This window comes from Ranitomeya variabilis, chromosome 5 (assembly GCF_051348905.1).
Source record: "Ranitomeya variabilis isolate aRanVar5 chromosome 5, aRanVar5.hap1, whole genome shotgun sequence".
NCBI lineage: Eukaryota > Metazoa > Chordata > Amphibia > Anura > Dendrobatidae > Ranitomeya > Ranitomeya variabilis.
Genome location: NC_135236.1, coordinates 53,761,695 through 53,883,590, shown reverse-complemented (window position 1 = coordinate 53,883,590; position 121,896 = coordinate 53,761,695). Strand labels below are relative to the sequence as shown.

General features: G+C 45.0%; 1 protein-coding gene across 1 annotated transcript; it reads right to left on the bottom strand.

Moving 5' to 3' along the window:
• Positions 1-16,436: 16,436 nt before the first annotated feature.
• LOC143773289 (beta-1,3-galactosyltransferase 2-like) lies at positions 16,437-107,260 on the bottom strand. The gene is made up of 2 exons (XM_077260773.1): positions 107,170-107,260; positions 16,437-17,600 (listed from the first exon to the last, which is right to left on the bottom strand). The coding sequence occupies exon 2, from the start codon at positions 17,572-17,574 to the stop codon at positions 16,555-16,557; it is 1,020 nt and encodes a 339-aa protein (XP_077116888.1). The 5' UTR covers positions 17,575-17,600; positions 107,170-107,260; the 3' UTR covers positions 16,437-16,554.
• Between the last annotated feature and the right edge of the window lie 14,636 nt (positions 107,261-121,896).

Below are 121,896 nucleotides of genomic sequence, written 5' to 3'. Positions count from 1 at the left end.
ATCACCAGGTGCTTTTTTAGGAGGTAACTGGGTGGCGGACTATTCAATTCGGGTAACGTTTCGACCCCAGCGGGTCTTTATCAAAACCTCACTTATGCCGAAGAGGTAGAGGAAAGGAGAAAGAGCCGAGTTCCCATAGGGCAGCTCTGGTGGAGTTGTGTGGAAGCGCATCCGCCATCCTGCAGCGCCTGATGACAGCGTGGGGGAACAGACTCCAACCGGCAGCCCAGGTCGATCTGAGGAGCGTTGAGGAGGTTCCACCGTCGCACTGGGGTGTAGTGATATCCTTTAACTCCTGGAAAGGAAGGGGAGTTATCCAGGAGATCGGGGAGCCACTGCAGGTCCGTGTGGATCGGGAAGAAGTGGAGCCCTGCGGGGGAAGGTACGATTCCGATCTGGAGCCTGGTGACGCAGTGACCTATACCCGGTGGAGGAGGGAAGCTGGTGAAATGGGCTGGGTAGCTCGGGGCGTCCAGCGGTGTGTCGCACTCCAGGCCGATACCGGGACATCTGAGGACAAGCCCCCTGCAGAGAAGGCGATGGAGCCTGCCTCCGTGGAACCTCCGGAGGTCCGGGCTCACCGTGTGCCCCTGGGTCGTGCTTGCCCACGAGTAAGGAGGGCATCCCGCAGAGGGATCCTGTCGCTGCTGGAGCCAGGACCGGCCCTTGCTGCACCAACGTGACCCGTTGGCCGGGTGAGGCCTGGAAGGAGACCACCTCCTGCACAGCTACAAGAAGACTAAGTAAGCAAAAATGCTTTAATGATTGTAAATAAGTTCATCGTTTTCACTGTTTTGCTGCTAAAACCCGTCCAGGGTTAACTCTTAAAGGGATCCCTTTGTTGACCCGGGATCCCTATTGTTTTTTGTTTGTTTTCTATTTTTGCACAGTTATCAAAGGACTGCCGAATCATGGACGGTGAATGATTCAAAAACTGATGTTGTAAATAGTTTGCACCTTCTTAATGTGCTCTCTACTGGTTTTACATGAAGAAAGGACACTTTGCGAAGATACTGTTTTTGAAGACATTACCGGAGTCCTTATTGCGAACAGACTTGCAGCTTGAGAAGTTGCACTATCTCATAGAGACTTGGTCCCCTCTTAAAGGGGATGTTCATTGATAGTACTTAGAGAATGATGATGCTCTAAAAGGAAAAGTAATAATGCTGATATGTGAAAGTTAAATGTAGCTAACTAGTTGATTGTAAGAAATGTTTAATGATGTTGATAGAAGAACGAGGACAGGAAGTGAACCCGCATGGGGTTAGTTAGTGAGTCCTCCTAGGAGCCATACAGAGATGGCTCAGTGATCTTGAACTGAAAGAAAAATGATATGTTCTGTACTGTGTATAGTAGTGGAAGGACAGTAGGCCCGGGCGGAAAGGGGCAGTCCTGTGCAGAAAGGAGAGGCAGTAGGTCTGGAGCAGTTAGGACAGGCGGTCCTGCAGACGTAAAGTAGGAGAATGCATAAACGTTGAATAGCCTTATAATGTGTTATAAGAAGGTCTTTAGTGGATTTAGCGAGTACGTCCTTAAAGGCAATGTTGAATTATTGTTCAAAGATTTTGCACTTAGTAGAATACCCGGTTGGGTAAGAGAAGTTATTTATAGTCTGTTATTTAAAGTATTTAACCATGTTTGTAACGTTCAAGTGTCCTCACCTCCCATAAAGGGAAGCTCTGTTAAAAAGTTTACTTGTACTTGCATTTTCAAAATTGTATGTCTTTTTGCTGACATATATTGTTGTTTTCTTCCCAGTCCAGGAGTACTGGATTTAACCGGGGGGGACTGCAGCGCCCCAGAGTCCTGGTCATTGCAGTACTGTGGCTCCGCCGCTAAGGGGGGCTATGGTACGTCTGATGGCACTGAAGGAGTTCATCTGACCAGGTATCACAGACACCAATACATTTCACAGTCTGGCCTCCAGGGGGAGCTAAGGGTTCTATTCATTAGGCCACTCCTCACAATCTGGTAAAACTATGGGTTAGGCAGGAAGTTAGAGAGAAATCTGACTGGGTTGGAACCAGGCAACACCTTGTGGCAGAGGGTGTTGTAGGGGAAGATTCGGAGGGGTCCCTGTCAGGGGTGGGATCCTGACAGAGGCCTAGCAACCAGAGAGAACGTTACGGGACCGTGCCTGCACGATATAGCGGCGGTACCCCAAGAAAGGATAAGAAGCGAAGTTTATTGTGCTGAGTGAGAAACGAGATCAACGCAACAAGGAGAATACCAGTAGGAGTCGTGCTGTAAGACGAGGCAACATCCTACTGAGGCGCATAACCGGTGGCCGGAACGCCAAGGAAGTATAGAGCTGAAAAAAAAAAAATGTGACAAAACCAGCTCACCTACTAGGCATTTGTTGTGGGGAAGCCCGGATGACGTGCAGTCTTCACGTGAGGCAATAGAACAAATAGAGGAGAAAATCCAGCTTCCAAAAATATCAAAATTTATTGAAGATAAAATCCAAAGTCCAAAAACATGGTTCACAGGAGAAGAAATAGCAGCAAGCTACATGTTTCGAACAATAAGTTCTTTTTCAAAGCTCTTTGAAAAAGAACTTATTGTTCGAAACATGTAGCTTGCTGCTATTTCTTCTCCTGTGAACCATGTTTTTGGACTTTGGATTTTATCTTCAATAAATTTTGATATTTTTGGAAGCTGGATTTTCTCCTCTATTTGAAGTATAGAGCTCCAAGCCAAACTTCAAACCTACGGCAGGACAGTCAGTTACAGGCGGGCTGTCTCACCCAGACCCAGGAAGACACAAGGGGGGTAACAACAGGAGTGGGGCGACGCTAGAGTCCCGGAAGAGCTCCGAGCCTCCCCGTCATACGAGTGCGTCCTAACCGTAAGATCAGGGGGACGTAGAGGGAGAACATCAGAATCGAGTTGTGAGGGAACACGAGAAACAGACACAACATTTGTGGGTACTATCCTGTAAGCACAGCAGGGGAGGACCACAACACACAAGCGCAGGAAGGTAGGCACAGATTTCCACCTGCAAAGGGAACTCTGGAGGTGCCATCGGACCGACCGGACTTGCGCAGCCCGGTTAACCATATTCCGGATTGAGGACTCAGAAGCCTTCAGTAAAGAGGTAAAGAGACTGCAACCTGGTGTCCTCGTTATTGACCGCGACCAGCACTACACCGCACCGTAACATCTGCACCATACCACTACCTTTCATTGTGCGCCCCTCAGCAGGGTCACGGACCGGGTCTAGCCACCGTGACAACCCCAGAGCAGAGACTCAGAGGCCCGGTACCGGGTACTCCTCGGCCCTGTGGCAGTGGGGGCGCTACACTTATCACTAGCTGTTCCATAATGGGACACCAAGTGTGCAACACTGGCAGCTGTGGATGGAGAGGTTGTGCAACTGCGCTCTGTGGATGAGCTTTCACTTCTGCTGGAGGAGGAGGAGGAGGGGTGGCGAACGCCTACAGCCAACTGTTTCGTAGACCGTGGGCTAGGCAGAACTGTCCCACTATGGCTGTCCCCTGTGGACCCTGCATCCACCACATTAACCCAGTGTGACGTGATGGACACGTAACATCCCTGGCCATGCCTACTGGTCCATGCATCTGTTGTGAGGTGCACCTTTCTACTGACTGATTGCCTAAGTGCATGGACAATGTGGTCTTTGACATGCTGGTGGAGGGCTGGGATGGCTTTTCTCGCAAAGAAGTGTCGACTTGGTAGGTCATAGCACGGTACTGCGTAGGCCATCAGGGCTTTGAAAGCTTCGCTGTCAACCAACCGGTAGGGCATAATCTCTAAAGAGATTAGGCTAGCTATGTGGGCGTTCAAACCCTGTGTACGCGGATGTGAGGATGAGTACTTCCTTTTCCTAATGAGAGTTGTAGGGTGAGCTGGACTGGAGAGCTGCATATGGTGGAACTAGCGGGGGTGGTGGTGGACATGGCAGATTGAGAGAGGGTTGGTGATGGTATTCTTGATGTTGGCCTACATACAGTGTTTCCTACCAAGAGCCTGGTGATTCCCTGACTGCTTTGGCCTTGCGATGATACCTCCGCATTTACTGCAGGTGGTGTCCTAAACGGTGGGCTTACAGTGAGGGAAGCAATGTAGCGTTGCTGACTACCTTCATTCTGAGCAGGTGCACCAACATTATGGGACGTTTGGTAGTTAGTCCAGGCTTGCAACTGCATGCTGGTTAAATGTCTACGCATGCACGTTGTATTTAAATTTTTGACACTCTGCCCTCTGCTAAAGGTCTTTGAGCATTTCTTACAGATAACTTTGCACTGATCATTCGGATCTTGGTTAAAAAATTGCCACACTGCACTCTTCCTACTATCGAATACCTTTTCAGGCATTGCACGCTGTGCTACTTTTACCGGATGGCCACGCTGTCCTAAAACTGTTTTTGTTTTTGACACACGTTTTTGGCCTGATACGGGCCTGCCAGGTGAAAGCTGTTGCGATGTTGATGCCTGCTGCGGCTCATCCTCCTCCGCTTCTGAGCTACTGCCAGTGGCATCCTGTACTGTTGTGAACTCTGTTTTTGGGCTCCCTCTTGTGGTCACAAGTGGTACTGTGTGAGTGCTGTCTTTGGGCTCCCTCTGGTGGCTCTTTGTGTCTTTCTGCAGGTCTGAGGCGGATCAGCTGTCTCGTTATCTGTTAGCTGGTTTCCTATTTAGCTCACCTGGACTTTCAGTGTTTGCCTGCTGTCGATGTATTCAGTGCTATCTTGATCTCTCCTGAATTCCTTCGCTATCAGTCTCTTCAAGAGAAGCTAAGTTTTCTGTTTGGTTATTTTTTGCTCATTAGTGTTCAATATGTTTCTTGGTTATTTACTTGTCCTTGTCCAGCTTGCTAATATGTGATTTCCTTGCTTGCTGGTAGCTCTAGGGGGCTGAGTTTCTCCCCTCACACCGTTAGTTGGTGTGGGGGTTCTTGTATTCTCAGCGTGGATATTTTGTATAGGGTTTTTTACTGACCGCACAGTTCCCTGCCTGTCTTCTGCTATCTAGTATTAGTGGGCCTCATTTGCTGAATCTGTTTTCATTTCTACGTTTTGTATTTTCCCCTTACCTCACCGTTAATATTTGTTGGGGGCTTACTATATCTTTGGGGTCATTTCTCTGAGGCAAGTGAGGTCTTACTTTCTCTATAGGGGTAGCAAGTTTCTCAGGCTGCGTTGAGACATCCAGGAATTTAGGCACGTTCACCGGCTACCTTCAGTGTGATTGGTTAGGATCAGGTTTTGCGGTCAGTCCAGTTACCACCTCCCTAGAGCTTGTTCTATGTTCAGTAACTTAGCTAGTTCATTCTGTGATCCTCAGCCACTAAGGATCAAAACACTGTACCCCCAATGGCTGCCAATCTGGGTCAACAACTGGGTCATCTATCACCTCCTCTTCTATGTCCTGTGCACCTTCCTCTGTGTCACCGTGTAAGGTGCTAGAACGTTCGGGAAGGGGCACCATAGTATCATCAGGGTCAGGTTCTGGCTCAGTACACTGCGAGGGCAATGTTGTGATCTGAGTCAATGGAACAGCATAATAATCTAGCTGTGGCTGTGCATCTGTGCACTCCATGTCCGATTCATCTTGTAAAGGGCTGTGAACTATTTCCCTTTCTAACCCTGGCACGGTATGTGTAAAGAGCTCCATGGAGTGAACTGTAGTGTCGCCTGCCGCATCCTTCACATTTGCTTTGGGTGAAGGACACAAGGAAGCGACTTGTTCCTGACCGTGAGCATCCACTGACGACTCGCTGCTTTTAAATTTGGAACTTTCGGAAGAGGAGGCGAAAGAGCTAGAGGCTGAGTCAGCAAGGAAAGCCCAAACTTTTTCCTGCTGCTCCGGCTTTAAAAGCGGTTTTCCTACTCCCAGAAAAGGGAGCCTTCGAGGCCTTGTGCAGCCAGACAATGACGCTGGCTCAACAACTTGAGCCTTAGGTGCTATTTTGCTTTTCCCACTACCACCAGATGCTCCACCACCACCACCATCATTAACAGCTGGCAATGACCGCCCACGGCCTCTTCCACCAGACTTCCTCATTCTTGGGAAAATGTAACCAAACTAACAACCATTATATGGTACTGCAAAACAAGGTAGAAGATGTATGTAAACTTGTTGAGAATTTAAATCTCCCTTTTTATGTGTGGGAGACTACTGCAAAAATCAGGCCCACTGTATTACACTACACAGTGTATGTGGCAGAATGAGGCTGGCAGATATACGACAAACAGAACTGACGCAGATGTGTTATGACCCCAATGGCAGAGGGTCTCAGAAATAAATACCAAGTCTGCAAACACAAAAAACCAGCTCATAGGGCAGTGGTAACTGGGCTGACCGTATATCTAATCCTAGCACCACAAATAGCAGCAGCCGGGGAACGTGCCTACGTTGGTTCTAGACGTCTCGCGCCAGCCGGAGAACTAACTAACCCTAGAAGGGAAAAGATAGACCTTTCTTGCCTCCAGAGAAAAGACCCCAAAAGTTGGATACAAGCCCCCAACAAATAATAACGGTGAGGTAAGAAGAAAAGACAAACGTAAGAATGAACTAGGTATGTAGCAAAGAGAGGCCCACTGACTAATAGCAGAATATAGTAAGATGACTTATACGGTCAGCAAAAACCCTATCAAAATTTCCACGCTGGATATTCAAGAACCCCCGAACCGTCTAACGGCCTGGGGGGAGAATACCAGCCCCCTAGAGCTTCCAGCAAAATCAGGAATCACATTTAGTACAAGATGGACAAAAAATAAGAGCAATGCAAATAACCAAAAATCAAGGAAGCAAGACTTAGCTTAATTTTGCAAGAACCAGGATCAGCAGACAGGAGCAAACAGGAAGGACTGATTACAACGATGCCAAGCACCAGACTGAGAATTCAGGAAGTTAATATAGCAACACCCCTGGACTAACGACCCAGGTGGGTGCCAAACTGAGGAAAGACAATCCCAGAGTCATATCACTAGTGACCACAAGAGGGAGCCAAAAAAGTCTAATTCACAACAGTACCCCCCCTTTAAGGAGGGGTCACCGAACCCTCACCAAGACCACCAGGGCGATCAGGATGAGCAGCGTGAAAGGCCCGAACTAAATCGGCCGCATGCACATCAGAGGCAACCACCCAGGAATTATCCTCCTGACCATAGCCCTTCCACTTGACCAGATACTGAAGCCTCCGCCTGGAGAGACGAGAATCCAAGATCTTCTCCACCACGTACTCCAACTCGCCCTCAACCAACACCGGAGCAGGAGGCTCAACAGAAGGAACCACAGGTACAACGTACCGCCGCAACAAAGACCTATGGAACACGTTGTGAATGGCAAACGACACCGGAAGATCCAAGCGAAAGGACACAGGATTAAGGATTTCCAATATCTTGTAAGGACCGATGAAGCGAGGCTTAAATTTAGGAGAGGAGACCTTCATAGGAACAAATCGAGAAGACAGCCATACCAAATCCCCAACACGAAGTCGGGGACCCACACCGCGGCGGCGGTTGGCAAAACGCTGAGCCTTCTCCTGTGACAACTTTAAGTTGTCCACCACATGATTCCAAATCTGCTGCAACCTATCCACCACAGAATCTACCCCAGGACAGTCAGAAGGCTCCACATGTCCCGAGGAAAAACGAGGATGGAAACCAGAGTTGCAGAAAAATGGCGAAACCAAAGTAGCGGAACTAGCCCGATTATTAAGGGCAAACTCAGCCAACGGCAAGAAGGTCACCCAATCATCCTGATCTGCAGAAACAAAACACCTCAAATAAGCCTCCAGAGTCTGATTAGTTCGTTCCGTTTGTCCATTAGTCTGAGGATGAAAGGCAGACAAAAACGACAAATCAATGCCCATCTTAGCACAAAAGGATCGCCAGAACCTGGAAACAAACTGGGATCCTCTGTCAGACACGATATTCTCAGGAATGCCGTGTAAACGAACCACATTCTGAAAGAACAAAGGAACCAGATCGGAAGAGGAAGGCAGCTTAGGCAAAGATACCAAATGGACCATCTTGGAAAAGCGATCACATACCACCCAGATGACAGACATGCCCTGAGACACCGGAAGATCTGAAATGAAATCCATGGAAATGTGTGTCCAAGGCCTCTTCGGGACAGGCAAGGGCAAGAGCAACCCGCTGGCACGAGAACAGCAAGGCTTAGCTCGAGCACAAGTCCCACAGGACTGCACAAATGACCGCACATCCCGTGACAAGGAAGGCCACCAAAAGGACCTAGCCACCAAATCTCTGGTGCCAACACCGAGGAATGAACCTCGGAAATGACTCTGCTGGTCCACTTATCAGGAACAAACAGTCTGTCAGGTGGACAAGAGTCAGGTCTACCAGCCTGAAATCTCTGCAACACACGTCGCAAATCCGGAGAAATGGCTGACAAGATTACTCCCTCTTTAAGAATACCAACTGGTTCTGCGACTCCAGGAGAGTCAGGCACAAAGCTCCTTGAAAGAGCATCAGCCTTCACATTCTTTGAACCTGGTAAATACGAGACCACAAAGTCAAAACGGGAGAAAAACAATGACCAACGGGCCTGTCTAGGATTCAGGCGTTTAGCAGACTCGAGATACATCAGATTTTTGTGATCAGTCAAGACCACCACACGATGCTTAGCACCCTCGAGCCAATGACGCCACTCCTCAAATGCCCACTTCATGGCCAGCAACTCCCGATTGCCAACATCATAATTCCGCTCAGCAGGCGAAAACTTCCTAGAGAAAAAAGCACATGGTCTCATAACAGAGCAACCAGGGCCTCTCTGTGACAAAACGGCCCCTGCCCCAATCTCAGAAGCATCCACTTCAACCTGAAAGGGAAGTGAGACATCAGGCTGGCACAAAACAGGCACTGAAGTAAACCGGCGCTTCAACTCTTGGAAAGCTTCCACGGCTGCAGGAGCCCAGTTAGCAACATCAGAACCTTTCTTGGTCATATCCGTCAAAGGTTTAACAACGCTAGAAAAATTAGCGATAAAACGACGGTAGAAGTTAGCAAAACCCAAGAACTTCTGAAGACTCTTAACTGACGTGGGTTGAGTCCAATCATGAATAGCTCGGACCTTGACTGGGTCCATCTCCACCGCAGAAGGGGAAAAAATAAAACCCAAAAAGGGAACCTTCTGTACTCCAAAGAGACACTTTGAGCCCTTAACAAACAAGGCATTCTCACGCAAGACCTGAAACACCATCCTGACCTGCTCTACATGCGAGTCCCAATCATCAGAAAAAAACAGAATATCATTCAGATAAACAATCATAAATTTATCCAGATACTTCCGGAAAATATCATGCATAAAGGACTGAAACACTGAAGGAGCATTAGAGAGCCCAAAAGGCATCACCAAGTACTCAAAATGACCTTCGGGCGTATTAAATGCAGTTTTCCATTCATCTCCCTGCTTAATGCGCACAAGGTTGTACGCACCACGAAGATCTATCTTGGTGAACCACTTGGCACCTTTAATCCGGGCAAACAAGTCCGACAACAGAGGCAAAGGATACTGAAATTTAACAGTGATTTTATTCAGAAGCCGATAGTCAATACAAGGTCTCAAAGATCCGTCCTTCTTGGCCACAAAAAAGAATCCCGCACCAAGAGGGGAAGAGGATGGACGGATATGCCCCTTCTCCAGAGATTCCTTGATATATGAACGCATTGCGGTATGCTCAGGTACCGACAGATTAAATAGTCTTCCCTTAGGAAATTTACTACCTGGAATCAAATCTATAGCGCAGTCACAGTCCCTATGAGGAGGCAGAGCACTGGACCTGGACTCGCTGAATACATCCTGAAAATCAGACAAATACTCAGGAACTTCCGAAGGAGTAGAGGAAGCAATAGACACCGGTGGGGAATCACCATGATTTCCCTGACAGCCCCAACTTGACACAGACATTGCCTTCCAATCCAAGACTGGATTATGAGTCTGTAACCATGGTAGACCCAAAACGACCAAATCATGCATTTTATGCAGAACAAGAAAACGAATCACCTCCCGATGTTCAGGAGTCATACACATGGTTACCTGTGTCCAAAACTGCGGTTTATTTTCCGCCAATGGCGTAGCATCAATACCTCTAAGAGGGATAGGATTTACCAATGGCTCAAGAACAAAACCACAGCGTCTGGCAAATGACAGATCCATAAGACTCAGGGCAGCACCTGAATCCACAAACGCCATAACAGGGTAGGAAGACAATGAGCAAATTAAAGTCACAGACAAAATAAATTTAGGTTGCAAATTACCAATGGCGACAGGGCTAACAACCCTTGTTAGGCGTTTAGAGCATGCTGATATAACATGTGTAGAATCACCACAGTAAAAACACAACCCATTCTGACGTCTATGATTTTTCCGTTCATTTCTAGTCTGAATTCTATCACATTGCATTAAATCAGGTGTCTGTTCAGACAACACCACCAGAGGATTAGCAGTTTTGTGCTCCCGCAAACGCCGATCAATTTGAATAGCCAGCGCCATGGAATCATTCAGACTTGTAGGAATGGAGAAACCCACCATCACATTCTTAATGGCTTCAGAAAGGCCATTTCTGAAATTTGCGGCCAGAGCACACTCATTCCACTGAGTAAGCACGGACCATTTCCGAAATTTTTGGCAATACACTTCAGCTTCATCCTGGCCCTGAGAAATAGCCAGCAAGGCTTTTTCTGCCTGAATTTCAAGATTGGGTTCCTCGTAAAGCAATCCGAGCGCCAGAAAAAACGCATCAATATTCGCCAATGCCGGATCTCCTGGCGCTAGCGAGAAAGCCCAATCCTGAGGGTCGCCCCGCAAGAAAGAGATAACAATTTTAACTTGCTGAGCTGAGTCTCCAGACGAACGGGGTCTCAGAGATAGAAACAATTTACAATTATTCCTGAAATTCCCAAACTTAAATCGGTCTCCAGAGAACAGTTCAGGAATAGGTATTTTAGGTTCAGACATTGGACTACTGGTAACAAAATCTTGTATGCTCTGCACACGAGCAGCAAGCTGATCCACACTTGTAATCAAGGTCTGGACATTCATGTCTGCAGCAAGCATAAGCCACTCAGAGGTAAAGGGGAGGAAGAAAGAAAAAAAAAAAAAAACAAAACTCAGAATTTCCTTTCTTATTATCCCACTTCTGCAATGCATTAAACATTCAATGTGGGCTTGGCATACTGTTATGACCCCAATGGCAGAGGCTCTCAGAAATAAATGCCAAGTCTGCAAACACAAAAAACCAGCTCATAGGGCAGTGGTAACTGGGCTGACCATATATCTAATCCTAGCACCACAAATAGCAGCAGCCGGGGAACGTGCCTACGTTGGTTCTAGACGTCTCGCGCCAGCCGGAGAACTAACTAACCCTAGAAGGGAAAAGATAGACCTTTCTTGCCTCCAGAGAAAAGACCCCAAAAGTTGGATACAAGCCCCCAACAAATAATAACGGTGAGGTAAGAAGAAAAGACAAACGTAAGAATGAACTAGGTATTTAGCAAAGAGAGGCCCACTGACTAATAGCAGAATATAGTAAGATGACTTATACGGTCAGCAAAAACCATATCAAAATTTCCACGCTGGATATTCAAGAACCCCCGAACCGTCTAACGGCCCGGGGGGAGAATACCAGCCCCCTAGAGCTTCCAGCAAAATCAGGAATCACATTTAGTACAAGCTGGACAAAAAATAAGAGCAATGCAAATAACCAAAAATCAAGGAAGCAAGACTTAGCTTAATTTTGCAAGAACCAGGATCAGCAGACAGGAGCAAACAGGAAGGACTGATTACAACGATGCCAAGCACCAGACTGAGAATTTAGGAAGTTAATATAGCAACACCCCTGGACTAACGACCCAGGTGGGTGCCAAACTGAGGAAAGACAATCCCAGAGTCATATCACTAGTGACCACAAGAGGGAGCCAAAAAAGTCTAATTCACAACACAGATGCACTTAGCAGCAATTTAAATCTCCCTTTTTATGTGTGGGAGACTACTGCAAAAATCAGGCCCACTATATTACACTACACAGTGTACGTGGCAGAAAGGGGCTGGCAGATATACGACAAACAGAACTGATGCAGATGCACTTAGCAGCAATTTAAATCTCCCTTTTTATGTGTGGGAGACTACTGCAAAAATCAGGCCCACTGTATTACACTACACATTGTACGTGGCAGAAAGGGGCTGGCAGATATACGACAAACAGAACTAACGCAGATGCACTTAGCAGCAATTTAAATCTCCCTTTTTATGTGTGGGAGACTACTGCAAAAATCAGGCCCACTGTATTACACTACACAGTGTACGTGGCAGAAAGGGGCTGGCAGATATATGACAAACAGAACTGACAAAGATGCACTTAGCAGCAATTTAAATCTCCCTTTTTATGTATGGGAGACTACTGCAAAAAACAGGCCCACTGTATTACACTACACAGTGTACGTGGCAGAAAGGGGCTGGCAGATATACGACAAACAGAACTGACACAGATGCACTTAGCGGCAATTTAAATCTCCCTTTTTATGTGTGGGAGACTACTGCAAAAATCAGGCCCACTGTATTACACTACACAGTGTATGTGGCAGAAAGGGGCTGGCAGATATACGACAAACAGAACTGACGAAGATGCACTTAGCGGCAATTTAAATCTCCCTTTTTGTGAGTGTGAGACTACTGCAAAAATCAGGCCCACTGTATTACACTACACAATGGATGTGGCAGAAAGGGGCTGGAAGATATATGAAAAAAAGGGACTGTACTACAATAACAATCTCCCTACAATGATCTCAGGAAAAGTATGGCAGCCAGCAATAAAAAGGACTGCTGCACACAAAAGTGTGGACAAATAAACAATAGAACTGTGCAGAAAGGAGCATCGGGATTTTTGCTTTTAAAAAAGCAGTTGGTTTGCACAACAGCATACAAACAGCAATGCAGCTATCAGGGAGCCTTATAAGGCAGCCTAATAAGCTACAGAGATGATGCAGAAAAATCTAGCCTCCACTGTCCCTGCAAAGAAAAGATGGTGTTGGACAGTGGTAATTGCTACAGCACAAGCGGTTTGGGGGTTAATCTTCCCTCCCTAAGTATATCCCTGCTTCTGACGAAGCTGCAGCAACCTCTCCCTATGCTCAGATTGGCAGAAGTAAGATGGCGGTCGGCGTGCACGCCCCTTTATAGCCCCTGTGACGCCGCAGAAAGCAAGCCAATCACTGTCATGCCCTTCTCTAAGATGGTGGGGACCGAGACCTATGTCATCACACTGCCCATACTCTGCGTCCTCCTTCATTGGCTGAGAAATGGCGCTGAAAGCGTCATACGAAATGCGACTTTGGCGCAAAGATCGCCAACAGCATTGCCGAAAGTCGGCAATTTTTGAAATTGTCCTATCCGTTTCGCTCAACCCTAGTAATGACACGCAGCACAGCCATCATTCCTACCCCCTTGGTGCCTGTGCGGCCGCCCTGCCCGAGATCACGCCCCACAGTGTCTTATTTATTCTCACTGTGGGGCTGGGATTCATGGGCATGCGCAGTGCATATCTTCGCCTCTCACTCTTCTCCTTCCGCCTTCTTTAGACTGTGCGTCGTCACGGCCGTGGCATATGATTAGGGATCAGCTGACGCCTCACATTCTGAAGAAGGCGTAAGGACATGAGTGAGAGGCGAAGATATTTACTGCGCAAGACCATAAATCCCAGCCCTGCAGTTTGAATAAATCAGAAGACACTGCGGGGCTGGGATTCATGGGCATGCACAGTGCATATCTTCGCCTCTCACTCATCACCTTCCGCCTTTTTCAGACTGTGCGGCGTCACGGCCGTGGCATGTGATTAGGGATCAGCTGACGCCGCACAGTCTGAAGAAGGCGTAAGGACATGAGTGAGAGGCGAAGATATTTACTGCACAAGGCCATGAATCCCAGCCCCACAGTGTGAATAAATCAGAAGACACTGCGGGGCTGGGATTCATGGGCAGCGCGACCGCACAGGCTGACATAAAATGATGTCAGAAGATGGGCAGCGCTAACTGCGCATGGCCAAGGGATAACATAACAGCGCAGACTCCGGTACACAAAAAACAACGCTCAGGAGGCTACACCCGGCGCCAAGGGGGTATGAATGACAGCTGAGCTGCATCTGATTAAGAAGGAAATTCCCGCCTCCGTGACGGTTTCACGGTAAGAGGGGCAAAATTTTAGAAGTGTTTCGTTCAGCGTGTGCAAGGAGCATAATTAAAAGAGCCACCTTTTCCTTGTGCAGCATTACTGCTGCACAAGGTGGCTCTTCTAGTTACTAACGCCTGGGGGGGTTTAAAGGTTCCCTTTCAATTTGCTCCAATTAGGCTTCGGCCTACACTCTGCTCCTCCTGCTGACCCTGGGCTCCAACACCGCTAGTTGCTGCCCGGAAGTGCCATTTGCACAGTCAACAGTTGCTCCTCTGTTATTGGGTTTCAGTAACGTCAGCTGATCCCCAGCTGTGTATCCGGCAATGTGTCTTGCGACCACCACGCTGACACAGCAACAGATATTAAACTGTCGCGAGTGCAGGCTTCGACCTACACTCTGCTCCTCCTGCTGTCCCTGGGCTCCAACACCGCTAGTTGCTGTTCAGAAGTGTCTTTGGCAAGGGTACTCCCTCCTGCCCAGCCTGGTTGCAGGACGCCAGCTGTTTACGTGTAGGGTCAAAGTCACTTGGCCTCCAATACGTTGTCCTGTTGGGTTGAGGTCGGGTTAGCCGACTCTATGGTGCCTGCAGTTTAGGTGCTTCCTATGTGGGCTGCGGGAACTGGCAATCAAGGCTGGTTCCGTCATGCCAATAGGTCAAGCTCCCCCTGTAGGACTGTGGATTTTCAGTAACCACGGCCGGCTCGCGGCCTGGCAACTTTTGTTTTTCCTGTGGACCTTCTGCTGCCTATCTGAGTTCCAGCACCATTAGCTGATTCTTAGGAAGACAATCTTGAATAGGTCCCCTTTGTTCCAGTACCGTCAGCTGGTTCCGGGCAGAGCCTTTGGCTTAGGTGCCTCCTTCTGGGTATCCGAGTTTCACCAACAACAGGTGGTCCTTGGTAGTGCTTTCTGGCACGGGTACCTCCTGCTTAGTAACCGGGTTTCAGTAACGTCAGCTGGTCCTCGGTTGTTCCACTGGCTCTTGTACCTTCTGCTACCCATCCGGGTTCCAGTACCGTCAGCTGGTTCTTGGCACTGTCTTTTGCTCTTGTACCTTCTGCTCCCCATCAGATGAAGAAGAAGATGAATAAGGTGAAGAAGAAGTTGATGTAAAAGATGCTGATTCTGAGTATGATGAAGAAGAAAGTGTAGGAGAAGTAAAAAAGAAGGTGAAGAGCATGGAATTAGTGAAACATCAATATCTGACAAAAAATAAAAAAAATAATTCCTGCTATTCCATTTGTTTAGGCTAAACATCTATGCCTTTAATGTCTCCTCCACCTCCCCCAATACATCCTACATTATTCTTAGTTGTTTTCCTTCATGTAGAATGAACCTACAAGAAAAGAAAAGGTTTATTTTAATTCCGATATTTTGGTCCCATTGACTTGCATTGGTATCGGGTATCGGTATCAGCGATATTTTTCAAATATCGGCCGATCCAATCCGATACCGATACTTTTGAATATCGGAAGGTATCGCTCAACACTAGTGATAACATTATTCAGCACATTATTACACAATTCTAGCAAGTAATTGGCATTAAGTCAGCACCAAATAAGGTTGCAGCCTTCTCCTGGACGTTTGTGGCCGTGTTCTTGTAGTCATCCATTATTTCGTGAGAACCATGGCCCACAAGAGGATCATCCAGTACTCTGGTGGACTGGTCTAACTGTTGCACATGATGTGTTTTTGCTGCATTTTTTCAGTCCAGATTTGCCACAAAGCCTGAAGAGTTTCCAATGCCAAGCAAAGTGAATGAGAATCCTGAAGTCTCATAAACACTTTGCATATTTGTGACTTGCACATTTGGTGCAGAATTAAATCTGCACCATGGCAATTCTTTCAGTGTTTTTTTCTGCACATTTCACCCATACTAATGAATTAGGAAAAATCTGCACTAAAAACACAAGTAAAAAACACAGCAAAAAAAGCATGTTTTTGCTGCTACCTCTTCCTGCCAAGAGATGCAGAAATGGTGCAGAAATTTCTGCACTAAACACTTAAATGTGTGCACACACCCTTAATCTAATTTTCTCTAAAAAAATGTTTTATAGGCTTTGTATGAAAAATTTGGCCCAAATTTCATCAATATTTTTTAATCAAAGTGTCATCAGTGTTTGGTCAGTGTGTTAGTATTTACCATCAGAGTTTAGTCCCGGTTTCACCAGTTTTTCTTGGATGAGAAACAATTAAAAATAGTTCCTCTATCTTTTCCTATCATTGAAAAGCGTATCCGAGTTCTGTCCAATTTTTTTCATGGACCCCTAGACTTACATTGCCAATTTTGATCAACACTTGGACCGTTATCGGACAAGTCCTCGTGATTTTGAGTGGGACATTTGTATCATGAAAAACACAATAGCATTTGTACCTAAAAAATGGTCTGAATGAGCCCTAACAATTCAGAGATTTATTAGCTTGAAAGTCTGCCCATATAGACCGCAGCTCATTTCCCGCATAATGGTGCACTGTGATAACTTCCTTGAATTTACAACGATCATAATTAATCCTGTGACCATTAAATTTATCTTTAGGGGGTTCAGTCGGTGGGATATGGAGCTCATATAAGCAAATTCCCATAAAAACATCCTCCATGGGGATGACCCTTATTTCTTGGGCCACATCGTAGATTTTTTTTGCCATATCAACTGAAAAGACATATCCAGGACCAGCGCAATAGGGTGGGTAAGTGTTATTTGGATAGACTTCTTCAGGTACATACCACTTGTTTTCCTTGCTCCTTAAGGGTCCAGTGTTGGCTAAAATATATCCGGTAAAGTAATTTTGACGAACGGGTAAATCTGGATTAAGAAGCTGATGGACCAAGTTGTCTACGTTAAGAAACATGTCGTTGTCTATCTTAATGACATAGCTGGCAGAAGGACAGAATTTGGTCACCCACTCCATACCCATTAAGGTTTTCAAAGTTAAATTGTAATACGTGTCCATGAAGTCTTGTTGTATGATGTCCCCAAAGATCTCACTTTCCTCCACTAACAAATCCTGGATTCGCGCTAAAAAAAAATGAGATCGACCCACCAGAAAAATCCTGACCACCTCAACATCATAAAGACTTTCATTACCCCATGTTTCTCGGATTGTGTGTCTAGACTCTGAGTCATAGCATAGTCCCAAGATCATTATAACAAGGAAAGGCTTCCGTTTCTTGCACTTGTCCGGCTGGTTAATGAGGAACTTGTATGGAAATGGGTACGGAGGAGCCAGGGGGTGCTGGAATGCTGGGTAAGTCAAATTATTCACGGGTTTCTTTCTGTCCTGTAATTTTACAGATGCTTGAAACCACTTGGTGAAATGTTCTATATTGTTTTCGTCGTACAATACATATCCACTTAAAGATATGAGAACCAGACAAAGTGCAATGCAGAATATCGATAAGTGGTTTCGGAAATTCATCTTGTCAGTAGAACATGGAGAAATTACTGGAAAGGGTATAAAAGAAAAAATGTTTAGTAAAGAAATCATGGAACTATGTTACAAAATGAACCAAATTATACATTGTGGGCTGAAAATTCTACAAATTTACACAATATAGTGAAGTAAGGGAGGATGCACATTTCATTTTTATTATTGTAATCACCTAGTTACCAATATTGATGTTGGCAACGTAGAGGTATGTATGTATCACCCTAGTCTTGCTAATATCTATTGGAGCCTATACACATTATATTAAAATCATCGGAAGTTTGTGATTTTGAATCATAATGAACATTCTTCAGTTAGTTTGGTGGAACAAATCATTAGTTTTGTCTGATGACCGAACGTTTAAGTTTAGTTTTAATTCAAAATGCTGGTGGAATAAGTTGGATTTTTTTCAATTGATGATTGACTAGCACTGGCTGCATCATTGTCTAAAAAACATGCAATTTTTGCCAATGCAGTGTGAGATGTATTTTGAGCTGTTAAAGAGCAATGGTTCATCTGACTGACAAGAGATTGTTCTGGCCCATTTTTATCTAATGCGTATCACTCTTTTGATAGTACCTCCATGGTTTTCCCACTTTTGCTTTCCTACAGCACCATAAATAATCAATTAACATGCACATAATTTCATATGAATACATATCATTTTGTGCCATCCCCGTGGTGTATGGACGTGCTGTGATCTTCAGAGTGAAAGACAATTTATGTAACTGACACTTACTAAATTTCACAAAAAAGATTTCAACAAAATGATTTCCTTCTCTGGTCCCACAAATTGCATTGTAACTAAGGACTTGTGCACAAAGGATAACCCACATGCCACAATAGAGAGCAGAAGGCCACCACTAAAAAGATGTATATCACTTTGTAAAGTTTCTTACCCTGCGATCAAAATAACAACTGAAAATGGATCTGTCATTGTTTTATAAATGTTATGTACTATTGCCTTCCCACTGTTACATATTTAGCTGTTCAGATCTGTCTACGAGTGTTAATGTTGGGTCACCAATGATCTAGCTGTGATGGAGATACTACCTGGTTAACTAAGTTCAGATCTGTCTACGACTGTGTTAATGCTGGGTTACTATTGACCTAGTTGTGGTGGAGATACCACCTGGTTACCTAAGTTCAGACCTGTCTATGACTGTGCAAATGTTGGGTCACCAATGATCTAGTTGTCGAGATACCACCTGGTTACCTAAGTTCAGACCTGCCTATGACTGTGTTAATGTTGGATCACCATTGACCTAGTTGTGGTGGAGATACTACCTGGTTACCTAAGTTCAGACCTGTATACGACTGTTAATGTTGGGTCACCATTGACCTAGTTGTGGTGGAGATACCACCTGGTTACCTAAGTTCAGACCTGTCTACGACTCTTAATGTTGGGTTACCATTGACCTAGTTGTGGTGGAGATACTATCTGGCTACCTAAATTGTCATATTACTTGGCAAATGTCATGTTACTGCTAATATTTGCTGTTGTACATCATATCATTGTGAGGGTTCATGACATGTGTTATCTGTATATGCTGCGAGAAATGTGTGACATATCTAATAAACTGTCAGATGTGCTATGGAAGTGATAAATGATATTTGAGCCAATATGTTGTATGAGAGAATTGACCCTTGCCTAAAATGCCCAATCATGATATCACCGAGTGACATTATTGAGGTCTGAAGTGCCAAGTACACAGCATTGAAAATTAATATGCTGAGCTTAGCATAAGCATGTATGTCCATGCTTTCTGGGTTAATGCAGACTAGCACACTAGCAGCCTGGCAACATGAAGAAGAAGGAAGAGGAGCTGACAAATATGAATATCCTCACCATAGTCATACTTGCTAATTTTTAGCAGGAGAATGTTAAGTCCTTTGCATGCAATTTTCATTGATGACCATACTCATTGAGGCTATTTAAGCCCTACACCAAGTTCCATGCCCCCTCAAATGTGTCTGACATTTGGCACAGGGAGCCTTCAAGAAATGTTTGTTTATAGGGGGTTTATGCGAGACCTGGACAATTTCCAACTCTGTGAGGTCTCCCATTTCTCAGGGAATGTTTCTTGTGATTTGGAAAGTAAAGGTAGAAAATAGAGGTGAATAACTACTGCCACTTGATGAGCCACTCCAGGGAACTTGTCAGGGGTCAAATGGTGCATGTATGGAGCTCCAGCCTATGCTGCAGTTGTTGTATTTTGTACTAAGATTAGAGTACATCAGCCCATCTGCAAGAGTACCCCTATGAAGAAAGTGTGAGGAGTGACACCTTAGAGAGAAAAGAAGTGTATTCTTGTGATTAAAGAGTGCATCCAACAATTGGGCAAAGATCATCTGCCCTAAGAGTGAGGATATAAAACCTCCTATAGGCTTATTCCTGTCTATGATGATTTCCATACCAGAGGACTGCTGATAGTTGAGTGTGATTAATGTTGCTACATCAGAAATGACTGGAAACTTATTTCTGGTGGGTGAGAAACTGTGACTTGGTAACTTTTTGCGTTCCCGTGCGGTCAGCAGGAACATCAAAAATGCCGCATGCGGACGCATCCGCGCACAACCCATGTCCCTGCATACCCATTGTTAAAGATAGGTACTCAGGACGCATGCGGAAGTAGGTGGAGCTTTATGGAGGATGTAGGCAGCAATATGCAGACCACCCAAACGCAAGTGTGAAACCAGCCTTATAGACGATCATCGTGCATGAGGCAGATCTGATTTTGTGAAACAAGATTAGTAAAGTTGCTAAGAAGAATCAGTCTATTTGAACATTTTCCAGTTCAAGATAGAAAATTACAGCAGTTATTTGATCAAGGGACATGTCACGATCCCTTGACCGCTTCCACCAATATGTCAGGGATCCACACCGTGACCGTCACCCCTACGTCACGGATCGGGGTGACTTTAGGCCAACAGACGGCTATCACATGTGCAGGGGGGCTTATCTTCGTTATCCCTCCACTCCACAATGTGATAAAACACACATAAGGCTATTGACCTCTTAGTTTACAGCAGGGGCTTATTCTAGGTAATCCCACTGCTCTTCAATATACCATGAACTGCAGGGACTTATGTATCCCGCTTACAGTTCCACTTAACCCTTGCTGCTCTCTGGCGTCCCCCTTACTGTCAGGTCAGATTAGGTACTGCACCTAGGGTAATTGGTCGCCAGAAAGGCTGCCTGCTATGTACTGGCTATTGGGCACGCTGCAGCGACGCGATAAACTACTCCCGCTCAGGCAGGAACAATAATTATAAACGCCGCAGTCGCTACACATCACCCAAAAGTCTGCACACTATCGCTGCCACCAGCTCCGATTAAACGGGTCCGAAGCTAACCCAACACAGTAGCGTAATTCCCTTCAGGAGACAGGGTGCGTTTAGAGCATGGAGAATGAACTAGTATGAAATATTATACTCATAAAGTTTATGCAGTGTTTATATCAAAATATTTTACAAAGATGTTACAAATGAGACAATTGAAATATGTACAAGGTAATTATAACATAAAGCGGATTAAAGGAGAAAAGATAACACTCACATGTTCTTAGTTCATATCAGTTCAGGCAAAAACCATGCTGGTGGGCGGAGCTCCCAAAAATCCCAATGCATGAGGTACAGCTCTTCAGATCAGACTCACATGTTTGTTCTTCCAGCAACAGACTCCCTGCTTGAGTCTGGCCAAGACAGTTATAGCTCAGCTTGGTGACATCACCAAAAAGGGCTGGCTTTTCCAAACCCTCCTACCTCTTCAGTTTTACTAACTGTGCATTAAATATATCTGATGCCCGTAACTTCGCTACAGAACATGTAATAATCATACCACACCCAGCATTCATCTCGTATTATCGCTGGCATTCTAGTGAGATCAAATATGTCCTATTTGGGATGAATATTTACAGAGAAATCCCTACTTCTTTACCTGATGGAGTTAGACGCTCATGTTTAGAGTGCTGGATAGATGCTCCGATGGAGATTAAAAATATATTTTTTCGTGGTCCTATCTTAAATGGTTGGCCTAATATCTTACAAAACCAGAACAAAGGACTTTCATGATTCTGGAAGTTTCTAATCCAGTTAACGCTGGTCACTTTCCACTACAGGAAATGCCGGTCATAAATACCTTGGCAAGGGGGATGAAGGCTTGTGAGCTGAAAGTCAGGAATGTGCAGCAAGAAGCAATAAACCCTTCTACACTCATTGACAAGACAAGCTAAAACACAGTGAAGGGGGGGTCAGCGCCCACCCTATGTGTGCTGGCAGAGAAACTAAACTTATGTATTTCATACCATATCGTGACACCTCCCCCTTTTGGCGTGCGCTAGGGAGGTAGAACCCCATGGTATGCCACCATGCACACCTCAGTAGGTTCACCCTGACGGGACAGTCCATCTGCATTCCCATGCTCCCTGCACGCTTTATGTTCAATGGTGAAGTCAAATTGCTGAAGGGCAAGGCTCCAGCGTAGCAACCTGCCGTTGGTTCCATGTTATGACCGGGTGAGTACGGAGCGGTACTGAGATGACCTGGTGGGTAAGACCAATCATGGGAAATGACATGGTGGGCAAAACAAAAGTAGTACTAGCTCTGAGGAGGTGGTAACTCTACTGACCGCAATCCCTACTCCTAACACCAACACTAGAAATAGCCGTGGAGCGTACCTAACTCTGCCTAGACGCCTCTGCACAGCCTAAGAACTAACTACCCCTAAAGATGGAAACTGAAAGCTATCTCGCCTCAGAGAAACCCCCAAAGGAAGATAGCCCCCCACAAATATTAACGGTGAGTGGAGAGGAAAATGACAAACTCAGAAATGAAACTAGAAATTTTAGCAAAGGAGGCCAATACTATCTAAATAGACAGAGATAGGAAAGGTTACTGTGCGGTCAGTGTAAAAACTAAAAATCCACGCAGAGTTTGCAAAAATAACCACCACACCGACTCACGGTGTGGAGGGGCAAATCCACGACCCCAGAGCTTCCAACTAGCCGGAATATTTCATAATGACAAGCTGGACAAAAGAGACATAAATTGAACTGAACCAAAGGTCATAAGCAGGGAAACACCCAAAAACTAGCAGACTTATCTTTAAGCTGGAAATGGACTGGCCAACAGAGAACTTCCAAGAAAGGACAGAATCCAAAGGAAATACATTGACAGCTGGCATCACATACAGCCAAAAGCCCAGTTAAATACCAAGCCCAGGAAACCGATTAGTGAACGCAGCTGCTAAGTTCCACTTGAAACCACCAGAGGGAGCCCAAGAGCAGAACTCCCAAAAATACCATTAGCAACCACAGGATGGAGCCCAAGAACGGAATTCACAACAGTACCCCCCCTTGAGGAGGGGTCACCGAACCCTCACCAGAGCCCCCAGGCCGATCAGGATGAGCCAAATGAAAAGCACGTACCAAGTCGGCAGCATGGACATCAGAGGCAAAAACCCAAAAGTTATCCTCCTGGCCATAACCCTTCCACTTGACCAGATACTGAAGTTTCCGCCTCGAAAGACGAGAATCCAAAATCTTCTCCACCACATATTCCAGCTCCCCCTCAACCAACACCGGGGCAGGAGGGTCAACGGAGGGAACCATGGGCACCAAATATCTCCGCAACAAAGATCTATGGAACACATTATGAATGGAAAACGAAGCTGGAAGAGCCAAACGAAAAGACACAGGATTGATAATTTCCGAAATGCTATAAGGACCAATAAAACGAGGCTTGAACTTAAGGGAAGAGACCTTCATAGGAACATGACGAGAAGACAACCAGACCAAATCCCCAACCCGAAGCCGGGGACCAACGCACCGACGGCAGTTAGCAAAACGTTGAGCCTTTTCCTGAGACAATGTTAAATTGTCCACCACATGAGTCCAAATCCGCTGTAACCTGTCCACCACAGAATCCATCCCAGGACAGTCCGAAGGCTCAACCTGTACTGAAGAAAATCGAGGATGAAAACCAAAATTGCAAAAAAAAGGCGAAACCAAAGTAGCAGAACTAGCCTGATTATTAAGGGCAAACTCGGCCAACGGCAAGAAGGTAACCCAATCATCCTGATCAGCAGACACAAAGCATCTCAAGTAGGTTTCTAAGATCTGATTGGTTCGCTCCATCTGTCCATTTGTCTGAGGGTGGAACCCTGAAGAAAAAGACAAATTAATGCCCATTCTACCACAAAAGGACCGCCAAAACCTAGAAACAAACTGGGTACCTCTGTCAGACACAATATTCTCCGGAATACCATGCAAACGAACCACATGCTGGAAAAACAAAGGAACCAAATCAGAGGAGGAAGGCAACTTAGGCAAAGGTACCAAATGGACCATTTTAGAAAACCGGTCACAAACCACCCAGATGACAGACATCTTCTGAGACACAGGAAGATCAGAAATAAAATCCATGGAAATATGCATCCAGGGCCTCTCAGGGATAGGCAAGGGCAAAAGCAACCCACTAGCACGAGAACAGCAAGGCTTAGCCCGGGCACAAATCCCACAGGACTGCACGAAGGAACGCACATCCCGTGACAAAGAAGGCCACCAAAAGGACCTGGCAACCAAATCTCTAGTTCCAAAGATCCCAGGATGACCAGCCAACACCGAACAATGGATCTCAGAGATCACCTTACTAGTCCATCTATAAGGAAGAAACAATTTCCCCACAGGACAGCGGTCGGGTCTATCAGCCTGAAACTCCTGAAGCACCCGCCGCAAATCAGGGGAAATAGCAGAAAGAATCACCCCCTCCTTGAGAATACCAGCCGGCTCACGGACTCCAGGAGAATCAGGCAAAAAACTCCTAGACAAGGCATCAGCCTTCACATTCTTAGATCCAGGAAGATACGAGACCACAAAATCAAAACGGGAGAAAAACAAAGACCACCGAGCCTGTCTAGGATTCAAGCGGTTGGCCGACTCAAGGTAAATAAGATTCTTGTGGTCGGTCAAGACCACAACACGATGCTTGGCTCCCTCAAGCCAATGTCGCCACTCCTCAAATGCCCACTTCATAGCCAACAACTCCCAATTGCCGACATCATAATTATGCTCAGCAGGCGAAAACTTTCTGGAGAAAAAAGCACACGGCTTCAACTCAGAGCCATCAGAACTTCTCTGAGACAGAACAGCTCCTGCCCCAATCTCAGAAGCGTCAACCTCAACCTGAAAAGAGAGAGAAACATCTGGCTGACGCAACACAGGGGCAGAAGTAAAACGACGCTTAAGCTCCTGAAAGGCCTCCACAGCCGCAGAGGACCAATTCACCACATCTGCACCTCTCTTGGTCAAATCGGTCAGAGGTTTAACCACAGTAGAAAAATTAGCAATGAAGCGGCGATAAAAATTAGCAAAGCCCAAAAATTTCTGAAGGCTCTTCACAGATGTGGGCTGAGTCCAATCATAAATAGCCTGGACCTTAACAGGATCCATTTCAATAGCCGAGGGAGAAAAAATGAACCCCAGAAAAGAAACCTTCTGAACTCCAAAAAGGCACTTAGACCCCTTCACAAACAGAGTATTAGCACGAAGAATCTGAAATACCATCCTGACCTGCTTCACATGAGTCTCCCAATCATTGGAAAAAAACAAAATATCATCCAAATATACAATCATAAATTTATCCAAATACTCCCGGAAAATATCATGCATAAAGGACTGAAACACAGATGGAGCATTAGAGAGCCCGAAAGGCATCACAAGATATTCAAAATGGCCTTCGGGCGTATTAAATGCTGTTTTCCATTCATCACCCTGTTTGATGCGGACCAGATTATACGCCCCTCGAAGGTCAATCTTGGTAAACCAGCTAGCCCCTTTAATCCGAGCAAACAAATCAGAGAGCAAAGGCAAAGGGTACTGGAATTTGACCGTGATCTTTTTGAGAAGGCGATAATCTATACAGGCAATAAGAAAAAAACGTGGCGCTGCACAGCCTCTGCAACGATCACTGCTTTTTTGTATGCAGTCAATTGTGGGTGCCTGAAACTCAGTAACTGGAGGTGCTCGCATAAGGAAAAAAAGAGATAAATTCCAATGTATATGCAAAGAGAAAAAAAAAAAAAAATTGCGGCAGCACTCACCAGGTGGCGTGGTTCATTCCTTTATTGAAGATACGAATTCCATTAGAGTAAATGCATGGCTCGGGGGAGTGCGGACATGGTGGAAGTGAGCAGGGAAGGACAACAGCTGTTTCGCGCTATACCAGCGCTTCTACAGGTCTCTGTACAAGCGCTGGTATAGCGCGAAACAGCTGTTGTCCTTCCACGCCACCTGGTGAGTGCTGCCGCAATTTTTTTTTTTTCTCTTTGCATATACATTGATAATCTATACAGGGCCTCAAGGAGCCATCCTTCTTGGCAACAAAAAAGAACCCCGCTCCCAACGGTGACAAAGACGGGCGAATATGCCCCTTCTCCAAGGATTCTTTTACATAAGTCCGCATAGCGGCATGCTCTGGCACAGACAGATTGAAAAGTCGACCCTTAGGGAACTTACAGCCAGGAATCAAATTAATAGCGCAATCACAGTCCCTATGAGGAGGCAGAGGACTGGATTTAGGCTCCTCAAATATATCCTGAAAATCTGACAAAAACTCAGGAACTTCAGAAGAGGGGGACGAAGAAATTGACATCAGAGGAATGTCACTATGTATCCCCTGACAACCCCAACTAGTCACGGACATAGATTTCCAATCCAGCACTGGATTATGTACCTGTAACCATGGAAACCCCAGCACAACCACATCATGCAAATTATGCAACACCAAAAAGCGAATATTTTCCTGATGTGCTGGAACCATGTTCATGGCTAACTGTGTCCAGTACTGAGGTTTATTCTTGGCCAATGGCATAGCATCAATTCCCCTCAAGGGAATAGGATTCTACAAAGACTCCAAGGGAAAACCACAGCGCTTGGCAAATTCTAGGTCCATTAAGTTCAGGACAGCGCCAGAATCCACAAATGCCATTACAGAAAAAGACAACAATGAGCAAATCAGGGTAATAGACAAGAGAAATTTAGGCTGTACAGTACTGATGGCAACCGACTTAGCAACCCTCTTAGTTCGCTTCGGGCAGTCAGAGATAGCATGAGCAGCGTCACCACAGTAAAAACACAGCCCATTCTGACGTCTGAACTCCTGCCGTTCTGCTCTTGTCAAAACTCTATCGCATTGCATAGGCTCTGAACTCTGTCCAGTGGACACCGCCATATTGTGCACCACCTTACGTTCCCGTAAGCGCCGATCAATCTGAATAGCCAGAGACATTGATTCGTTCAAATCAGCAGGTGTGGGAAACCCCACCATAACATCTTTAAGAGCTTCAGAAAGACCCTTTCTGAAAATAGCCGCCAGGGCATCCTCATTCCATTTTGTAAGCACAGACCACTTTCTAAATTTCTGACAATATATCTCTACCGCTTCCTAACCTTGACACAGAGCCAGCAATATTTTTTCTGCCTGATCCACAGAATTGGGTTCGTCATAAAGCAGTCCCAGTGCTTGAAAAAACGAATCTATATTGAGCAATGCAGGATTACCTGGCTCAAGGGAGAATGCCCAGTCCTGCGGGTCGCCACGCAGCAGAGAAATAACAATCTTCACCTGCTGAATGGGGTCACCAGAGGAACGGGGTCTCAGAGCAAAAAATAATCTGCAATTATTTTTAAAATTCAAAAACCTAGATCTATCTCCAGAAAATAAATCAGGAATAGGAATTCTAGGCTCAGAAACAGGAGTTTGAATAACATAGTCTTGGATACTCTGTACCCTTGCAGCAAGATGATCAACACACGCAGACAGACCCTGAATCTCCATATCAGCACCCAGCTCCTGCACCATCCAAAAATCAAGGGGAAGAAAAAAGGAGGAAACAAGCAACACACAAAAAAAAAATGACTCAGAACTTTCTCTTCCCTCTTTTGAGATGCATTTAACACATTGTGGGCCAGCTGTACTGTTATGACCGGGTGAGTACGGAGCGGTACTGAGATGACCTGGTGGGTAAGACCAATCATGGGAAATGACCTGGTGGGCAAAACAAAAGTAGTACTAGCTCTGAGGAGGTGGTAACTCTACTGACCGCAATCCCTACTCCTAACACCAACACTAGAAATAGCCGTGGAGCGTACCTAACTCTGCCTAGACGCCTCTGCACAGCCTAAGAACTAACTACCCCTAAAGATGGAAACGGAAAGCTATCTCGCCTCAGAGAAACCCCCAAAGGAAGATAGCCCCCCACAAATATTAACGGTGAGTGGAGAGGAAAATGACAAACTCAGAAATGAAACTAGAAATTTTAGCAAAGGAGGCCAATACTATCTAAATAGACAGAGATAGGAAAGGTTACTGTGCGGTCAGTATAAAAACTAAAAATCCACGCAGAGTTTGCAAAAATAACCACCACACCGACTCACGGTGTGGAGGGGCAAATCCACGACCCCAGAGCTTCCAACTAGCCGGAATATTTCATAATGACAAGCTGGACAAAAGAGACATAAATTGAACTGAACCAAAGGTCATAAGCAGGGAAACACCCAAAAACTAGCAGACTTATATTTAAGCTGGAAATGGACTGGCCAACAGAGAACTTCCAAGAAAGGACAGAATCCAAAGGAAATACATTGACAGCTGGCATCACATACAGCCAAAAGCCCAGTTAAATACCAAGCCCAGGAAACCGATTAGTGAACGCAGCTGCTAAGTTCCACTTGAAACCACCAGAGGGAGCCCAAGAGCAGAACTCCCAAAAATACCATTAGCAACCACAGGATGGGGCCCAAGAACGGAATTCACAACAGTTCCACACATGGCATTTAGCCAGCGCAGAGGGTCGTGGTCGGTCACCACGGTGAAGGTGCGACCGTACAAGTAGGGCTGCAAGCGCTGCAGGGCCCAGATTATGGCCAGGCACTCCTTCTCGATGGTGGAGTAGGCCACTTCCCTCGGCAAATGTTTCCGGCTCAGGTACAAAACAGGGTGCTCTTGGTCCTCCGAGTCAACCTGGCTGAGCACAGCACCGAGGCCAAACTCGCTGGCGTCAGTCTGTACCAAGAACGGTCGACTGCTGTCGACTGTTTTCAACACAGGGGCGTTGCACAGTGCAGTTTTCAATGCCTGGAAGGCCCCCTCACAGCCATCTGTCCAGTTGACGATGTGGGGTAGCTTCTTCCTGGTGAGGTCCGTCAAAGGTTTTGCCAGGCTACTATAGTGCTGCACAAAGCGCCTATAGTACCCTGCAGTGCCCAGGAAGGACATCACCTGTTTCTTGGTCCCAAGAGTGGGCCAGTTCACGATCGCGCCCACTTTCTCAGGCTCTGGCTTTAGGGTGCCTCCGCCTACCCGGTGCCCCAGGTAGTGGACCTCCCTCATGCCCATCTGGCACTTTCCCGGCTTGATAGTCAGTCCTGCTCGGTGAATTCGCCTGAGCACCTCCTCGAGATGCTGCAGGTGTTCCCCCAGGAGGGACTGAAGATGGCAATGTCATCCAAGTACGCCACTGCGTACTTCTCTAGTCCCTGAAGCAGGAGGTTGACCATCCGCTGGAAAGTGGCAGGGGCATTCTTCATGCCGAAGGGCATGACCGTGGACTCGTACAGTCCAAATGGTGTGATGAAGGCGGACTTCTCCTGTGCCTTGGGGCTCAGGGGAATCTGCCAGTATCCGCGACTCAGATCCATTATTGTCAGGTATTTTGCGCCAGCTAACTTCTCAAGCAGCTCCTTGATGCGCGGCATTGGGTGCGCGTCAGAGGCTGTAATGGCGTTGAGCCCCCTGTAGTCCACGCAGAACCGGGTGGTCCGGTCCTTTTTTGGCACGAGAACTACAGGTGAGGCTCACGCGCTCTTTGACCGTCGAATCACCCCCAGCTGTAACATCTCATCGATCTCCTGGCGCATAATCTGCTGCACCTGGTCAGAGATAGGGTGTTCGCCGTAGTGGGGCGTGATTCCCGGTGTCCACCTCGTGGACTGCTAACTCAGTCCTTCCAGGCCGGTTCGAGAACACGACCGGAAGGGTTCCAGTGTGGTTTGCAACTGCAACCGCTGTGGTTCATCTAGCGAGGCGCTTACCTCCACGTCCTCAATGGACCCATTGGCCTTGGCTTGGGCCAGCATGTCCAGGAGGGTGTCTTCCTCCCCGTCTTCGGGTACTCTGCAGACTGGTAGGACGAAAGGTTCACGTTCGTGATGAGCCTTCATCATGTTGACGTGAAAGGCCTTTCGCCTACCCCGAGCGTGGTCAAGCGTGACAACGTAGGTTACCGGGTTGAGCTGTTGGTGGACGACGTACGGGCCCTCCCAGGCTGCCTGAAGCTTATCCGTTGGTATGGGGACCAGCACCCACACCTTTTGACCCACGTGGTAGGTCCGCTCCCGGGTGTTCTGGTCGTACCAGTGCTTCTGATCAGCCTGAGCCTGCGTCATGTTGTCATGCACCAACTGCATCAAGGTCTGCATCTTGTCACGGAAGCGCATGACATACTCCACTATGGACACTTCAGAAGGGTTTGGCTCCTCTTCCCAGGATTCTCTTACCAATCCAAGGGGTCCTCGGACTCGCCTGCCATACAGGAGCTCGAAGGGGGAGAACCCCGTCGAGGCCTGCGGAACCTATCGGTAAGCGAACAGCAGGTGTGGGAGGTACCGCTCCCAGTTGCGCCCTTGTGTCTCAACCATCATGCGTAGCATCTGTTTGAGGGTACCATTGAAGCGTTCACACAAGCCATTGGTCTGTGGGTGACATGCACTCGATACCAGGTGCTTCACCTGCATTCTCTTACAGAGAGCCTCCATTAGGCGAGACATAAATTGGGTCCCTTGATCAGTAAGCATTTCCCTGGGAAATCCTAAACATGAAAAGATGGCCAACAGGGCATCCACCACCTTATCTGCCCTAGTTGAAGACAGAGCTACTGCATTTGGGTACCGGGTAGCGTAGTCTACCACAGTAAGAATATATCGCTTTTCCAGAGCTGCTGGGGACGGCCAGCGGGCCCACAATGTCCACCGCGATCCTCTGGAAAGGCTCCTCTATCACTGGCAAAGGGATCAGGGGAGCCTTAAGAGCAGGCCCCGCCTTCCCAACTCTTTGACAGGTGACACAGGAGCGGCAGTAGTTCGACACATCTGTCCCCATCTTAGGCCAATAGAAGTGTTGAGACAGCCGGGCCTTAGTTTTGCTGATCCCCAAGTGTCCAGCTAACGGGATCTCATGGGCAATCCGCAACAACTCACCCCGGAATTGCTGCGGGACGACCAGCTGTCTTTCCCTCAACCACTCCTTTTGTGATTCTCCAGGTACTGTCTCCCGGTACAACCTTCCTCGTTCCCAGAACACCCTCTCCTTATCAGTCTCGGAGAAGCGCGTCCCGGCGAGTTGTCTCAAACTCTCTAGGCTCGCATCTGTGTGCAGAGCGGCCTGAAACTCCTGGCTAGGGGAAACCAGAAGTGACGTCAGGGTCCCTTCCCCATGGGAACCCTCTTGGACCTGCTCTGGGTCCACCTCTGGTTCAGTCACAGTGGTAACTGAGGAGGGTCCGGAAGGCAGACAGTTATCTGCGTTCCGGGCACTCTGACTGCGGGTGACAGCAGCTATGTAGGCTGTCTCCCTGGGGATTTCTACAGACCCATCAGCCGACGCTGCTATGGGCTCTACCTGCCCATCCACCCCCATCACCTCAGGAGCATTGCTACTTATGGGCCAGTTACCTTCCTCGGTGGCACTGGTCAATTACATGGCATCACCTTTCTCACGGTTCCCATGCTGCTCCCCATTTCCTGTAGCAGCAACACTTGCCCCTGCCAGGGGTTCCTCAGCCGTCTCACTCCGCAGAGCGACGTGGCTGAGCACTCCAGTACCTATGGACATATCAACTTTCACAGAAACATCATTATCAGGTTCAGTTGGCACAGATACAACATTTTCACCATCAATCCTATGGAAAAAATGGTTATCAGATGCATCATTGCTAGATAAAGCATGGTCAGGTAACACATGCGATCTCCCATCATCATCATCAAAATCGGGGTTAACGTTACCATTATTAGCAGATTGGGGAGGGGTGTCAGTGACGTAGTATGCAACCAACCTCCCCAAATCAGTCCCCAACAAAACATCAGTGGGCAAATTATTAGACAGACCCACTTCCTTCACCCCGATCCCAGCACCCCAATCAATATAAACCCGGGCCATTGGTAAGGGACAACTGATGCCCCCAATCCCAGTGACAGTTAGGGTTTTCCCTGGAATGATTTCTTCAGGGGCCGCCAGTTCGGGTCGGATGAGGGTTCGTTCAGCCCTTGTGTCCTTGAGGCCTGTAGCAACATGACCTCCCACAGTGACGTGCTGTACGTTGTCACACACCCTCCCAACCACACCACCCACCAAAAGAACTGCTGCATTAGGCCCTGGGGCCTTGGCTGGGAGGTTCTTCTGCTTGTTTGGACAGAAGGTACTGATATGACCAGGCTGCCTGCAGTGGTAACACTGGCGAAGTTCGGTGGTAGGTCTGGAGCTGTGGGCCACGGGGACAGGACCTCTGGTGTGTTGGCTGGCAGGGGTACTGGTGTTGGCTGCAGGCTTACCCCCTCTCCAGGTGGTGGTGACTGGCTTCCGCACTTCCGATCTACGGTTGGCCTCATAGGCATCGGCAATCTGCGCTGCTTTCGTCACGTCTTTGGGTTCTCTGTCCATCACGAACTGTCGCACCTCAGCTGGGCAAAGATGGAAGAACTGGTCTTTGATCATCAGGTCTCGCAGCTGTGCAAAGGTGGTCACTGACAGTCCTTGGGTCCACTGGTCAAAGTGGGTCCCCTGTTATGACCTGGTGGTTACGGAGTGGTACTGAAATGACCTGGTGGGTAAAACCAATCATGGACAAGCTCAAAGGAGGTGGCAAACCCACAGACAGTAATCACCAATATGACCTAGTGATTACAGAGCAGCACTGAAATGACCTAGTGGGTAAAACAAATAATATACTAGCTCTGAGGAGGTGGTAGCTTTACTGACCGCAATCCCTACTCCTAACACCAATACTAGAAATAGCCGTGGAGTGTTCCTATCTCTGCCTAGACGCCTCTTCACAGCCTAAGAACTAGCTACCCCTGAAGATGGAAACGGAAAACTATCTCGCCTCAGAGAAACCCCCAAAGGAAGATAGCCCCCACAAATATTAACGGTGAGTGAAGAGGGAAATGACAAACTCAGAAATGAAACTAGATTTTAGCAAAGGAGGCCAATACTATCTAAATAGACAGAGATAGAAAAGGCTACTGTGCAGTCAGTATAAAAAACTAAATATCCACGCAGAGTTTACAAAAAATAACCTCCACACCGACTCACGGTGTGGAGGGGCAAATCTGCGACCCCAGAGCTTCCAACTAGCCGGAATCTTTCATATAGACAAGCTGGACAAAAGAGACATAACTTAAACTGAACAGAAGGTCATAATCAGGGAAACACCCAAAAACTAGCAGAACTTATCTTAAGCTGAAATGGAATGGCCAACAGAGAACTTCCAGGAAAGGACTGAATCCACAGGAAGAAACATTGACAGCTGGCATCCACTACAGCCAAAAGCCCAGTTAAATAACAAGGCCAGGGAACCGATTAGTGAAAGCAGCTGCTAAGTTCCACTTGAAACCACCAGAGGGAGCCCAAGAGCAGAACTCCCAAAAATATCATTAGCAACCACAGGATGGAGCCCAAGAACGGAATTCACAACAGTACCCCCCCTTGAGGAGGGGTCACCGAACCCTCACCAGAGCCCCCAGGCCGATCGGGACGAGCCAAATGAAAAGCACGTACCAAATCAGCAGCATGGACATCGGAGGCAAAAAACCCAAGAGTTATCCTCCTGGCCATAACCCTTCCACTTGACCAGATACTGAAGTTTCCGCCTTGAAAGACGAAAATCCAAAATTTTCTCCACCACATATTCCAGCTCCCCCTCAACCAACACCGGAGCAGGAGGGTCAACGGAGGGAACCATGGGCACCACATATCTCCGCAACAAAGATCTATGGAACACATTATTTATGGAAAACGAAGCTGGAAGGGCCAAACGAAAAGACACCAGATTGATAACTTCCAAAATCTTATAAGGACCAATAAAACGAGGTTTGAACTTAGGGGAAGAGACCTTCATAGGAACATGACGAGAAGACAACCAGACCAAATCCCCAACCAGAAGCCGGGGACCAACGCACCGACGGTGGTTAGCAAAACGTTGAGCCTTTTCCTGAGACAATGTTAAATTGTCCACCACATGAGTCCAAATCCGCTGCAACCTGTCCACCACAGAATCTACCCCAGGACAGTCCGAAGGCTCAACCTGCCCTGAAGAAAAGCGAGGATGAAAGCCGAAATTACAAAAAAAAAGCGAAACCAAAGTAGCCGAACTAGCTCGATTATTAAGGGCAAACTCGGCCAACGGCAAGAAGGTAACCCAATCATCCTGATCAGCCGACACAAAGCATCTCAAATAGGTTTCCAAGGTCTGATTGGTTCGCTCCGTCTGTCCATTTGTCTGAGGGTGAAACGCCGAAGAAAAAGACAAATTAATGCCCATTCTAACACAAAAGGACCGCCAAAACCTAGAAACAAACTGGGTACCTCTGTCAGACACAATATTCTCCGGAATACCATGCAAACGAACCACATGCTGGAAAAACAAAGGAACCAAATCAGAGGAGGAAGGCAACTTAGGCAAAGGTACCAAATGGACCATTTTTGAAAACCGGTCACAAACCACCCAGATGACAGACATCTTCTGAGAAACAGGAAGATCAGAAATAAAATCCATGGAAATATGCGTCCATGGCCTCTCAGGGATAGGCAAAAACAAAAGCAAACCACTAGCACGAGAACAGCAGGGCTTAGCCCGGGCACAGATCCCACAGGACTGCACGAAGGAACGCACATCCCGTGACAAAGAAGGCCACCAAAAGGACCTGGCAACTAGATCTCTGGTACCAAAGATCCCAGGATGACCAGCCAACATCGAACAATGAATCTCAGAAATCACCTTACTAGTCCATCTATCAGGAACAAATAATTTCCCCACAGGACAGCGGTCGGGTCTATCAGCCTGAAACTCCTGAAGCACCCGCCGCAAATCAGGGGAGATAGCAGAAAGAATCACCCCCTCCTTGAGAATACCTGCCGGCTCACGGACTCCAGGAGAATCAGGCAAAAAACTCCTAGACAGGGCATCAGCCTTCACATTCTTAGATCCCGGAAGATACGAGACCACAAAATCAAAACGGGAGAAAAACAAAGACCACCGAGCCTGTCTAGGATTCAAGCGGTTGGCCGACTCAAGGTAAATCAGATTCTTATGATCGGTCAAGACCACAACACGATGCTTGGCTCCCTCAAGCCAATGTCGCCACTCCTCGAATGCCCACTTCATAGCCAACAACTCCCGATTGCCGACATCATAATTACGTTCAGCAGGCGAAAACTTTCTGGAGAAGAAAGCACACGGCTTCAACAAAGAGCCATCAGAACTTCTCTGAGACAGAACAGCTCCTGCCCCAATCTCAGACGCGTCAACCTCAACCTGAAAAGGGAGAGAAACATTTGGCTTACGCAACACAGGGGCAGAAGTAAAACGACACTTAAGCTCCTGAAAGGCCTCCACAGCCGCAGAGGACCAATTCACCACATCAGCACCTTTTTTGGTCAAATCGGTCAGAGGTTTAACCACAGTAGAAAAATTAGCAATGAAGCGGCGATAAAAATTAGCAAAGCCCAAAAATTTCTGAAGGCTCTTCACAGATGTGGGTTGAGTCCAATCATAAATAGCCTGGACCTTAACAGGGTCCATTTCAATAGCCGAGGGAGAAAAAATGAACCCCAGAAAAGAAACCTTCTGAACTCCAAAAAGGCACTTAGACCCCTTCACAAACAGAGTATTAGCACGAAGAATCTGAAATACCATCCTGACCTGCTTCACATGAGACTCCCAATCATCGGAAAAAAACAAAATATCATCCAAATATACAATCATAAATTTATCCAGATACTCCCGGAAAATATCATGCATAAAGGACTGAAACACAGATGGAGCATTAGAGAGCCCGAAAGGCATCACAAGATATTCAAAATGGCCTTCGGGCGTATTAAATGCTGTTTTCCATTCATCACCCTGTTTGATGCGGACCAGGTTATACGCCCCTCGAAGGTCAATCTTGGTAAACCAGCTAGCCCCTTTAATCCGAGCAAACAAATCAGAGAGCAAAGGCAAAGGGTACTGGAATTTGACCGTGATCTTATTGAGAAGGCGATAATCTATACAGGGCCTCAAGGAGCCATCCTTCTTGGCAACAAAAAAGAACCCCGCTCCCAACGGTGACGAAGACGGGCGAATATGCCCCTTCTCCAAGGACTCCTTTACATAAGTCCGCATAGCGGCATGCTCTGGCACAGACAGATTGAAAAGTCGACCCTTAGGGAACTTACAGCCAGGAATCAAATTAATAGCGCAATCACAGTCCCTATGAGGAGGCAGAGGACTGGATTTAGGCTCCTCAAATATATCCTGGAAATCCGACAAAAACTCAGGAACTTCAGAAGAAGGGGACGAGGAAATTGACATCAGAGGAATGTCACTATGTATCCCCTGACAACCCCAACTAGTCACAGACATAGATTTCCAATCCAGCACTGGATTATGTACCTGTAACCATGGAAACCCCTGCACAACCACATCATGCAAATTATGCAACACCAAAAGGCGAATATTTTCCTGATGTGCTGGAGCCATATTCATGGCTAACTGTGTCCAGTACTGAGGTTTATTCTTGGCCAATGGCGTAGCATCAATCCCCATCAAGGGAATAGGATTCTGCAAAGGCTCCAAGGAAAAACCACAGCGCTTGGCAAATTCTAGGTCCATTAAGTTCAGGGCAGCGCCAGAATCCACAAATGCCATTACAGAAAATGACGACAATGAGCAAACCAGGGTAATAGACAAGAGAAATTTAGGCTGTACAGTACTGATGGTAACCGACCAAGCAACCCTCTTAGTTCGCTTCGGGCAGTCAGAGATAGCATGAGTAGCGTCACCACAGTAAAAACACAGCCCATTCTGACGTCTGAACTCCTGCCGTTCTGCTCTCGTCAAAACTCTATCACATTGCATAGGCTCAGAACTCTGCCCAGAGGACACCGCCAAATGGTGCACAACCTTACGATCACGTAGGCGCTGATCGATCTGAATGGCCAGAGACATTGATTCGTTCAAACCAGAAGGCGTGGGAAACCCCACCATAACATCTTTAAGAGCTTCAGAAAGACCCTTTCTGAAAATAGCCGCCAGGGCATCCTCATTCCATTTTGTAAGCACAGACCACTTTCTAAATTTCTGACAATATATCTCTGCCGCTTCCTGACCCTGACACAGAGCCAGCAAAATTTTTTCTGCCTGATCCACAGAATTGGGTTCGTCATAAAGCAATCCAAGAGCATGAAAAAATTAATCTACATTGAGCAATGCAGGATTCCCTGGCTCAAGGGAGAATGCCCAATCCTGCGGGTCGCCACGCAGCAGAGAAATAACAATCTTCACCTGCTGAATGGGGTCACCAGAGGAACGGGGTCTCAGAGCAAAAAACAATCTGCAATTATTTTTAAAGTTGAAAAACCTAGATCTATCCCCAGAAAACAAATCAGGGATAGGAATTCTAGGCTCAGAAACAGGAGTTTGAACAACATAGTCTTGGATACTCTGTACCCTTGAAGCGAGATGATCAACACGCGCAGACAGACCCTGAACCTCCATATCAGCACCAAACTCCTGCACCATCCAAAAATCAAGGGGGAAAAAAAAAGACGAAACAAGTAACAAGAAAAAAAAACAAAAAAACAATGACTCAGAACTTTCTCTTCCCTCTTTTTAGATGCATTTAACACATTGTGGACCAGCTGTACTGTTATGACCTGGTGGTTACGGAGTGGTACTGAAATGACCTGGTGGGTAAAACCAATCATGGACAAGCTCAGAGGAGGTGGCAGCTCCTCAGACAGTAATCACCAATATGACCTAGTGATTACGGAGCAGCACTGAAATGACCTAGTGGGTAAAACAAATAATATACTAGCTCTGAGGAGGTGGTAGCTTTACTGACCGCAATCCCTACTCCTAACACCAACACTAGAAATAGCCGTGGAGCGTTCCTATCTCTGCCTAGACGCCTCTTCACAGCCTAAGAACTAGCTACCCCTGAAGATGGAAACGGAAAACTATCTTGCCTCAGAGAAACCCCCAAAGGAAGATAGCCCCCACAAATATTAACGGTGAGTGAAGAGGGAAATGACAAACTCAGAAATGAAACTAGATTTTAGCAAAGGAGGCCAATACTATCTAAATAGACAGAGAGAGAAAAGGCTACTGTGCGGTCAGTATAAAAAACTAAATATCCACGCAGAGTTTACAAAAAATAACCTCCACACCGACTCACCATGTGGAGGGGCAAATCTGCGACCCCAGAGCTTCCAACTAGCCGGAATGTTTCATATAGACAAGCTGGACAAAAGAGACATAACTTAAACTGAACAGAAGGTCATAAACAGGGAAACACCCAAAAACTAGCAGAACTTATCTTAAGCTGAAATGGACTGGCCAACAGAGAACTTCCAGGAAAGGACTGAATCCACAGGAAGAAACATTGACAGCTGGCATCCACTACAGCTAAAAGCCCAGTTAAATAACAAGGCCAGGGGACCGATTAGTGAAAGCAGCTGCTAAGTTCCACTTGAAACCACCAGAGGGAGCCCAAGAGCAGAACTCCCAAAAATACCATTAGCAACCACAGGATGGAGCCCAAGAACGGAATTCACAACAGTCCCCAGTCCATGCACCACATCACTGTAACTGTCGTGTGGGCCACGTTGGAGGGTCCGGAACTTCTTACGGTACACCTCAGGTGTAAGCTGGTGCTTGGCTATGAGGGCCTGCTTGATGGCCTCATAATCACCATCTTGTTCTTGAGGGAGGGCAGCAAAAGCCTCCAGACCTTTTCCTCTCAGCCCTGGTGTCAGGTATCGTGCCCATTCTTCTGTAGGCAGTCGGTACTGTCTGCAGGCTTTCTCAAAGGCCCGCAGAAAAGTGTCCAAGTCCCCATCCTTTTCCATAACAGGCAAGTGGTCGGGCCGGGGCTTTGGTGTCTGAGCGCTGCTGGGCTCACGGCTCTGGGCGGTGGAAGGCGTCCCCCCCTGCTGGAGCATCTCCAGTTCGTGTTCTCGTTGGGCTTGGCGCTCGGCTCGCTTGGCCTGGGCCTCTCGCTCGGCTCGCTGAGCCTCTCGCTCGGCTCTCTCTGCCTCTCGCTGGGCCTCTCGCTCGGCTCTCTCTGCCTCTCGCTGGGCCTCTCGCTCGGCTCGGGCTTTAGCCTCCTGCCGGTATTGCTGAATCAGCTGCCGACGTCCCTCATGGTCGTCAGCGGGGAATTCTTTCAAGGCCGCCTGCAGGTGGGGGTCCAATTCACCCGGATTGCTAACGGGGCAAGCATTCAGTGGTTGGACCTCTGCGGCAGCACCATGTTCGCTGGTGCTGGCTTCTGTGGCTTCTGGGCTCTGTGAATGGTCTAGAGCGGCTTCCCATTGCATCAGGACTGCGACCAGTTGGCTTTTGTTTTTGCTTGCATAGTCAATGTGCTGTGACTTGCATAAGGCAACAAGGGTGTCTCTAGTCTGCTGTTCATAAAAGGCTTCTCCCAGCCCAACCATGGTTGCCAAATAAAAGATAGGATAGAAAAACGAAGAGAAAGGGAGGGGATAATTACCAGTACACAATTGTCTCACAACTAATAAACACTGAGTTCGTTCTCCAAACTTATTTGCGCAGAGTCCTCGCAAGAACTTTCTGCAAGTTTTTAGTGAGAGGAATGATTGCTCAAACCAAATCACTAATGCTCTAATATCCCACTGCCTTGCCACCAATTGTCACGATCCCTTGACTGCTTCCACCAATATGTCAGGGATCCACACCGTGACCGTCACCCCTACTTCACGGATTGGGGTGACTTTAGGCCAACAGACGGCTATCACATGTGCAGGGGGGCTTATCTTCGTTATCCCTCCATTCCACAATGTGATAAAACACACACACAAGGCTATTGACCTCTCAGTTTACAGCAGGCGCTTATTCTAGGTATCCCACTGCTCTTCAATATACCATGAACTGCAGGGACTTATGTATCCCGCTTACAGTTCCACTTAACCCTTGCAGCTCTCTGGTGCCCCCCTTACTCTCAGGTCAGATTAGGTACTGCACCTAGGGTAATTGGTCGCCAGAAAGGCTGCCTGCTATGAACTGGCTATTGGGCACGCTGCAGCGACGCGATAAACTACTCCCGCTCAGGCAGGAACAATAATTATAAACGCCGCAGTCGCTACACATCACCCAAAACTCTGCACACTATCGCTGCCACCAGCTCTGATTAAACGGGTCAGAAGCTAACCCAACACAGTAGCGTAATTCCCTTCAGGAGACAGGGTACGTTTAGAGCATGGAGAATGAACTAGTATGAAATATTATACTCATAAAGTTTATGCAGTGTTTATATCAAAATATTTTACAAAGATGTTACAAATGAGACAATTGCAAATATGTACAAGGTAATTATAACATAAAGCGGATTAAAGGAGAAAAGATAACACTCGCATGTTCTTAGTTCATTTCAGTTCAGGCAAAAACCATGCTGGTGGGCGGAGCTCCCAAAAATCCCAATGCATGAGGTACAGCTCTTCAGATCAGACTCACATGTTCTTCCAGCAACAGACTCCCTGCTTGAGTCTGGCCAAGACAGTTATAGCTCAGCTTGGTGATATCACCAAAAAGGGCTGGCTTTTCCAAACCCTCCTACCTCTTCAGTTTTACTAACTTTGCATTAAATATATCTGATGCCCGTAACTTCGCTACAGAACATGTAATAATCATACCACACCCAGCATTCATCTCGTATTATCGCTGGCATTCTAATGAGATCAAATATGTCCTATTTGAGATGGATATTTACAGAGAAATCCCTACTTCTTTACCTGATGGAGTTAGACGCTCATGTTTAGAGTGCTGGACAGATGCTCCGATGGAGATTAAAAATATATTATTTCGTGGTCCTATCTTAAATGGTTGGCCTAATATCTTACAAAACCAGAACAAAGGACTTTCATGATTCTGGAAGTTTCTAATCCAGTTAACGCTGGTCACTTTCCACTACAGGAAATGCCGGTCGTAAATACCTTGGCAAGGGGGATGAAGGCTTGTGAGCTGAAAGTCAGGAATGTGCACCAAGAAGCAATAAACCCTTCTACACTCATTGACAAGACAAGCTAAAACACAGTGAAGGGGGGGTCAGCGCCCACCCTATGTGTGCTGGCAGAGAAACTAAACTTATGTATTTCATACCATATCGTGACAGGACACATCGAGATCATTGAAGCCTTGGAGCAAACCTGTAACAGGGCCTTGTGCTATTTCTGACATGGAACTAAAATTGTGCTACAATGACAGTGCCATAAGCAATACTACCATACAGTGCTATACAGCACAATGATTCAGAATAAAGCACACACAGCTGAAATAGCGCACCCAATGCGTGAGCCATGGGCAGCAAAAATAAGCAGACTGGTTCCCTTTAACTATTTACTGTAAATAACAGTATTACTTTAGTTGATGTCTTCATGTGATAGAGATCCTATAGTCTTGCCCTGTATGCACAGTTGAACCAAAATGTAAAAGAAGCTGATAAGAACAACCACGTGTATTGTTCTTTCATTTGACAATCAGTTCCCTAAATTAACAATGGCGTAAGACTAGAGTCACACTAAACGACTTACCAACGATCACGACCAGCGATACGACCTGGCCGTGATCGTTGGTAAGTCGTTGTGTGGTCGCTGGGGAGCTGTCACACAGACAGCTCTCTCCAGCGACCAAAGATCAGGAGAACAACTTCGGCATCGTTGAAACTGTCTTCAACGATGCCGAAGTCCACCTGCAGCACCCGGGTAACCAGGGTAAACATCGGGTTACTAAGTGCAGGGCCACGCTTAGTAACCCGATATTTACCCTGGTTACCATTGTAAAAGTAAAAAAAAAAACACTACATACTCACATTCTGATGTCTGTCACGTCCCCTGCCGGCGTCCACGGTTTAAAACTGCTTTCGGCAAGAGCGCTGCTAATATGCATGCGCTGCTGGAGAGAGCTTCCCTGCACTGAATGTGTCAGCGCCGGCAGTAACAGCGGTGACGTCACCGCTGTGCTCTGCTTTACGGCCGGCGCTGACACAGTCAGTGCAGGGAAGCTCTCGGCAGCAGCGCGTGCATTAGCAGCGCTCTTGCCGAAAGCAGTTTTAACCCTGTGGACGCCGGGGGACATGACAGACATCAGAATGTGAGTATGTACTGTTTTTTTAAAAACTTTTACAATGGTAACCAGGGTAAATATCGGGTTACTAAGCGCGGCCCTGCACTTAGTAACCCGATATTTACCCTGGTTACAAGTGAACACATCGCTGGATCGGCGTCACACACGCCGATCCAGCGATGACAGCGGGTAATCAGCGACCAAAAAATGGTCCTGATCATTCCCCAACGACCAACGATCTCCCAGCAGGGGCCTGATCGTTGGTCGCTGTCACACATAACGAGATCGTTAGCGGGATCGTTGCTACGTCACCAAAAGCGTGATGTTGCAACGATATCGTTAACGATATCGTTATGTGTGACTCAGCCTTAACAGATTCAGTATAGTGATGAGTGAATATATTCGCCACTATTCATTAATTGGCGAGTAATTTGGTATTTGCCTCGGTATATTCAAGTGACCCACCCAGCATGTTTGGCACTTTATTTGCAACCAATGAAGATGCTGAGCTTGCTTGCCAATCACAGCAATACGGGCGCCATCTTTGTTCTGGCATTACTGTCATTGGCTGCTCTTACATTGTCCTAGGGTGATATTTAAGCCCTGCTGGTGCCATCTTGTGCACATTGCATGCGGAAACAGCGTAGTGACAGCATAAGGAGAGTGAAAGCAACATATAGGGAGAGTTTCTGAATCCAAAAAGCTCTTTTAAGAGATACTTGAGTGAAGATTAGTTCTCAGTTAGCTTGAGATAGCGTAGGATGAGATTTAATACCAGAGAAAGGGAAAGCCAGGCAGGGTGTTACCATTGCAAATACATGCTTCTAATCTCTCTTAGGTTGCATTGTATAGTGTAGAAACAGATTGTGGGAGTAGGGAGAGGCAGGGTTTCATATCCAGTACCAGAATTTATGAAACAGCTCTTTTTACAGCTAAATTATATTCCTCAGTACCAGTATATACTAAACTGATTTTTTTAACACCAAAATAATATTCATCAGTACCAGCATATCCTAAACATGTTTTTTTTAGAGCTAAATAAAATTCCTCGCCTATTGCTGAAATAGTGTATATTTATCTAGTAGTTGTGTGACTGACATAAAGCCTGCTGACATATGCAAATGTCACTATTCACTATTTGAAGTCTGTTGTTCGCATGTGTAAAAAAGGTGATATAAAAAAAAATTACACTGCTATTAGTGAAATAGCATACATTTATATAGCAGCTGTGCAACTGGCTTAAAGCCTGCTGAAATACGCAAATGTAGCACCCCAGGTGGCATTGCTTTCCTGATGGGTAGAGTGATGTCATGCTTGGAAGTGAGGAAGGATCCCTTTGACAGGTATTCAGCCCATACTGCACTGTTCTGACTCCAGGCCAGAAGGGGGAGCTCTACACCCGACTTCAGGGGAGCTGCTCTCTCTGGTCAGGAGGAGGAGTCAGTTGCTAGGCACTTGCTAGGCAGTTGGAGTTAGACAGTTGGTGAGAGGACAGTGAAGAGAGAGGAAGGAAAGCTGGGGCCATAGAAACTTGGGGAAGTGAAGTGCAGGAGAGTGAAGAGCTGGAGAGAGAAGCTGTGATTGAGCTTCCTCCACGCTGAGCACAGATACCAGTAGCCAGAAGACCGAGGTTGTGGAGGTAACTCTATGCCCCACGGTTGAAACTAGCAGACACTGATTGCAAGTTACCTGTCCACCATTAACACTCAAGGACACAGTAACAAATAGAGCCTGGGTCATGATAGAGATCCTGTAAAATGGCTCGAGCTACCTCTCTTACGGGTAGTGTCCTACCTAAAGGGGGACAGAGAGAAAACGTGAGGACCTTGTGTGAGGCCTAAGGTAGCAAGGGACTACAACACCACAGCGCTAAAAGGAAAGCTTCCAACCCCACCTGGTTAGAGGGATTCCCAATTTGTTTCCAAGCTAGCCGGACTACACCAGCATCTGTTATCCGGTACCCTGGACTGTGGCTGCCTTGAGCCAAGTAAAGAGGTAAAGAGACTGCAACCCTGTGTCCTCCATTTCTTACTACACCACCTATCACCATCTTCATCTATTACATCGGGAGCCCTGGGGAACCAGCTTCACCTGTGGGAAGCTATACCATCCTTGCTGCCATAACATCACCACCCCAGTGGACCCCTTTAAGCAGCATCGGTCACCCCTGACCGAATACCACAGGTGGCGTCACAAACGTTTATTGTTCAACTAACCCCTTTAAAGACCGTGCCATTAACATGGGCGCCCAGGGACACAGACCAGGTCGCCGCCATGACACATCCCTTTAAGTACCAGACCCAGTACCAAGTACCCCACGGCCCTGGCGGGCATTCCACAAATGTCACTATTTACCACTAATTTACCTGAGTCTGCTGTTGGTGTGTGTAATAAAGGTGATACAAAAAAATTACTCTGCTATTGGTTAAATAGCGTATATTTATCTAGCAGTTGTGCGACTGGCATAAAGCCTCCTGACATACACAAGTGTCACTATTTACCAGTAATTGACCTGAGTCTGCTGTTGGCGTGTGTAATAATGGTGATATAAAAAAAATTACTCTGCTATTGATTAAATAGCGTATACTTATCTAGCAGTTGTGCAACTGGCGTAAAGCCTGCTGAGATATGCAAACGTCACTGTTTACCAGTAATTTACCTGAATCTGCTATTGCCATGTGTAATAAAGGTGATAGCTAAAAAAAATTACCCACACATTGCTAGATAAAGGGAATTTGTACATTACAGTTCTGTGAGGGTACTTGTGACAAAAAAGCCAGACATTTTTTTTTCATAATGCATTTGATATGGAAAAGTGTGACGTGAAGGAATGTGGACATGTGTTGTGGATTCTGTTTGTGGGCTCCCTCTGGTGGTTACTGCTGGTACTGGGTGACTTTGGTGGGTTGCGGCCTTTGGTTTCCACCTGTCCATCAGAGGCTAGGTGTTTCCTATTTTACCTGGCCTTTCTGTCATTCCCTTGCCGGCTATCAATGTATTCAGATGTGCTCTGTTTGGTTCCTGCCTACCTGCTCCCAGATCTTTCAGGATAAGCTAAGTGCTGATTTTCAGTTGTTTGGTTTTTTTGTCCAGCTTGCTTATTATGTCTCTATGCTAGCTGGTAGCTCTAGTGGTCTGAGGTTCTCCCCATGTGCCATGAGTTGGCACATGGGTTCTTGTAATCTCAGGATGGTTTTTTTGATTAGGGTTTTTTGCTGACCGCTCAGACCCCTTTTGTATCGTTCTGCTTTCTAGTTTACAGCGGGCCTCAATTTGCTAAACCTATATATATCATCTCTATGTGTGTGCCTTCCTCTCATTTCACCGTCAATACATGTGGGGGGCAACTATACCTTTTGGGGTTCATCCCTCTGGAGGCAAGTGAGGTCTTTATTTTCTCTGCAGTACTAGTTAGCTCTTAGGCTGGTGCGTGGCGTCTAGAACCAACGTAGGCACGCTCCCTGGCTATCTCTAGTTGCGTTTGTCAGGCGTAGGGCAGCGGTCAGCCCAGGTTCCATCACCCTAGAGCTCGTCTGTTATATATTTGTACCTTGCTTGTCCTGTGCTATCCCTAGCCATTGGGGATTCATGACAGACATGGATGACGTGGTTCCTGCCAAGGCCATGAGACAGATCAGAAGGTGACTTTATCTCGTTCTAGCTTCCATTCAAAATTCGGCCTGCACGCTACACCACTCTCTAACCCAGAGCAAGGATTTTGTGGGTGGATGGCAGACAAAGGCTCCAGTGTGTTAACAAGGAGCACCACCAAGTCGTCCAGTCTCAGTAGCCTCACAATCTCAGTATTAGTAGTCTCAGGCCTCACAATCCTCGACCTGGCTTTCCTTCCTCCCTCCATCAACAGTCACAGGAGACATACAGTATGTCTCCAAAGCTGGCCACTCCCAGGAACTGTTTACATTCCCTTGTAATTATTCTGGTTTATCACCATGCACCATTAAAGAGGGTCATGAGGAGGTGGAGTGCAGTGATACACAAACATTGGACCACCCACAGCCAGAAGAAAGCAATGTTGGGGAATGTCCATTCATGTCTGAAGAGGTGGAGGATAATGATGATGCACAGTTGCTATCAGGTTAGCCTAAAATTGCAACTCAGGAGAATTAGATTGATGAATTAGAAGACAACGTGGTCGATGATGAGGCCACTGATCAAAACAGGCACGGTGGCACACATAGCGAGAACAGCAGTGCAAAGAAGGATGGATCCGTAGACTGAAAACAGGCAGGAAGAGGTAGTGGTTTGACCAGAGGGAGAACTTGCTCAGCTGTTCCACAGAGCCCCCCACTTGGTTAGATAACAGGCCAAGGATGCGTTGTTCCCCTGTATGGCAGTTTTTTTCTGAAATTTCTTCAGACAAAAGAACTGTAATGTGCAGCATCTGCCATACCAAGCTGAGAAGAGACAAGAACACTGCCAACCTGAGCACCACCAGCATGCAGAATCACATGGCAGCCAAGCAACCCAGTAGGTGGGGGGAACGCCTGGGTACAAGATCTGTGAAAAAGAAAAAAAATTTGCTCCAGCTTCTAAAAAGCTCAGCTTTGAGATAGGACACATTCTTGTGTTCAAAACGTGTAGCTGCTACTTCTGTTCACATGAACTATTTCACCATGACTCTTTTATACAAATAATTTAATACATTTTGGATCTTTTTGGAAGCTGGAGCAAGTTTTTTTTTCTTTTTCAATGATTGCACGTGAGACTACATGGGTTACGTGCTTCCACACGCCATAGCTGCTATAAGTAAGCTGGTTTTTCTTTTCACATAGTGCAAAATCTGTGTCTGATGGTGTAACCACTGCCACATCCCCTGTGTTATGGCCTTCCCAATCTGCTGTCCAGGAAGCAGGTTCTGATGCCTCTTGCCCAAAATCTGCGGTTGCACAGACACAGTCAGCAACCACATCCAGTTCATTGTCCCAGCGCAGCGTTCAGTTGTCCCTGCCCCAGACATTTAACAGGAAGCAGAAATATCCACCCATCCACAGGTCCACCAACTGGATCATATTCATGAAACCATCACATCAGCAAGGGCTATCTGTGGGTGTAACTATGACAAGGAGGAAAAGTTGACTAAGATGGTGAAGGAGTACTAAAGTGACCATACCAGCATCCTTCCTGATTCTTCAGTGCCCTTTAACTATTGGTTGTCCAAGCTGCACACTTGACTTCTTGTACACCTTGGAGGTGCTGCCATGCCCTACCACAAGTGTGTCGTCTGAGTAGGTTTTTAATTTGGCCACTGCAATCAAAACGGATAGGTGCACACACCAGTCAATGGAAAATACAGACAGGTTGACTCTACTAAAATTGAACAAGGACTGGATTTCCTCCGACTTTGTAAGCCCTACGGATAACAGCAATCCAACCTAAATGCACCCCACAGTTTCTGTTTTGTAAGTTGTATTAACCTCCATCCCTTACCATCCAAACTCCTTTTGTTCTGGAAATCACATCCTACATCAGAAGATGTGACTGCTCCACCCGGCCACCGGCGATACACTGACAGGAGGTAATTGCTCCCGCAGGGTATCACTGAGCTGCTGTGAGAGAGTTCACAGGAGTTCATCAGCTGATCAGCTCCGGTGATCTCCCTTATGGCACCACTGCTGCTCAGCGGTGGTGCCGTAAGTGAGAGCACCGACGGAGCTCATCAGCTGCTGAAATTTTGTGGACTCTCTCACGGCAGCTCAGTGATACATTGACAGGAGGTAATTGCTCAAGCAGTGTATGGCCAGCTGTCTTTGAGAGCAGTCGTATCAGTGACATTATGGATTATCTTCTCTGCACACAGGTGAGGAATATTGTGGTTTATTATTTTATTTTTGTTGCAGGAGATGTTGTCGTCAGTGGATTAGTCGTTCTGTAAGTATGGTTTAATTTAGATTCAATAAAGGAGTCTGTCATTATTTCAAATAAAGGACTTTTTTCTGTGTGTTTTTATACAATATGATTATTGAGTTAGTAATAGGGGTGTCTTATAGATGCTTCTCCATTATTAACCTGTGGGCTTGATGTCACCTGACAATACAAAGGTGACATCAACCCCCCAACCTTCACCCCACTTGCCTCCGCTACAGGTCAAGTAGGAAGAGCGATGCTAAGTGCCAGATTTGGCACATCTTATAGATGCGTCTTTTCTGGGGTGACTGAGAGCTGATGTTTTCAGCCTGGTAATATCCATTGCCCCTTCCTAGGCTATTAATATTAGCCCGCAGCTGTCTGCCTAGCCTTTGCTGGTTAGATTTTATAGGGGAACCCTACGTCAATTTTTTTCTGGGGTCCCCCTGTAAACTTGCCAGTAAAGCCTAAGCAAATAGCTGTGAGCTTATATTAATATCCTGGGAACCTTTATGGCTATTGGCTTCATCCCAGAATATTAACATCAGCCTTCAGCCATCGGCTTTCCCTCTGCTGGTTATGCAAATTATATGGGAACCCAACACAATTTTTTTTCTTTTTTTTCTTTTATTTAAGTGTTGATGTTTGGTTACAGCCTATGTAGATTCATTCTGTTAATGCTCCTACATAGGCTGGTGACAATATGTGTATTTGTGTGTGGTTTTTTTGTATGTGTGTTTCTGTTTACTTATCAAATTAGTAATGAGGGTGTCGAGCTGACACCTTTTCATTACTAAGCCTAGGGCTAGGTGTCAATGACAGCTTCTGACACCAAACCCTAATCTCATTACTCTGATGATACTGCATCACAATGAAAAAGGTGGTGTTGAACCAAGAGATTACATCACAAAACTTTTTTTTATATATCTTTATTTAGCTTAAAAAAGCCTTCATTGCTGTATAAAAACGAATGCAAAAAAATGCATGTTTTTTTCCGCAGCGTTTTTCCTTCCAAGATGCAGAAACCTTGCAGAAATTTCTACAAGCAAATACTCAACTTGCGCACATAGCCTTATACATATTGAAACATGGTCATTGCCTCTCTAATTCCTTTACTTGAGCTCTGTAGCACTGCTTGTCACCTGAGTAATACAATCCACAGACCTCAGCGCTCTCTGGGACATATCCTATAATTACTTCAATGTTACTCAAAACCATGCAAAAGATACATTCTGTCTGGTTGGGTAGTTTCCAGAAGAAGTGAATAGGCTTGTGCGGATTGGTCAATGGCTCTCCTGTCTACTTCCCTTGAGGATGCTGCTTTCAAGAAAAATGAAGCTTGTACATGTTCCTGACGTGGGTTTCAGGCTTGACAGACTGACCACATTACAGGCCCTCGTTTGCATATACTATATTCAGAATTTAATTCTAATGCTTTTGGTGTCTGGAAGAATCCAATTTACTGATATTGATCATACAGCTCCCCCAACTCCTGTATTATATTCAACTTACAGCGGCTTCACCTGCTATGACAGTGACTCCACTGGGATTGGGTGGCGAAAATGAACTGTGGAGCTCACAAAACTCAAGTTTCATGGCACCTGCTGACACTCTGAAAATATGAAGCGAGGACCACATAATAATAATAACATGGTGATGAACAAAGTGGTGGTGGCGGGTAATCTGGCATTGTAAAGGGATGAAAAATATGTATTCCTCTATCTAGCTAACAATTTTGAATGAGGGAGAGACTTCCCAAATGTAGGAATGAGAGCCCTCACAAATGTAAAAGGAAAAACTAAAGCCAAAACGCTCCATGTGAACATATGCTAAAGGAGAGGTATAATTTTGTAATTTTATTTTTATTTTGCATTATAAACAAGTAATTGTGATGGAAAAAATGTTTCTTAGCATTTTTCCCTGTAAAAAACAATTTAGGTTTAGTTTGGTAGGTCCTCTTATAAATCTGTAAAACCAGCGCAATAGTCCTGCAACATTATTCCCAGATACCATATGTGAGTCAGAAAGGCATGCAGGCATCTTCTCCATGCTGTTCCCATTTAGTTTTAGCTCTTTCAATCCATTTCAGCTTTTTTTAAGGCCCCCAGACCTGTTTGTTGGGTCCAGCAGAAAAAACATTTGGCTTTCCCATTGACTTGCATTGGATTCGTTATTCAGTACGAATACACGGATATTAGAGATTATTTGTGCCAATTTTCCTAAATCTGAATATTTCACTATTCGATCATCACTAATTCGGTAGTTCTGAGGTTTCTATATTACAGAGCTGATAAGGAGGAAAATACCCTACATTACAGCTGAAGGTTAATATGCAACAAATAATATTCAGTTTGTCCTCATTGGCAGAAAACTGCTGTTCCCATTAATTGTGAAAAATATATATATATTATCTCTTATCTGCAAAAATAAAACCTAACATAATTAAAAAAAATCTTTGTTACCTTAATTAGACTTTTTTTTAAGAGAATGTAATTGCTGTACTTATACGAAGCATTATAAATGTAAATACTGTGAACCAGGATGCAGATAGAAGCTGTGTGATTGACGGCAATGACACCCCCTGATTATGATACATTTCAGGGTGGTGATAGAAGCTGTGGTGCGGTGCTGGTATCACTTACAATGCTTCTATCGCTGCCCACGATTACGTCTCATTTCCCAGTAAGACGCTGCGGCTGGCAGGGACAAAAGCATAGCGCCTTGTTTCCTCCCGATGAGTTTCCTTAAAAAGCTTGATCCATCAGGGGACATGGTGGTTGAAAATATAGGATTCCCTCACCACTGTGAGGATCCATCCTGCAGCTAAGCCGGTAACCAGGCCTTGCAGTATTTAGCATCTCCACTGTCAAATCAAGCTTTTTGAGGAAACGCGTAGGGAGATTCTCTAACCAGGGATTGAAATATGAAATCATGTTCTCCCTAGCATTTGAGGCTCTTTTATACACTGTGTTCCAAATTATTATGCACAAAGAGTTTAGGAGTGATAAGGTTACAATTTTTTTGTTTGTCATTTAAACTCATTGATGGTGATGTGTGTCAGGGCTCTTTATATGAACAGAAAAAGAAGTCTCGCACTCAACTTAAGTATATTTGTGGATTTATTTGGTGCTGAGGTAGCACTGGAGAAACGTTTCAGCCTCAATTAGGCTTTCATCAGTCACTACAACATTCAAGATGAAAATACAATATAATACAGTGTACAGATGAACAGCAATACAAAAGCAATAAAAAAACCATAAAAAAACAAAGTATATACAGTTTATCAAGAGAGCCATATTTGAAAAATAGTATAGGTTTTATATCAGAGTAATACTGCACATAATATCATCGCTCAATATAATGGTTGAAGATAAACACAATACATTCTGGAAAAAGTAGCACACATACCGTGCTGTGTCTTTAGCTCTGCATGAACATTAGTGATGGTCAGGACACAAGTCATGTGTGATGCCTATAAGTGGCGTGGTAAAAGAAGGGCATATATATATAACCATGTGAACGGACAAGATATGTGTAGTACTGTGCTTAGCAAGATGGTGGTACTTACACTAGGTGGTCACTTTGTGAACACGTACACAGATAATAAGGATCCGGTACTGAGTGGATAAAGGTCACTGATAGTAGAAAACAAGAAAAGAAAAGATAAAAGTATAGGTTGGTGGTATATAACAACGTATGCTGTGCGGACAGGACTTCCTGTGTAATTACCTCAAATGGGCTGGCCCGGGTATATGGTGGTCCGTACAAAAGTAGCCAAATAAGGTATCCTGTGGCTAAATGAAATATAAAGTAGGGGCTGAACATCACCAGAGGTGGGTATTCTAATGGTGCGTCCTGTCATATGGTGTATATCCAACATACCTGGAGTGGAGCCGTTGTGGAGTAAATGTGATCCTGCCAGACGCGGTGTCCACCGCATGTCTGGGAACCATGTGGGAGCGACGTTATTTGTATCACTAAGTGTGCGTCAAACCGGAAGTGACGAATTTATTTCTCAGACCTAAACTAGACGAAGATAACAGTTTAGGGTTACTACCAGTAGCAATAGTATCTACGGCTGGAGGAATGGTGGAGAAATGTGCTTTTAATCTAATGACGCGGAAAAACCTCTGAAGGTCCATATCAAGCTCAAAAGTACGACACCTATAGGATGGGCAAAATGATAGTCCTTTTTGTAACAGAGAATGTTCGGACATAAGTCACTTCAGACCCCCACAAAACTCACATGCAGTCGAGACATTTGTTAACTTTGTACATGAGGCATTTATATCCCTTAGAAGTGATGTTGAGAGGGGTAATCTGTTTTATCCACCTAACCTTACGGTGGAAGAGAGACATTCGCTGAAAAACCTTCAGGGGGATCAGTCAATCATTATGAAACCAGCGGATAAGGGAGGGGCACTAGTAATTATGGATAGGTCTAAATACTTAGCAGAGATAATGAGACAACTGAGTGATAGCTCTATTTACCAGGTGTTGGAAAAAGATCCCACATATGGGATTCGCCACAATATTGAGACTATCCTTCACAAATACACCAATCTAGGGGTTTTAGACCAAAAGACTTGCAACTTCCTCATGAACCCCAATCCAATTATACCTGTGTTCTACACACTGCCTAAAGTTCATAAAAGTTTAGACAACCCACCCGGGAGACCCATTGTGGCCTCCACGGACTCGATCCTTTCTCCCCTGGCAAGGTATGTGGAACGGATACTTACCCCACTTATACAGGAGTCAAAATCCTTTCTTCTTGATACTGGCTCATTTCTACAATTGATTAGAGAAATCAATATCGTACCAGTTGAGGCCCTCCTAGTGACCCTTGATGTAAGAGACTTATATACTTCTATCCCTCATGAAGAAGGTATCCTGTCTGTCCATCACCTATTGGAAAGCACCAATAGAGACATAGACCACATATCACTATGCATAGACCTCCTAAGGGTCATACTTACCTCTAATTTTTTTCTGTTTGAGGATACGTTTTACCTACAAAAACGGGGGACCGCGATGGGGTCACACGCAGCACCTCCGTACGCAAATGCGTACATGGTACATTTTGAGGAGAGTAGCATCTACCAAAACCCACTATTCAGAGATAATGTCATCATTTGGAAGAGGTACATAGACGACGTATTCTGTCTATGGCGGGGCTCCGAAGAGACCCTCCATTCATTCCTATCCTTCTTAAATACGTCATGGCCAGGCATTACGTTCACCATTAGTGTTGAGCATTCCGATGCTGCAAGTATCGGGTATCGGCCGATACTTGCTGTATCGGAATTTCCGATACCGAGATCCGATATTTTTGTGATATCGGGTATCGGTATCGAAACAACATTAATGTAAAAATGTGTAAAAGAAAGAATTAAAATAAAAAATATCGCTATACTCACCTGTCCGACGCAGCCTGGACCTCAGCGAAGGAACCGGCAGCGTTGTTTGTTTAAAATTCGCGCTTTTACTTGGTTACGTGAATTCCCGGCTTGTGATTGGTCAGGGCGGCCATGTTGCCGGGACGCGGACCAATCACAGCAAGCCGTGACGAAATTACGTCACGGCTTGCTGTGATTGGTCCGCGTCCCGGCAACATGGCCGCCATTAACCAATCACAAGCCGTGACGTCACGGGAGGCTGGACACGCGCGTTTTTTAAAAAGTGCGCAAGTCCAGCCTCCCGTGACGTCACGGCTTGTGATTGGTTAATGGCGGCCATGTTGCCGGGACGCAGACCAATCACAGCAAGCCGTGACGTAATTTCGTCACGGCTTGCTGTGATTGGTCCGCGTCCCGGCAACATGGCCGCCCTGACCAATCACAAGCCGGGAATTCACGTAACCAAGTAAAAGCGCGAATTTTAAACAAACAACGCTGCCGGTTCCCTCGCTGAGGTCCCGGCTGCGTCGGACAGGTGAGTATAGCGATATTTTTTATTTTAATTCTTTCTTTTACACATTTATATGGTTCCCAGGGCCTGAAGGAGAGTTTCCTCTCCTTCAGACCCTGGGAACCATCAGGAATACCGTCCGATACTTGAGTCCCATTGACTTGTATTGGTATCGGGTATCGGTATCGGATTGGATCCGATACTTTGCCGGTATCGGCCGATACTTTCCGATACCGATACTTTCAAGTATCGGACGGTATCGCTCAACACTATTCACCATGAATTATCACATGTGGGAAATGAATTTCCTAGATACATTGGTGATTAAGGATAGAAACGGTCTATTGAGTACGGATCTATACTCCAAAAGTACAGACAGGAATAGTCTCCTCCATTTCCAGAGCCTCCATCCCCCATCGACCAAGAAATCCATACCCAGAGCACAATACCAAAGGGTAGAACGTATAGTCTCCAATAGAGACATTAGAGAACTACGCACAAGAGAAATGACAACCAAATTTAGGGCTAGAGGCTATCCCTCATCCCTACTAGAAACTTCTAGGACCATCGCAAGTAGACCCAGGATGGATACCTCCTTACGAATCCCCTTTGTACATTCGTTCCACCCCTACATGTACAAATTACATAGGGTGATACGGAACAACTGGTTTATCCTCTCTAATGCCTTTCCTAAAGTGAAGGAATTCCAACAACCATTTCTCCCATGCTTCAAAAGGGCCCCCAGTCTACGAGACAATTTAGTCAGAGCTGATGTTGGCACGAAAACCATTACGCGACAGAGCTTCCTGGGCACTCCAAGGGAAGGGACCTTCCCTTGTTTGAACTGTGTCCAGTGCAACAACGTACTGAAAGGAAATGTTGTCAGACATCCCTACTCCGGTAAGGAGTTCAAAATTCGGGGATATTTTACATGCAGTTCGGCCTATGTGATCTATGTGATTAAGTGCCCCTGTGGGCTTCTGTACGTAGGTGAAACGACGCAACCCATTAGAGATCGAGTGTCGAAGCACAAATCCACTATACGCTGCAATAATCTTCTGTTACCCTTACCCCATCATTTTCACACATCAGGACACAGCATTTCACAGTTGAAATTCCAGGTGTTAGAACATGTCCCCATACAACGTAGAGGGGGTAATAGGGTGCTTATGCTTAAGAAACGTGAGGCTTATTGGATTCACTCCTTAGACACATTATCCCCTAAGGGACTCAACAGGGAATATGAGCTATCGGCATTTATCTGAGGAGCTTTTGTTGGTACTATGTTATACTGCACATGTGATATGATCTGTGTAACTGATATACTTTTTCTCGTTTTATAGAATCGACTATATTAATGATGTCACGAATCTTCACCGGATCAATCACTATTCACTGTGCCACTTTTCACCTCGGACCACGCTGAGACCAATCCTGCGTATTGGCACTCCTGTAACGTATATGCAATCACATTCACCCGGATTTATCATCACTACACACCACGGTCCACTATACAATTATCTGGATCTCTCTTTTTTTCTTTTTTTCTTTTTTCTTTTTTCTTTTTCCTTTTCTCTTGGACAATATACCCAGCTGTATTGCACATGCCAAACTATACAGACACGGTGGTCTTTCTCGTATATGAGTCAGATTGACCAGATTCACATAGTCCTAGCTCCTCCTGGCTCTTTTAAAGGCTGGTCACGCCCAGTTCCTTTACGTTTACCAATAGCCATTGTTTTCCACTGCCCTCTTATTTACTGATCCGCCCATTCACCACCACCTTACCAAATTGTGTCCTTATACAAAAACTACATCCTGTTTGCCCTTATACTGTACTTCATTACATACAATAGGCCCTGGAGGCAGCGTTGTGCTGTTTTTTTACCATAACAGCACGGACATTGTGAAACGCAGCACCGCCCACACCGTGGAGCGCATACACTTCCTCATACACGCTCAGCCATGTACTTCCGGTCTGACGGGGATTCGTCACTTCCGGTTTGACGCACACTTAGTGATACAAATAACGTCGCTCCCACATGGTTCCCAGACATGCGGTGGACACCGCGTCTGGCAGGATCACATTTACTCCACAACGGCTCCACTCCAGGTATGTTGGATATACACCATATGACAGGACGCACCATTAGAATACCCACCTCTGGTGATGTTCAGCCCCTACTTTATATTTCATTTAGCCACAGGATACCTTATTTGGCTACTTTTGTACGGACCACCAAATACCCGGGCCAGCCCATTTGAGGTAATTACACAGGAAGTCCTGTCCGCACAGCATACGTTGTTATATACCACCAACCTATACTTTTATCTTTTCTTTTCTTGTTTTCTACTATCAGTGACCTTTATCCACTCAGTACCGGATCCTTATTATCTGTGTACGTGTCCACAAAGTGACCACCTAGTGTAAGTACCACCATCTTGCTAAGCACAGTACTACACATATCTTGTCCGTTCACATGGTTATATATATATGCCCTTCTTTTACCACGCCACTTATAGGCATCACACATGACTTGTGTCCTGACCATCACTAATGTTCATGCAGAGCTAAAGACACAGCACGGTATGTGTGCTACTTTTTCCAGAATGTATTGTGTTTATCTTCAACCATTATATTGAGCGATGATATTATGTGCAGTATTACTCTGATATAAAACCTATACTATTTTTCAAATATGGCTCTCTTGATAAACTGTATATACTTTGTTTTTTTATGTTTTTTTTATTGCTTTTGTATTGCTGTTCATCTGTACACTGTATTATATTGTATTTTCATCTTGAATGTTGTAGTGACTGATGAAAGCCTAATTGAGGCTGAAACGTTTCTCCAGTGCTACCTCAGCACCAAATAAATCCACAAATATACTTAAGTTGAGTGCGAGACTTCTTTTTCTGTTCATAGAAGGATTTGGGTACCTAGTCCCTGCACCAATAATAGCAGTGCACACGGTGTTTTCTTTATATAGGGCTCTTTATATCACTGAAAGCAATTGCAGATACCTGTGCAAATTAGTTTGGCAGGTGTGTCCAAATAAAGGCAAGACTACTTAAGAAGGCTGTTCCACATTATTAATCAGCCTACATTTTTTGCCAAAATGGGAAAGAAAAAGGATGTGTCGGCTGCTGAGAAGCAACAAATTGTCAAGTATTTAGGTCAAGGCATGACTACAATCAACATTGCCAAGATACTTCATCGTGATCATCGCACAATCAAGAAGTATGTAGCTGATTCCCAGCACACACGTGTGTGTGCTGATAAGGAAAAATTGAGGACTCTTTCCAACAGGCAATTGCGTAAGGTTAAAAGAGCAGCTGCAAAAATGCCTGGTCATAGCAGCAGACAAGTTTTTGAAGCTGCTGGTGCCTCCAACGTCCCCAGAACAACAAGATGCAGGGTCCTTCAGAGGTTTGCAGCTGTGCGTAAGCCATCCTATCGACCGCCTCTATCCACTGCACACAAGCAGAAACAGCTCCAGTGGGCCAAACGATACATGAAGACTGACTTCCAAACTGATTTGTTCACCGATGAGTGCCGTGCAACACTCGATGGTCCAGATTGATGGAGTGGAGGATGGCTGGTTGATGGACACCCCATGAAAACACGGCTAAGGCGCCAACAAGGAGGAGGTGGAGTAATGTTTTGGGCTGGAATCATGGGGAGAGAGATTGTCGGCCCCTTTATGATCCCTGAAGGGGTAAAGATGAACTCCATAATCTATGTGGAGTTTCTAAAACAACACTTCCTGCCATGGTTCAAGAGGAAGAACCGTGCTTTCCGCAGCAAGATCATTTTCATGCATGATAATGCACCGTCTCATGCTGCAAAAAACACATCTGCATCTCTGGCTGCTATGGGCATAAAAGAGGACAAACTTATGGTGTGGCCACCATCTTCCCCTGACCTCAACCCCATTGAGAACCTCTGGAGCATCATCAAAAGGAGTGTCTATGATGGCGGGAGGCAGTTCACATCTAAGCAACAGCTCTGGGAGGGTATTCTGTCCATATGCAAAACAATTGAAGCAGAAACCATCCAAAAACTGACAAATTCAATGGACGAGAGAGATCAGAAGCTTCTTTCAAACAAGGGGTCCTATGTGCAAATGTAAAATCACCTAGAAAAAAGTTTTCACTTGAAAACTGTTTGAATGCATTTTGTAATAAGCTGATAATGCTTCTAACTTCACAATTGACCATTTTTTGTTCAAAATAAAAAAAAAGGTTGAAAACTCTGCTGTGCATAATAATTTGGAACATGCATTTTGAGTGTTTATTTTTTTTAAAAAGATGCTGTTTTCATAGGCAGTTTGTTCCAAAACATTGCAATTAGTGTTGAGCGATACCTTCCGATATTTGAAAGTATCAGTATCGGATTGGATCGGCCGATATCCAAAAAATATCGGATATCGCCGATACCGATACCCGATACCAATACAAGTCAATGGGACACAAATATCAGAAGTGATCCTTGATGGTTCCCAGGGTCTGAAGGAGAGGAAACTCTCCTTCAGGCCCTGGGATCTATATTCATGTAAAAAATAAAGAATAAAAATAAAAAATATGGATATACTCACCCTTGGACGAGCCCTGGCTGTCACCGCTGCAAGGGTCTGCCTCCGTTCCTAAGAATGCAGAGAGTGAAGGACCTTCGATGACATCGCGGTCACGTGAGCGGTCACATGAGCGGTCACGCGACCAATCACAAGACCGCGACGTCATCGCAGGTCCTACACTAACTGCATTCTTAGGAACGGAGGCTGCCGGTTGCACCGCTGAGGTCCAGGGTCTGTCGGAGGGGTGAGTATATCCATATTTTTAATTTTTATTCTTTATTTTTTACATGAATATGGATCCCAGGGCCTGAAGGAGAGTCTCCTCTCCTCCAGACCCTGGAAACCATACGCACCGCACACGCCTGGGAACTTATAGGAACTTCCGATTCCGATTTCAGATATCACAAAAATATCAGAACTCGGTATCGGAATTCCGATACAGCGAATATCGGCCGATACCCGATATTTGCAGTATCGGAATGCTCAACACTAATTGCAATTATACTAGAATAGTAGATGACTGGAAAATAACAATAACTGCAATTCAGATAGGTAATTTAGAGAAAATATGAGGAGATATTATTTGCATAATAATTTGGAACACAGTGTATATGGAACCACTCGGGTTTGGCTTCTGACACATTGGTGAAATGGTTCCTAGTCTTTATAATTTGGCACTGTGTATTTTATGTCTATAAGGCTTGGACAAAGTCTACAAAAACACTTTTTGAATTGGTGGTAGTTTTATTGTGAGTTTTTTATATATCCTCTATTAAGGTAGTTTTATAGTGCGTACAATTGTCCCTTTTTATCTGTTTGCTAAGAAATCAATATTTTTGTTAAAAATGTTTGTTGATTTAAAAATGTATTGCTTTTCTGCTATAGAACATATATGTCTCTACTTCTCTCAAAGGAACAAATTTATATATTGATTTGCATTGTTCTTGTTTTCAAATTTTTATTTTTTATTAGAGGCAATTGTCAAGTTATTGCATATGTAGCCTAGTAGAATAAGGATGGCTTCAGAACGGATTTTCACAAGTAGTGATAAAGACATAATTGTGTACACCATACAGGAGAAAATGAGAAAAAGAGACAGGACCCGGCTGACCAGAGCTTACACACTACAGGAGATAGAGGACCCTGCTTACCATGATAGCTTACACTTTACAGGAGAGAGAGGACCCTGTTGACCTCAAGATCTTACACTCTACCAAAGTCAGGACCCAACTGATCGTAAGAGCTTACACTCTAAAGGTGAGAGGGGACCCCACTAATCATAAGAGCTTACACTCTATAGAAGAGAGAGACGACCCTTTTGACCATAAGAACATACACTCTACAAGAGAGAGAAAGAGAGAGAGGACCATGCTGATCATAAGAGCTTACACTCTATAGAAAGAGAGGGGACCCTACTAATCATAAGAGCTTACACTCTATAGGAGAGAGAGGACCCTGTTGACCATAAGAGATTAAACTTCACAAGAGAGAGAAAGAGATAGAAAACAGCGCTGCTCATAAGAGCTTACTCTCTGTAGGAGAGAGAGGACCGCGCTGATCATAAGAGCTTATGAGTCCCCCGCCAGGGCCATGGGGTACTCGGTACCGGGTCCAGTACTTAAGGGGATGTCACGGTGGTGGTGACCCGGTCCGTGGCCCTGGGCACCCAAGTAAAAGGGAAAGGTCTTTTAACCCCTTCATGACCCAGCCTATTTTGGCCTTAATGACCTTGCCGTTTTTTGCAATTCTGACCAGTGTCCCTTTATGAGGTAATAACTCAGGAACGCTTCAACGGATCCTAGCGATTCTGAGATTGTTTTTTCGTGACATATTGGGCTTCATGTTAGTGGTAAATTTAGGTCGATAATTTCTGAGTTTATTTGTGAAAAAAACAGAAATTTGGCGAAAATTTTGAAAATTTCGCAATTTTCACATTTTGAATTTTTATTCTGTTAAACCAGAGAGTTATGTGACACAAGATAGTTAATAAATAACGTTTCCCACATGTCTACTTTACATCAGCACAATTTTGGAAACAATTTTTTTTTTTGCTAGGAAGTTATAAGGGTTAAAATTTGACCAGTGATTTCTCATTTTTACAACAAAATTTACAAAACCATTTTTTTTAGGGACCACCTCACATTTGGAGTCATTTTGAGGGTTCTATATGGCTGAAAATACCCAAAAGTGACACCATTCTAAAAACTGCACCCCTCAAGGTGCTCAAAACCACATTCTAGAAGTTTATTAACCCTTCAGGTGTTTCAGAGCAGCAGAAGCAACATGGAAGTAAAAAATGAACATTTAACTTTTTAGTCACAAAAATGATATTTTAGCAACAATTTTTTTATTTTCCCAAGGGTAAAAGGAGAAACTGGACCACGGACATTGTTGTCCAATTTGTCCTGAGTACACTGATACCTCATATGTGGGGGTAAACCACTGTTTGGGCGCACGGCAGGGCTCGGAAGGGAAGGAGCGCCATATGACTTTTTCAATGAAAAATTGGCTCCAATCTTTAGCGGGCACCATGTCGCGTTTGGAGAGCCCCCGTGTGCCTAAACATTGGAGCTCCCCCACAAGTGACCCCATTTTGGAAACTAGACCCCCCAAGGAACTTATCTAGAAGCATAGTGAGCACTTTAAACCCCCAGGTGCTTCACAAATTGATCCGTAAAAATGAAAAAGTACTTTTTTTTCACAAAAAAATTATTTTAGCCTCAATTTTTTCATTTTCACATGGGCAACAGGATAAAATGGATCATAAATTTTGTTGTGCAATTTCTCCTGAGTACACCAATACCTCACATGTGGGGGTAAACCACTGTTTGGGCACATGGTAAGGCTCGGAAGGGAAGGAGCGCCATTTGACTTTTTGAATGAAAAATGATCTCCATCGTTAGCGGACACCATGTCGCGTTTGGAAAGCCCCTGTGTGCCTAAACATTGGAGCTCCTCCACAAGTGACCCCATTTTGGAAACTAGACCCCCCAAGGAACTCATCTAGAGGCATAGTGAGCACTTTAAACCCCCAGGTGCTTCACAAATTGATCCGCAAAAATGAAAAAGTACTTTTTTTTCACACAAAATTTCTTTTAGCCTCAATTTTTTCATTTTCACATGGGCAACAGGATGAAATGGATCCTAAAATTTGTTGGGCAATTTCTCCTGAGTATGCCGATACCTCATATGTGGGGTAAACCACTGTTTGGGTGCACGGCAAGGCTCGGAAGGGGAGGCGTGCCATTTGACTTTTTGAATGGAAAATTAGCTCCAATCGTTAGCGGACACCATGTCGCATTTGGAGAGCCCCTGTGTGCCTAAACATTGGAGCACCCCCCACAAGTGACCCCATTTTGGAAACTAGACCCCCCAAGGAACTTATCTAGATGCATAGTGAGCACTTATAACCCCCAGGTGCTTCACAGAAGTTTATAACGCAGAGCCGTGAAAATAAAAAAAATAATTTTTCTTTCCTCAAAAATAATTTTTAGCCCAGAATTTTTTATTTTCCCAAGGGTAATAGGAGAAATTGGACCCCAAATGTTGTTGTCCAGTTTGTCCTGAGTACGATGATACCCCATATGTGGGGGTAAACCACTGTTTGGGCGCACGGCAGGGCTCGGAAGGGAAGGCACGCCATTTGGCTTTTTGAATGGAAAATTAGCTCCAATCATTAGCGGACACCATGTCGCGTTTGGAGAGCCCCTGTGTGCCTAAACATTGGAGCTCCCGCACAAGTGACCCCATTTTGGAAACTAGACCTCCCAAGGAACTAATCTAGATGTGTGGTGAGCACTTTGAACCCCCAAGTGCTTCACAGAAGTTTATAACGCAGAGCCATGAAAATAAAAAATAATTTTTCTTTTCTCAAAAATGATTTTTTAGCCCACAATTTTTTATTTTCCCAAGGGTAACAGGAGAAATTGGACCCCAAAAGTTGTTGTCCAGTTTCTCCTGAGTACGCTGATACCCCATATGTGGGGGTAAACCACTGTTTTGGCACACGTCGGGGTTCGGAAGGGAAGTAGTGACGTTTTGAAATGCAGACTTTGATGGAATGCTCTGCGGGCGTCAGGTTGCGTTTGCAGAGCCCCTGATGTGCCTAAACAGTAGGAACTCCCCACAATTGACTCCATTTTGGAAACTAGACCCCCAAGTTCCCCAAGGGAACTTATCTAGATGTGTAGTGAGCACTTTGAACCCCCAAGTGCTTCACAGAAGTTTATAACGCAGAGCCGTGAAAATAAAAAATGTGTTTCCTTTCCTCAAAAATATTTTTTTAGCCCAGAATTTTTTTATTTTTGCAAGAGTAACAGGAGAAATTGGACCCCAAAAGTTGTTGTCCAGTTTCTCCTGAGTACGCTGATACCCCATATGTGGGGGTAAACCACTGTTTTGGCACACGTCGGGGTTCGGAAGGGAAGTAGTGACGTTTTGAAATGCAGACTTTGATGGAATGCTCTGCGGGCATCAGGTTGCGTTTGCAGAGCCCCTGATGTGCCTAAACAGTAGGAACTCCCCACAAGTGACTCCATTTTGGAAACTAGGCCCACAAGGGAACTTATCTAGATGTGTGGTGAGCACTTTGAACCCCCAAGTGCTTCACAGAAGTTTATAACGCAGAGCCGTGAAAATAATAAATGTGTTTCCTTTCCTCAAAAATATTTTTTTAGCCCAGAATTTTTTATTTTTGCAAGAGTAACAGGAGAAATTGGACCCCAAAAGTTGTTGTCCAGTTTCTCCTGAGTACGCTGATACCCCATATGTGGGGGTAAACCACTGTTTGGGCACATGCCGGGGCTCGGAAGGGAAGTAGTGACGTTTTGGAATGCAGACTTTGATGGAATGGTCTGCGGACATCATGTTACGTTTGCAGGGCCCCTGATATGCCTAAACAGTAGAAACCCCCCACAAGTGACCCCATTTTGGAAACTAGACCCCCCAAGGAACTTATCTAGATGTGTGGTGAGCACGTTGAACCCCCAAGTGCTTCACAGAAGTTTACAACGTAGAGCCGTGAAAATAAAAAATAATTTTTCTTTCCTCAAAAAAGATGTTTTAGCAAGCAATTTTTTATTTTCACAAGGGTAACAGGAGAATTTGGACCGCAATATTTGTTGCCCAGTTTGTTGTTAGTACGCTGATACCCCATATGTGGGGGTAAACCACTGTTTGGGCACACGTCAGGGCTCGGAAGGGAAGTAGTGACATTTGAAATGCAGACTTTGATGGAATGGTCTGCGGGCGTCACATTGCATTTGCAGAGCCCCTGATGTGCCTAACCAGTAGAAACACCCCACAAGTGACCCCATTTTGGAAACTAGACCCCCGAAGGAACTTATCTAGATGTGTGGTGAGCACTTTCAACCCCCAAGTGCTTCACAGAAGTTTATAACGCAGAGCCGTGAAAATAAAAAATAATTGTTCTTTCCTCAAAAATTATGTTTTAGCAAGTAATTTTTTATTTTTGCAAGGGTAACAGGAGAAATTGGACCCCAATAGTTGTTGCCCAGTTTGTCCTGAGTACGCTGGTACCCCAAATGTGGGGGTAAACCACTGTTTGGGCGCACGTCGGGGCTTGGAAGGGCGGGAGCACCATTTGACTTTTTGAACGCAAGATTGGCTGGAATCAATGGTGGCGCCATGTTGCGTTTGGAGACCCCTGATGTGCCTAAACAGTGGAAACCCCTCAATTCTAACTTCAACACTAACCCCAACACACCCCTAATCCTAATCCCAACTGTAGCCATAACCCTAATCACAACCCTAACCCCAACAAACCCCTAACCACAACCCTAACCGCAACACACCCGTAACCCTAATTCCAACCCTAATCCTAACCCTAATCCCAACCGTAACCCTAATCCCAACCCTAACCACAACTGTAACCCCAACACACCCCTAACCCTATCTGTAACCCTAACCACAAGCCTAATCTTAACCCTATTTCAAACCCTAGCCCTAATTCCAACCCTAACTCTAATTCCAACCCTAACCCTAAGGCTATGTGCCCACGTTGCGGATTCGTGTGAGATTTTTCCGCACGATTTTTGAAAAATCTGCAGGTAAGAGGCACTGCGTTTTACCTGCGGATTTACAGCAGATTTCCAGTGTTTTTTTGTGCGGATTTCACCTGCGGATTCCTATTGAGGAACAGGTGTAAAACGCTGCGGAATCCGCACAAAGAATTGACATGCTGCGGAAAATACAGCGCAGCGTTTCTGCACGGAATTTTCCGCACCATGGGCACAGCGGATTTGGTTTTCCTTAGGTGTACATGGTACTGTAAACCTGACGGAAAACTGCTTCGAATTCGCAGCGGCCAATCTGCTGCGGATCCGCGGCCAATCCGCTGCGGATCCGCGGCCAATCCGCTGCCAATCCGCTGCGGATCCGCGGCCAATCCGCTGCGGATCCGCGGCCAATCCGCTGCCAATCCGCGGCCAATCCGCTGCGGATCCGCGGCCAATCCGCTGCCAATCTGCTGCGGATCCGCGGCCAATCCGCTGCAGATCCGCGGCCAATCCGCTGCAGATCCGCGGCCGATCTGCTGCGGATCCGCTGCGGATCCGCGGCCGATCCGCTGCGGATCCGCGGCCGATCCGCTGCGGATCCGCTGCCGATCCGCTGCCGATCAGCTGCCGATCCGCTGCCGATCCGCTGCCGATCCGCTGCGGATCCGCGGCCGATCCGCTCTGTGTGCACATGCCATAACCCTACCCCTAACCCTAACCCTACCCGTAACCCTAACCCTACCCCTAACCCTACCCCTAACCCTACCCCTAGTTCTAACCCTAGTTCTAACCCTAACCCTAGTGGAAAAAGAAAAAAAAATATTTTCTTTATTTTATTATTGTCCCTACCTATGGGGGTGATAAAGGGGGGGGGTTTATTTATTATTTTTTTATTTTGATCGCTGTGATAGAACCTACCACAGCGATCAAAATGTACTTGTAAGGAATCTGCCGGCTGGCAGATTCGGCGGGCGTACTGAGCATGCGCCCGCCATTTTGGAAGATGGCAGCGCCCAGCGAGGAGGCGTATCGACACCGGGAGGATCGGTAAGTATGAAGGGGTGGTGGGGGGGTGGATTGGAGCACAGGGGGGGTGAATGGAGCACAGGGGGGGTGATCGGACCACAGGGGGGAGCGGACAGCAGGACGGGGGAGCCGGCAGGCGGACGGAGGGGACCGGAGGACTAACGGAGGACTGGGGGGGCGATCGGTGGGTGTGGGGGGGGGTGACTTCAGGTTTTCCAGCCATGGCCGATGATATTGCAGCATCGGCCATTGCTGGATTGTAATATTTCACCAGTTTTTTAGGTGAAATATTACAAATCGCTCTGACTGGCAGTTTCACTTTCAACAGCCAATCAGAGCGATCGTAGCCACGGGGGGGTGAAGCCACCCCCCCTGGGCTGAAGCACCACTCCCCCTCTCCCTGCAGATCGGGTAAAATAGGAGTTAACCCTTTCACCCGATCTGCAGGGACGCGATCATTCCATGACGCCACATAGGCATCATGGGTCGGATTGGCACGGGTTTTCATGACGCCTACGTGGCATCATGGGTCGGGAAGGGGTTAAGGGATTGTAATGAAGTTTGTGTTTGTGACGCCACCTGTGGTGTCCGGTCAGTGGGGACCGACACTGCTTAAATGGGTCCTCAGGGGTGATGTTATGGCAGCTAAGATGGTATCCCATAGGTGAAGTAGGTCCCCAGGGCTCCCAGTGTGTAGGTAAAGATGGTGACTGATGCGGTAAGAAACGGAGGACACAGGTTTGCAGTCTCTTTACCTGGTTTACTGAGAGCAACCACAGTCCAGGGCACCAGATCACAGGTACAGGCTTGGAAGCAAGTTCAGAGTCCCCTTTACCAGGTGGAGATGAAAGCCTTCCTACCAGCGCTTTGGTGTAGTCCCTTACTGCCTGTGGCTTCTGTTAAGGTCTTCACAGTTCTCTTTGTCCTCCATAAAGGTGGAACTCTAACCCATATGACAGGTGGCTCGAACCTTTTACAGGGTCTCTATCACGACTCAGGCTCTATGCGCCACTGTGTCTCCTGGGTGTTAGGGCGGACAGGTTACATGTAGTCCAGCTATCCTGCAAGTTTCTGCTGTGGCTACCGGGAATCTGCGCTCTGCAGGGAGGTAGCCCAGTCACAGCTATCCTCCCCAGTTGTCATTCTCCTGTGCTTTGCTCTCCTGCATGCTCTCTACAATCTGTTCTTTCCTTCTGTATTCTCTCTATCCAGGAGCTGCAGCACCTCTGGCTGCACGGCCCCTCACATGTCTCTCTGCCTCAGACTGCTCCAGTCTGCTGTCTGGCACCAACTAACTGACTTTCCCTCCAAGCCAGAATATATATCTCGGGAAGATCCCCCTAAACCAGGTTTAGAGCTCCCTCCTTCTAGCCTGGAGTGTGAACATGTTGCATGTTTGTGTTTACCTGATAGAAGAGATCTTCCTTTGCTTCCAAGCATGACATCACTCTCCCCGTGAGGAAAGCAATGCCAATGTAACAAACAGGACCCTGGGGTGTTACACTTACACTCTATAGGAGAGAGAGGAGCCTGCTGACCATAAGAACTTACACTTTACAAAATATAGAGAGAGACGAAACCACTGATCATTATAGCTTACACTTCACAGGAGAAAGAGAGAGAGACTTCTGTTGATTATAAGAGCTTACACCCTACGGGAGAGCGACACCCAAGACTCTGGAAAAGGAAAATGGGTCTACCGTACAAACTGTGCTCCACTGGGAACCACTGATCTGTGATAGAAGCCCTATACTGACCACCACTGTGCAAGAAATGATAATCCATAAGATTTAATTTCTGCAGGCATTATCGGGAGGCCCGTGCAGCAAAGCAAAATTACATTAGCCCACTCTCTGATGTTTCAGCAATGTGGGAAATGGTGCTGGGCAATTTTTTTTGTGAACCTCAAATCAATTCTCAATATACTAAAACTAGCGTGAAACCGCAAAATTCAAGAAATTCAACTTGAACTTTGTCCTTCTCGGATTGATTTAATCATCTCTAGTTGCCTTGAATGCACTTTCAAGTGATAAGGAATACTTTTCACTTTGCAAACAATCATGAGATGCTTCCGAGTTAATCCCGATTTTGAAAAGCCTCTGATCATTCATTTCAATTGTTGTTTCCAAAATGCACAGAATCCCAAGCAATAGTCAGTTGAGGAACACATGATAAAATTCCAGGACCCTAAGGGTATATGTCCACTTTCAGGATGGCCGGCGGTTTGGACGGAGCCCTAAGCTCAACCCCCTTCTGTGACGCAATGATGCCAGATGTGTTCATTGCACACATCCGTTATCATCGCACCCCGCACATAAGGACCTGTGATTTAACTTGCGGCAGCGCAGCGTCGCCGCAAGGTAAACGGACATGCTGCGATCTTAAAAGACGTGCCGCATGTCCGGAATCACAGGGCCGCCGGGTGCGTGTTACCACGCATAGTGAAGACGGGATTTGATAAAATCCCCTCCACTATGCTGTAACATATGGATGGACGCTGCGTGTTTGACGCTGCGGCTCTGCGCAGCGTCAAACACGCAGCGTTTCCTGAACGTGGAAACATACCCTTACATAGTAAAGCAAGACATAAAAAAAACAACCAATAAAGTGGTATTTCAAGAGAGGGTGCAGGTGTAATTTGATGACCGACTGCCTGAATCAATTTAACTTGTACACAAGGAAGAAATCTTGACACAGAATATGGACTTGGAGAAAAATTGTTTTTTATTCTTATTAAACCACTTGAGTATTTGTGTTGTGAGATTCATAGCAACAACATCTTCACCATTTCTTAAATTGAAAACACAGGAAAAGGGAATTTGTCAGCATAGAACTAAGTGCTGAAGGAAAATGCCAGCCCTAAAAATTCAAAATACGACCATGGTTTGAAACATGGAGAAAACACATGTTGTCAGCAAATGATGTAACCTGTGCTAAGTGGGCAGAGAGCAGGTCTGTGGGATGGTCTCTAATCTTCATACATTAGAATCTCCAAGTGTCTGACATAGTCGTTGTCTACAACAAAGCATTGGGTGGTGTTCTTCACATGGCTCAGAAGAAGATTATCCATGAAGCTGACCAAAAGCCAAAGGTGAAGTACTAAGGTAATGGGAATTCGAGCTCACCAGTCTTTCAGAATATTCATCATACAAGGGCACATGACCTTGTCAAACAATGACGATGAAAGGATATCCAGCAGTCCAGCAAATTTATTTCAGAAACATAAGTATAGGCTGTCATGATAATGTAAAAAGGTCATAATGTGAGATTAGTTCTAGAAAGTACCATGTCACAGACACACACATTGCAGTTCCGACCGCCCTTTCTCCCCTCCTCTGCATTTGCTCATACGACAAACAAAGCCTTATGGCAGATACTGTGCAACTTGATACCAATGTGTGAGCTGTTTATGGCTTTTAAACTGCAGATGACCAATCCTGCAAAGCCACTCGTTCCCTCCTCCCCTTTCCAAAGGAATGTCTTTGTCTGGGGACTCAAAAAATGTAAATAGTAGAGAAAGAGTGCATGTCATTACTCAGCCCACTCAGTGATGTCACAACAAGAGGGCATGCCTTTACCCCTGCTGAGTTGTGAGTGAGAGAGAGTTGGTCCAGGAAGCGAGCTAACAGCTCGGCAAAGCTGTGCTCATGCATCTGGATATATGGAAGCCCTTTCTCCTCCATAGCACACGGCCAGTCACAGTTTGAAATGATCTGAACACTATGTAAGTGTTCTATTCAATTTTAATTAAATTTTATTTGTAATTTGTAATGTACACAAAATTTTGTCTTTTAATATCTATATATATAATTGTCTAAGGGTTTTTCTGTGTGTCTGTCTGTCCTGGAAATCCCGCGTCTCTAATTGGTCGAGGCCGCCAGGCCTCGACCAATCAGCGATGGGCACAGCATGGCGACGATGATGTCATAAAGGTTGCCTCGACCAATCAGCGACGGGCACAGTCTGCCGCGAATTCGCCTCGACCAATCAGCGACGGGCACAGTATCGACGTAGATGTCATAATGGTTGCCATGGTGACGATGATGTCATAAAAGTTGCCTCGACCAATCAGCGACGGGCACAGTCTACCGCGAATTCTGGAATCATCATTGTCCATATACTACGGGAACATGCATATTCTAGAATACCGTGCGTTAGAATCGGGCAACAATCTAGTCTTTTATACTTTGCAAACACTGCCTAACTGTTTATGTAGTAAAATATATAATTTACTAGCTTGTCATTCATTCTCTATAAATGAACTGTGGCTTCCTCTGAAGTGAATTCCGCTACTGATTTGGGTTGGATCCGGACCCGTTAACCCTTGTAGAATCGGAGCTGGTGGCAGCATACCTTGATCTGTGTGATTGGGAATCTTTGTAGCGGCGTTGATAATTATTGTTCCTGCCTGTGTGGGAGTAGTTATATTGCCCTCGCTGCAGCGTGCCCAATAGCCAGAACATAGCAGGCAGCCTTTCTGGCAACTAATTACCCTAGGTGCAGTACCTGATCTGACCTGAGGGTAAAGGGGGCACCAAAGAGCTGCCAGTTCCAAACTGGAACTGGGAAGTGGGATATAGATAAACCCCCTTCAGAAGGAACCAGGGGCAGCCAATCAGCCCCGGTTCATGACAAATTGGTATGGCTAATGGGGACGATAAAGATAGCTTCCCCGGGATCCCTGACCTATTGTTGGGACCCTTGACATATTGTTGGCAGCATGGTGTGAACGGTGCCATATTGGTGGCAGAGCGGTGGGATAATAGAGTATTAGTGATCTGGTTTGAGCACTCATTCCTCTCACTAAAAACTTGCACAGTTCTTGAGAGGAAAGTTTTGGAGAACAAACTCAGTGTTTACTAGTCCTGAGACGATACCATGTGCACTTGCGATTACCCCCTCCCTTTCTCTTTGTTTTTCTATCCTATCTTTTAATTGGCAACCATGGTTGTGCTGGGAGAAACCTTTTATAAGAAGCAGACCAGAGATACCCTTATTGCCTTGTGTAGGTCACAGCACATTGACTTTGCAGGCAAAAGCAAAGACCAACTGGTCGCGGATCTGGTGGGAAACCACTCTAGACCGCTCTCACAGCCCAGTGGCCGCAAAATAAATGTTTGCAGTTGATAACATGATTCAGCACGCCATATTTTACCTTGTCATTTAGTGGCGGTGAAATTGTTCTGTGATTTCAACTGTTGCATAGTAAAAAATATTTATTTTTTGCAGTTGATGACATGATTCAGCATGCCATATGTCACCTTGTCATTTATTGGCAGTGAAATTCATCTTTCTACACAGCTGATTTAAAATAAAAAAACCCCACTTTTTCTGCTGCTAAATGTGATGCAGCACGCCATATCTCACCCTGTCATTTAGTGGAGGTGAGATTGTTCTGTTATTTCAGCTGTTGCACAGTAAAAAAAATAAATATTTTTGCAGTTGCTACTGTTATTTAGTATGTCATATCTCACCTTGTCATTTAGTGGTGTTGAAATTCATCTTTCTGCACAGCTGTTGCAGAGTAAAAAAAACTAGGTTTTTTGTTGCTAAATTTGATACAGCATCCCATATACCAACTTATTATTTAGTGGCAGTGAGATTCAGCTGTGTGCAGAGCTCAAGCAGAGTAAAAAAAAAACATTTTTCTTCTGTTACAAATGTGATCGATCATATTATATCTCACATATTTATTTTGCGACAACCGTGGCACACGCTGCAAACATGTTTCCTGCAGCGGTGCTCCAGGTGCGCCGAACGTCTGTGGAGAAAATCTAATCTACCTGAAGATTTCATCCATTATAAGTTCATGCTAAAAACATACAACTCTGCCCTTCATCTCTCCAAACAAACCTATTTCAACACCCTCATCACCTCACTGTCCAATAACCCTAAACGTCTCTTCGACACTTTCCAGTCCCTACTCAACCCAAGAGAGCAGGCCCCAACCACAGATCTCCGCGCTGACGATCTGGCCAATTACTTCAAAGAAAAAATTGACCACATTCGACAGGAAATCATCTCCCAATCACTTCATACCATGCATTGTCCTCCCTCCCCCACTGCATCTAGTTCACTCTCTGACTTTGAACCAGTTACAGAAGAAGTAAGCAGGCTCCTTGCATCTTCTCGCCCGACCACTTGCACCAGTGACCCCATTCCATCACATCTCCTCAAGTCCCTTTCCCTGGCTGTCACCTCTCACATAACAAAAATATTCAACCTTTCCCTCACTTACGGTATTTTTCCCTCCTCATTTAAGCATGCCATCATACATCCATTACTTAAAAAACCCTCCCTCGACCAAAACTGTGCCGCTAATTATAGACCTGTCTCTAATCTTCCCTTCATCTCTAAACTCCTGGAACGCCTGGTCCACTCCCGTCTTACCCGCTATCTCTCAGATAACTCTCTTCTGGACCCTCTTCAATCTGGCTTCCGCTCTTTACACTCTCCTGAAACTGCCCTCACTAAAGTCTCTAATGACCTACTAACAGCTAAATCTAATGGTCACTACTCCATGCTAATTCTCCTGGATCTTTCCACAACATTCGACACTGTGGATCATCAGCTCCTCCTCACTATGCTCCGCTCCATCGGCCTCAAGGACACCGTTTTCTCTTGGTTCTCCTCCTATCTCTCTGACCGATCCTTCACTGTATGTTTTGCTGGTTCCTCCTCCTCTCCCCTTCCCCTTACTGTTGGGGTTCCTCAAGGATCAGTCCTAGGCCCCCTCCTCTTCTCTTTGTATACTGCCCCTATTGGACAAACAATCAGTAGATTTGGTTTCCAGTACCATCTCTATGCTGACGACACCCAATTATACACCTCTACTCCTGTTATCACGCCGACCTTTTTAGAAAACACCAGTGATTGTCTTACCGCTGTCTCTAACATCATGTCCTCCCTCTATCTGAAACTGAACCTGTCAAAAACTGAACTCCTCATGTTCTCTCCCTCTACTAACCTACCTTTGCCTGACATTGCCATCTCCGTGTGCGGTTCCACCATTACTCCCAAGCAACATGCCCGCTGCCTTGGGGTCATCCTTGACTCCGAGCTTTCATTCACCCCCCACATCCGATCACTGGCTCGCTCTTCTTATCTGCATCTCAAAAATATTTCTAGAATTCGCCCTTTTCTTACTTCCGACTCTGCAAAAACTCTTACTGTCTCACTTATTCATTCTCGTCTGGACTATTGTAACTCTCTACTAATCAGCCTCCCTCTTACCAAACTCTCCCTGCTCCAATCTGTCCTGAATGCTGCTTCCAGGATCATATTCCTCACCAACCGTTACACCGATGCCTCTACCTTGTGCCAGTCATTACACTGGCTACCCATCCACTCCAGAATCCAGTACAAAACTACTACCCTCATCCACAAAGCACTCCATGGCTCAGCACCACCCTACATCTCCTCTCTGGTCTCAGTCTACCACCCTACCCGTGCCCTCCGCTCCGCTAATGACCTCAGGTTAGCATCCTCAATAATCAGAACCTCCCACTCCCGTCTCCAAGACTTTACACGTGCTGCGCCGATTCTTTGGAATGCACTACCCAGGTTAATACGATTAATCCCCAATCCCCACAGTTTTAAGCGTGCCCTAAAAATGCATTTGTTCAGATTGGCCTACCGCCTCAACGCATTAACCTAACTATCCCTGTGTGGCCTAATAAAAGAAAAAAAAACATAATCAGGTTCCTCGCATCATGTTCTCATACACTTTATGCAGTTAATAGCACTCTGTGTCTGTACTGCTACATACTTAGGCAGTTAACTGGTTCATGCAGCTTTACATGAACACCCGAGACTTACACTATGGCTGGTCCAAATAACTAAAGCAATTGTTACCATCCACCTCTCGTGTCTCCCCTTTTCCTCATAGTTTGTAAGCTTGCGAGCAGGGCCCTCATTCCTTCTGGTATCTGTTTTGAACTGTGATTTCTGTTATGCTGTAATGTCTATTGTCTGTACAAGTCCCCTCTATAAGTTGTAAAGCGCTGCGGAATATGTTGGCGCTATATAAATAAAATTATTATTATTATTATTATAATTATTATTATTTTGTGGCAGTGAAATTCAGCTGTGTGCAGAGCTCATGCATTGTTGAAAAACATTTTTTTTCTGTTGCAAACATGCTACAGCATGCCATATCCCACCTTCTCATTTTGCATCGGTGAAATTCAGCTATGTGCTGAGCTTTTGCACAATTAAAAATATTTTTGCAGTCATTAATGTGATTCAACATGCCATATCTCACCTTGTCATTTAGTGGTGGTGAAATTATTCTTTGTGCAGAGCTGTTGCACAGTAAAAAAATTTTTTTTGCAGTTGATAACATGATAGAGCATGCCATATCTCACCTTGTCATTTACTGGTGGTGAAATTCTTCTTTCTGCACAGCTGTTTTAAAGTAAAAAAAAACTTTTTTTCTGTTGCTAAATGTGATACAGCATGGCATATCCCACCTTGTCATTTAGTGATGGTGAAATTGTTCTGTGATTTCAGCTGTTGCACAGTAGAAAAATTGCAGTTATTAAATATGATTCAGCACGCCATACCTCACCTTGTCATTTAGTGTTGGTGAAATTGTTCTGTAATTTCAGTTGTTGCACAGTAAAAAATATATCATTTTTGCAGCTGCTTAGTGATGCAGTACACCATATCTCACCTTGTCATATAGTGGCGGTGAAATTTATCTTTATGCAAAGCTGTTTCAGAGAAAAAAATAGATTCTTCTGTTGTTAATTGTGATACAGCATGCCTTATTCCACCTTGTCATTTAGTGTTGGTGAAATTCAGCTGTGTACATAGCTCAAGCAGGGTAAAAAGCAAACATTTTTGTTTTGCTACAAACTTGATCCAGCATGCCATATCTGTTATGATCCTAGTGGCTGAGGATCACAAAACGGACTAGCTAAGTTTATGAACATAGACACGAGCTCTAGGGAGGTGGTAACTGGACTGACCGCAAAACCTGATCCTAACCAAACACACTAAAGGCAGCCGGTGAACGTGCCTAAATTCCTGGACGTCTCGACGCAGCCTGAGAAACTATCTACTCCTGGAGGGAAAATAAGACCTCACTTGCCTCAAGAGAAATCACCCCAAAGATATAGGAAGCCCCCAACAAATAATAACAGTGAGGTAAGGGGAAAACACAAACGTAGAAATGAAAACAGGTTAAGCAAATGAGGCCCGCTAATACTAGATAGCAGGACAGATAGGGAATTGTGCGGTCAGTAAAAAACCCTATGCAAAATATCCACGCTGAGAATACAAGAACCCCCACACCAACTAACGGTGTGAGGGGAGAAACTCAGCCCCCTAGAGCTACCAGCAAGCAAGGAAATCACATATTAGCAAGCTGGACAAAAATAAACCAAGAAACATGTGACCACTGATGGTCAAAAAATGAACCAAGCAAAACTTAGCTTCTCTTGAAGAGACTGATAATGAAGGACTGCAGGAGAGCTCCAAAATAGCACTGAAGACATTGACAGCAGGCAACAACTGAGAGTCCAGGTGAACTAAATAGAAAACCAGCTAAGAGATAACGAGACAGCAGATCCTGCCTCAGACCTGCAGAATGACACAAAGAACCACCAGAGGGAGCCCAAAGACAGCACTCACACAGTACCACTTGTGACCACAAGAGGGAGCCCAAAAACAGAGTTGACAACAGTACCCCCCCTTGAGGAGGGGTCACTGAACCTTCATCAAAACCCCCAGGGCGATCAGGATGAGCCACATGGAAGGCATGAACCAAATCGGCCGCATGAACATCAGAGGCGACAACCCAGGAATTATCATCCTGACCATAGCCCTTCCACTTAACCAAATACTGAAGCCTCCGTCTAGAAATACGAGAATCCAAGATCTTCTCCACCACGTACTCCAATTCGCCCTCAACCAGCACCGGAGCACCGGAGCAGGGGGTTCAACAGAAGGAACCACAGGCACCACATACCTCCGCAACAAAGACCTATGGAACACGTTATGAATGGCAAACGACGCTGGGAGATCCAAACGAAATGACACCGGGTTAAGGATTTCCAAAATCTTATAAGGACCGATGAAGCAAGGCTTGAATTTAGGAGAGGAAACCTTCATAGGAACATACCGAGAAGACAGCCATACCAAATCCCCAACAAGAAGTCGGGGACCCACACCGCGACGGCGGTTGGCAAAGCGCTGAGCCTTCTCCTGTGACAACTTCAAATTGTCCACCACATGGTTCCAAATCTGCTGCAACCTATCCACCACAGAATCCACCCCAGGACAGTCAGAAGGCTCAACCTGACCCGAGGAAAAACGAGGATGAAAACCAGAATTGCAGAAAAAAGGCGAAACCAAAGTAGCAGAACTAGCCCGATTATCAAGGGCAAACTCGGCCAATGGCAAAAAAGTCACCCAATCATCCTGATCAGCAGAAACAAAACATCTTAAATAAGTTTCCAAGGTCTGATTAGTTCGCTCGGTTTGACCATTCGTCTGAGGATGGAAGGCCGACGAAAAAGACAACTCAATGCCCATCTTAGCACAAAAGATCCTCCAAAATCTGGACACAAACTGGGATCCTCTGTCAGACACAATATTTTCAGGGATGCCGTGCAAGCGAACCACATTCTGAAAAAATAGAGGAACCAAATCGGAGGAAGAAGGCAACTTAGGCAAGGGCACCAAATGGACCATTTTGGAAAAACGATCACACACCACCCAGATGACAGACATTCTCTGAGAGACTGGAAGATCCAAAATAAAATCCATGGAAATGTGCGTCCAAGGCCTCTTCAGGACAGGCAAAGGCAAAAGCAAATCGCTGGCACGAGAACAGCAAGGCTTAGCCCGAGCACAAATCCCACAGGACTGCACAAAGGAACGCACATCCCGCGACAAGGAAGGCCACCAGAAGGACCTAGCCACCAAATCTCTGGTACCAAAAATCCCAGGATGTCCTGCCAACACCGAAGAATGAACCTCGGAAATAACTCTGCTGGTCCATCTATCTGGGACAAACAGTCTCTCTGGTGGGTAACGGTCCGGTCTATCCGCCTGAAATTTCTGCAGCACTCGTCGCAAATCTGGGGAAATGGCAGACAAAATCACTCCCTCTCTGAGGATACCAGTCGGCTCTGAAACTCCCGGAGAGTCAGGCACAAAACTCCTAGAAAGAGCATCAGCCTTCACGTTCTTCGAACCAGGCAGGTACGAGACCACGAAATCGAAACGGGAGAAAAACAACGACCAACGAGCCTGTCTAGGATTCAGCCGCTTGGCAGACTCGAGATAAATCAGATTTTTGTGATCAGTTAAGACCACTACACGATGCTTAGCTCCCTCAAGCCAATGTCGCCACTCCTCAAATGCCCACTTCATAGCCAACAACTCCCGATTACCAACATCATAATTTCACTCGGCAGGCGAAAACTTTCTTGAAAAGAAAGCACAAGGCTTCATCACAGAGCAATCAGAGCTTCTCTGCGACAAAACAGCCCCTGCTCCAATCTCAGAAGCATCAACCTCGACCTGAAAAGGAAGAGAGACATCAGGCTGACACAAAACTGGAGCTGAAGAAAACCGGCGCTTCAGCTCCCGAAAGGCTTCCACGGCCGCAGGAGACCAATTAGTCACATCAGAACCCTTCTTGGTCAAATCCGTCAAGGGTTTAACCACGCCAGAAAAATTAGCAATGAAGCGACGGTAAAAATTAGCAAAACCCAAGAACTTCTGAAGACTCTTAACAGATGTAGGCTGAGTCCAGTCATGAATAGCCTGGACCTTGACTGGGTCCATCTCAATAGTAGAAGGAGAAAAAATAAAACCCAAAAAGGAAACCTTCTGTACTCCGAAGAGACATTTAGAGCCCTTCACAAATAAGGCATTAGCACGCAGGACCTGAAATACCATCCTGACCTGCTTCACATGGGACTCCCAGTCCTCAGAAAAGACCAAAATGTCATCCAGATACACAATCATAAATTTATCCAGATATTCTCGGAAGATGTCATGCATGAAGGACTGGAACACAGAAGGAGCATTAGAGAGTCCAAAAGGCATCACCAAGTACTCAAAATGGCCTTCGGGCGTATAAAATGCTGTTTTCCATTCATCCTCTTGCTTAATGCGCACAAGGTTATATGCACCACAAAGATCTATCTTGGTGAACCAACTGGACCCCTTAATCCGAGCAAACAGATCAGACAACAATGGCAAAGGATACTGAAATTTGACCGTGATTTTATTTAGAAGACGATAATCTATACAAGGTCTCAGAGAACCATCCTTCTTGGCCACAAAAAAGAATCCTGCACCAAGAGGGGAGGAGGACGGGCGAATATGTCCCTTCTCTAAAGACTCCTTTATATAGCTCCGCATTGCGGCATGTTCTGGCACAGACAAATTAAAAAGTCATCCCTTAGGGAACTTACTACCAGGAATCAAATTTATAGCACAATCACAATCCCTGTGAGGAGGCAGGGCACCGGATCTGGGCTCATCAAATACATCCTGGTAGTCCGACAAAAACTCAGGGACCTCAGAAGGAGTGGAAGAAGCAATTGATACCAAAGGAGCATCGCCATGAATCCCCTGGCAACCCCAACTTGACACAGACATAGCTTTCCAATCCAGAACTGGATTATGGGCCTGCAGCCATGGCAGACCCAACACAACAACATCATGCAAATTATGCAGCACAAGAAAGCGAATCACCTCCTGATGTACAGGAGTCATGCACATGGTCACTTGAGTCCAATATTGAGGCTTATTCTCAGCCAATGGTGTAGCATCAATTCCCCTCAGTGGAATAGGGAATTCCAAAGGCTCCAGGACAAAACCACAGCGCCTGGCAAACGACAAATCCATCAGATTCAGGGCAGCACCTGAATCCACAAAAGCCATAACCGAGTAGGATGACAAAGAACAAATTAAAGTAACAGACAAAATGAATTTAGGCTGTATAGTACCAATGGTGACAGGTTTAGCGATTTTTTTAACGCACTTAGAGCATGCTGAGATAACATGAGTTGAATCACCACAGTAAAAGCACAACCCATTTTGACGTCTATGATTTTGCTGCTCAATTCTGGTCAGAACTCGGTCACATTGCATAGACTCAGGTCTCTGTTCAGAAAACACCGCCAGATGGTGCGCAGATTTGCGCTCCCGCAAACGCCGATCAATCTGAATGGTCAAAGCCATTGAGTCATTCAGACTTGCAGGAGTGGGGAACCCCACCATAACATTCTTAATGGCTTCAGAAAGACCTTCTCTGAAATTTGCAGCCAGGGCACACTCATTCCATTGAGTAAGCACCGACCATTTCCAAAATTTTTGACAATACACCTCAGCTTCATCCTGGCCCTGAGAAAGAGCCAGCAAGGCCTTTTCTGCCTGGTTCTCAAGATTAGGTTCCTCATAAAGCAGTCCAAGCGCCAGAAAAAACGCATCCACATTCAGCAATGCAGGATCTCCTGGCACCAGAGAGAAGGCCCAATCTTGAGGGTCGCCACGTAACAAGGAGATAACAATTTTAACTTGCTGAGCGGAATCACCAGAGGAACGAGGTCTCAAAGATAGAAATAATTTACAATTATTCTTAAAATTCAGAAACCTAGATCTATCTCCAGAAAACAACTCAGGAATAGGTATTTTCGGCTCTGACATAGGGCTATGAACAACAAAATCCTGAATGCTTTGCACCCTTGCAGCAAGATGATCCACACTAGAAGTCAGACTCTGAATATCCATGTCTGCAGCTGAACACAAAACCACCCAGAGATTAAGGGGATGAGAGAAGCTGGACAGACTGCAGCAAAGATAGAGAGAGAAAAAAAAAATTGTACTCAGGGCTTCTCTTATCCCACTTCTGCGATGCATTAAACACTTTTTTGGCCTGCTGTACTGTTATGATCCTAGTGGCTGAGGATCACAAAACGGACTAGCTAAGTTTATGAACATAGACACGAGCTCTAGGGAGGTGGTAACTGGACTGACCGCAAAACCTGATCCTAACCAAACACACTAAAGGCAGCCGGTGAACGTGCCTAAATTCCTGGACGTCTCGACGCAGCCTGAGAAACTATCTACTCCTGGAGGGAAAATAAGACCTCACTTGCCTCAAGAGAAATCACCCCAAAGATATAGGAAGCTCCCAACAAATAATAACGGTGAGGTAAGGGGAAAACACAAACGTAGAAATGAAAACAGATTAAGCAAATGAGGCCCGCTAATACTAGATAGCAGAAGACAGATAGGGAACTGTGCGGTCAGTAAAAAACCCTATGCAAAATATCCACGCTGAGAATACAAGAACCCCCACACCAACTAACGGTGTGAGGGGAGAAACTCAGCCCCCTAGAGCTACCAGCAAGCAAGGAAATCACATATTAGCAAGCTGGACAAAAATAAACCAAGAAACATGTGACCACTGATGGTCAAAAAATGAACCAAGCAAAACTTAGCTTCTCTTGAAGAGACTGATAACGAAGGACTGCAGGAGAGCTCCAAAATAGCACTGAAGACATTGACAGCAGGCAACAACTGAGAGTCCAGGTGAACTAAATAGGAAACCAGCTAAGAGATAACGAGACAGCAGATCCTGCCTCAGACCTGCAGAATGACACAAAGAACCACCAGAGGGAGCCCAAAGACAGCACTCACACAGTACCAGTTGTGACCACAAGAGGGAGCCCAAAAACAGAGTTCACAACACATATCCCATCTTCTCATTTAGTGACGGTGAAATTCAGCTGTGTGCAGAGCTCATGCAGAGTAAAAAAATATCTTTTTCTGTTACAAATGTGATACAGCACCCCATATACTACCCTGTCATTTAGTGGCGGTGAAATTCAGCTGTATGCGGAGCTCAAGCACGGTAAAAAAAAACACAATTCTTTTCTGTTACAAATGTGATTCAGCACGCCATATCCTACCTTCTCATTTTGTAGCGGTGAAATTCAGCTATGTGCAGAGCTGTTGCAGAGTAAAACAATGTTTTTTTCAGTCGTTAACGTGATTCAAAACACCATATCTCGCCTTATCATTTAGTGGCGGTGAAATTGTTCTGTGTGCAGAGCTGTTGCACAGTAAAAAAAATTATAGTTGCTAACATGATTCAACATGCCATATCTAACCTGGCCATTTAGTGGCAGTGAAACTGTTCTGTGTGCACAGCTGTTGCAAAGTAAATTAAAATATTTTCTGCAGTTGATAACATGATTCAGCATGTAATATCTCACCTTGTCATTTATTGTCGGTGAAGTTCATTTTTCTGAACAGCTGTTGCAAAGTAATAAAAACATTTTTTTTCTGTTGCTAATCGTAATACAGCATGCCTTATCACATGGTGTCATTTAGTGACGTGAAATTGTTCTGTGTGCAGAGCTGTTGCACAGTAAAAAAGAATATTTTTTGCAGTTGCTAACATGATTCAACACGCAATATCTCACCTTGTCATTTAGTGGCAGTGAAATTGTTCTGTGTGCAGAGCTGTTGCACAGTAAAAAAAAAATTGTTGCAGTTGATAACGTGATTCAGCACGCCATGTCTCATCTTGTCATTTAGTGGCAGTGAAATTCATCATTCTGCACAGCTGTTTTAGAGTAAAAAAACATTTTTTCTGCTGCTAAATGTGATACATCATGCCTAGTGTTGAGCGATACCTTACAATATTCAAAAGTATTGGTATCAGATTGGATCGGCCGATATAAAAAAAATATCGGATATCGCCGATACCGATACCCGATACCAATGCAAGTCAATGGGACACAAATATCAGAATGTAAATAAGCCTTTTGTGTCCTTGTATATGCTGTTCTGGAGGGGGGAAGAGTGTGGGCGGTGTTTGGGCAGACACTGTGAGTGTCTGTGTGTGCGGGCAGGGTCTGTGCGGGCCTGCCAGAGATCTGTATGTGCATACCGGGGCTGTATGCGGTCTTCCCGGGCTCTATGTGGCATGCCGGGGCTCGATGCAGCGTGCCAGGGATCTATGCGGGCTGCCCGGGCTCTATGCGGCATGCCGGGGCTGTATGTGGGCTGCCCGGGCTCTATGCGGCGTGGGGGGTCTCTGCGCAGTGTGGGGGGTCTCTGTGCGGCGTGGGGGGGTTTCTGTGTGCCATGCTGGGGCTCTGTGCGTGTGTGCAGGCATCGTCCGATGGGACTACAAGTCCCATCGGACGATGCCTGCTACACGGACAGTGATTGACACATTAGCCAATGATGGGACAGTAGTAGTCCCATCATCCGGCTAATGTGTTGAATGAAAAAAAAAAACTCCATACATACTCCATACATACTCTATACATACTCCATACATACATACTACATACATGCATACATACATACTACATATATACATACTACATACTTACATACATACATACATACTCCATACATACACAAATACATACATACATACATACTACATAAATACATACATACATACTCCATACATACTCCATACATACTCCATACATACATACTACATACATACTGTACATACTACATACATACATACATACATACATACTCCATACATACTCCATACATACTACATACATACATACTACATACATACTCCATACATACATATATACTCCATACATACATACAACATACAATACATTCATACATTACATACAGTACATACATATAGACATACAGTACATTAAACGTAGATTACATACTCACCATTACTTGTCATTTTGATCCTCGAAGCCAGTGTCAACCTGTTAAAAATATGAAAGAACAAACAACCAATATACTCCCTGTCCGCAGAAATCCACGAGTGTCCCACGACGATCTCCCTTGGAGAACGGCAGCAACAGCTGTTGCGACCGCTCTCCAGGGACCCCAGAAACACAATGATGGGAGGAAGGTATTCCTCCGCTGCTGTAAAAAAAGTCCCCAGTCTGACTTATGGCATTGCTGGGTGAGAAATTTTCCCAGGCAGCAATTGTCATAAAGTAAGGCTACTTTCACACTAGCGTTAACTGCATTCCGTCACAATGCGTCGTTTTGCCGAAAAAACGCATCCTGCAAAAGTGTTTGCAGGATGCGTTTTTTCACCATTGATTAACATGAAGCGACGCATTGTGACGGATTGCCACACGTCGCACCCGTCGTGCGATGGATGCGTCGTGCAGTGGCGGACCGTCGGGAGCAAAAAACGCTACATGTATCGTTTTTTCCTCACGACGGTCCGCTTTTTCCGACCGCGCATGCGCGGCCGGAACTCCGCCCCCACCTCCCCACACTTCCCCGCACCTCACAATGGGGCAGCGGATGCGCTGGAAAAATGCATCCGCTGCCCCCGTTGTGCGGCGGAGACAACGCTAGCGTCGGGAACGTCGGCCCGACGCTAGTGTGAAAGTAGCCTAAGACTTTGTCTTAAGGTAACCTCTCAGTGATGCTCTGCAGGAGCCATTGTCTCCTGTCAGTGTGTCACTGAGGGTCCTATAGAGCAGTGACATCACCCGATGTCACTGTTCTATAGGGGATATCGTCATGGGACACTCGTTATTAATTGAACTACGGCGGACAGGTAGTATACGGTTTATTATTTTACGTTTTTTGCAGGCGCTGAAGTATGGTATGTATGGTTAAATGAAGAATATTAAAATACTTTTTCCTAATGTGTGCGTGTTTTATTAACCCTTTCTTACTATTGGATTAATAATGGATAGGCGTCTTATTGACGCCTCTCCGTTATTAACCCGGCTTAATGTCACCTTACAATAGCAAGGTGACATTAACCCCTTATTACCCCATATCCCACCGCTACACGGGAGTGGGAAGAGAGGGGCTAAGTGCCAGAATTGGCGCATCTTACAGATACGCCATTTCTGGGGCGGCTGCGGACTGGTATTTGTAGCCGGGGGGGCAATATCCATGGCCCCTCTCTAGGCTATGAATATCAGCCCGCAGCTGTCTGCGCAGCCTTTCTGGCTATAAAATATAGGGGGACCCCACGTCATTTTTTGGGGGGTCCCCTTATTTTAATAGCCAGTAAAGGCTGCGCAGACAGCTGTGGGCTGATATTCATAGCAGGCTACAAATACTGGCCCCCGGCCTTCGGCTTTCCCCCTCTGGCGCAGAAAATTGCGCGGGAGCCCACGCCGTTTTTTCCTTTTTTTTTTTTTTTTTTAATTCAACGCTCATAAAGGCCCCTTTCACACTTGCGTCGGTACGGGTCCGTCGCTATGCGTCAGGCCGACATACCAACACACGTTGTGAAATTTGTGCACGACGTGAGCAGCGGATGCAGTTTTTCAACGCATCCGCTGCCCATTCTGGAGTCCGGGGAGGATGGGACGGAGTTTCGGCCGCGCATGCGCGGTAGAAAATGGCGGACTCGACGGACAAAAAAACGTTCACTTGAACATTTTTTCGTGCCGACGGTCCGCCAAAACATGATGGATCTGTTGCATGACGGACGCTACGTGTGGCCATCCCTCGCGATCCGTTGCTAATACAAGTCTATGGGTAAAAAACGCATCCTGCGAACACTCTTGCAGGATCTGTTTTTTTCCCAAAACGACGGATTGCGACGGATTGCTAAAAACGCAAGTGTGAAAGTAGCCTTAGAAACATCGGCCTTTCTATTATATATCTATGGATATATCTATCTATAGATGTATCTATCCATATATCTCGCTCCTTTCACACATCAGGTTTTTGCCGTCAGGCACAATCCGGCGAGTTTTGGAAAAAACTGATATTTTTTTCTGCCAGATCCGTTTTTTCCACCGGATCCGTTTTTTTCCGTCGGATCCGTTTTTTCCCGCCGGATCCGTTTTTTCCCCCCCCGATCTGTTTTTTTCTGCCAGATCCGTTTTTTTCTCATAGAGTTGTATTAGCGCCGGATTCCACCTGATGGCCACACCTTTCATCCGTTTTTTGCAGGATCCATCAAAAAAGCTGTTTCCGCCGGATAGAAAACACATACAGAGGAACGTTTTTTCTGTCCAGCGACGGATCATACAAAAACACATACAGAGGAACGTTTTTTCTGCACAGCGACGGATCCTGCAAAAAATGGATGAAACTGAGATGTGAAATGATGAATCTGGCTTCCAAATCCATTTTTTCATGCAGGTTTCCATTGAAATCATGCACATTTTCCGTTTATTTATTTATTTCCAAAAACTGCATCAAAACCGGTCAAAAAACGGAACGAAAACTGCATCAAAAACAGCATCAAAAACTGCATCAAACACAGCATCAAAAACAGCATCAAAAACTGCACCAAAAACTGCACCAAAAACTGCATCAAAAACCACACCAAAAACTGCACCAAAAACCAGCATCAAAACCTGCACCAAAAACTACATGTCGTGTTTTGGCGGACCGTCGGCACGAAAAAACGTTCAAGTGAACTTTTTTTGTCCATCGCATCCGCCATTTTCTACTGCGCATGCGCGGCAGAAGCTCTGCCCCCTCCTCCCCGCACTTCAGAATGGGCAGCGGATGCGCTGTAACATGAGCCAATTCCGGCACTTAGCTCCTCTCTTCCCACTCCCGTGTAGCGGTGGGATACTTACCATACTTCAGCACCTGCAAAAAATGGAAAATAATAAACCGTATACTACCTGTCCACCGTAGTCCAATTAATAACGAGTGTCCCACAACGATCTCCCCTATAGAACAGTGACATCGGGTGATGTCACTGCTCTATAGGACCCTCAGTGACACACTGACAGGAGACAATGGCTCCTGCAGTGCTTTACTGAGAGGTTACCTTAACACAAAGTCTTACTTTATGGCAATTGCTGCCTGGGAAAATTTTTCACCCAGCAATGCCATAAGTCAGACTAGGGACTTTTTTTTTACAGCGGCGGAGGAATACCTTCCTCCTGTCATTGTGTTTCTGGGGCCCCTGGAGAGCGGTCGCAACAGCTGTTGCTGCCGTTCTCGACGGGAGATCGGCGTGGGACACTCGTGGATTTCTGTGGACAGGGAGTATATTGGTTGTTTGTTTTTTTTATATTTTTTACAGGTTGACACTGGCTTCGGGGATCAAAATGACAAGTAATGGTGAGTATGTAATCTATGTTTAATGTACTGTATGTCTATATGTATGTACTGTATGTAATGTATGAATGTACTGTATGTAGTATGTATGTATGGAGTATGTACTGTATGTATGTATGTATGTAGTATGTATGCAGTATGTATGTAGTATGTATGCATGTAGTATGTATGTAGTATGTATGTATGTATGAAGTATGTATGTATGTATGCAGTATGTATGTATATAGTAGGTACATAGTGTGTATGTAGTATGTTGTATGTATGTAGCGTGTATGTATGTATGTAGTATGTATGTAGTATGTATATAGTATGTATGTAGTATGTATGTAGTATGTATGGAGTATGTATGTAGTATTTTTTTTTTTCATTCAACATATTAGCCGGATGATGGGACTACTACTGTATGTAATCTATGTTTAATGTACTGTATGTCTATATGTATGTACTGTATGTAATGTATGAATGTACTGTATGTAGTATGTATGTATGGAGTATGTATGTATAAATGTATGTATGTAGTATGTATGCAGTATGTATGTAGTATGTATGTATGTATGCAGTCTGTATGTATGTTTGTAGTATGTATGTATGTAGTATGTATGGAGTATGTATGTACAGTAGTATGTATGTAGTATGTATGTATGTTTGTAGCATGTACAGTTAGGCCCATATATATTTGGACAGAGACAACATTTTTCTAATTTTGGTTATAGACATTACCACAATGAATTTTAAACAAAACAATTCAGATGCAGTTGAAGTTCAGACTTTCAGCTTTCATTTGAGGGTATCCACGTTAAAATTGGATGAAGGGTTTAGGAGTTTCAGCTCCTTAACATGTGCCACCCTGTTTTTAAAGGGACCAAAAGTAATTGGACAGATTCAATAATTTTAAATAAAATGTTACTTTTTAGTACGTGGTTGAAAACCCTTTGTTGGCAAAGACTGCCTGAAGTCTTGAACTCATGGACATCACCAGACACTGTGTTTCCTCCTTTTTGATGCTCTGCCAGGCCTTCACTGCGGTGGTTTTCAGTTGCTGTTTGTTTGTGGACCTTTCTGTCAGAAGTTTAGTCTTTAACAAGTGAAAAGCATGCTCAATTGGGTTGAGATCAGGTGACTGATTTGGCCATTCAAGAATATTCCACTTCTTTGCTTTAATAAACTCCTGGGTTTCCTTGGCTTTATATTTTGGGTCATTGTCCATCTGTAGTATGAAAGACGACCAATCAGTTTTGCTGCATTTGGCTGGATCTGAGCACATAGTATGTCTCTGAATACCTCAGAATTCATTTGGCCGCTTCTGTCCTGTGTCACATCATCAATAAACACTAGTGACCCAGTGCCACTGGCAGCCATGGATGCCCAAGCCATCACACTGCCTCCGCCGTGTTTTACAGATGATGTGGTATGCTTTCGATCATGAGCTGTACCACGCCTTCGCCATACTTTTCTCTTTCCATCATTCTGGTAGAGGTTGATCTTGGTTTCATCTGTCCAAAGAATGTTCTTCCAGACTGTGCTGGCTTTTTTAGATGTTTTTTAGCAAAGTCCAGTGTAGCCTTTTTATTCGTGATGCTCATGAGTGGCTTGCACCATGCAGTGAACCCTCTGTATTTACTTTCATGCAGTCTTCTCTTTATGGTAGATTTGGATATTGATACGCCTACCTCCTGGAGAGTGTTGTTCACTTGGTTGGCTGTTGTGAAGGGGTTTCTCTTCACCATGGGGATTATTCTACGATCATCCACCACTGTTGTCTTCCGTGGGCGCCCAGGTCTTTTTGCATTGATGAGTTCACCAGTGCTTTCTTTCTTTCTCAAGATGTACCAAACTAGATTTTGCCACTCTAAATATTGTAGCAATTTCTCGGATGGGTTTTTTCTGGTTTTGCAGCTTAAGGATGGCTTGTTTCACCTGCATGGAGAGCTCCTTTGACCGCATGTTTACTTCACAGCAAAACCTTCCAAATGCAAGCACCACACCTCAAATCAACTCCAGGCCTTTTATCTGCTTAATTGAGAATGACATAACGAAGGGATTGCCCACACCTGTCCATGAAATAGCTTTGGAGTCAATTGTCCAATTACTTTTGGTCCCTTTAAAAACTGGGTGGCACATGTTAAGGAGTCGAAACTCCTAAACCCTTCATCCAATTTTAATGTGGATACCCTCAAATGAAAGCTGAAAGTCTGAACTTCAACTGTATCTGAATTATTTTGTTTAAAATTTATTGTGGTAATGTCTATAACCAAAATTAGAAAAATGTTGTACCTGTCCAAATATATATGGACCTAACTGTATGTATGTAGTATGTATGTATGTTGTATGTATGTAGTATGTATGTAGTATGTATATAGTATGTATATAGTAGGTATATAGTATGCATGTAGTATGTATGTAGTATGTTGTATGTATGTAGTGTGTATGTATGTATGTAGTATGTATGTAGTATGTATATAGTATGTATGTAGTATGTATGTATATAATATGTATGTATGTGGTATGTATGGAATATGTATGGAGTATGTATGTAGTATTTTTTTTTTCATTCAACACATTACCCGGATGATGGGACTACTACTGTCCCATCATTGGCTAATGTGTCAATCACTGTCAGTGTAGCAGGCATCATCCGATGGGACTTGTAGTCCCATCGGATGATGCCTGGACACATGCATAAAGCCCCAGCACACACGCACAGAACCACGGCAGCCCACACAGAGGCACGGCAGCACGCACAGAGGCACAGCAGCACACACAGAGCCTCGCAGCCCGCACAGAGCCACGGCAGCCCGCACAGAGCCCTGCATCCCGCACAGAGCCCCGGCACACAAGCACAAAGCCCCGACACACATGCACAGAGCCCCACGGTCACGCACAGACACTGCCCGCACACACACACACGCAGTCTCCGCCCACGCACCGCCCACACTCCATTAAAGTGCATAATTGCACTATAGGAACTTCCAATTCCGATTTCCGATATCGCAAAAATATCGGAACTCGGTATCGGAATTCCGATACAGCGAATATCGGCCGATACCCGATATTTGCAGTATCGGAATGCTCAACACTAATCACGCCATATCTGTTGTGAACTATACTTTTTGGCTCCCTCTTGTGGTCACTAGTGATTTGGCACTTGGATTGTCTTTTACCAGGTTTGTGCTCACCTGCTTCGTTAGGCCTGGGGGTTGCTATTTAAGCTTCCTGGATTCTCAGTCCAGTGCCTGGCTTCGTTGTAATCGGTTCACTTCTGTTTGCTCCTGTCTTCAGGTCCTGGTTCTTTGCAAGATAAGCTAAGTCCTGCTTTCGTACTCTTGATCATTTGCATTGTTCATATTTTTTGTCCAGCTTGTACAATATGTGATTCCTGTTATTGCTGGAAGCTCTAGGGGGGCTGATATCCTCCCCCCACACCGTCAGTCGGTTTGGGGGTTCTTGGATATTCAGCGTGGATATTTTGCAGGGTTTTTTGCTGACCATATAAGTCTTCTTACTATATTCTGCTATTAGTCAGTGGGCCTCTCTTTGCTAAATCTAGTTCATTCTTACGTTTGTCTTTTCTTCTTACCTCACCGTTATTATTTGTTGGGGGCTTGTATTACTTTGGGGTCTTTTCTCTGGAGGCAAGAGAGGTCTAATTTTCCCTGATAGGGGTAGTTAGTTCTCCGGCTGGCGCGAGACGTCTAGAATCAACGTAGGCACGTTCCCCGGCTGCTGTTAGTGTTTGCGCTAGGATCAGGTATATGGTCAGCCTAGTTACCACTTCCCTATGAGCTGGTATTCATGTTTTGCAGACTTTGCTGTAATCTTTGAGGTCCCCTGCCATTGGGATCATAACACATATCCCACCTTGTCATTTAATGGCAGTGAAATTGTTCTGTGTGCAGAGCTCATGCAGAGTTAAAAAAAAAAAATTCTGTTGCTAAACGTGATACAGATTGCCATATCCCACCTTGTTATTTAGTGGCAGTGAACAGTTTTCAACCTGGATGGTGCCAAAATGTGACCGTCCAGGCTGAGAACCACTGATGAATGAGCTGCTATGAGCCTAGCATCAATGACTAGCAGTGACATCATCGAGGTTACCGCATGTCACTGAGGCTGGATTCCCAGGCGGGCCAATGAACTACGGTGACCTTGGTGAGATCACTGCTAGCACAGTGAGAAAAAGTCTCACGGTTCAGAGGCGAGTTCACTGCAGTTCACTGGAAGAATATCACTGAGGTGAATTTGAACTGAGGTGAACTCTCCTCTGTACTGTAAGACTTTTTCTGATTGTGCTAGCAGTGATGTCACCAAGGTCTCCGCAGTTCATTTGCCTGGCTGGGAACGCAGCCTCAGTTACCAGCAGTAAGCTCAATGATATCTCCGCTGGTCACTGATGCTGCGCTAGAAGCAGCTCATTCATCAGTGGTTCTCAGCCTTGATGGTCGCATTTTGGCACTATCCAGGTTGAAAACTGTTTATCCCACATACATGGATTATGAGGTGGAACAAAACAACAGACAGGTGAGGGATATTGATTAGTCAACAATCTGAGTTACTTTCCTTACATTTTTCTACCAATAGTACTGTAGGAAATTGATGTTTGTGCCATTTGAGTGTGGCTGGAATAATAAAAATTTGGAGTTGTTGCATGAGGCATCAGGACTCCCAGCTAAGAAGGCTTACACTTCTCCCTTAATCACCATGTCCTCATTGAAACTTCTATTTCAAACTGTAAATGCTGGGCCAGACGCTGATACCTCATGCATGGCCCATGGCTGACTGATGCTGCGCAATTTGCAAATTTATAATGTGGGTAAATTGATGCCACTTTACCTGGCGTCTGCCCCTAATTTTAGCTGTTTGGGAAGCTTTTTGTCACCCCTTAAGGTGTTGTGTATAAGATTGGTTTGACATCTCATTGAATTTATTGAGTTAGGGTTCATTCGGCGAACCTGTCTGTGAACATGTTTCGCGAGTGTCTAAATATTTGGTGAATAGAACCGAACTTTGAAAGGTTTACTCATCTCTACTCACTAATGCCTGGTTCCAGTTAAATATAACATGGCCTATAGAGATGGGTGAGCACTAAAATGCTCGGGTGCTCATTGCTCGGGTCGAGCAAATTGGAATACTCGTACTCGGCCAGAACAATGAGCCCAATGTAAGTCTATTAGAGACCCGAGTATTTTTACCGCAATCCCCCGGGGGGTCCTTTTAAGGTCTAAAAACATCTGAAAATGATGGAAGCACTGCTCAAATGACACAGGGACATTATGGGGATCGCCCCTGGAAGCAATCCTGACTCCTAGTTCACAACTTTAATCATTTTTTTCCGAGATTCATGCCATTATTACCGGCACCACAAAAAAACACATTAAAACGAAACCAAAACGGGTTTTGCTTGCAAATGTCAAGGTACTTCCTTTGCAGGTTAATGACTTGCCTGTAAGGCCAAATATTTAACCCCATGCCGAAAATTTCCTCCTACACTTAGGCTTAGTTCAGACGCTGCGTTTTTGATTCATTTTTCAACTTTAACATTGCTTTCAACCACTACAAATGCATTCACTGGCAAATGTCATTGTAACATTTAACACCCCTAGCTGGCCATGTGTTGTGTGACACATAAACAGACCCATCTTGTTTAATTTACGAAAGAGGGACTCTTAAAATCACAGAGCCCATTTTTACTGGTGCATCAAGCGGCATTAATGTTCTTAAAGGGTCATTATGAAACAGTGGGTCTCCTAAGCTGTTGTAGCCTATGCTGTGAGTGGAAGGGCTGCCAATAATTACGACGCACCACAATACCCCTGTCATAAGATGTCCAGGGGAAACTCCCGAAAAAGTGTTGCATTGAATTCAAGGCCTGCCCTGCTATCAATTCATATGCACCCCAATAAGCCTTTGAACCCACATAGTGGATGGGCCCATGAAAATCGACTTCCCAATATGCATTTTGTTCTCCCATACTCCTTTGTTTTACACATTGGCAGCAAGGCCAGCCCTGCTGCATAATCATATGCACCCCATTAGGCCTTGGAACCCACATAGTGGATGGGCCCATGAAAATCCACTTCACAATATGCATTTTGTACTCCCGTACTCCTTGGTTTTACACATTGCCAGCATGGCGAGCCCTGCTGCATAGTCAGTCATATGCATCCCATTACGCCTTGGAAGCCACATACTGGATAGGCCCAAGAAAATCCACTCGTATTTTTTAATGGTATGATGGTTCCCTCTTTGCAGAATTATTTACAGGAGAATTTGGCAATTGTGTTTGCCATGTTTTTAACACTAAGGTTCAGATGCGGCTTTAAAAAAGGCTAATCCTTGCAATACAAAGCAATTTCATTGCAAACTACAAAATTCAGGGAATATTAACCCCTTTACCCCCAAGGGTGGTTTGCACGTTAATAAACGGGCCAATTTTTACAATTCTGACCACTGTCCCTTTATGAGGTTATGACTCTGGAACGCTTCAACAGATCCCGGTGATTCTGACATTGTTTTCTCAAGACATATTGTACTTCAAATTTTGCAATTTTCCAACTTTTAATTTTTATACAAGTAAATCAGAGAGATATGTCACACAAAATACTTAATAAGTAACATTTCCCACATGTCTACTTTACATCAGCACAATTTTGGAACCAAAATTTTTTTTTGTTAGGGAGTTATAAGGGTTAAAATTGACCAGCAATTTCTCATTTTTACAACACCATTTTTTTAGGGACCACATCTCATTTGAAGTCGTTTTGAGGGGTCTATATGATAGAAAATACCCAAGTGTGACACCATTCTAAAAACTGCACCCATCAAGGTGCTCAAAACATTTGGTAAAATTGATAAAGCAGTTTTATTCTTCGGGTCAGTACGATTACAGCGATACCTCTTTTATATCATTTTTTAATGTTTTGGCGCTTTTATACGATAAAAGCTATTTTATAGAAAAAATAATTATTTTGGTATCGCTTTATTCTGAGGACTATAACTTTTTTATTTTTTTGCTTATGATGCTGTATGGCAGCTTGTTTTTTGCGGGACAAGATGACGTTTTCAGTGGTACCATGGTTATTTATATCCGTCTTTTTGATCGCGTGTTATTCTACTTTTTGTTCGGCGGTATGATAATAAAGCGTTGTTTTTTGCCTCGTTTTTTTTTTCTTACGTGTTCACTGAAGGGGTTAACTAGTGGGACAGTTTTATAGGTTGGGTCATTACGGATGCGGCAATTCTAAATATGTGTACTTTTATTGTTTCTTTTATTTAGATAAAGAAATGTATTTATGGGAGTAATATTTTTTTTTTTCTTTATTTAGGAATTTATTTTATTTATTTTTTTTACACATGTGGAATTTTTTTTTTTTACTTTTTTTACTTTGTCCCAGGGGGGACATCACAGATTGCTGATTTGACAGTTTGCACAGCACTCTGTCAGATCAGCAATCTGACTTAGAGCGCTGCAGGCTTACCAGCGCCTGCTCTGGACCTGGAAGTAGTCCCTGCAGGACCCGGATGCAACCCCGAGGCCATTTTGGATCCGGGGCCTGCAGAGATAGGAGGAAAGAGACACTCGGAGCAACGCGATCACATCGCGTTGCTCCGAGGGTCTCAGGGAAGCACGCAAGGAGCCCCCTCCCTGCGCCATGCTTCCCTATACCGCCGGAACACTGCAATCATGTTTGATCGCAGTGTGCCGGGGGTTAATGTGCTGGGGACATCCGTGACCACTCCTGGCACATACTGCCGGATGTCAGCTGCGATAGTCAGCTGACACCCGGCCGCGATCGGCCACGCTCCCCAAGTGAGCGCGGCCGATCGCTATGATGTACTATCCCGTCGAGGGTCAGATAGGTGTTATGAACTGGTGGTTTAGGAGCAACATGGGACGAGCTCTGGAGGAGGTGGTACCTGTACTGACCGCAGTTCCTGATCTTAACACAACACTAGAAGTAGCCGTGGGATGTTCCTGTCACTCCCTAGACACCTCATCACAGCCGGAGGACTAACTACCCCTAAAGATAGAAACAGGAAAGCTATCTTGCCTCAGAGAAAATCCCCAAAGGAAGACAGCCTCCCACAAATATTGACTGTGAGTGGAGAGGGAAATGACATACGCAGAATGAAACCAGGATGAAGCAAAGGAGGCCACTCTAGCTAGATAGATAGAATAGGACAGAATACTGTGCGGTCAGTATTAAAAACTAGAAAAATCCACCACAGAGTTTACAAAAATCTCCACACCTGACTAAAGGTGTGGAGGGTAAATCTGCTTCCCAGAGCTTCCAGCTTAACTGAATAAATCCATACTGACAAGCTGGACAAGAAAAAAAAACATAGAAAGTGCTGAACGATAAAGTCCACAAAATGTGGACTGCAAAGAACAAAGCAAGGATTTAACTTTGCTGAACTGGTCAGAACATCAGGGAAATCCAAGAGAGATGTGAATCCAAGCAGGAACCATTGACAACTGGCACTAGCTGAAGGATAGAGCCAGGATAAATAGCCGAGCCAGAATAGACGATCAGTGGAAGCAGCTGCTGACTGCTAAATCCAAGGAGCAACAGTTCCACTTAAATCCACCGGAGGGAGCCCAAGAGCAGAACTCACAAAAGTGCCACTTACAACCACCGGAGGGAGCCCAAGAGCCGAATTCACAACAGTACCCCCCCCCTTGAGGAGGGGTCACCGAACCCACACCAGAGTCCCCAGGCCGATCAGGACGAGCCAAGTGAAAGGCACGAACCAAATCGGCGGCATGGACATCGGAGGCAACAACCCAAGAATTATGCTCCTGGCCATAACCCTTCCACTTGACAAGATACTGAAGCCTCCGCCTCGAAAAACGAGAATCCAAAATTTTCTCCACCACATATTCCAACTCCCCATCAACCAACACCGGGGCAGGAGGATCCACAAAGGGAACAACGGGCACCACATATCTCTGCAACAAAGATCTATGGAAAACATTATGGATGGCAAAAGAGGCTGGAAGGGCCAAACGAAAAGATACCGGATTGATAATCTCAGAAATCTTATAAGGACCAATAAACCGAGGTTTGAACTTAGGGGAAGAAACCTTCATAGGAACATGACGAGAAGATAACCAGACTAAATCCCCCACCCGAAGCCGGGGACCAACACACCGACGGCGGTTAGCAAAACGTTGAGCCTTTTCCTGAGACAACGTCAAATTGTCTACCACATGAGTCCAAATCTGCTGCAACCTGTCCACCACAGAATCCACACCAGGACACTCAGAAGGTTCAACCTGCCCCGAAGAAAAACGAGGATGAAAACCAAAATTACAAAAGAAAGGCGAAACCAAAGTAGCCGAACTAGCCCGATTATTAAGGGCAAACTCGGCCAACGGCAAGAAGGTAACCCAATCATCCTGATCAGCAGACACAAAGCATCTCAAATAGGTTTCCAAGGTCTGATTAGTTCGCTCAGTTTGGCCATTTGTCTGAGGATGGAACGCCGAAGAAAAAGACAAATCAATGCCCATCCTAGCACAAAAGACCCGCCAAAACCTAGAAACAAACTGGGAACCTCTGTCAGACACAATATTCTCCGGAATGCCATGCAAACGAACCACATGCTCAAAAAACAATGGAACCAAATCAGAGGAGGAAGGCAATTTAGGCAAAGGTACCAAATGGACCATTTTAGAGAACCGGTCACAAACCACCCAGATAACAGACATCTTCTGGGAAACAGGAAGATCCGAAATAAAATCCATGGAAATATGCATCCAGGGCCTCTCAGGGACCGGCAAATGCAAAAGCAACCACTAGCGCGGGAACAGCAAGGCTTGGCCCGGGCACAAGTCCCACAGGACTGCACAAAAGAACGCTTATCCCGTGACAAGGAAGGCCACCAAAAGGACCTAGCAACCAAATCTCTGATACCAAAAATCCCAGGATGACCAGCCAACACTGAACAATGAACCTCAGAAATTACCTTACTAGTCCATCTATCAGGAACAAACAGCTTCCCCACTGGACAGCGGTCAGGTTTATCAGCCTGAAATTCCTGAAGCACCCGCCGCAAATTAGGGGAGATGGCAAAAAGAATCACCCCTTCTTTAAGAATGCCAACCGGCTCAAGGACTCCAGGAGAATCAGGCAAAAAACTCCTAGAGAGGGCATCAGCCTTAACATTCTTAGATCCCGGAAGATACGAGACCACAAAATGAAAACGGAAGAAAAACAGGGACCATCGAGCCTGTCTAGGGTTCAGCCACTTGGCCGACTCGAGGTAAATCAGATTCTTATGATCGGTCAAGACCACAACGCGGTGCTTGGCTCCCTCAAGCCAATGTCGCCACTCCTCAAATGCTCACTTCATAGCCAACAACTCCCGATTGCCAACATCATAATTGCGCTCCGCAGGCGAAAACTTTCTGGAAAAAAAAGGCACACGGTTTCATCAAAGAACCATCAGAATTCCTCTGAGACAAAATGGCCCCTGCCCCAATCTCAGAAGCGTCAACCTCAACCTGAAAAGGAAGAGAAACATCCGGCTGACGCAACACAGGGGCAGAAGTAAATCGGCGTTTAAGCTCCTGAAAGGCCTCAACAGCCACAGAGGACCAATTCGTCACATCAGCGCCTCTCTTCGTCAAATCGGTCAGGGGCTTAACCACACTGGAAAAGTTGGCAATGAAACGGCGATAAAAATTAGCAAAGCCCAAAAATTTCTGAAGGCTCTTCACCGATGTGGGTTGAATCCAGTCATGAATGGCTTGGACCTTAACAGGATCCATTTCTATAGACGAGGGAGAAAAAAATAAAACCCAAAAAAGAGACCTTCTGAACTCCAAATAGGCACTTAGACCCCTTCACAAATAAAGCATTATCATGAAGGATCTGGAATACCATCCTGACCTGCTTCACATGAGACTCCCAATCATCGGAAAAAATCAAAATATCATCCAAATACACAATCATGAATTTATCAAGATAATTGCGGAAAATATCATGCATGAAGGACTGAAATACAGAAGGAGAATTAGAAAGCCCGAAAGGCATCACAAGGTATTCAAAATGGCCTTCGGGCGTATTAAATGCAGTTTTCCATTCGTCACCCTTTTTAATACGAACAAGATTATATGCCCCTCGAAGGTCAATCTTAGTAAACCAACTAGCCCCCTTAATCCGAGCAAACAAATCAGAAAGCAAAGGTAAAGGGTATTGGAATTTGACCGTGATCTTATTAAGAAGGCGATAATCAATACAGGGTCTCAAGGAGCCATCCTTCTTGGCAACAAAAAAGAATCCCGCTCCCAATGGTGACGAGGATGGCCGAATATGCCCCTTCTCCAAAGACTCCTTGACATAACTCCGCATGGCGGCATGCTCTGGCACAGACAGATTAAAAAGTCGGCCCTTAGGGAACTTACAGCCAGGAATCAAGTTAATAGCACAATCACAGTCCCTATGTGGAGGAAGGGAACTGGACTTGGGCTCATCAAATACATCCTGGAAATCCGACAAAAACTCGACTTCAGAAGAGGGGGAAGAGGAAATTGACATCAAAGGAACGTCACAATGTACCCCTTGACAACACCAACTAGTCACAGACATAGATTTCCAATCCAGCACCGGATTATGTTCCTGTAACCATGGAAAACCAAGTACAACAACATCATGCAAGTTATGCAACACCAGAAAACGGCAATCTTCCTGATGTGCTGGAGCCATGCACATGGTCAGCTGAGTCCAATACTGAGGTTTATTCTTGGCCAATGGTGTAGCATCAATCCCCCTCAAAGGAATAGGGCTCTGCAAAGGCTGCAAGGAAAAACCACAGCGCTTGGCGAATTCCAAGTCCATTAAGTTCAGGGCAGCGCCTGAATCCACAAATGCCATGACAGAAAAGGATGATAATGAGCAAATCAGGGTCACAGATAAGAGAAATTTTAGGCTGTACAGTACTGATGGTAACAGACCTAGCGACCCTCTTAGTACGCTTAGGGCAATCAGAAATAACATGAGCAGAATCACCACAGTAAATACACAGCCTATTCTGACGTCTGAATCCCTGCCGTTCTGCTCTAGTCAATATCCTATCACATTGCATAGGCTCAGGACTCTGCTCAGAGGATACCGCCATATGGTGCACAACTTTGCGCTCGCGCAGACGCCGATCAATCTGAATGGCTTGAGACATAGATTCGCTCAAACCAGCCGGCGTGGGGAACCCCACCATAACATCTTTAAGGGCTTCAGAAAGACCCTTTCTGAAAATTGCTGCCAGAGCATCCTCATTCCATATAGTGAGCACAGACCATTTTCTAAATTTCTGGCAGTATAATTCTGCCGCTTCCTGACCCTGACACAGGGCCAACAGGGTTTTTTCTGCATGATCCACAGAATTAGGTTCATCATACAATGACCCGAGCGCTTGAAAAACTGCGTCTACATTCAGCAATGCCGGATCCCCTGATTCAAGGGAGAATGCCCAGTCCTGAGGGTCACCACGCAGCAGAGAGATGACAATTTTAACCTGCTGAATGGGATCACCAGAGGAACGGGGTTTCAAAGCAAAAAACAATTTGCAGTTATTTTTAAAGTTCAAAAACTTGGATCTATCCCTAAAAAACAAATCAGAAGTAGGAATTTTAGGCTCTAAAGCCGGAGTCTGGACAACATAATCTTGGATACTCTGTACTCTTGTAGCAAGTTGATCCACACGAGAAAACAAACCCTGAACATCCATGCCAGCGCCAAAATCCTGAACCACCCAGAGATTAAGAGGAAAAAAAAGACAAAACAGACTGCAGAAAAAAAATGACTCAGAACTTTTTTTCCTTCTTTTGAGATGCATTTAATTCATTTTTGGCCAGTTGTACTGTTATGAACTGGTGGTTTAGGAGCAACATGGGACGAGCTCTGGAGGAGGTGGTACCTGTACTGACTGCAGTTCCTGATCTTAACACAACACTAGAAGTAGCCGTGGGATGTTCCTGTCACTCCCTAGACACCTCATCACAGCCGGAGGACTAACTACCCCTAAAGATAGAAACAGGAAAGCTATCTTGCCTCAGAGAAAATCCCCAAAGGAAGACAGCCCCCCACAAATATTGACTGTGAGTGGAGAGGGAAATGACATACGCAGAATGAAACCAGGATGAAGCAAAGGAGGCCACTCTAGCTAGATAGATAGAATAGGACAGAATACTGTGCGGTCAGTATTAAAAACTAGAAAAATCCACCACAGAGTTTACAAAAATCTCCACACCTGACTAAAGGTGTGGAGGGTAAATCTGCTTCCCAGAGCTTCCAGCTTAACTGAATTAATCCATACTGACAAGCTGGACAAGAAAAAAAACATAGAAAGTGCTGAACGATAAAGTCCACAAAATGTGGACTGCAAAGAACAAAGCTAGGACTTAACTTTGCTGATCTGGTCAGAACATCAGGGAAATCCAAGAGAGATGTGAATCCAAGCAGGAACCATTGAAAACTGGCACTAGCTGAAGGATAGAGCCAGGATAAATAGCCGAGCCAGAATACGATCAGTGGAAGCAGCTGCTGACTGCTAAATCCAAGGAGCAGCAGTTCCACTTAAATCCACCAGAGGGAGCCCAAGAGCAGAACTCACAAAAGTGCCACTTACAACCACCGGAGGGAGCCCAAGAGCGGAATTCACAACAGATAGGCCCAGGTCACCTCGACGGGATAGTACGTCTAAGGTCAGAGAGGGGTTAAGATTGAATATTGTGAGTGCGTACATTTTTGTATATGTTAACAATAACATAGAAAGGTTAATAGTACATATAAGGATTACATAAATATACTGATTACGTATATATGAAGATTAACTTCATACAGTCTACTTAGATCATCACCAAGAGGCTTTTAAATATCATCCATCTGGAATATCTGAGAAGCAACACCAAGACAGAGAACCCCTGGGAGATTACCTACACTGCATGGGCGTCCCCAATTATGCAGGTATCAGCACACTGTACATGTACAAGTACCCCAGTTTTGGCATCTGTCTTAGTCATGTTTCTCTGGTCTTATATAGTGATTTACACTATGTAGTAACTCTAGTTTCACCCAGACCTTCAAGTGGCCACTTTTCAAGGTTGGATGAAACTGAGATATCATGGACTCATCAGATGAGGGGCCATAAACCCCTAGAAAATAAAAGCCACAAGGATTTAGATCAAACCACCACAGGCAGAGTTTCAGTAAACCGTAATGTTTTACAATGACAAACAGCAAACATATAGAGGCTTAGAACTGTTTATGAAGTGAGTAAACATTTATCAAGATTTTGTCACTATGAGCATTGTCTGTCACACCTGTAAATGTTTTACAAGACATGAAGCTATGTGATTGTCTGAATGCATTCGGTGTACAGTATTTCAATCTTGTTTACAAATCGTCATTTGTATATTCGCCATTTGTACATTTGAGGCAGTCAAAGTTATGGCTCTCAAGGAGAGAAAATAATATAGTGGACAAAGCTATATTTTTAATGAACTACTGAGCCAAACTAACAGCATTGCTTTATCAAATTTATATGACGTGTATTGTGCCCAATTTGAGCAACCAGGCAACATAAAAAGGAGCTTTTCAAGTGAGCTCTTTAAGGTACACAAATGGAAAGTGTTTGCCATCAAGGATGTGGTTTCACCAATGGGGGGTACCTTTTTTAAAAAAATACTATTGCCATCACAGCCCCCCTTGCCCAAACTTCATGGGCCTATAACAGTACGAAGCATGTTCACCCAGGTCATGTCATCGTAGATAAGGAAGAGACATTGCAGGAGGCAAAGTTAAGAATTAAGGCCAATGTAGTGGTGTGGGTCTCTGAGACTTGTAATGCAGTGCATGATCTGCCAAACAATTCCCCAATGGGGGTACCTTTTTTAGAAATACACTGGTGCCATTGCATGCCCCTAGCCCAAACTTCAACGGCCTATAACAGTACTGAGCACGTTCACCCTGGTGATCTATTGGCAGGTACATTTTAGATTGCAGGAGACCGAGTTAAGAAGTCGGCCCAATGGAATGTCATGCCATATTCCCCAATGTGGGGTCCATTTTAAAAAAAATAAATGAGTGCCATCACAGCACCCTTGCACAAAATGCACCGTACAGAGCATGTTAACCCTGGTGATCTACAGTCCCTGACAGAAGTTATGTCGCTTATTATTATTATTATTATTATTTATTGTTATAGCGCCATTTATTCCATGGCGCTTTACAAGTGAGGAGGGGTATACATAATAAAAACAAGTACACAACATATCCATGTTATGTAAATAAAAGCTTATAACCTGACGTTAAATTCATCCATTGGTTGTATAAATTATTCTTTTGAAAGCTGAAACCCTCCAAAATGTGGTTTAGGTTAAGGAAATGAATTGGCATCAATGCACAAATATTGATCAGTTAATGGACACAGAATGGTCAGATTTTGGCAAGACAAAAGTTTTGTCGCCCACAGAAATTATTGCGATATTCAAACAAATAATTAACTTAAAATACAAATATATGTTGCATAACATTGGTGAATGAAGTTGTGGTGCTATTAGAGTCATATTTAATATTTTGTGTGACTTCCATGAGCTTGAAGGACTGCATCCATGCGGTTCAACAATGATTTATACAATTTATTAATTAAGTCATCTGGAATAGCACAGAATGCAGTCTTACATGCCTCCCAGAGTTCATCTAGATTCTTTGGTTTTGTCTTCCAAGCTTCTTCTTTCATCCTACCCCAAACATGCTCAATGATGTTCATGTCTGGTGACTGGGCTCGCCAGTCCTTGAGCACCTTCATCTTTTTTGTCTGGAGGGACTTTGCTGTAGAGGTGGATGTATGAGATGGAGCACCATCCTGCTGCAGAATTTGACGCCTTTTATCATTTGGAATATAAGAGGTGGCTAATACTTCTTGATATTTTAGGCTATTGATATTGCCTTCCACCTTGCAAATGTTTTGCACACCCCTATACTGAATGTAACCCCAGACCATGATCTTTCCACTACCAAATTTAACTGTTTTCTGGGTGTATTTTGGATCCATTCGGGCTCCAGTTGGTCTCCTGCAGTATTTGCGTCCGCTGTGGTGTAATTCCACTGAAGATTCCAGGTCTGCCGGACCTGGGCTTGTCAAACACATCTCCAGTCTCTTTAAATCTTTTTTTAATTATTTGTACTTGACGCTGAGACATATTAAAGGTGCCAGCCACCTCTGCAGTGGATCTGGTCTTCAGCCTCTTGATAATCCAGGCTTTGGTTGCAGGGTCGATTTTTGGCATGTTGTCAGAGCTCAAGTTGCAGTTCAAGTGAAGATCTGGGGTGCTGGGTTTCTTTTTATACACACACACAAATTAACCGATCATTTACTGACCACAGGTGAGGATGTAAACTAGGATTGGGTGCATTATATGACTTTTTGTCTCGCCAAAATCTGACCATTCTGTGTTCATTAACTGATCAATATTTCTGTAATGATGCCAATTTATTTTCTTAACCTATGCCACATTTCGGAGGGTTTCAGCTTTCAAAAAAATAATTTATACAACCAATGGATGAATTTAATGTCATCTTATAAGCTTTTATTTACATAACATGGATAAGCGACATAACTTCTGTCAGGGACTGTAGTGGCAGTTAAAGGGCACATTGCAGGAGACAGAATGAAGAAGTAGGCCCAATGTAATGTCATACCCAAACAATGGTATTATCATGGGGCCATGGAATTTGAATTCTCTATTATGAGTAACAGCAGTGCCCTATGTTACTTAGTCATCAAACGCTATCGTACATCAGTGTTTTGCTTGATGGTTTATGGTACGTACTGTACATTATCTCAGAAAACAGAAATTGGTATCCAACTAAAAACAACCAGTTTTTTAATGTACCTCTTATTAACCCCTTCATGACCCCAGCTTTTTTCGATCTTGCATTTTCGTTTTTCGCTCCCCATTTCCCAGAGCCATAACTTTTTTATTTTTCCGATAATATGGCCATGTGAGGGCTTATTTTTTGCAGAACAAGTTGTAATTTTGAATGACGTCATTGGTTTTACCATGTCATGTACTAAAAAACAGGAAAAAAATTCCAAGTGCGGTGAAATTTCAAAAAAAAAGAGCAATCCCACACTTGTTTTTTGTTTGGCTTTTTTGCTAGGTTCACTAAATGCTAAAACTGCCTTGCCATTTTTCTCCAGGTCATTATGAGTTCATAGACACCAAACATGTCTAGGTTGTTTTTTATCTAAGTGGTAAAAAAAAATTCCAAACTTTGCTTAAAAAAAAAATGTGCAATTTTCCGATACCCGAAGCGTCTTCATTTTTCGTGACCTGGGGTCGGGTGAGCGCTTATTCTTTGCGTGCCGAGCTGACATTTTTAATTATATCATTTCGGTGCAGATACATTCTTTTAATCGCCCGTTATTGCATTTTTTTCTCTCTACGCCGTTTAGCGATCAGGTTAATCCTTTTTTTATTGATAGATCGAGCGATTCTGAATGCAGCGATACCAAATATGTGTAGGTTTGATTTTATTTTTATTGTTTTATTTTGAATGGAGCAAAGGGGGGTGATTTAAACTTTTATTTATTTTTTTCATATTTTTTAAAACTTTTTTTTTACTTTTGCCATGCTTCAATAGCCTCCATGGAAGGCTAAAAGCTGGCACAACACGATCGGCTCTTCTACATAGGAACAAAGCTCAGATTGCTGCTATGTAGCCGAATTACAGGCTTGCTATGAGCACTGAACACAGGGTGGCACTCATAGCAATCCAGCATCAACAATCATAGAGGTCTCAAGGAGACCTCTGGTTACTATGCCGACGCATCGCTGACCCCCAATCACGTGACGGGGGTCAGCGATGAGCTTATTTCCGGCCCGATGGCCGGAAGCGCTAGTTAAATGCCGCTGTCAGCGTTTGACGGCGGCATTTAACTAGTTAATAGCGGAGGGTGGATCGCGATTCCACCCTTCGCTATTGCGGACACATGTCAACTGTACAAAACAGCCGACATGTCGTGGCTTTGATGCGGGCTCACCACCGGAGCCCGCATCAAAGCAGGGGATCTGACCTCGGACTTACTATCCCATCTGAGGTCAGAAAGGGGTTAAAAATTGGCTCCATTTTGAACATCAGTAGGATTTTTTTAACTCCATAGTTTACAACTTGTTGCCTAGGTTAATGAATAGTGATGAGCAACCAGGCAACCCCCACATGTACTTATGCTGGCTAACAGATGTAAATCATTCAGCTGCAGCAATAAAAACTAAATCTCCGAACAATAAAAAATACTCGGAGGACCCCCGAGCGTGCTCGGGAAATCTCGAGTAACAAGTATATTTGCTCATCACTAGTAATGACCGCTTCTGCAGTCTATCAAAGGAGGGTGGTTTCCTTGACAATGAGAAGACGAGCTTGCAAGTTTGTCGGATTGCTGCATCCAGCCAGTTTCAGTGCCCCTGTGCTCCTCAAAACTGCCTCAGCTTGCAGCATCAGAAGGTGCACACTTCAACCATACCACACTGATCTGAACTGTCAATTATTTAGGACTCACCACCCTGACAAGCGATAAACTGGGAGACAGGGAAGCAATGCGCTCCTGAAGATTGAAAAAGTGAATAACCTTAAAAGAAGCTACTAGTTGATGGAAGCTGTGCCAGACTACTGGTATCTCTTAGCAATCTGGACGTAAGTTCGAAAAACCTTCCAGATGCAGAACAGTGACATCACTTCCAGCATGACAAGCAAGGGTCTCCAAGATGAATGACACCCTCTCAGGCCTTATATAGCATAGTAACATAGTAACATAGTTAGCAAGGCAGAAAAAAGACATTTGTCCATCCAGTTCAGCCTATATTTCGTCAGAATAAATCCCCTATGTCCTTCTAAAGAACCTAATAACTGTAAGATACTAATTGTTACACTCCTGGGAGACATCCAGGCCTCTCTTGAACCCCTTGACTGAGTTCGCCATCACCACGTCCTCAGGCAAGAAATTCAAGATTCTCACTGACCCAACAGTAAAGAATTCTCTTCTATGTTGGAGGAAAAACATTTTCTCCTCCAGACGCGCAGAATGCCCCCATGTGACCGTCACATTCCTTAGTATAAACAGATCTTCGGAGAGATATTTGTATTGTCCCCTTACATACTTATACATGGTTATTGGATCGCCCCTCAGTCGTCTTTTTTCTAGACTAAATAATCCTAATTTTGCTAATCTCTCTGGGTATTGTAATTCCCCATCCCCTTTAATAATTTTTTTGCCCTCCTTTGTATTTGCTCTAGTTCCATTATATCCTTCCTGAGCACCGGTGTCCAAAACTGTACACAGTACTCCATGTGCGGTCTAACCAGGGATTTGTACAGAGGCAGTATAATGCTCTCATCATGTGTATCCAGACCTCTTTTAATGCACCCCATGATCCTGTTTGCCTTGGCAGCCGCTGCTTGGCGCTGGCTGCTCCAGGTAAATTTATCATTAACTAGGTTCCCCAAGTCCTTCTCCATGTCAGATTTACCCAGTGGTTTCCCATTCAGTGTATAATGGTGATATTGATTCCTTCCTCCCATGTGTATAACCTTACATTTATCATTGTTAAACCGCATCTGCCACCTCTCGGCCCAAGTTTCCAACTTAACCAGATCCATCTGTAGCAGAATACTATCTTCTCTTGTATTCACTGCTTTACATAGTTTTGTATCATCTGCAAATATCGATATTTCACTGTTTAAACCTTCTACCAGATTGTTAATAAATATGTTGTAGAGAATAGGTCCCAACACCGACCCTGCAGTACCCCACTGGTCACAGCGACCCAGTTAGAGAATATACCATTTATAACCACCCTCTATCCCTATGCCAGTTACTTACTCATTTACACACATTTTCCCCCAGACCCAGCATTCTCATTTTGTGTACCAACCTCTTGTGTGGCACGGTATCAAACGCTTTGGAAAAATCAAGATGTACCACGTCCAATGACTCACCTTGGTCCAGTCTATAGCTTACCTCTTCATAAAATCTGATTAGATTGGTTTGACAGGAGCGATTCCTCATAAACCCATGCTGATATGGAGTTAAACAGTTATTGTCACTGAGATAATCCAGAATAACATCCCTCAGAAACCCTTCAAATATTTTACCCACAGTAGAGGTTAAGCTTACTGGCCTATAATTTCCGAGTTCAGTTTTTGTCCCCTTTTTGAATATTGGCACCACATTTGCTATACGCCAGTCCTGTGGTACAGACCCTGTTATTATGGACTCTTTAAAGATTAAAAATAATGGTCTATCAATGACTGTACTTAATTCCTGCAGTACTCGGGAGTGGATCCCATCCGGGCCCGGAGATTTGTCAATTTTAGTGATTTTTAGACGCCGCCGTACTTCCTGCTGAGTTAAGCAGGTGACACTTAATGGGGAATTTTTGTTATCACTGATCATATTGTCTGCCATGGGATTTTCTTGTGTAAATACTGATGAAAAAAAGTAATTTAGCATATTGGCTTTTCCCTCATCCTCATCCACCATTTCACCCAGACTATTTTTAAGGGGGCCAACACTATTGTTTTTAGTTTCTTACTATTTATGTAGTTAAAGAATATTTTGGGATTATTTTTACTCTCTCTGGCAATGAGTCTCTCTGTCTCAATCTTTGCTGCCTTGATTTGCTTTTTACAGAATTTATTTAATTTTCTGTATTTATTCAATGCCTCATCACTACCTACTTCTTTTAATTCTCTAAATGCTTTCTTTTTGTCACTTATTGCGCCCCTTACAGCTCTATTTAGCCATATTGGTTTCCTCCTATTTCTAGTATGTTTATTCCCATACGGTATAAACTGTGCATAGGTCCTATCCTGGATGCTAATAAACGTCTCCCATTTTCTTTGTGTATTTTTATGTCTCAGGATATCGTCCCAGTTAATTGCACCAAGATCCTGTCTCATCCGTTGGAAATTTGCTCTCCTGAAGTTTAGTGTCCTTGTCACCCCTCTACTACACGTCTTATTAAAGGACACACGAAAACTTATTATTTTGTGATCACTATTCCCCAAGTGACCCCAACCCTTATATTTGATATGCGGTCTGGCCTGTTGGTTAATATTAGGTCTAGCAGTGCCCCCTTCTTGTTGGGTCCTGAACCAGTTGTGAAAGGTAATTGTCTCTCATAGTTGTCAAAAACCGATTACCTTTGCTGGAACTGCAGGTTTCTGTTCCCCAATCTATTTCAGGGTAGTTGAAGTCCCCCATAATAATGACTTCTCCTTGAGTCGCTGTTTCATCTATTTGCTTTATGAGGATATTCTCCGTTGCTTCCATTATTTTAGGAGACATAACAAATCCCTATCAGTAATTTATTATATTTCCCCACTCCCCTTATCTCCACCCACAGGGACTCTACATTTTCATTAGATTCACATATACTATCACACCGGATGAGTTTTAAGGACGATTTTAAATATAAACAAAAAATTTTTGGGAAACCTTTGCACTTTGTGAAATGTTGAAACTTGTACTCTCGACCTTTAGTATTAACAGCTAAGTGTATTGTGATGTTGTTTTACCTGCTGAAGTTTTAATCTGCAACTCTCTCACTAACATACAAGTTAGGCAGAACTGAGGACAGTTTTTGAGGTAAAACAATATGAGTTTTATTTTCTAGACTAACATTCTAGTACCTGTGTTATAGCTGAAAACATCCCATTAATAAGCATAAATCATAAAGTAAGCATCAATACATCACCAGATATTGTAGCATCACTCCGACATCGGGGGACTTCAAAACTATCTCATCAGGAGGAATCGGGAAAACACTGTCAGCCCATCTGCTTGACCTCAAATTAAGTCCTGAATCCTTCCGGAAAGTCCCTTGCTTATGTACATGTTGTGTAGCTAGGTAGCTAGATGTAACTGGTAACGATAGCACAATCGCAGTACAACCATCTAGAATATTCTGGCGCTGTCATGATCATGTGATCATGCGCAGTTACTTTACATTTCAAGGATCTTATCAGTTACTTTCTTTTCAAGGATACTATGCTCATGACTATGAGTTATGCATGCCAGTATTTTCAAGTTTATTCCACTTATACAAGAGAAAATTTGATCTTTTACATCCTTATGCTCAAAGACTGAATGAGGGCAAAGAACCTGATTGATTACTATTCTTATTGATCAAATACCTATCTATTCCATACACACAGACAAACTTGTCCCATTTGTATCACAATCGGTCCTTAATCAATTGGTTATTTGCCATTGCTATAGGAAACTATGAGCACTTTGGGTTTCCTTCAGAAAATTTTACAGGCCATTCCACATAGACAATAGTATTACTACAGGGTGGGCCATTTATATGGATACACCTAAATAAAATGGGAATGGTTGGTGATATCAACTTCCTGTTTGTGGCACATTAGTAAATGGGAGCAGGGAAACTCTTCAAGATGGGTGGTGATCATGGCAGCCATTTTGAAGTCAGACATGGATCCAACTTTATTTTTTTTAATGGGTAGAGTGTGACACATCAAACTTATTGAGAATTTCACAAGAAAAACAATGGTGTGTTTGGTTTTCATGTAACTTAATTCTTTCATGAGTTATTTACAAGTTTATGACCACTTATAAAATGTGTTCAAAGTAGGGTTGAGCGACCTTTACTTTTATAGGATCGGGTCGGGTTTCACGAAACCCGACTTTTTCAAAAGTCGGGTCGAGTGAAATCGGCCGATCCTATAAAAAAGTCGGGGTCGGGGTCGGCCGAGACTCGAAACCCAATGCAGTGCATTGGGTTTCCAATGGTTCCCAGGGTCTGAAGGAGAGGAAACTCTCCTTCAGGCCCTGGGATCCATATTTAAGTGTAAAATAAAGAATTAAAATAAAAAATATCGCTATACTCACCCTCTGTTGCGCCCTGGTACTAAGCGGGAACCTTCTTTCCTTTGAATCAGCCTTCCAGGGCCTTGCGGTGACGTCACGGTGACGTCGCGGCTTGTGATTGGTCCGCGGCCGCCCATGTGACCGCTCACATGGGCGACCGCGGACCAATCACAAGCCGCGACGTCACCGTGACGTCACCGCAGGTCCTAGAAGGGCCGATTCTTAGGAAAGAAGGCTGCCGGAAAGAAACCGAGGGTGAGTATATTCCTATTAGGTATATACTCACCCTCGTACATGCTCTGCTTATTTCCGGCAGCCTTCTTTCCTAAGATTCAGCCCTTCCAGGACCTTCGGTGACGTCACAGTCACATGGGCAGCCGCGCACCAATCACAAGCCGCCCATGTGACCGTGACGTCACCGGAGGTCCTGGAAGGGCTGAATCTTAGGAAAGAAGGCTGCCGGAAATAAGCAGAGCATGTACGAGGGTGAGTATATACCTAATAGGAATATACTCACCCTCGGTTTCTTTCCGGCAGCCTTCTTTCCTAAGAATCGGCCCTTCTAGGACCTGCGGTGACGTCACGGTGACGTCGCGGCTTGTGATTGGTCCGCGGACTCCCATGTGAGCGGTCACATGGGCGGCCGCGGACCAATCACAAGCCGCGACGTCACCGTGACGTCACCGCAAGGCCCTGGAAGGCTGATTCAAAGGAAAGAAGGTTCCCGCTTAGTACCAGGGCCCGTCAGAGGGTAAGTATAGCGATATTTTTTATTTTAATTCTTTATTTTACACTTAAATCTGAATTCCGATACCAATTCCCGATATCTTAAACATATCGGGAATCGGTATCGGAATTCCGATTCCAGATTCAGAAGATCGCCGACTTCATGGCCGACCCCACACAGGGGTCGGGTCGGGTTTCATGAAACCCGACTTTGCCAAAAGTCGGCGACTTCTGAAAATGTTCGACCCGTTTCGCTCAACCCTAGTTCAAAGTGCTGCCCATTGTGTTGGATTGTCAATGCAACCCTCTTTTCCCACTCTTGACACACTGATAGCAACACCACAGCAGAAATGCTAGCTCAGGCTTCCAGTATCCGTTGTTTAGTGTTGCCCTCTTTATGCACTGAAGATGGCATGTCCCCTGAGTTTTTCCAGCAAGATGGTGCACCACCACATTATGGGTGTCAAGTCCGAGTATTCCTACAAGGAATCTGACCCCCTTAGACTAGCATTTCTTCTGCAGTGTTACTATCAGTGTGTCATGAAATAATAAAGTTACGTTAAAACCAAGCACACCATTGTTTTTCTTGTGAAAGTCTCAATAAGTTTTATGTGTCACATTACCCTCTTCCCATTGAAAAAAATAAAGTTGGATCCAAAATGACCGACTTCAAAATGGCCGCCATGGTCACCATCCATCTTGAAAAGTCCCCCCCATATACTAATGTGACAACAAACAGGAAGTTGATATCACCAACCATTCCCATTTTATTTAGGTGTATGTTAGGAGTTGAGTTCCTGCCGCTGCACAGGGGGAATCTCGAACCATGTCTGCTGTGGTCTCCCATTCTTCTCCAGTTGCAGTGGAGTCTGCTCAGCGGAGATGTCGGTCCCAGCGTCTTGCTCAGTCTCACTCTGTGCATAGGGTTATTTCTGCTTTTCCAGCTTCTGCCATTGAAGCCAGTGCTGGGCAGCGGCGAGCAGATGCTTTTGGGACTAAGTCCTGCTTTTCCCCTTCTGAGCATGCCCAGGGCAAGACCTCCCATTGGAGATCGAGGGTCACATGCTCAGAAACTTAAGTAGATCCCATTGGTCCTCCAGGAAGGTCCTGAAGGTGCTCAACTTCTGTGGCAGCCTCCCATTGGTCCTTCTGGGAAGGTCCTGTACATGCTGCAGCTATAAAATGTTTGCATGACTGCATGGCCATGCGCTAGTGTAAACGTGTGTGTGTGTTGATGTGTGAAAGTCATTCATTAATTATCCCCTCCCTTGTGTATGACTGCTCGCGTAAGGTGGATGATTGCTATCTAGCGCCCGACTTAGCCATCAGCACGTAACACACAAAACAGCGTCTAATCGCTGTGACCGCCAGTGCGGCGCCATGCGCTTTCACAGCGCTTTCCTGACCCAAGCCTGGGTGGTTAGTGGCGTCCGCCAGTGCGGCACCGCACGCACTCTCGTGCATCTTTATTATTATTTCTTTCTCTCTGACACCCCAGTTGCGGTGTCAAGCGCAAGAGGTCTATATGAACTCAAATCCTGTGTCTTGGGATTGAGTTCTGAGACTCCTTGCTTGCGCTCTTGGTGCGGTACCGCGGCCCTGTGACGCAACAGGGTTCGCTTCCTTCACACAGGGTGAAGTTAACCCGTGTGTGTATTTCCACATCGTACCGCCATATAGTCTGTCATTACTTGGCAGCAGGTTCCATCTCTGCACGGTGGACCCCGGGCTCTGAACGCACCTTACTCTATCTCTCTTATTATTTGGTGCGTTCCGCTAACCCTAACATTACACTAGCGCCAGGGTCTGGCTAGTAATGACGGGCAAACAGCAATCCTTGCGGTACATCCAGCAGCTGGAGGGTAGGTTGGCGGTTCTCGAGCGCACAACCTCAGCTGTGGATGTAACCGCAGTTGCTGTTCAGGCTGCTAGCGTGGCTGCAGCCACCTTGTCCACTGCCACCCCTGTACCGGCTCTATCTCGCCTCACGCTGCCAGAAAATTTTTCTGGTGATAGTAAGTCTTGTAGGGGTTTTGTGAGTCAGAGCTCTATACATCTCGAGCTTCTGGCCTCTCGTTTCCCTACAGAGTGGGCTAAGGTGTCCGTCATTACTTGGCAGCAGGTTCCATCTCTGCACGGTGGACCCCGGGCTGCGAACGCACCTTACTATATCTTTCTTATTATTTGGTGCATTCTGCTAGCCCTAACAGTGTATCCATATAAATGGCCAAGTAAAAGACCAAGGCGCACCACCCAAATATGAGCACAATAAAGTACAATATAGAATGTAATACGGGGTGCAAGTGAGTGATAAACAACTACAGTATATAGTACAGGCAAAGAAAAAAGTATCACTCCAATAATGCACACCACATATGAAGATAAGAGTCATAATTTGAAGAAAAACACAAGATTTTATTGAAACACTACATAAAACATAATTAAAAACAGCAAACAAAAAGCCCTGTCCATAACAATCAATGCAAGGTACAATGATACGTACAAGCCACAGTGACGATGTAACCTGCAATGCTGAGAGCCTGCCTGAACCTTAAGGAGAATAGGGACCACATATAGTCAGCTAAGGACACAAAATTGGTAAGAGAGTATACAGGTCCTTCTCAAAAAATTAGCATATAGTGTTAAATTTCATAATTTACCATAATGTAATGATTACAATTAAACTTTCATATATTATAGATTCATTATCCACCAACTGAAATTTGTCAGGTCTTTTATTGTTTTAATACTGATGATTTTGGCATACAACTCCTGATAACCCAAAAAACCTGTCTCAATAAATTAGCATATTTCACCCGTCCAATCAAATAAAAGTGTTTTTTAATAACAAACAAAAAAACCATCAAATAATAATGTTCAGTTATGCACTCAATACTTGGTCGGGAATCCTTTGGCAGAAATGACTGCTTCAATGCGGCGTGGCATGGAGGCAATCAGCCTGTGACACTGCTGAGATGTTATGGAGGCCCAGGATGCTTCAATAGCGGCCTTAAGCTCATCCAGAGTGTTGGGTCTTGCGTCTCTCAACTTTCTCTTCACAATATCCCACAGATTCTCTATGGGGTTCAGGTCAGGAGAGTTGGCAGGCCAATTGAGCACAGTAATACCATGGTCAGTAAACCATTTACCAGTGGTTTTGGCACTGTGAGCAGGTGCCAGGTCGTGCTGAAAAATGAAATCTTCATCTCCATAAAGCATTTCAGCCGATGGAAGCATGAAGTGCTCCAAAATCTCCTGATAGCTAGCTGCATTGACCCTGCCCTTGATGAAACACAGTGGACCAACACCAGCAGCTGACATGGCACCCCACACCATCACTGACTGTGGGTACTTGACACTGGACTTCAGGCATTTTGGCATTTCCTTCTCCCCAGTCTTCCTCCAGACTCTGGCACCTTGATTTCCGAATGACATGCAAAATTTGCTTTCATCAGAAAAAAGTACTTGGGACCACTTAGCAACAGTCCAGTGCTGCTTCTCTGTAGCCCAGGTCAGGCGCTTCTGCCGCTGTTTATGGTTCAAAAGTGGCTTTACCTGGGGAATGCGGCACCTGTAGCCCATTTCCTGCACACGCCTGTGCACGGTGGCTCTGGATGTTTCCACACCAGACTCAGTCCACTGCTTCCTCAGGTTCCCCAAGGTCTGGAATCGGTCCTTCTCCACAATCTTCCTCAGGGTCCGGTCACCTCTTCTCGTTGTACAGCGTTTTCTGCCACATTGTTTCCTTCCAACAGACTTACCATTGAGGTGCCTTGATACAGCACTCTGGGAACAGCCTATTTGTTGAGAAATTTCTTTCTGGGTCTTACCCTCTTGCTTGAGGGTGTCAATGATGGCCTTCTTGACAGCTGTCAGGTCGCTAGTCTTACCCATGATGGGGGTTTTGAGTAATGAACCAGGCAGGGAGTTTTTAAAAGCCTCAGGTATCTTTTGCATGTGTTTAGAGTTAATTAGTTGATTCAGAAGATTAGGGTAATAGGTCGTTTAGAGAACCTTTTCTTGATATGCTAATTTATTGAGACAGGTTTTTTGGGTTATCAGGAGTTGTATGCCAAAATCATCAGTATTAAAACAATAAAAGACCTGACAAATTTCAGTTGGTGGATAATGAATCTATAATATATGAAAGTTTAATTGTAATCATTACATTATGGTAAATAATGAAATTTAACACTATATGCTAATTTTTTGAGAAGGACCTGTACACCCTACACCATCCTATACGTAACAATGGGTATATAACCCAAAATAGGTATCCAACCGTATATAATAACCTGTGCGGCTCATGGGACACTAGTAAGCATGTAACCCAGATAACCTGGGCTATGAAGGAAGTCCCAAAACACTCAAAAGAAAGCCCCAAAGACCGCCAAGCAGAGTCCCCAGAGAACACTGAGACAAAAGTTACCAAGAGCAGGATGGTGACCAGGAAAAGGTCCGTGGGTGTTGTGAATTCTGCTCTTGGGCTCCCTCCGGTGGTTGTAAGTGGTAGCGCTGCTGTCTCTGAATCGCAGCATTTATCAGGTGTGTTCACTTTTTGAAATTTTGACTGGGCTATTTAGTCTTGCTTCACCCTTTAGTCAGTGCCAGTTGTCCATTGTTCCTGGAGGATTCACATCCCTGCCTGGTCTCTTCTGTTTTGCAGTTCATTTCAACAAAGATAAGTTCTGGCCTTGATTTTTGCTGTCCACATGCTGTGGCCTTATTGTTCAGTTCTTTTCCATGTTTTTGTCTTGTCCAGCTTGGTCTGTATAAGGATTTGTTTAGCCAAGCTGGTATCTCTGGAGATGCAGATATACCCTCTATATCTTTAGTTAGCTGTGGAGATTTTGTATTTTCTGTGGTGGATATTTTCTAGTGTTTTAATACTGACCGCATAGTACTCTGTCCTATCCTTTCTATTTAGCTAGAAGTGGCCTCCTTTGCTAAATTCTCGTTTCAGTCTGTGTATGTTTTTTCCCTCTCCTCTCACAGTCAATATTTGTGGGGGGCTGTCTATCCTTTGGGGATTTTCTCTGAGGCAAGATAGTTTTCCCTTTTCTATCTCTAGGGGTAATTAGTCCTCCGGCTGTGTCGAGATGTCTAGGGAGCGCTAGGTACATTCCACGGCTACTTCTAGTTGCAGTGTTAAGTTCAGGGTCTGCGATCAGTACAGGTACCACCTTCTCCAGAGTACGTCTCATGCTGCTCTTAGGCCACCAGATCATAACAGTACAACTGGCCAACAATGAGTTAACCGCATCTCAGAAGAAGGGAAGGAAAGTGCTGAGCCATTTTTTTTTTCTGTAGTCTGTTGTGTTTTTTTTTTCCCACTTTACCTCTGGGTGGCTCAGGAGTTCGGCGCTGGTATGGATGTTCAGGGATTGGCTTCTCGTGTGGATCAACTTGCTGCTAGAGTACAGGGTATTTCCGATTATATCGTTCAGATTCCGGTTTTAGAGCCTAGAATTCCAACTCCTGATTTGTTTTTTGGGGACAGGTCCAAATTTCTGAGCTTTAAAAATAACTGTAAACTGTTTTTTGCTCTGAAACCCCGTTCCTCTGGTGATCCCATCCAGCAGGTTAAAATTGTTATATCTCTGCTGCGTGGTGACCCCCAGGATTGGGCATTTGCCCTGGAACCAGGGAGTCCGGCGTTGCTTAATGTAGACACCTTTTTTCAGGTGCTTGGGTTATTGTATGATGAACCTAATTCAGTGGATCATGCTGAGAAGACCTTGTTGGCCCTGTCTCAGGGTCAAGAAGCGGCAGAATCATATTGCCAGAAGTTTAGAAAATGGTCTGTACTGACTAAATGGAATGAGGATGCCTTGGTGGCAATCTTCAGAAAGGGTCTTTCTGAATCCGTTAAAGATGTTATGGTGGGGTTCCCACGCCTGCTGGTCTGAGTGATTCTATGTCTCTGGCCATTCAGATTGATCGGCGCTTGCGCGAGCGCAGAGTTGTGCACACTATGGCATTGTCTTCCGAGCGGAGTCCTGAGCCTATGCAGTGTGATAGGATTGTGTCTAAAGCTGAACGACAAGGATTCAGACGTCAAAATAGGTTGTGTTTTTACTGCAGCGATTCTGCTCATGTTATTTCTGATTGCCCTAAGCGTACCAAGAGAATCGCTAGTTCTTTTACCATCAGTACTGTACAGCCTAAATTTCTGTTATCTGTGACCCTGATCTGCTCATTATCGTCATTTTCTGTCATGGCATTTGTGGATTCAGGCGCCGCTCTAAACTTAATGGACTTAGAATTTGCCAGACGTTGTGGTTTCCCCTTGCAGCCTTTGCAGAGTCCTATTCCTTTGAGGGGCATTGATGCTACACCGTTGGCTAAAAATAAACCTCAGTTTTAGACACAGCTGACCATGTGCATGGCGCCAGCCCATCAAGAAGATTGTCGTTTTCTGGTGTTGCATAATTTGCATGATGCTATTGTGCTGGGTTTCCCATGGTTACAGGTGCATAATCCGGTATTAGATTGGAAATCTATGTCTGTGACTAGTTGGGGTTGTCAGGGGGTTCATGGTGACGTTCCTTTGATGTCAATTGCCTCCTCCCCCTCTTCTGAAATTCCTGAGTTTTTGTCAGATTTCCAGGATGTATTCAATGAGCCCAAGTCCAGTTCCCTTCCACTGCATAGGGACTGTGATTGTGCTATTGACTTGATTCCAGGCTGTAAGTTCCCTAAGAGCCGACTTTTCAACCTGTCTGTGCCAGAACATACCGCCATGCGGAGCTATGTTAAGGAGTCCTTGGAGAAGGGGCATATTCAGCCATCTTCTTCACCATTGGGAGCAGGTTTTTTTTTTGTTGCCAAAAAATATGGCTCCTTGAGACCCTGTATTGATTATCGCCTCTTGAATAAGATCACGGTCAAATTCCAATACCCTTTGCCTTTGCTTTCTGATCTGTTTGCTAGGATTAAGGGGGCTAGTTGGTTTACTAAGATTGACCTTCGAGGGGCATATAATCTTGTTCGTATTAAGCAGGGTGATGAATGGAAAACTGCGTTTAATACGCCCGAAGGCCATTTTGAATACCTTGTGATGCCATTCGGACTCTCTAATGCTCCATCTGTGTTTCAGTCCTTCATGCATGATATATTTCGGAATTATCTTGATAAATTCATGATTGTATATTTGGATGATATTTTTATTTTTTCAGATGATTGGGAGTCTCATGTGAAACAAGTCAGGATGGTATTTCAGATCCTTCGTGATAATGCCTTGTTTGTGAAGGGGTCTAAGTGCCTCTTTGGAGTACAGAAGATTTCTTTTTTGGGTTTCATTTTTTCTCCCTCATCTATAGAAATGGATCCTGTTAAGGTTCAGGCCATTCATGATTGGATCCAGCCCACATCCGTGAAGAGCCTTCAGAAATATTGGGCTTTGCTAATTTTTATCGCCGTTTCATTGCCAACTTCTCCAGTGTGGTTAAACCCCTGACCGATTTGACGAAGAAAGGCGCTGATGTGACGAATTGGTCCTCTGCGGCTGTTTCTGCCTTTCAGGAGCTTAAACGCCGATTTACTTCTACCCCTGTGTTGCGTCAGCCGGATGTTTCTCTTCCTTTTCAGGTTGAGGTTGACGCTTCTGAGATTGGGGCAGGGGCCGTTTTCTCTCAGAGGAATTCTGATGGTTCCTTGATGAAACCGTGTGCCTTCTTTTCTCGAAAGTTTTCGCCTGCGGAACGCAATTATGATGTCGGCAATCGTGAGTTGTTGGCTATGAAGTGGGCATTTGAGGAGTGGTGACATTGGCTTGAGGGGGCCAAGCACCGTATTGTGGTCTTGACCGATCATAAGAATCTGATTTATCTCGAGTCTGCCAAATGGCCGAATCCTAGACAGGCCCGATGGTCCCTGTTTTTCTCCCGTTTTGATTTTGTGGTCTCGTATTTTCCGGGTTCTAAGAATGTTAAGGCTGATGCCCTCTCTAGGAGCTTTTTGCCTGATTCTCCTGGGGTCCTTGAGCCGGTCAGTATTCTGAAGGAAGGGGTGATTCTTTCTGCCATCTCCCCTGAATTACGACGGGTTCTTCACGGATTTCAGGCTGATAAACCTGACCGCTGTCCAGTGGGGAAATTGTTTGTTCCTGACAGATGGACTAGTAAAGTGATTTCGGAGGTTCATTGTTCTGTGTTAGCTGGTCATCCTGGGATTTTTGGTACCAGAGATTTGGTTGGTAGGTCCTTTTGGTGGCCTTCTTTGTCACGGGATGTGCGTTCTTTTGTGCAGTCCTGTGGGACTTGTGCGCGGGCCAAGCCTTGCTGTTCCCGCGCTAGTGGGTTGCTTTTGCCTTTGCCGGTCCCTGAGAGGCCTTGGACGCATATTTCTATGGATTTTATTTCGGATCTTCCGGTTTCCCAGAGGATGTCAGTTATCTGGGTGGTTTGTGACCGGTTTTCTAAGATGGTTCATTTGGTACCTTTGCCTAAGTTGCCTTCCTCTTCTGATTTGGTTCCGTTGTTTTTTCAGCATGTGGTTCGTTTGCATGGCATTCCGGAGAATATTGTGTCCGATAGAAGTTCCCAGTTTGTTTCTAGGTTTTGGCGGGCCTTTTGTGCTAGGCTGGGCATTGATTTGTCTTTTTCTTCCGCATTTCATCCTCAGACAAATGGCCAGACCGAGTGAACTAATCAGACTTTGGAAACTTATTTGAGATGCTTTGTGTTATGGACCTGGTGGTTAGGAGCTCCCGAAATGACCTGATGGTTAAAATAGAAAATCTGGGACAAGCTCTGAGGAAGTGGTAACTCTACTGACCGCAATCCCTACTCCTATCACACACACTAGAAATAGCCGTGGAGCGTACCTAACTCTCTCTAGATGCCTCTTCACAGCCTAAGAGCTAACTACCCCTAAAGATAGAAATAGAAGCCTACCTTGCCTCAGAGAAATTCCCCAAAGTAAAGGTAGCCCCCCACAAATATTGACTGTGAGTTAAGACGGAAGTAACAAACACAGGAATGAAACAGATTTTAGCAAAGGAGGCCGAATCTTCTCTAGAAAGACAGACACGACCACAGGAGAAGCCCGAGAACGGAATTCACAACAGTACCCCCCCTTGAGGAGGGGTCACGGAACCCTCACCAGAGCCCCCAGGCCGATCAGGACGAGACAAATGAAAGGCACAAACCAAATCGGCAGCATGGACATCGGAGGCAACAACCCAGGAATTATCCTCCTGACCATAGCCCTTCCATTTAACCAGGTACTGAAGCTTCCGTCTCGAAATACGAGAATCTAAAATCTTCTCCACCACATACTCCAACTCCCCCTCAACCAACACCGGAGCAGGAGGATCAACGGAAGGAACCATAGGCGCCACATATCTCCGCAACAACGACCTATGGAACACATTATGGATGGCAAAAGAAGCTGGAAGGGCCAAACGAAACGACACAGGATTGATAATTTCAGAAATCTTATAAGGACCAATGAAACGAGGCTTGAACTTAGGAGAAGAAACCTTCATAGGAACATAACGAGAAGACAACCAAACCAAATCCCCAACACGAAGTCGGGGACCAACACAGCGACGGCGGTTAGCAAAACGTTGCGCCTTCTCCTGAGACAACGTCAAATTGTCCACCACGTGAGTCCAAATTTGCTGCAACCTGTCCACCACAGAATCCACACCAGGACAGTCAGAAGGCTCAACCTGCCCTGAAGAAAAATGAGGATGAAAACCAGAATTACAAAAAAAAGGCGAAACCAAAGTAGCAGAACTAGCCCGATTATTAAGGGCGAACTCGGCCAATGGCAAGAAGGTCACCCAATCATCCTGATCAGCAGAAACAAAGCATCTCAGATAGGTCTCCAAGGTCTGATTGGTTCGTTCGGTTTGGCCATTTGTCTGAGGATGGAATGCTGAAGAAAAAGATAAATCAATGCCCATCTTAGCACAAAAGAACTGCCAAAACCTAGAAATAAACTGGGAACCTCTGTCCGACACAATGTTCTCCGGAATGCCATGCAAACGAACCACATGCTGAAAAAATAATGGAACCAAATCAGAGGAGGAAGGTAATTTAGGCAAGGGTACCAAATGGACCATCTTAGAAAACCGATCACAAACCACCCAGATGACAGACATCCTTTGAGAGACAGGAAGATCAGAAATAAAATCCATGGAAATATGCGTCCAGGGCATCTTCGGGACAGGCAAAGGCAAAAGCAACCCACTGGCACGAGAACAGCAAGGTTTGGCCCGAGCACAAGTCCCACAGGACTGCACAAAAGAACGCACATCCCGTGACAAGGAAGGCCACCAAAAGGACCTAGCAACCAAATCTCTGGTACCAAAAATCCCAGGATGACCAGCCAACACTGAACAATGAACCTCAGAAATAACCCTACTAGTCCATCTATCAGGGACAAACAGTTTCTCCACTGGACAGCGGTCAGGTCTATCAGCCTGAAACTCCTGCAGCACCCGCCGCAAATCAGGGGAGATGGCAGACAGAATCACCCCTCTTTAAGAATACCAGCCGGTTCAGGGACTCCCGGAGAATCAGGCAAAAAACTCCTAGAAAGGGCATCAGCCTTCACATTCTTAGATCCCGGAAGGTAGGAGACTGTTGTGAAATTGGATTCTGGGCTCCCCCGGTGGCCACTTGTGGAATTGTACTTGTGTGCATCATCCCCTCTGTTCACCTGCTCCTATCAGGATGTGGGAGTCGCTATATAACCTTGCTCCTCTGTCAGTTTCATGCCGGTCAACAATGTAATCAGAAGCCTTTCTGTGCATGTTCCTGCTACTAGACAACTCCCAGCTAAGTTGGACTTTTGTCCTTGTGTGTTTTTGCATTTTGTTCCTGTTCACAGCTGCTGTTTCGTTACTGTGTCTGGAAAGCTCTTGTGAGCGGAAATTGCCACTCTGGTGTTATGAGTTAATGCTAGAGTCTTAAAGTAATTTCTGGATGGTGTTTTGATAGGGTTTTCTGCTGACCATGAAAGTGCCCTTTCTGTCTTCTTGCTATCTAGTAAGCGGACCTCGATTTTTGCTAAACCTATTTTCATACTACATTTGTCATTTCATCTAAAATCACCGCCAATATATGTGGGGGCCTCTGTCTGCCTTTTGGGAAAATTTCTCTAGAGGTGAGCCAGGACTGTCTTTTCCTCTGCTAGGATTAGGTAGTTCTCCGGCTGGCGCTGGGCATCTAGGGATAAAAAAACGTAGGCATGCTACCCAGCCACTTCTAGTTGTGCGGCAGGTTTAGTTCATGGTCAGTATAGTTTCCATCTTCCAAGAGCTAGTTCTCATATATGCTGGGCTATGTTCTCTCGCCATTGAGAATCATGACAGTTTGACCGGCCCAAAAAAAAGGGTTAAATTACTGGCTGAGAAAGGAGAGAAAAAAGAAGTCTGCTACAATTTTTTTTTTTTTTTCCTCTAGTTCTGAGTGTGCTCTTAATTGAATCACTTGCTAGTCTGCCTATACTGCAGCCTTCCTCTCTTTCTCTCCTTCTTATCCTTGAATGGCTCTGTGTTCACCTGTTTCAAATGGATCTTCAGAGTGTAGCTACAGGTTTGAATAATCTCGCCACAAAGGTACAAAATTTGCAAGATTTTGTTGTTCATGCACCTATGTCTGAGCCTAGAATTCCTTTGCCTGAATTCTTCTCGGGGAATAGATCTCACTTTCAAAATTTTAAAAATAATTGCAAATTGTTTTTGTCCCTGAAGTCTCGCTCTGCCGGAGACCCTGCACAGCAGGTCAGGATTGTAATTTCCTTGCTCCGGGGCGACCCTCAAGACTGGGCTTTTGCATTGGCACCAGGGGATCCTGCGTTGCTCAATGTGGATGCGTTTTTTCTGGCCTTGGGGTTGCTTTATGAGGAACCTCATTTAGAGCTTCAGGCGGAAAAGGCCTTGATGTCCTTGTCTCAGGGGCAAGATGAAGCTGAAATATACTGCCAAAAATTCCGCAAATGGTCTGTGCTTACTCAGTGGAATGAGTGCGCCCTGGCGGCGATTTTCAGAGAGGGTCTCTCTGATGCCATTAAGGATGTTATGGTGGGGTTCCCTGTGCCTGCGAGTCTGAATGAGTCCATGACGATGGCTATTCAGATCGATAGGCGTCTGCGGGAGCACAAACCTGTGCACCATTTGGCGGTGTCTACTGAGAAAACGCCAGAAAATATGCAATGTGATAGAATTCTGTCCAGAAGCGAGCGGCAGAATTTTAGACGAAAAAATGGGTTGTGCTTCTATTGTGGTGATTCAACTCATGTTATATCAGCATGCTTTAAGCGTACTAAGAAGCCTGACAAGTCTGTTTCAATTAGCACTTTACAGTCTAAGTTTATTCTATCTGTGACCCTGATTTGTTCTTTGTCATCTATTACCGCGGACGCCTATGTCGACTCTGGCGCTGCTTTGAGTCTTATGGATTGGTCCTTTGCCAAACGCTGTGGGTATGATTTGGAGCCATTGGAGGCTCCGATACCTCTGAAAGGGATTGACTCCACCCCATTGGCTAGTAATAAACCACAATACTGGACACAAGTGACTATGCGTGTTAATCCGGATCACCAGAGGTTATTCGCTTTCTGGTGCTGTATAATCTACATGATGTTTTGGTGCTGGGATTGCCATGGCTGCAATCTCATAACCCAGTCCTCGACTGGAGAGCTATGTCTGTGTTAAGCTGGGGATGTAAAGGAACTCATGGGGACGTACCTTTGGTTTCCATTTCATCATCTATTCCCTCTGAGATTCCTGAATTCTTGTCTGACTTTCGTGACGTTTTTGAAGAACCCAAGGTTGGTTCACTACCTCCGCACCGGGAGTGCGATTGTGCCATAGACTTGATCCCGGGTAGTAAATACCCTAAGGGTCGTT

Excerpts from the sequence above, each read along its gene's own strand:
- LOC143773289 (XM_077260773.1), bottom strand. The coding sequence starts at position 17,574 with ATGAATTTCCGAAACCACTTATCGATATTCTGCATTGCACTTTGTCTG.